We start from the raw sequence: 112,712 nt of genomic DNA on the forward strand, positions 1-112,712 counted from the left end.
CATATGGTACATGAAGGATGAAAGAATAAAGGCACGCATTTCCCACACAAAGTTGTTGCAACTAAAATGTCTACTTTATTGGTATCACCATTCAGCATACAAATGTGTTATTGTTGACATCCAGATCCTACTAGCGTCTCCAAAGTCTTAAGAGACCGCCTAGAAGACGGTCTTGATTCACAGAGTCTTGGAGAGGATCATGCTCTGCAGGTATAGGATCTGGAATGAGAGTTGAAGACAGGATTGTTAGTTCCTTTCAGGGACACAGACTCCATGGATGTCCTGTGCCCTTGGCAGCTCTGCGCTGTCACAGCAAGCCTGCCTACTTAGTTTATTTACAGGAAAGTCTTGCACATCAAAGAAGGTATTTCTAGAAGGTCTAAATGATTGTACCCTAGAACAGTTGGTCATGGATGTGACCAGAAGGGTGGCAATTCTGGACATTCAGGACCTGGCGGAAGATGTGTTGTCAAGCCAGGAGGGAGCAGTGCCCACAGTGCTATTAAACTAAACATACATGTAAATGGCCAATTGCCAAAAAAATCCAATACAGTCAAATCTGATTTCAAAAGATGAAACAACAAAAAATCACAGGACGGGCAAAAGTTGAAAAGCAAAGTGAAGAGGGTCATATCAGTGATGGTCACCTACTTGGGTGGTTCTAATAGAGCATTAGATAAATTCATGAGGACAAATCTATCATCTGCTACGAGTTGAATTCAACTGCAGGTGGGCAGAGTACTGCTGCACTCATAGGATATTGTAGGCTTCCCAGGGGCATCCTGCGACAACTGTGGGAACAGGATGCTGGACTGGATGAGATGTTGGCCTGATCCAGCCCGTTCATCTTATGTTCGTAGGGAAGGGTAGGAAACGGAGGCAAACAGTTTTGCTGATCGACAGTGGTTCCCATTTTGAATGCCAAGATACTCACCAGTCCCGTGTTCACCTTCATATGGTCCTAGAGGGAGAAAGTAGGAAAGTGTGAGACCTCCTTCCAGTCATTGACAGCCTAGGTTGGCTGAAGTTATTCTACTGCTCTGTTTACTTAGACCTCATGAAAATTCATCAGCATTTGGGGGCCATTTCCCCCTAATAAACACATTTGCCTAATCCTTCCATCAGTAAAAAGGATAAATGAGTGTCAACTACTTACCTGCGGACACCATGGCAAAAGCAACCCAAACAACCAAAAGGAGGACCCAGAATTTCATGACGATCACTGAAGAGGAGAAGAAGATTCTCAAGATTCTTGGAGGGATGTCACAAACTGACGGTTCACCTGGATCCAACTTCTCTCTTATAAAGGCACAACCTTCCAATCAAATGTGTTGGCTGAGCTGATGCAGTTTTGGAGCCTTGAACGGATTAGCTAGTAAGCAACCTTTGTCTGTGACACCCCCCCCCCCGTAAAAATAAACAAGACAGCATGTGATGGTGTGTGCAATGTGCCATGGGCTATGTGCCGTTTCTTAGGATTAAGTCTTGGTTTTTAACTGCCACTGGATTCAATCCCTGCGTCGCTTCCAAGGAGGGACCCTTAGATAAACTAGGGCCAACAGCAACCCAAGTGTTTGTGAAAGCGCTCAAACTCCTTCACAGACTGCCAGCTGAGGATTTGGCCTTCCATCTGACATAGCAGAATTTGAGGATCGAAGTGGAGAAGGCCTTTCCTTTTTCCCTTCCTACCACCACATGCATTTCAAAGTTGGTTTTACCCATGTTCGGTAATTTCTTCTCCCATTCTTTTTCCACAGTCAACTTGTGCCTTATTCCCTTCTTCAAAACCTGCCACTTTCTTTCATCTCATTTCTGGTTTTTTTACACTCCCTTTCTTCTCCTAGATCAGCTGTTCTCTTTTATCCCCTTCCTTTCTATGCCCTGTTTATTTATCACTAATATCAAAGGTTAATAAATATTATCTTGCTTTCAGATTCCCTTCTGGCCTTTAGCTCTCAGACCTTCTTTTTCCTTCTTCCTCTGATCCTCTGTCTTCTTCTGAACCTCGACATGAAAGGAGTTGCTGGTGGTGGCATTGGCCCTGTCCAAAGGCTATGACATGGGTGGGGGCTGGGGCACGCAAGTGAGGAAGCCCTGGGCAGCCTGTGACATTGTGACCCACCTGGAAGTGACCCAAAGCCAACAGCTTGGTCCTGGCCCAGCTAACACTTTGAGGAGCACTGGTCTAGACTCCAGGTCACTGGTTCTCAAAGGGTGTAGCACATCACACTGGTGTGGCAGGAGAGGAGGGCAAGTGTGGCGAGAGGAGTCAAGGACGACAATCAAAGAAACATTTTTTTTTATATGTACACTCATACCTCGGGTTGAAGGAGCTTCGGGATGAATATTTTCGGGTTGCGCTCCGCGGCAACCCTGCAGTAACGGAACCCGTTACTTCCAGGTTTCACGGCTCGCGCATTCGCTCAAAATGATGTCACGCACATGCGCGGAAGTGGCAAATCGCAACCCACAGACATGCAGATGCACGGATGCAGGTTGCATTCGCTTCAGGATGAGAACAGGGTTCCAGAACGGATCCCCTTCGCATCCAGAGGTACCACTGTATTTAAAGACTATTGATAGATTCCCGGCCCCCAAATCAAGAACTGCTAGGAGTTGTTTCTTTTGGTTTTCCAATACATTTCTTTTCATTAAAAAAATGGTGTGGCACATGAACTTTTTTATTGAGAGTGTGGCCCAGAGAAAAATGTTTGAGGATCACTGCTCTAGGTACACATGATGCAATACAGGACATGCTCTAGCATCCTTCTTATGAAGCATTCTGTTCAGGAACATATCTGGGTTGCTGCAGACAGCTAAGGCTAAAGGGCCAAGGAGTTGTAAAGGCCCATCTAAAGAAAGAAGAAAGAAGAAAGTGCTCACAAGATTTCTAGAGAAATGGAGGAATGGTTCCTGCCGAAACTTTCCCGGTAGGGAATTCCACAGGGTAAAGCTCAGTCCATAGCGAAGGCCAGCCAAAATTCACGGCCTTCGTAAACCACCAGAAGTGTGCCATTGGAAAATCTCAGCGATCACAATGAAGCACATCGTTCCTAAGGTGTTTTGGTCCCAAGATGTTTAGGCCTTTACAGATTATCACAAGGTTTCCTAGAGGCTTCTACATTATTGGGTTCCTGAAGCTTGGACTGTTATGGCGGCCCCATCACAACCAGCAAAGAGGTCTGGGTAATCACTGCTATCCTCTTCAATGGGGTTGTTCCAAAACAGATCACATTTAAAAAAAACAAAACACACTACTACATCTCAGAGTTTGATTATAATTGTTTTCTGGATTATCTCACATGTTAAATCACTGGTGTGAATAAAACAAAATTGTATGTATTTTTTATAATATTTTTTATTAATTTTCTATTACAATCCAATAATAGCCTCATTATAAAAAATACCAATTTATAATACAATCATTCAAATTCTGAATTATATAATTTAGGTGGCCCCTGTGTGCTAGAATTGATGGTTTGATGATTTTCTTTATTTCTGTGTTCCAAAATCTTATTAATTTCATTATTATTTTTTAAATATATATTTATTGAAGTTTTACATAGAACGAACAAAAGAACAGAAAAACAAGAAGTAAAGAGCAAAAAGCAAGAAAAGAAAAAAGAAAAAAGAAATCATACAATCCATAACTTAGTTCCACTCACATGTTTCTCGGACTTCCTCACACCTCCCTTTTTTGTATTCCCAATCCCATATTCTATTCAGCAAATTCTTCCCTTCATTCATTTATATTAACTTTGTACTTCAGCATAGTCTAGTTTTTGTAGGTTCTTCCATTGTCAATCACTTAAATATATTCCTGATAGCCTTGTTGCCAAATACCACTTAGGTTCATTTCAACATCATTTTAGCATTCATTAATTTTACAATATTTCTGCAAATAGTCTTTAATTTTTTTCCAGTCTTCTTCCACCAACTCTTCTCCCAGGTCTCGGATTCTGCCAGTCATTTCAGCCACTTCCATAAAGTCCATCACCTTCATCTGCCACTCTTCCAGGGTGGGAAGATCTTGTGTCTTCCAGTACTTTGCGATGAGTATTCTTGCTGCTGTTGTTGCATACATAAAAAAGGTTCTATCCTTCTTTGGCACCAATTGGCCGACTAAGCCCAGGAGAAAGGCCTCTGGTTTCTTCAAGAAGGTATATTTAAATACCCTTTTCATTTCATTATATATCATCTCCCAGAAAGCCTTAATCCTTGGGCACGTCCACCAAAGGTGAAAGAATGTACCTTCAGTCTCTTTGCATTTCCAACATTTATTACCGGGCAAATGGTAGATTTTTGCAAGCTTGACTGGTGTCATGTACCACCTGTACATCATTTTCATAATATTCTCTCTTAAGGCATTACATGCCGTAAATTTCATACCTGTGGTACATAACTGTTCCCAGTCAGCTGGCATGATGTTATATCCAAGATCTTGTGCCCATTTGTTCATAGCCGGTTTCACTGTTTCATCACAAAATCTTATTAATTTCAATTACATTCCAGTCAAAATAATAATCCCTTATACAACAACTGCAATATTCATAACTTCCATTCATGTTGACACATTAAATGATTTGTAGAACCACGTGTGTGATGTCTATCTTTTCCCTGTTGCGACTGTTCTCCATCATGCCTTGGGCGGAGCTGATATCTCATTGTAGTTTCAGAAATTTATCCATTGCTCCGCCCAGTGCTTCATTGTTTTACAACTTTAAGAACAGCTGCAAAAATCACCCTTTCCCAATAAATAACCTGTTTTCACCATTTTCCTTCTCAGCCTGGGAAGAAGTGTGGTCTGTTGAACTGCAGATGGCTTTGTAATAAACCTTATCAGTTCCTAGGCAAGATTGTAGACTTATTTTATCCTTTCGTCCAACTGAAGATAAATGAGCAATTATAGTTCCAATTAAATTAGATTCCAAGTCCTTTTAGTGTTATTCAGTTCACTTCGTAAACGATAAAGGATGGGAAATGGTCAGCTCTAAGTTTCCATTGTAAACCTTTCACAAAATAGAGCTTCGCTCCCTCCCCCCCTTTTTTTTACAAACACAGTTCCATTTAATGTTGTATTCCAGCTCTATAATCCAGTTTCATTCCTCCTTACTTGTACATATATAATTTGAATTAACATTCAATGGAGGTTTGCTGAATCATAAATATAGGAGAAGAAACTTCATATAAAGAAGCTGCGGGTTCCCTTCCCCCACACTGTCTTTTGCACCGAATGAAGTTTTCTCTCAGGTTCAAACCTTAACAACCTTGCAGCTGGTTCTGTTCCGCAGTTTATTATCTCATCTCTTCTAGCATGCGCCAGTACTTTAGTCCGAATTAAGCTCTATTTAGCAGGAGAACCTCTGCTTCTTAATGGCGGCGTAGGAGGGTTTTCAGCAGGAGAAGTACTTTTGCACTCAGCACCTCCCTGCCTCCCGCTTTCCATTCTGGAGCGAGAGCCAGGTACTGATATTAACTGGGAGTGAAGTCGATTCTCCTCTGTCCCTGGGGGGAACTTGCAAGGATAATTAGCCTCAATCATTCTTGTTTTTCCTTCGCCAATGATCTCCCGCTGTCGTGGGAGCTGCCTCCGCTAAGGCATACCGGAACCGGGAGCCGAAAAATGTATGTCTTTTAGTTTTTGAGTTGTGTGACTCAGATTGGGTCTAGTATTCCCCAAAAATTAAGCAATGTGGACCAAAGGTTCTTCTGTGATTAGGATAAGGTAAAGGTACCCCTGCCCGTACGGGCCAGTCGTGTCCGACTCTAGGGTTGTGCGCCCATCTCACTTAGGAGGCCAGGGGCCAGCGCTGTCCGGAGACACTTCCGGGTCACGTGGCCAGCATGACGAAGCGGCTCTGGTGTGCCAGCACCAGCGCAGCACACGGAAACGCCGTTTACCTTCCCGCTAGAAAGCAGTACCTATTTATCTACTTGCACTTTAAGGGGTGCTTTTGAACTGCTAGGTGGGCAGGAGCTGGGACCGAAGACGGGAGCTCCCCCCGCCATGGGGATTCGAACCGCTGACCATGCGATCAGCAAGACCTGGGCGCTGAGGTTTTACCCACAGCGCCACCCGCATCCCACTCTTCTGTGATTAGGGGCCCTGAAACTTAAGTTTCATTCATTTCATAGTCTCTGGCCTTCTCCCTGAATGTCCCATGATGTCAGCAGGCAAGGCATTGTGAGCCCATGGAGTGATTTGCTCCCTCACCCTTCCCTCCCTGAGCTGGCTGTGGTACCCAGGCAGAGAATGACACACCCACACACACCCAGGTGTCTCTAAGGCCAGACAGCTCCCTCCTTCCCTGCTGGCACCTGATGTCAGGGGGTAAGTTTTTTTGTGGCCTCACTTAGTCAGCCTCCCCATGGCACTCGGGCACTGGGTTCTATCATATGCCTCTGCACCACTCCCACTGGACAACGAGGAGGAGACTGAAAGACAATGGCGCCATTTAGCTTTCCTGCTAGACACACTCCACCCTTCAGTTTTCCTCTGGCTAAATCTATTTGTTTTTAATGCCTTCAAGAAGTCGCCGTGTATTTAGGTTGAGCTGCATTGAGCTAATACCATAATGAGTCCTGACACTCTTGATTGGAGTGTTCTGACATGGAGCCACATTCATATTTTGCATATGGTACATGAAGGATGAAAGAATAAAGGCACGCATTTCCCACACAAAGTTGTTGCAACTAAAATGTCTACTTTATTGGTATCACCATTCAGCATACAAATGTGTTATTGTTGACATCCAGATCCTACTAGCGTCTCCAAAGTCTTAAGAGACCGCCTAGAAGACGGTCTTGATTCACAGAGTCTTGGAGAGGATCATGCTCTGCAGGTATAGGATCTGGAATGAGAGTTGAAGACAGGATTGTTAGTTCCTTTCAGGGACACAGACTCCATGGATGTCCTGTGCCCTTAGCAGCTCTGCGCTGTCACAGCAAGCCTGCCTACTTAGTTTATTTACAGGAAAGTCTTGCACATCAAAGAGGGTATTTCTAGAAGGTCTAAATGATTGTACCCTAGAACAGTTGGTCATGGATGTGACCAGAAGGGTGGCATTTCTGGGCATTCAGGACCTGTTAGAAGATGTGTTGTCAAGCCAGGAGGGAGCAGTGCCCACAGTGCTATTAAACTAAACATACATGTAAATGGCCATTTGCCAAAAAAATCCAACACAGTCAAATCTGATTTCAAAAGATGAAACAACAAAAAATCACAGGACGGGCAAAAGTTGAAAAGCAAAGTGAAGAGGGTCATATCAGTGATGGTCACCTACTTGGGTGGTTCTAGGACCATATGGTTCTAGTAGAGCATTAGATAAATTCATGAGTACAAATCTATCATCTGCTACGAGTTGAATGCAACTGCAGGTGGGCAGAGTACTGCTGCGCTCATAGGATATTTGCAGGCTTCCCAGGGGCATCCTGCGGCAACTGTGGGAACAGGATGCTGGATTGGATGAGATGTTGGCCTGATCCAGCCCGTTCATCTTATGTTCGTAGGGAAGGGTAGGAAACGGAGGCAAACAGTTTTGCTGATCAACAGTGGTTCCCATTTTGAATGCCAAGATACTCACCAGTCCCTTGTTCACCTTCATATGGTCCTAGAGGGAGAAAGTAGGAAAGTGTGAGACCTCCTTCCAGACACTGGCAGCCTAGGTTGGCTGAAGTTATTCTACTGCTCTGTTTACTTAGACCTCATGAAAATTCATCAGCATTTGGGGGCCATTTCCCCCTAATAAACACATTTTCCTAATCCTTCCATCAGTAAAAAGGATAAATGAGTGTCAACTACTTACGTGCGGACACCATGGCAAAAGCAACCCAAACAACCAAAAGGAGGACCCAGAATTTCATGACGATCACCGAAGAGCAGAGGAAGATTCTCAAGATTCTTGGAGGGATGTCACAAACTGATGGTTCATCTGGATCCAACTTCTCTTTCTTATAAAGGCACAACCTTCCAATCAAATGTGTTGGCTGAGCTGATGCAGTTTTGGAGCCTTGAACAGATTAGCTAGTAAGCAAACTTTGTCTGTGACCCCCACCCCCCGGTAAAAATAAACAAGACAGCATGTGATGCTCTGTGCAATGTGCCATGGGCTATGTGCCCTTTCTTAGGATTAAGTCTTGATTTTTAACTGCCACTGAATTCAATCTCCGCCTCGCTTCCAAGGAGGGACCCTTAGATAAACTAGGGCCAACAGCAACCCAAGTGTTTGTGAAAGCGCTCAAACTCCTTCACAGACTGCCAGCTGGGGATGTGGCCTTCCATCTGACATAGCAGAATTTGAGGATCGAAGTGGAGAAGGCCTTTCCTTTTTCCCTTCCTACCACCACATGCATTTCAAAGTTGGTTTTACCCATGTTCTGTAATTTCTTCTCCCATTCTTTTTCCACAGTCAACTTGTGCCTTATTCCCTTCTTCAAAACCTGCCACTTTCTTTCATCTCATTTCTGGTTTTTTTACACTCCCTTTCTTCTCCTAGATCAGCTGTTCTCTTTTATCCCCTTCCTTTCTATTCCCTGTTTATTTATCACTAATATCAAAGGTTAATAAATATTATCTTGCTTTCAGATTCCCTTCTGGCCTTTAGCTCTCAGACCTTCTTTTTCCTTCTTCTTCTGAACCCCTGTCTTCTTCTGAACCTCGACATGAAAGGAGTTGCTGGTGGTGGCATTGGCCTTGTCCAAAGGCTATGGCATGGGTGGGGGCTGGTGCACGCAGGTGAGGAAGCCCTGGGCAGCCTGTGACATTGTGACCCACCTGAAAGTGACCCAAAGCCAACAGCTTGGTCCTGGCCCAGCTAACACTTTGAGGAGCACTGGTCTAGACTCCAGGTCACTGGTTCTCAAAGGGTGTAGCACATCACACTGGTGTGGCAGGAGAGGAGGGCAAGTGTGGCGAGAGGAGTGAAGGACGACAATCAAAGAAACATTTTTTTATATATGTACAGTCATACCTCGGGTTGAAGGAGCTTCGGGATGAATATTTTCGGGTTGCGCTCTGCAGCAACCCAGCAGTAACGAAATCTGTTACTTCCAGGTTTCACGGCTCGCGCATTCGCTCAAAATGATCTCACGCACATGCGCGGAAGTGGCAAATCGCAACCCACGCACATGCAGATGCACGGATGCAGGTTGCATTCGCTTCAGGATGAGAATAGGGTTCCAGAACGGATCCCCTTCGCATCCAGAGGTACCACTGTATTTACAGACTATTGATAGATTCCCGCCCCCCAAATCAAGAACTGCTAGGAGTTGTTTCTTTTGGTTTTCCAATACATTTCTTATCAATTAAAAAAATGGCGTGGCACATGAAGTTTTTTATTGAGAGTGTGGCCCAGAAAAAAATGTTTGAGGGTCACTGCTCTAGGTACACATGATGCAAAACAGGACATGCTCTAGCATCCTTTTTATGAAGCATTCTGTTCAGGAACGTATCTGGGTTGCTGCAGGCAGCTAAGCCTAAAGGGTCAAGGAGTTGTAAAGGCCCATCTAAAGAAAGAAGAAAGAAGAAAGTGCTCACAAGATTTCTAGAGAAATGGAGGAATGGTTCCTGCCGAAACTTTCCCGGTAGGGAATTCCACAGGGTAAAGCTCGGTCCATAGCGAAGGCCAGCCAAAATTCACGGCCTTCGTAAACCACCAGAAGTGTGCCATTGGAAAATCTCAGCGATCACAATGAAGCACATTGTTCCTAAGGTGTTTTGGTCCCAAGATGTTTAGTCCTTTACAGATTATCACAAGGTTTCCTAGAGGCTTCTACATTATTGGGTTCCTGAAGCTTGGACTGTTATGGGGGCCCCATCACAACCAGCAAAGAGGTCTGGGTAATCACTGTTATGCTCTTCAAGGGAATTCCACAGGGGAAAGGTCAGTCCATAGCGAAGGCCAGCCGAAACTTACAGCCTTCATAAACCACCAGAAGTGTGCCATCGGAAAATCTCAGCGATCACAATGAAGCAGATCGTCCCTAAGGTGTTTTGGTCCTGTTGTGACGTGGGGTTTGTGATTTCAGCTCTCTTGACATAATATGCTGGAGACAGTTCTCTAGTAACACTTCTTTATTAAAGCAAACAAGACTGAGACTTGAGGAGGGGAGAGCTACATTTATAGGGACAGGGAACAAGCTAGAAAGGATACATTTTGGAGGGAACAATCTCAGGCAATCACAGTCCTGCCTTTTGGAGGAAACCAATAAGACAGAGGATCCAAATACAGCAGCTTAAATGAACCAATAGTAGCTGTACCCTCTGGAACCAAAAGGCAGTTACTTTACCCTAATGCAATACAGACAATAATAATACAGATATAAAATCCTTTGACTCAATACACAACAGGTCCCAAGATGTTTAGGTCTTTAAAAATTATCACAAGGTTTCCTAGAGGCTTCTACATTATTGGGTTCCTGAAGCTTAGACTGTTATGGGGGCCCCATCACAACCAGCAAAGAGGTCTGGGTAATCACTGTCCAGTGGCGTAGCGTGGATTGTCAGCACCCGGGGCAAGGCAAGTAATTTGCGCCCCCTAACCCGTGGATTTGCGCCCCCTAACCCTAACCCCAGATGTTGCGCCCAGTGCGGCCGGCCCCGCCTGCACCCCCCACGCTATGCCACTGTCACTGTTATCCTCTTCAATGGGGTTGTTCCACAACAGATCACATTTTTAAAAAACCCCCACACTACTACATCTCAGAGTTTGATTATAATTGTTTGCTGGATTATCTCACATGTTAAATCACTGGTGTGAATAAAACAAAAATGTATCTATTTTTTATAATAATTTTTATTAGTTTTCTATTACAATCCAATAATAGCCTCATTATAAAAAATACCAGTTTATAATACAATCATTCAAATTCCAAATTATATAATTTAGGTGGCCCCTGCATGCTAGATTTGATGGTATGATGATTTTTTTTTATTTCTGTGTTCCAAAATCTTATTAATTTCAATAACATTCCGGTCAAAATAATAATCCCTTATACAACAACTGCAATATTAATAACTTCCATTCATGTTGACACATTAAATGATTTGTAGAACTACAAGTGTTATTTCTATCTTTTCCCTGTTGCTGCTGTTCTCCATCATGCCTTGGGTGGAGCTGATATCTCATTGTAGTTTCAGAAATTTATCCATTGCTCCGCCCCGTGCTTCATTGTTTTTCGTCCAACTGAAGATAAATGAGCAATTATAGTTCCAATTAAATTATACTCCAAGTCCTTTTAGTGTTATTCAGTTCACTTTGTAAATAGTAAAGGATGGGAAACGGTCAGCTCTAAGTTTCCATTGTAAACCTTTCACAAAATAGAGCTTCGCTCCCTCCCCCCTTTTTTTTACAAACACAGTTCCATTTAATGTTGTATTCCAGCTCTATAATCCATTTTCTTTTCTTTTTTTAAGATAATATTTATTAAAGTTTTAAAGGTTACAGAAAAAGAAAAGAAAAAAACACCAAATTACACAAAAACAAGACAACACATCATAATAAAAAAGAAAAAAAAGAAAAAAATAGAAACAATTTGAAACAAACAAACAAAAACCTTCCCATAACTTATCTTTCATTTGCTTGTTTCCTTGACTTCCTCACACCTCCCTTTTTTGTATTCTATTTCGGTTAGCTATTTCAGCAAATCCTTTCCATCTTTCCCAATTTTTGTCCTGTAATTTATCTTAAACTGATGTAACTTTAAGATATAATAATCCATTTTCATCCCTCCTTACTTGTACATATATAATTTGAATTAACATTCAAGGGAGGTTTGCCAAATCATAAATATAGGAGAAGAAACTTCGTATAAAGAAGCTGCAGGCTCCCCTCCCCCACACCATATTTCGCACTGAGTGAAGTTTTCTCTCAGGTTCAAACCTTAACGACCTTGCAGCTGGTTCTGTTCCACAGTTTATTATCTCATCTCTTCTAGCATGTGCCTGTACTTTAGTCTGAATTAAGCTCTAATTAGCAGGAGAAACTCTGCATCTTAATGGCGGTGTAGGAGGGTTTTCAGCAGGGGAAGAACTTTTGCACTCAGCACCTCCCTGCCTCCCGCTTTCCATTCTGGAGCGAGAGCCAGGTACTGATATGAACTGCAAGTGAAGTCCATTCCCCTCTGTCCCTGGGGGGAACTTGCAAGGATAATTACCCTCAATCATTCTTGTTTTTCCTTCGCCAACGATCTCCCGCTGTCGTGGGAGCTGCCTCCGCTAAGGCAGACCGGAACCGGGAGCCGAAAAATGTATGTCTTTTAGTTTTTGAGTTGTGTGACTCAGATTGGGTCTAGTAGACCCCAAAAATTAAACAATGTGGACCAAAGGTTCTTCTGTGATTAGGGACCCTGAAACTTAAGTTTCATTCATTTCATAGTCTCTGGCCTTCTCCCTGAATGTCCCATGATGTCAGCAGGCAAGGCATTGTGAGCCCATGGAGTGATTCGCAACCACTTTGGCTGAGCAATCGTATTCGTACGACTCTAGAGAAGCTTGTGTGCAGCTAGGGAAATATGCTGAATGGCATGGGCCCAGTCAGAAAAAGAGATCAGGTGCTACTACTGCTTTGATAATTAAACGTGGAAATGTAGTTCAAAATCTGTTCCTTACTAACTGGAGCTGATCCTTCAAGATCTAATACCATAACGAGTCCTGACACTGTTGATTGGAGTTTTCTGACATGGAGCCACATTCATATTTTGCAATATGGTGCATGAAGGATGAAAGAATAAAGACAAGTATTTACCACACAAAGTTGTTGCAACTAAAACGTCTACTTTATTGGTATCATCATTCAGCATAGAAATGTGTTATTGTTGACATCCAGATCCTACTAGCGTCCAATAAGTCCTAAGAGACCGCCTAGAAGACGGTCTTGATTCACAGAGTCTTGGAGAGGATCATGCTCTGCAGGTATAGGATCTGGAATGAGAGTTGAAGACAGGATTGTTAGTTCCTTTCAGGGACACAGACTCCATGGATGTCCTGTGCCCTTAGCATCTCTGCGCTGTCACAGCAAGCCTGCCTACTTAGTTTATTTACAGGAAAGTCTTGCACATCAAAGAGGGTATTTCTAGAAAGTCTAAATGATTGTACCCTAGAACAGTTGGTCATGGATGTGACCAGAAGGGTGGCAATTCTGGGCATTCAGGACCTGTTAGAAGATGTGTTGTCAAGCCAGGAGGGAGCAGTGCCCACAGTGTTATTAAACTAAACATACATGTAAATGGCCAATTGCCAAAAAAATCCAACACAGTCAAATTTGATTTCAAAAGATGAAACAACAAAAAATCACAGGACAGGCAAAAGTTGAAAAGCAAAGTGAAGTGGGTCATATCAGTGATGGTCACCTACTTGGGTGGTTCTAGTAGAGCATTAGATAAATTCATGAGGACAAATCTATCATCTGCTACGAGTTGAATGCAACTGCAGGTGGGCAGAGTACTGCTGCGCTCATAGGATATTTGCAGGCTTCCCAGGGGCATCCTGCGACAACTGTGGGAACAGGATGCTGGACTGGATGAGACATTGGCCTGATCCAGACCATTTATCTTATGTTCATAGGGAAGGGTAGGAAACGGAGGCAAACAGTTTTGCTGATCAACAGTGGTTCCCATTTTGAATGCCAAGATACTCACCAGTCCCTTGTTCACCTTCATATTGTTCTAGAGGGAGAAAGTAGGAAAGCGTGAGACCTCCTTCCATTGGCAGCCTAGGTTGGCTGAAGTTATTCTACTGCTCTGTTTACTTAGACCTCATGAAAATTCATCAGCATTCAAGGCCATTTCCCCCTAATAAACACATTTTCCTAATCCTTCCATCAGTAAAAAGGATAAATGAATGTCAACTACTTACGTGTGGACACCATGGCGAAAGCAACCCAAACAACCAAAAGGAGGACCCAGAATTTCATGACGATCACCGAAGAGCAGAGGAAGATTCTCAAGATTCTTGGAGGGATGTCACAAACTGACCATTCACCTGGATCCAACTTCTCTTTCTTATAAAGGCACAACCTTCCAATCAAATGTGTTGGCTGAGCTGATGCAGTTTTGGAGCCTTGAACGGATTAGCTAGTAAGCAAACTTTGTCTGTGACCCCCACCCCCCGGTAAAAATAAACAAGACAGCATGTGATGGTGTGTGTAGTGTGCCATGGGCTATGTGCCCTTTCTTAGGATTAAGTCTTGATTTTTAACTGCCATTGAATTCAATCTCCGCCTCGCTTCCAAGGAGGGACCCTTAGATAAACTAGGGCCAACAGCAACCCAAGTGTTTGTGAAAGCGCTCAAACTCCTTCACAGACTGCCAGCTGGGGATTTGGCCTTCCACCTGACATAGCAGAATTTGAGGATCGAAGTGGAGAAGGCCTTTCCTTTTTCCCTTCCTACCACCGCATGCTTTTCAAAGTTGGTTTTACTCATGTTCTGTAATTTCTTCTCCCATTCTTCTTTCCACAGTCAACTTGTGCCTTATTCCCTTCTTCAAAACCTGCCACTTTCTTTCATCTCATTTCTGGTTTTTTTACACTCCCTTTCTTCTCCTAGATCAGCTGTTCTCTTTTATCCCCTTCCTTTCTATGCCCTGTTTATTTATCACTAATATCAAAGGTTAATAACTATTATCTTGCTTTCAGATTCCCTTCTGGCCTTTAGCTCTCAGACCTTCTTTTTCCTTCTTCTTCTGGACCTCTGTCTTCTTCTGAACCTCGACATGAAAGGAGTTGCTGGTGGTGGCATTGGCCCTGTCCAAAGGCTATGGCATGGGTGGGGCTGGTGCACGCAGGTGAGGAAGCCCTGGGCAGCCTGTGACATTGTGACCCACCTGAAAGTGACCTAAACCCTGTTCCAATAAATAACCTGTTTTCAGCATTTTCCCTCTCAGCTTGAGAAGAAGTGTGGTCTGTTGAACTGCAGATGGCTCAGTAATGAACCTTATCAGTTCCTTGGCAAGATCGCAGATTTATTTTATCCTTTCGTCCGACTGAAGATAAATGAAGATAAATAAATTAAATTAGATTCCAAGTCCTTTTAGCGTTATTCACTTCACTTTGTAAATACAGTGGTACATTGGGTTACATACACTTCAGGTTACATATGCTTCAGGTTACAGACTCCGCTAACCCCCGAAATAGTACCTCAGGTTAAGAACTTTGCTTCAGGATGAGAACAGAAATTGTGCTCCGGCAGCGCGGCAGCAGAGGGAGACCCCATTAGCTAAAGTGGTGCTTCAGATTAAGAACAGTTTCAGGTTAAGAACGGACCTCCGGAACGAATTAAGTACTTAACCCGAGGTATCACTGTAATAAAGGATGGGAAACAGTCAGCTCTAAGTTTCTATCATAAACCTTTTGCAAAATAGAGCTTCGCTCCCTCCCCCCTTTTTTTTACACACACAGTTCCATTTAATGTTGTATTCCATATCTATAATCCAGTTTCTAACAGAGGATTAGATAAATTCATGAGGACAAATCTATCATCTGCTACGAGTTAAATGCAACTGCAGGTGGGCAGAGTACTGCTGCGCTCATAGGATAGTGCAGGCTTCCCAGGGGCATCCTGCGGCAACTGTGGGAACAGGATGCTGGACTGGATGAGATGTTGGCCTGATCCAGCCCGTTCATCTTATGTTCGTAGGGAAGGGTAGGAAACGGAGGCAAACAGTTTTGCTGATCGACAGTGGTTCCCATTTTGAATGCCAAGATACTCACCAGTCCCTTGTTCACCTTCATATGGTCCTAGAGGGAGAAAGTAGGAAAGTGTGAGACCTCCTTCCAGACACTGGCAGCCTAGGTTGGCTGAAGTTATTCTACTGCTCTGTTTACTTAGACCTCATGAAAATTCATCAGCATTTGGGGGCCATTTCCCCCTAATAAACACATTTTCCTAATCCTTCCATCAGTAAAAAGGATAAATGAGTGTCAACTACTTACTTGCAGTTCGAAGTGGAGAAGGCCTTTCCTTTTTCCCTTCCTACCACCACATGCTTTTCAAAGTTGTTTTTACGCATGTTCTGTAATTTCTTCTCCCATTCTTTTTCCACAGTCAACTTGTGCCTTATTCCCTTCCTCAAAATCTGTCACTTTCATCTCATTTATGGTTCTTCTACCCTCCTTAATTGTTGGACTGTATGTATCATGTTCCGTTGCACCACTGCTGTTGGACTTGATGAGGAGGAGACTAAAAGACAATAGCAGTTTTAAACCAACAATTAAGCATACATAATTGAATCCCTAGCATATAGTCTGTGGCACATGGCAACCATCATCACCTGCTTTCTAGTTTATTTCTGCCAGTGAGGTGTCTTCTGTTTGCTAATCTATTCAGGATGAAACGGTCACTTCATCAACTCTTCCAGCATGCTGGAATGGTGCTTCATACGTTCATGACTACAGGATGAAGGTCCATCAAAAATGAAAACAACAAGGAGGGGAAAGGAGGATGAAGAGCTGGATCCAGACTCAACTGCAGATTGTTTGGGACTTCCAATTATCTGCAAGCAACTTTCCGTGAGATAGTGCCCTTCAGATATTTTTAGCAGAAAAATACCATTAGAAATGATACCTAAGTCAACACAATTCCTTAATTTATGACTGATTCAGTGAAGCACAGTGCACAGATTATACAGTGCATAGAATATGTGATCAAAAAGGAAAAGCTTGGCAAAGGATGGCAGATGATGACAATGTGAACTCATTATATTATCTGCAAATATTGAAGGTAAATTTTCTCTGGCTGGGCAGAACATTTGCCACATTATCCCCATCCAAATGTTTGCCCATCCAGAGAAAATTTACCTTCAATATTTGCAGAGAACCTTTGGCTCAGTACCAGTGTTTCCAGAGATAATGCAGTGGAATCCAACATTTTGCAGTATTTGAGAGCCAGCATGCCATAGCAAACAGCATTTGAAAACACCTAGAGCAGTGATTGAGTGCAACACATGCACTACGCAGACAGGCAAGCATTTTGGCTTAGAAAACTGAACTATTTCTTCACAGCTGAGAAGGCAGGCCCCCCCAGCACATTGGATCGTTCTGAGCCCAACAGAGAGCCCAATTGCACCCCAGGATCACAACAGGATATCACCAAGACTACAACAAGGTCAAATCTTTACCTTGTTGAGCCTCCAAACTCAAGCAAGCCATCCACATATGACCACATCTGATAGGTCATGTGAAGTGGCTGTTCTGCTCCCTTTCACTCCCAGCTCCACATCATGGGTGAATCCAAGGTTTGAGCCTTGAATGTGGTGAATGGTTGTGAGGGAGATAAGGAGGCAGTTAGCGGCTTTGCCAGGTTCCCTGCCTTCTGCAGCCCGACCAGTATTGCCTAGCTATATCCGAAGCTATAAGATCCAGCTCCTTGGGAAGTAATCTCTTTCTGCTCTCCTTTTTCTGAGGCCAGCAGGGGTGATCTAAACTAAATACGATGTCACGCTGTGAGTGGTGCCAGACCCTCCCCTGCCCAAGACCACCACTTAAGAGCAAGAGAGTGCTATATTTCAGGTCACCAGTCACTTTTGGGTTTCTAACCAATCTTCTAAGTACTGGCATTCCACGGCCACCCTTCAGTACTAAAGTCTCTGACTTTGCCACACGCTTGATAGCTTGGTCAAATACAGGGCATAGCCTGAATGATCAAATCTTTATTATTTTAGTAACATATAACAAATAGTTTGTTTTCAGTAGCAGTGTTTGCATACTTTGGATTTCATAGCATTGCTGATAACTCTATTCCTAATGCACATCTTAATCTTACCCTGTGCTATCCCTTACCCCTTCACCTTCCACCCTGTTCTTTCCCTCACACACCTGTTCTAACCACCTTCCACACCTTCAGCCAATCAGCACACGGCACATCCCAACATTCCACCCCTTCCTCATCCCCCCCCTTGCACCTTACCTGGTATCTTACGAATTATACAAATAACCTGCATAATGTTTAAGCCTATATCTCTTAATATGCAAACCTGGGCAAGTTAGTTTCAATGACAAACACCACACAGGGCCGGCCCAACCATAGGGGAGAGTGAAGCAGTCGCCTTAGGCTGTTGAATTCCATGGGGCTGAGCAGTTGCCTGCAGTTGCCACTCCTGTCACCACCGCCAGGGTCACATGGCAGCCTCTGGTGAGATCTCATAGAACTCTTGCAAATCTTGCTGTGGCGGGACCCCAGTAAACAAGGCTTCGACAGAAGCAGGGGCGGAGGTGGCAAAATGGGCTGGGACACCCCTGACACCACAAGTATGTTTTGTTACATATGTTTCAGAAAATCCCTTTTTAGCTTTTTGAAGGGGCTGGTTACTGCCTTAACTCCATTTACATTTCACTAAAGGATCTCATATGGTTAGATGGTGGGGCGTTCACAACATCAGCTGTTGTTACCAATTACTACTACCATGGAATGGTCACAGAGCTATTTTCTTCTTCCCCATTTCATTGCCATCTGACCCCACCACTTTCACCTTTTTCTCTTGCAGTGTTTGTCTGTCTATTCACACAGGCACACTTATAATTAATACACTACTTGATGGTAAAGCACTTCAAAGTGGTTTCCAAAGCGGTTAAACCAAGTGGCCAAAGAGAAACTATTACATACCCTGTTTTCCAGGGACAGTCTCGGAATTACAGAAGCTGTCCTGGTTTCTGGGTTTTCCGTTTCCCTTCCATCCACATCTCTGAGTGTATGTGTTTGTGTGTGTGCAAAAACAGAGTCCTGTTTATCTTGAAAATAAAATACCTGCACCAAATGAAGGAAAGGGTGGCACTGGCGTACAAAGCCCTTACTATAACATTGAAGGAAAAGGTCACCAGTCCAATTTGCACTCTTTAATTGCAGGTGACGGGTGTAAATGTGCATATGACGTCTATGTGTTCAGCAAGATCAAATAGGGAGAAGCATCCTGATATAGAATAGGATGTCCCTATTTTCTTCAGAGAAATGTTAGAGGGTATGCTATTATGGAATTTACCTATGAGAGGGTTGTGCTTTTCAACTGCACCAAGTAATGTTTCTGCAATGCCCGAGAATGGGTGAACTGAGGAGCAAATGGAGCTGTGTTCTTGCACCTAAAATAAATCAGGCAAGGTCAAGCAGCCCCTGAGTTTGAGGCGGGGCCAAATTAAACACCACTCGACAACCCTAATCCCTGCTGTAGTCTGCTCTGTCCCCAAAATCTGTATGCATTTTCCCCTGACTCTGTCCACAAAGTTAGTTTTTTTACAGTAGACCCCCAACTCACCTGGGGCTTTTGTTCCAGGGATTTTGCATAAAGCCAAAATCACGTACAGTCGTAACATTTTGGGTGGAATGGTGGGTAGGATTTCCAAAGTCTTTTTACTCCTTCATTTATTCATTTATTTCAATTTCACCAAGCGCATAAAGCTGAATGCATACGTTAAATGCATGTAAGTTGCAGGTCTGCTGAATACATTTCTTGCCTCATATCATTCAGTTCTGTTTCCCCTTTTTTACTTGCTCTGCCATGTGACAAAGAAGTTGGCATAATAATTATGGGGATCGTCTGCCATATCAAGATATTGTCCTTTCCAGAAGATCCGTTCCCTGATGGTGCGATTTCCATAAACTGTACCTTGTTAATTTGTAAAATCCAAAGAATGTTGCTCTTGCCTCTAATCCAATCCTGAAAACTCTTATTGTTTCTCAAAGTCCTGTTTATTTGAGATAGCCATCCACACTCCTCATCCCATTGCCTTCTCTCAATTGTTTAGGCAAAGCCAGCATCCATTCAAGCATTCATTCATCAACTTTATAAGTTATTACAGTGCACTGGGAATTAAGATAGAAATAATAGATGTAATTTGTTCGGTTAAGTTCATAAATTGATTGTTCTACTTAAAGGACACGACAAAGTTGTAGCAATAGTATTAATAAAATAATACAGAACATACGTCCATGATGAAAGAGAGATATCAGAGACACAAACAAGCTTTGATTTAGCGTGTTTTCATATTAAAACTCTGAATCACCACAACAATTTATAGCAATTTCATCTAATTCCTTTCTCCTAATTTATTCCTTTATTTTTGCAGCCAGTGTGTGTTATGAAAGAATTATGGTCACCCAAAAGAAACTGAACCGTTTTTGCTGGGTATGCCTGCTTGCTGGTGTGAGCAAAGGTTTCAGAAATGATCTCTTGGGTCTTTCACCCGAGGGACTTTGCTGTAGCGACCATCCAAGCCTGCAGTGGGCATCACTTGCAGGAGAAACACAGCTCAATAAAGGCATCCTTTTTCTGCCATTGATCAAGAATGCTAAGTCAAGGGCTTCAGCTTTCCACTGGACAAGCACAGTGCGGCCACCATTATACCTTGCTTCTTGTCACTAGATGGTCAGCAACTGGGATGTCGCAGAAGTGTATTTTCTGCATTGCCAGAGGGTTGAATTAGATGGGTTTTGAGGCCACTTCCAAGGGTTGCAGTAGAACTGTCTTTCCCATAGGGCTTAGTGGTGCATTGCGCCAAGGCGTTGGTCTCTCAGGGTGCCCCAGCAAGTGGGGGAGTTGCTCGGCTTTGCTGGTGGCCTCCCCTTTCCCTGCACGCCCGCCAGCTGCACCCCGCCAACTGTAAGGCTAGCGGGTGTGCAGCTTCCATCCCAAGCCTCTGCAGGGATCGCTGTCCTGCAGTAGCATGGGGAAGAGTTGCGCCCCCCCTGGATGACTGGCAGTGCGCAGCTATGGCCACCTCAACACTATCCGTGGTAATTTGGAGGTGCTGGGCGGATATTTGCACCCCGGTGCCACATCTGCTAAAGACAGCCCTGGGTGGCAGAGTAGGTTTTGTCTCACTACACTGAAGACAAACACAGTTGTAAATTTTAAATGGGATTTTTACTTAGTATCAACAAGCATTTCTGTATTTGACAGCAGTATGGGAATAATGCAAAAGAGAAACTAGAACAGACAATTCAGGAAGGCCACTTCTCTTACTGTTCCTAGGTACAATGCCTATTTGTTGCCTGATTTTCTCTCAGTGCAGTGGGTCTTTATTAAAGGCTGTTGCTTATTCTGATATCAACCCTATGATTCTCTTGACAATGAATGGAAATGGATTGACGGCTATTCAAAGAACAGAAAGCAATGTGAGTGAAACAATTTTTTTTTAAGGAAATGGTAATTTGAAATGAAAATATTCCCCTCTGAGCATATTTTACAATATATTCTCTAATCTTCAGTTGTGGTATTGAAGAAAAAGAAACTTTGACCAAGCCCTCAATGGAAAGAAGCACATTTTTGGCAAAAAGTATACTTTGGCCCTTAGCCAATGAAAGCGTCATTTGAAAAGCTTCTGTTTGCTTTTTGCTTTTTTTGTGAGCAGGATTATTTCTGGTTAACGAACTGGTTCATGACATATATCCCATAAGTTCTGATTGGTCCTCAATGTCTTTATAGGCCAACAGAAGCACTCGACTCACCAGTTCTTCCCAGCGGTCCTTGAGCCTCTCTGTCCACCTGGAAGCCTCTGCCTGATCCCTGTTTCTGGCTCTCTGAAGATGAATTTGTGGCTCCCTCTCCTGCTTGCAGGCTCCACCTTTGTACTGGTGGGTGCAGGTAAGTTCTGTTTGTGAGCACCTTCTCTTTGGCTCCTCGGTCAAGAGTAACGTCTCCTGGCTTTAGTACAATAGCCATTTTCAATCTTGTGCTTTAGATGGGTCTTCAGTTCAACAATTTATAGTCATTTGCTTACCTTTTGTGAGCTCTTGAGGAAAAAGAAGAAGAAGAAGAAGGATGAAGAGAAAAGAGAGAGATTGAACCAGAAGGCTTTTGGCAAACAACAGGTTGCAGACTCAGAAATCTGAAAAACTTAGTGGCTTTTGTTTTAAAAACTGTAAAAAGGCAATACCTTGCCAAATAAATGTGTAGTTGGAGAGTTTCTTCAAACCTTTATTTTCAAAGATGAACTGCATCAAATTCCTTCCCACCCCTCATCCCTACTTGAGATCAGTTTTTTGGGAGGAAACCAAGACAGAATCTTCAGTCAATAGCCAAGAAACCAGGCTATGTCTTCCACCAACCCCATGCTACAGACCTATATAGTATAGGGCACTATATAAACCCAATAAATAATAATATTAATAATAATACAGCCTGAGGGCCAAAGACAAAGCAACCCATGAACTCTTAGCAGGTAGGAAAATCAAGGGATTCCTTCTGAAACTTCAGTGAATTACTACAAAGGTGCTCTTGGAGGAAACTGATTTTCTAGATCCATTTCTATCAGGGTTTAGGTTTGGTTTTGGCACAGAAATTTTATGATGACCTCTGTCAGGAGAGAGACAGGGGAAATGTGTCCTTGTTAATTCTCCTGAACGTCTCAGTGGCTTTCAACCATGGTATCCTTCTGGAGAGCAGTGGCGTACAGTGAAATTTTTCATAGGGGAACAGATAGGGTTGTATGTGGAGTTGGGGACCTCAAGGGTTATCCAGTCCAACTGCCTGCAAGGCAGGAATCAGATGCCTAAGAACCTTCCACAGCCTCCCAAGGAAGTCCATCCCCAGCCTGTCAATTTGCCAGAAAAGTTTGGCTTTGCTTTGTTTTTTGAAAAAGAACCCCAGGCGGAAAATGGTTAAAATACCATTTTTAACACACACTCCCTTTCTTCATCATCTCCCTTCCTATGACCCTGTTGTTCTTGGTTGTTACATGTTGCTGCTGATCCTTCAGGTTCTGGCAGATTGGGGCTGGGGTTTACTTTATTAAAATCCCATGCTTTCAAAACACACACACACACACACACACACACAGAGAGAGAGAGAGAGAGAGAGAGAGAGAGAGAGAGAGAGAGGCTGAAGGAGAGGAGGGAGGAAGTGAGATATTAAGGTTACATGGATCTTGCCTCCACCCCCAACTCATAGGTTCTTCAGGCTTTCCAACTGCTCTTCCTTAAAAATTGAAGGAGAAGGGGCTGCAGTTCTGCTTCAAGCAGCTACTTCCTGCTCATTGTGTGTATTGCTTTGCAGGTCCTGCTGTTTTGCAGCCTTTGCAGAGGTAATGAATGAGAGAGAGAGGCACATGCACACATATACACATACACGGAGCCTGGAGAAACTGGCTAAGCAGGTACACTGAAAGGTCCTGCCGGGAACCTTTAAGGGGACTAGGCTAGTCCCACTAGTTCATGGACTGCACGCCACTGCTGGAGAGGCTGTCCAGGTTAGGGTGCTTTGGGATGGTTCTGGTCCTACATGGATGATAATTTCAAGAGGGTGATGTTTAGCAAGTGCTCTTTGGCCCCATAGAGCCTTCAGTGTGGGTCCGATTTTATCCCCCAGGCTGTTTAACATCTACATGAAACCACTGAGTGGGGTCATCCACAGATTTGGAGTACATTGTCAGCAATATGCTGGTGACACTCAGCTCCGCTTCTCCTTTACATCTACAGGTGGGGCAGTGGATGTGCTGGACCACTGTCTTCACTTGGTATTGGACCGGATGAGAGCCAACACACAGAAGCTCAATCCAGATGAGACTGAGGCACTGTTAGTGGGCAGTTCCCTAGACCAGATGGATGTGAAGTAGCCTGCTCTTGATGGAGTTATGTTGCTTACCAGGGCAAGACGGTTTGAACGTATTACATGTTAGGAAATCTTTTAGCCATGTCAGAGGAATGTGCCACTCTCCAGGCACCCGGCTAGATTTCCTGTTGACCTCCCCGTCTGCGACTCCCGGCAGGATACAGGATTACACTGATCCTGGCCAAACTGCACTGGCTGCCACTTAGTTTCTGAGTCCAATTCAAAGTGCTGGTTTTGCCCCATAAAGTCTTAAAAAGCTTGGTACCACAATACCTCAAGGACTGTCTCTCCCCATGTGAACCAGTTCGGATGCTGAGATCAGCATCTGTGGACTTCTTCATGTGCCGCCTCTGCAAGAGGTCCAGAGGGTGGCAACGCAATAATGGGCCTTTTCTGTGGTTCCCTGTATGTAGACTGCTCTCCCCAGGGAGGCTCGCCTGGTGCCTTCATTACATATCTTTAGGCATCAGACAAAAACATTCCTCTTCTCCCACACCTTTGACTAATTAAACTATCTTTTGCCTTTGAAGCTGTACGTTGGGGCGGGGGTAGTATTGTTTTTGTTTGTTGTATTGCAAACTGCCCTGTGATCCTTGGATGAAGGGCAGTATAGAAATTTAGTGAATAAAAATATTAATAATAATACAAAAGGTAACACGCTACAATCCTTTCTACACTTACCTGGAGGACACATCCAATTAACTCAATGGGGTTTACTTCCAAATAGGATTTCCCCAAATCTGATTAAGGATTTCTGCATAATATTTCAGAAGAACGAACTATTAAAGCAAGGTAGGCTCAGAGTCTGCTGGTGGGCTTCTCTGATAATTTTGCCAAATAGCAACTTTGAAAATATGGACTTAAGGTTCATAGCAAAGCTGAACAATGAACTGGATGTAACTAAGTCCATTATTAGAGTGGACCAGCTTCGCCCAGGAGGAGGAGGAGAATGCAGCCGCTCCCAAGAGGACAACCAGAAGGAGGGCAGTGTATGAACATTCGGAACAAGACAGAGTTGTCGGGTTTTGTACAGTATATTCTTTTTAGGTTCTGTGAAACAGAGAGGGGAAGCTCCCAGTTTCCACCCAATCATGCCCATGGTGCTACCCTGTGGTCTTGTTTATTCGTATAAGTTGTGCCTCATGGCTCTGTACCCCTGGACAGTGAATTTTTTTCAAGCTGCTAGAGGTGTCAATGGCCAACTTTGTGTAGGGGGAGGATTTGTTGGTTTTGCTTGCTACTGTGTTATATATTTCTGTGTGATCCTTGGAGGAAAGGAGGTATAGAAATTTAAATAATAGTAATAGTAATAATAATTCAGAAGAATACAGAGTTGTCAGGTTTTGTGTATTCTTTTTAGGTTCTGAGAAACAGAAGCGGAGAGCTTTCAGTTACTTCCAGTACATGCCTACATCGCATCTGTGTGGTATCCTAGCTTCAAAGGTCTATGAGCGCCGCCAGATTGAGCCCCCCTGGCTCCTAGTATCTTTGGAAGCTGCTAGAGAGGCCAGTACCCTGCTCCAGTTGAATATGACAGTGGGCAACGCGGTTACTGGAGAAGAATGTCTCTTAATGACAAGACTGAAAAGGCGTCCCAGACGATTTGCTGTTTGAAAAGATGCACCTACCCCTCTGTAATAATAAAAGCAGAGATTGATTCCTGGTAAGGAAGCAAAATAAACCTGGGTTTTGTTTTGTTTGTTCTTCCTGAAGCGTATGGATATAGTGAAACTAAAATGAATCTTGCTTGTGAAAATTAGGATTTCCCGTCCTCCTCCACAGGAAAAAAGACAACAAAGATCAAGGGCAGTTGAAATGATTAAAAGTAGTCCACAAAGCTTTAGTTTAACATGCAATTCCACCCCCACATGATATTCCTGTGAATCAGAGTTTATTTCATACCCTTGTTGTAAGGGCTGTCTATCCCATCCTGCAGGAATTGAAGCAAGTGAGGCACATCAGCCAAAGGTGGAATAGGATGCATAGCAGATTTAAGAGGATTCACCTGGTTTGGGGGTGGCAGGAGAGGAAGGACTGGACAGTAGAATGGACATTGCTATGTGCTACCATGTGGGACGCGGGTGGCACTGTGGGTTAAACCACAGAGCTTAGGACTTGCTGATCAGAAGGTTGGCGGTTTGAATCCCTGCGACGGGGTGAGCTCCCGTTGCTGGGTCCCAGCTCCTGCCAACCTAGCAGTTCGAAAGCACATCAAAGTGCAAGTAGATAAATAGGTACCGCTCTGGTGGGAAGGTAAACGGCATTTCCGTGCGCTGCTCTGGTTCGCCAGAAGCGGCTTAGTCATGCTGGCCACATGACCCGGAAGCTGTACGCCGGCTCCCTCGGTCAATAAAGCGAGATGAGTGCTGCAACCCCAGAGTCAGTCATGACTGGACCTAATGGTCCGGGGTCCCTTTACCTTTACCTATGTGCTACTTTGTGGGGGGGGAACCACTTAAAGTCCATTCGCACAACCGATTCCCTTACTCACTAGCAACAACAAGTCACCCCTGAGAATACTCTAAAAGCAAATATTTGTTTCCTGCCTGAGCAGAAAAGGCGACAGCAACCCAGATCTTTGTTTACACACAGCTTTTATACTCATATGAGTGCAAGCCATTCAGTGGTATGGTCTAACAGTCACCCTAGCCACAAAGACAAGTGTTTCCACACACAAGCTAGCTAGGCGTTTTTCCTGCTCATATGTCTAAACCTTGCATGCTTCTGTCACTTTCCTTCACACACTTCTCTAGTCTTTCTTGCTCGTCTCTTAAGCCTGCTTGCTCCGTGATTACAATAAGAATAAAAACGATCATGTTACACCAAAAGGGTGTTTGATGGGAAGAAATTCATAAATGAAATAAATAATTATCATTAGCCTTGTGATAAATAAGAACAGGGGAACTCACAGTTGCAGTGCTGGGCTTTATTTTGGGAGCATCACATCATTCGGACATCCAGGCAACACCACAGCACTGAGCACAACAGACTTAAAGAAAACCAGAGCATCCGCTATATGAAGAGGGTTCATTTCCTATCATATTTTGTATGTTTGTTGTATGGAGTTATGGAAAACATTTCCTGATGGGTATGATCAATTGCATCATCCTCATCCTCATTTATTTATCTGCCATCCGTCTGGTTTCCCCAGCCACTCTGGACAGCTTCCAGCAAATTAAAACACAGTAAGTCAACAAACATTAAAATCATCCCTAAATCATAATAATAATGAGCCACATTAAAATATGAGGTCCACAAAGAAAAGTTGTTTTTTCCCAAAATGCCAACATTACCCAAATTCACAATGCTTACATTTACTGTACTTGAATAATTATTATTGTTTTGAGCATTTGTAGTATGTTTCCAGTACTGTACAGTCATACCTTGGGTTGCGAACGCTGCGAGTTGCGTGTTTTGGGGTTGCGAACTGCGCCGAACCCAGAAGTACCGGAACAGGTTACTTCCGGGTTTCGGCGCTCGCACATGTGCAAAAACACAAAAATAACATCACACACATGCGCAGAAGTGCCAAATTGCATCGCGCATGTGCGCAGACACGGTGCTGTAGGTTGCGAACATGCCTCCCACACGGATCACGTTCGCAACTCGAGGTTTGACTGCATCAAAGTGGGGGGACGGACTGCCCCTGTGGTTTCCTCCAGTGTGGATGCAGGATCAGGGCCTCAATCAGCAGCACTTGCTAGTGGAGAATATAATATTCTCTGCTTAAATGATGAGCAGGTCAGAGGACTTAAACAAGAAATTGCTTATTAAAGAACTACAGTATATAGAACAGGTCTTCTCTTCTTTTCCTACTCTCTAATTTTGCCTCCATAGTGTGTGGATTGTTTGTAATCTTGACAACCTCTCCAATACTCTTTTCCCTGACACCGCCATTGCTACGTGGCTTGCTGCATCGCCTGGCCCCTGGGCATTTCCTGAGCTGCGTGGCGCTTGCTCTATTGGCTGGACTGAGCGACGTGTCACCTACCTCAATGACTGTTGTACCAGAACTGGTGCCAACATTCTGGGCCTGTCTTGTTCTCAACCGCCCACACTAATCTATGATGCTAGAAGCTGCCAACGCCAGAAGTGGGAGTTGGCAGTAAGTTTTTTAATGCTTGGCACTGACTAATAGAAACAGTTTTAAAAAGGCGCTATTTCTCCCCTCTTTCCTTATTTGATAGTGTGTGTTTGTGGGAGGGCGTCGTTGCTTTGTTTTTGTTTCATTATGTATTTTGTGTTCTCATTTTGCATTCTTTTGTTGTGAACTGCCTGTGATCTTCAGATGAAGGGCACTATACAAAGACTCATCACCATTGTCAATCCAGTTGTTCAGTCCAGTATTCATTGTTATATGTGTGCAAGCAGAGAGGGCCTTTTGACTTGCCCTGGCCCTCGTGTGATGGTCCAAAACCTGTCCATCCTTAAATCTGTCCATCCTTAAATCCAAGGGAATCCAAGACCTGTCCATCCTTAAATCTGTCCATCCTTAAATCCAAGGGAAGTGTAGCCTTGTCATCCAGTGGTGGCGAAGCTGCCACAGCACATTTTGATTTGGGATGAATAGCTGTGGGCTGCCACAACACAGGTAGGAAGTTCATGAACGATGTAATGACACGAAGTGGAGCAGCTAGCAGAGATTATCACCAGTGCATCCTCCTGATATGTTTCCCATTGAGGCATTCTTATCAAAATGAAGAAGGAAACATTGCTGGGTTGCTTCACTGCCACTGGAAGGGCCATTCAAACTTTGCTGTTGAGAGAGGGCCTCCGACCATAAGTTTCAAGCAGCACCTGCTCATCTGTCTCTACCACGCTCTAGATTTATGCTTTTTGCATAAACACAGAAGCCTTGTGCATGCAAGTAGGAGTTGGGAGGCTGCTCCGATAGGCAGCATGAAGCCTCCTTTCACAGCTTAGTTGCTGGGATCAGGGAAGGTGGAGGCAGCCCGGAAGCTGCATCTTAGAGCCCCTGCACCACCATCACATGGGGACTTCCGAGCAGCTCCTGAAGCCAGCCAGAGCCAACTGCTCTGGGTTGCTGAGACTGCCACTGCTGCGTTTCCCGGGGACATTAGATGAAATCTGGGGACATGTTGGGATACTGCCAGGGAGACAAAGGCCACCACTGCCTCCATGTCGACTCCGGACGTCCATCGATCTCCCGTAGATACAGTATCAGCGATTAGCGACACCAGCTCCAGAAATAGATTGCCACATTCCTGGGCTGATGCACACTCTGTCAGCAGAATTCACACACAGCAAAAGTTGCACTCAGGAGGGTATCATTTTGAATGTTTATTCAGCATTGGTCAGAACAAAGAACAAACGTGACTGCCTGCTAGCGTGTTCTGGCGCAGAGAGTGAGAAAACGAAAGCAATAGCAAACATAAACATCCTAAGAACAGGAAATACGCAGACTCTGTGACTCGCAAGCCTGCTCCCTTTTAATGTGGAACGGAAATATCCTAACAGGACATTCTGGGGATAGAATTTGTCCAGGGACAATTTGTCCAGGGACAAATCCGGGGACTGTCCCCAGGAAACGGGGACGTCTGGTAACCCTAGTCTGCCCACCGCCTCTCCCTCAGCCACCCTACAGCTGAGGTTGAGGCAGCAGAGGGGCTCCATGCATGGGCAGATTGCCCCACCCTCGACTGCAGGACGCATGGGCACACCCGGCACCAGAGCGGCTAGCTATGCCGCTGAGAAGAGCCCTGCTGAATCCCATCTCACAGAATCCTGTTCTCACAGTGGCCAGCTAGATGCCTATAGGAAACCCTCAAGCATATACCTTCCAATACATATGTACCCACCAGAAGGATCTTGCACTTTTGCTAGTGCTGTGTACATGAACATTTGAAATGCACAATATTATTGCATATACTGGGCTGTTTACAGGGCAGTGCTGGATTAAACCCAGTGGAGGCTACTTGGCAGTCAAAATCTGGGCAGGGGGCAGGCCTCGTGCGCACACTGGAGTAACATTGAACTAAGAAAGCTTGATTGTCATTTTCTTTCAAGATCAAATCAATATTATTTTGATCCATTGTCACTGGACCCCTAAAAAGTATGGGGCGCATAGGCCAGTGCCTACTCTGCCTATTTGGTAATCCAGCCCAGCCCCTTTGGCTGGAGGAGAGAGAAGAAACAGAAGTTGAGGGACGCCTCCTGATGCGCTGCAGCTGTTCCCCACAATGAAATGGAAGGCTCAACATTTGTCAGGCACTTTAAGATGCTCAGCAGCCCTGTGTGGTTACAACAACCCTGTAAAGTAGGCCAGTGCTATGCGCTTCCCAAATTGCAGCTGAATCCCTCGCAGATTGGCATCCAACCTCTGCTTAAAAGCCTCCAAGGAAAGAGAGTCCACCGCCGTCACAGAGAGTATTACCATCAGAAAGTTCTTCCTAATGTTTAGTCCGAATCTCCCCTCCTGTCCTCCCCTGTGGAGCAGCAGAAAACAAGCTTGCTCCCTCTTGCAGCCCTCAGATATTGGCTCTCCTCTCTCCTCTCAGTCTCCTTTTCTCCAGGCTAAACATACCCAGCGGCCTCAACCGTTCTTCATCAGGCTTGGTTTCCAACTACCTCAACCGTTCCTCATCAGGCTTGGTTTCCAGACCCTTCATCATCCTGGTTGCCTTCCTCTGCTCACCTTCCAGCTGCTCAATATCCTTCTTCAACTAGCCTGCACTGACCGGCAGCAGCTCTCCAGGGTTTCATATGGGGGACACACATTCCCAGCCCCCCTCCCCTGGAGATGCTGCCCAGGACAGAAGACCTGTATGGTTGAATCCTGCACTATGGAGACCCCAAGCCTGCCTTAAAGGATGTGTGGATGGTCTCCCTTTGGAAATGGGGCAGCAGGAAGAAGGATGTGAAATGTCGAGGTGAATCTGCCGAGAGAAGATGCAGCAGGCGGAACAGCAGGTGCCTCCAAGTTCTGACAGAGGAGCATCACCTCTCAGGAGAGGCCAGGTGGGGGGGGGTTGCCACGGTGACAAGGACCTGCCCTCCTTTGTGACATCACTTGCTTCGCCACCTACTTGCAGGGGCCATTGTGGGTTAGTAGTGAGACAAGTGGAAGAGAGAGGAGTTGGTGGTGGTGGTTGGAGAAGATAAGGAGAGGTGTTCATTTGATTGTTATTTTGATTTTTATTTGATTTATTACTTTTATTTGATTCATTTGATTTGATTTATTTTTACTTTTTCATTTTAACACTTTTATTTTACTTTTTATTTTTTGTTCTTTATTTCCATATTTTTTATTTTACTTTTTTTATTTTGTGCACATTTGGTATATATTTTGTATATATTTATTTTGTGCATAGAGGAGTAGTTAGGGGTAAGGTAAGTGTTGGGTTAGGGCGGGGCTGGGGTGGGGTGGGGTCAGAGTTAGGCTTGGGTGGGCATTTTAGAGAGTTAGCTAGTTTAGAGAGGAGGGTGGGAATTTTTCGTGAACAAAATGTGCAGACTGTAAGTAGGATTCCTTCCCTTTTTCTTGGTCTCCTGGGGGTGTGGTGTGAGTCCTGGGGTCCCCTGAACAGCCTTGGCTCTCTGGAAATTGACCCAGCTAGTCTTCTCCAGAGAGCTCAGCTCCTCCACACTCTTCCCCTTTTCTCTCCCCTCTTATCATTTATTATGACATTCCGAGCCCACTTTCCTCCCAGGAGCTCAAGGCGGCCTTCATGGTCCTCCCTGCCACCAATTGTTATCCTCACAATGGCCCTGCAAAGTAGACTAGGCTGGCCCAAGGTCCACCAGGGAGCTTCCTGGCTGAGTGGGGATTCGAACCCTGCTCTCCCAGGTCCTCCTAGTCCAGCCCTCCAACAACTACACCTCTGCCTGGCTCCATTTTACATCTCTCTTGCTGCCCAATGGCATCAGCCTTCTCCCCCTTCCTTAGGGTCTCTCTGGCTCCAAGGAAGACTCCACCACCTTTCTCATGTTCTGCTCCTCCTCTTGGACACCTTGATGCTTGGAGGACCCTCCTAGGGGTCTCCTCCCTCTCAGGAAGGGCAGGGCTGTCCTAAGAAGACAAGGCAGAGAAGCCCTTTAACAGCTAGCAGTGCTTCTCTTTCCTTTGGGCTGGAGCAATTGGGGCCTCCTTTCTCTCTCTGCCAGCCCTTCATGCTCTGGGCTGCCTCTTTCCAGCTCTAGTGATGCCCTTTCAGGTCACTGAACTGCAGAGAGATGGAAAGAATTGGGCCAGACGCTCCTCCTCTCACACAAACACCCCCCAAGAATTGGGGCTGCTGGCTTCTGAGTCGCTCTCTCTGCTCGCCTCTTCTAAGTTCAGGTGCTTAAGACAGCTGATCAGCTGCAGCAACAGGGTGGCCTCCCTGCAAGGCCTGGAGCAGACTGCGGCATCAGGTGAGCAAGTGGACCTCCTTTTTGAGACAGAGGAGGGCAGGAATGGGCTAGGGGGGCAGCTAGTCAAAAGATGCACAGAACCAGAGGGCTGGATCCGACCCAAGGTCCATCTGGGTCAGCGTCTGGAAACCCAACCCCCCCAGCGATCAACCTCTTTTGTGGGGTCCAATGGAGGAAGCAGTGGGCTGGGCTGCGGGGCAAGGCGGGGAGGCAGTCGTCATCAGGAGGGGCACCTTCCCTGGGGAGCCATGTTCTGGGGCAGGAGGCCAGGATTGGCCCCCAAGGCCTGGGGTGTCCCTCCCCTGTAGTAGGACTTGGAATTCAGGATAAAACTCTTGGAGCATTGAAACTTTTCCGTATTGTATCATATCATAATGGTTTTTTGGGGTCATTTGCAGAATATGGATAGATAGCTTTTCAAAATGAGAGCAAGAAAAAGGCTTCTTTGTGTCCATGAAATGAGTCTGTTTGTCTCAAAATTAGACCTACAGTCATCTCTCGGGTTAAATCTTTTCAGGTTGCGTCCCGCGGCGACTGGGGAGTACCGGAAAGGGTTACTTCTGGGTTTTGCTGCTTGTGCATGCGCAGACGCTCAAAATGAAGTCACGTGCATGCGCTGAAGCGACAAATTGTGACCTGCGCACACGCAGACACGGATTGCGTTCTGCTCATGTTGCGAACGGGGCTCCGGAATGGATCCTGTTCACAACCAGAGGTACCACTGTAATATAAACGTGATTACTTGGAAAAGCAGGCTCACACCTCCCCTTGAGTTTGTATACATACTTAAAGTACATATGTAAGAGGCTTGTTTATAATTGCAGTTTGGAATGACTCATGTTCTTATGTAACTGCATTGTTTTATACTTTCTGGAGGTCCAATGATCATATGGGCCAAAACAAACAAGATGAATTTTAACAGGGAGAAATGTAAAGTATTGCACTTGGGCAAAAAAAAATGAGAGGCACAAATACAAGATGGGTGACACCTGGCTTGAGAGCAGTACATGTGAAAAGGATCTAGGAGTCTTGGTTGACCACAAACTTGACATGAGCCAACAGTGTGACGCGGCAGCTAAAAAAGCCAATGCAATTCTGGGCTGCATCAGTAGGAGTATAGCATCTAGATCAAGGGAAGTAATAGTGCCGCTGTATTCTGCTCTGGTCAGACCTCACCTGGAGTACTGTGTCCAGTTCTGGGCACCACAGTTCAAGAAGGACACTGACAAACTGGAACGTGTCCAGAGGAGGGCAACCAAAATGGTCAAAGGCCTGGAAACGATGCCTTATGAGGAACGGCTAAGGGAGCTGGGCATGTTTAGCCTGGAGAAGAGGAGGTTAAGGGGTGATATGATAGCCATGTTCAAATATATAAAAGGATGTCGCATAGAGGAGGGAGAAAGGTTGTTTTCTGCTGCTCCAGAGAAGCGGACACGGAGCAATGGATCCAAACTACAAGAAAGAAGATTCCACCTAAACATTAGGAAGAACTTCCTGACAGTAAGAGCTGTTCGACAGTGGAATTTGCTGCCAAGGAGTGTGGTGGAGTCTCCTTCTTTGGAGGTCTTTAAGCAGAGGCTTGACAACCATATGTGAGGAGTGCTCCGATGGTGTTTCCTGCTTGACAGGGGGTTGGACTCGATGGCCCTTGTGGTCTCTTCCAACTCAATGATTCTATGATTCTATGATTCAATATCATAAAGTAGTTGTGTTCTATACTGTAAGTCAAGCAACTGCTATGAGTTGTTTCGTTTCCCAATGTATTTCTTATCAATAGAAAATTAAGTGTGGCACAATCCAATTTTTACTCTGAAAGTGAAGCTTAGACAAAATGTTTGAGACCCACCGTAGTAACTCTTTGGCCTTAACGGGATGCGGATGGGAAGGTCAGACGTGGCGGTGATCCGCGATCCGCCCGTTCTAGCGCTCAAGCTCCGCCTTCGACAGCCCCGCCCTCCCTCCCTCCCCTCGCAATTGGAGCTTCTCCGCCTTCCGTTTAAACGCGGCGACGATCGCTGCCCGCCCTCCCTCGCGATTCTTAAACGGCTTTCCGCCTCGGTTCTTTTTGTTGTATTCTATTTTATTTTGTAACCCGGGGGAGCGGGATGCCCAGTTAAAAGGAGATGGCGCCTCCCCCCATAAAAACGAGACCGCCGTCACGAACAGGATTCGAACCTGTGCGGGGAAACCCCATTGGATTTCGAGTCCAACGCCTTAACCACTCGGCCACCGTGACTCTCGGGCCAAGGCTGCGCGGAGCTTCAGCTAGACCGGCCCGCCAGGCGGCCTGGACCGACCGCGGGAGCGCGAAACGGGCGGCGGGGAGAAGCCCGGCGGCGGCGGCGGCGGAGACCCCAGCGCCGCGTCTCCCCGCCGCCTCACGCGCCGCCAGAAAGGACGCCCGGCCCCGGCGCCTTCCGCCGGCCTCAGCTTCGCGACCCCCAAATTCCCCTCAGCGCAGCGCGGACTCCATTTTTAATACGAATATCCCCGATAAATTCAGCCGCCGCTGTTCGCCGCCTTCCCGCCCAGCCACGCAGGTCCCCTCAGGCCGCGCGGCTTTCGTGCTCCTGAGCATGTGCAGAATTCCCGCCTCCCTCATCGCGCGTCCGGGGCAAGCTGCCCGTCTTTTTGGAGGCCCCTGAGGGCATCGCTATCCCCGTCGCCTAGACTGGGATTTCAAGGGCTCCGAGGTCACGGCAGACACGGAAACTTAGCGACTCCCAGCCTGGGAATTGGACCCGCACAAGCCTCTTCCCCCGGGGTGCTTGTTGGGGTTGGACTAGATGACCCTGGGTCCCTTTCCGACTCGACAGTTCTGCCATTCTGTGTCCTGCACCGCCTTCACTTTGAATCATGGGCCTGTTTGCCTCGCCAGGTTCCTTCGAGAGCACAGGCAGGATATATATTTCATAAATACTGTAATGAGCCTGGAAATGTGTTCATGGGCATCACCACTAGTTAGTATTTCACATGCTGCAGAGCTAAGTCTTGGTACAGGAAAAAGGTGATCGCCCCATCCTTGCACTCTGTGTTACCTGGACACTTCTGCTGCCACTCCTTGTTGCGTACACAAAATCGGTTGGTTTAATAATAATAATTTTATTATTTATACCCCACCCATCTGACTGGGTTTCCCCAGCCACTCTGGGCGGCTCCCAACCAAATACTGAAAACAATACAGCATTAAACATTTAAAACTTCCCTAAAGAGGGCTGCCTTCAGATGTCTTTTAAAAGTAAAATAGTTGTTTATCTCTTTGACATCTGGTGGGAGGGCGTTCCACAGGGCAGGTGCCACCACCGAGAAGGCCCTCTGCCTGGTTCCCGGTAACCTCACTTCTCGCAGTGAGGGAACCGCCAGAAGACTCTTGGAGCTGGACCTCAGTGAACGATGGGGGTGGAGACGCTCCTTCAGGTATACTGGGCCAAAGCCATTTAAGAATCGGCAACCTCCTGTGGAAGGATGTAGTTAAAAGGCGAGGTCCGTCCTTCCATCTCCCAGTTATGATAAATGGTGGCTAAAGTGTGTTATGGGGGGAACCTTCCTGCATTAAACAACATGTCCGGCACTCAAGACTGCAAGACTGTCTGATCTGCAAGCTTTGCTCCTTTATTCTAGATATGCAAGGAAGACTGGCTCTGGCTACTCACATTCTGCATGAAGTGCCTCTCTCCTTTAGGATTGCTTTGATTGCCTTCTAGTTTGGCCCTTAGAATAACAGAATCATAGAGCTGGAAGGGATCACAAGGGTCATCTAGTCCAACCCCCTGCAATGTAGGAATCTTGCCCCACATGGGCTCGAACCCACAACCCTGACAGTGCTAATGATAATGGAAAGGTGAGGCATTATTATTCCCAAGGCCTCTGGGTGCAAAAGAGTGAATAATGTCATGAAGCTCCCCGGGTGACCTTGGGCCAGTCGCCATCTCTTAGCGTAACCTAATTCTCAGGGTTGTGACGATGAAATGGGAAGGAGGAGAATCCTGTGCACCACCTTGAGCTCCTTGGAAGAAAAAGGTGGTATATAAATGGAATAAATATAATGATATAAATGCACCGTATGAAGCTGCTGTTTCTGAGATGTCATGTAATCAGAATAGTTTTAATGTAACAGACCTTAAACAGAAAGATGCTTAGAATATCTGTTGCCCCTCTGAGCACACACTGGAGCTGTGAAGATTCCTTTGTAATGCATTTCTCAAAATGCATTTAAGTGTCGTAAAGGTGCAGTACAATGATAAAAGCAACCTGGGCCTTGCCTGCAGGTTTACAGTGCAGAGGAAATAGGAAAACAGGGGAAAAAACGAGCCATTTCCACCCCAACCCAGCATGTGGCCTGAGCCTTGTTTTCTTATTTCTTCCCAAGGGATCCCTTACTTCTGAATTCCCTGATCCCACTCACACTCAACCCAATTGTTAACTACAACATTTAGCTTTTTAACCTCCCCGCCTCCCCATTTTCAGCCCTCCTCCTACATTTCCTGAACTGAAGGAAAGAGGGGAATTTATTCTTGGCTATTTTCAGTCTCAGCTTCAATCCGTGTCCTTTCCCATCACTAAACAGAACATTCAGTCCCAAAATATGCACATACATGTATGTACATGCATGCATGCATATTATATACACCCCCACTTGTTTCCGGTGGAAGATGCGCCCGACCCCTTGCCTTCCCCCCCCACTTCAGCCTCCGCGTCTTGCGGCTCTCCGCCTGCAGGGGGCGCTTCGCCTCCAAACCGAAGCCGGCCTTTCCCCGCTTCCTCCCTTTCCCTCTCTGCCCAGGAGGGGTCGCTGCGTCGGGCCGCGCGGGGCAGCGTCCGCCAGCAGAGGGCGCTGCGAGGGCCGTGGCGGCGGCGGCGGCGCACGGGGCAGGGCGAGCGGAGGCGGCGGCGGCGGCGCGGCCCAGGCCGGCGGCGCTGGGAAAATGGCGGTGCGGAAGAAGGATGGCGGCCCCAACGTCAAGTACTACGAGGCCTCGGACACCGTTAGCCAGTTCGACAGCGCGCGCATCTGGCTCAGCAAGAACTACAAGAAGGTAGCGGCCTTCCCGCCCAGGCCCGGCGGGCCTCCTGCCTCCCCGGCCGCCAGGGCGAGACGGGGGCGCCCGTCCTCCGTCCCGGCGGTGGCCCTCCCTCCCTCCCTCCTCAGGACCCCGCCGCGCTGCTCCCCATAAGCGAGCAGGGGCTGGGGGGTTGTTGGGGGGCGCAGGACCAGAAGGGATGGGAGCTGGCGGGCAGGGGAGGTGCAGCGCGCCCCCCTCTTTTTCCATAGGGACCGGGGGTCCCCGCGACCCCACCCCGCACCCCCGGGAGGCTCTCCCCGGCCGCGATCCCGCTCCGCCCTCCTCCGCCGGAGACGGTGCCTGGCAGGACAAGGGGACCCCATTTCGGCATCCCATTGTTGTTTCCCCCCAGGCCGCCCAGGGGTGCAGACTCCCTGCTCTGACCTCTTGGCGTCTTGTCACCTGCTGCCTCGTGCGCGGCGCCCCCATTGTCCCTTGAAGCATTTCTCCCTAATTGGATCCAAGTGGATTTCTCCCAGCCGAGTCCCTGAAAGTTTCATTCACTGACATATTAACTGACCTCCCCCACCCGCTTCTTCTTCTTCTTCTTCCAAATGGTTCAACCCCCCCCCCAAAGCAATCCCCAGTTGACTTCAATAAATGATCTCCCACCTGCTGAAACTGTGCTCTTTGACGTGCAGAAATATAACAGGGCAGGAAGCATTAGTCTTCTGGAAACGGGGCGCGCTGCACTGTACTGGTTTTCTTTCCTACCTCCAGGAGAGCTGGTCAGATGCCCCATAATCTCTGGGGTGCTTTGCTTTGCTTTTTCAGTTTATCTGATTCCTGTCAGCAGAAAATGGAAATGCTTTTGTGTGTTGCAGTTTACCTCTCTGCCTCTTCCTTTCATTGAGTCTGCAATAAGAGACTCCTCTCCCCAGATTACTGAGGCTATTTGCATGTTAGATCCCCTACTCCTTTCAGCTTTCCTCTGTGGTCCCTCTTTGATCAGCCAAAAGCCCAGAAGCTGAAATGAATGTTGATGGAATCTCCTCTTCAACACACACACACACACACACACACACACACACGTAATATGTGTGGATGGGCAGTTTGAGGACACGTGCAACCTTCTGGGATGAAGGCACGTGGAAGACTGCCTGGTAGTTTTCCTGTTTCAGGATCTCTGCTGTTTGACAGTTGTATCCTTTCTAGCAAGCAGCATGGGTCTTGGTTCCCATGCTGTTTACCTTTGACCTTCCTAGTGAGAATGTCTGAGTCACCAGACAGCTTTCTGTGTTTGGAGTGACAGATTGTGACCTGATGTTCACCACTTCCCTGCAAGTTCAACTCTTGCCAGCCCTCATGTCATTTGCAACAACTGAAGAAGGAGCGGCATTGAATGGATTCTCATTCTGACTCCCATAATTTTACTAGCGCTAGCAATGTGGAACTTTTAAAAAATGCTGTCTTTAAATGTACTTGGAATGATCCACGCATGAAACTTTGTTTGCATACTTGGCTGGTACTTGCACACCAGGCAAATCAAGGAGGCCTGAGCTTCTGTTGTGTAGGGGTGAAGTTTAGCAAGGGTGGGGTGGGGACCCCCTCATCCCTTTTTGTGGTCAGTTCCCTGCTTCACAGTCTGCTGTTACACACAGTTAAATGGACCTGTATGCTAATTAATGCATGGCAAAGTCACAAAGCCCAGTGCTTAAAGAAATGTGATGGACCTGCTTCATGTATTAGCGAGAAAGAGTTATAGTTATAAATATTGTTATTTATAAGGTATAAAAAGTATTCACAGGAAGTATGCTTTAAAGCTTTAACACATAGCTGTCAACGTTTCACTTTTTTAAAGGGAAATTCCCTTATTCCGAATAGGATTCCTCGCAAGAAAAGGGAAAAGTTGACAGCTATGCGTTAACAGATTTGACTGCAATCCTAGCTACACTTACCTGGGAGTATCTTGGAATACAGTGAGACTTATGTCTGAATAATTGCATTGCTGATATTGAGTATGTCCAGACTTTTGCTGAGACTCTTGTCCCCAAATTTGAAATGCTGTTTGCTGAGGGGGAGAGAGAAAATATATTCTTCTCCCTCCCACCCCACATTTCCCCAACAAATGTGCAGAGGAAGCAAGCTAAAAAGAATAGGGCAATAGACACGGCAATTAAGAGGGAACATATTCTGAATGCACACGGTTACACCAAAGCACCATAGATGTTTCTGCAATGTCCACACACCGTTTGTTCCATAGAAACTTTGTTGATAGTAATTTCAAGTGGTGTAGTTATCTCTTACATGCTGGGTAGTGTTCTCAGCGTTGAGACTTCAACAAACCTATTTTCTTGGGAACACAACTTTGGAGATGTGAAATGTTTGCAAGTAAAACTATGAACCAGGTCACATCAGTGGTAGTTGTATCATACTAAATCTGGAACAATGATGGGGTGGGGGATTCTCCACAAAGAGTATTGCGATTTTTTATGCCTGCAGCAGACTACAGAATGATTTAAGAATATAGTTGATTATACTCTCCTCTGTGTGCCACCTGAGTTGATATGAAATGAGCTTCTGTGAAGCCTGCAGTGCTCTGCAACTGAAAGTCTCATTGCCCACACATGAAAATGGTTATTGTGCCGATTTGAGGCCATGATTCTTTGTCTACATAGGGCCCCTAAAATGTCCTCATTATATACAGAATTGAAAATAGTCATTAGTGTTAGGTGTTAGTTCAGTCCTTTGCTAGACATAATATTCTCCTGACATAATATTCAAGATTTCCCATTTTGACTGAAAGTTTTTAGAGGCCAGAACCAGCTTTGTTTAGTACCCACAGTTCTTTGAAGAACTCTTGTTGCTTGAGAGTGCTGTCCTGTGCCTAGTGGATCTTTCTTATTCCATAGTAGGATTGCTTAGTGTGTAGAATTGCTTTGTGTGTAGAATCTCTTTAGGTGTGCCATTTTTTCCTTCTGAAAAAGCATCTCTTTCAGTGATACTTGGAATCCACTTTTCATCCTAACCTGCATTGTAAGACACACCTTTATCTTTATTTGCTGTATATATCTGTCTGTTTTCCTCTGTTGCCTCTTTCTCTTTTCCTTCTGAAAAACATAAAGAAAAAAATTGGTTGTGTCGCTACCAGTGGTAACTCACTTTAGGTTAGGGCATGTTGGTCATCATAACCCAGTTGCTGAAAATGATGAATACTCAGTCTATTCCTTGCCAAGGTCTCACATGTGCTTGATTGCTGCTTAAAAGAGTGATCTGAATAGGAGTCATCTAAGCCTTGGTCCTTCTTCCCACAGTACATCCAAGCAGAGCCACCTACCAATAAGTCGTTGTCCAGCCTAGTAGTACAGCTGCTGCAGTTCCAAGAGGAGGTGTTTGGAAAACATGTCAGCAATGCACCACTCACAAAGTTACCGGTGAGTCTCACAGCTGTCTTGGTTCAGGTGTGGTAGAGAAAGAAAAGCATCTTCCGCAGAGTAGGTTGCTTCTAGAGAGATCTCCTGTCTGTCTGTCTGTCTTGTCTGCCTAAGAACAGTTTAGTCTTCTTATACAGAATAAAATGATAGGCTGAGGTACTAGAAACTTGCAAAACTTGAACGTTGGAGGGGCAGAGTTATTTTTAGTGGTTCCTCATTCAGAAAGCTTATCACATTGGACAGAGGACTAGACCAAATCTTTCTTCCTGATGTGGTCCTTTACTATAGCACCTCAGCCTACTAGCTCATTCTAGTATGAAACAGTTCTGAGATTCTGTAACAATAGCAGGAATTGGGCACATAAAATACAAGGTTTTCTGGGGCTTAGCTATTTGCAGAACTCCATGGTATTTCCCTGTGTAAGCATGCAGTTCTGTGTTGTTGGGATTTTTCAGAATATTATGCTTGGGAGAAACACATAATAAGCAGTAATTATTGCATTCCCGGAGAAAACAATAGTGTCAGGTTTTGATTCAGGCTGGCACTGACGGATATTGCTTTTGCTATGCTCTTGGTTGCTCTTCTAAGCTTTGCTAGCTTGGAAGTCAGTTTAATCTTTTTATGCTGTTTATAAAAATAGGGAAGGATAACATAAAACATTTACAGTGATATAGCTTAACATAAAAAAAAAATTATACTGACTATATCTACACCGCCATACAAAATTTAGTGCAAATATAATTCAAAATCATTTTAAATTTTGATGGCTTAGATCTTGTTGCTTTCTATGACTTTCGTGCAGCAGGGTGATTATAATGTTCCTTTGGTTGGTTCCTGAAGGATGGGTTCAAATTTTTATATTCCACTTCTTCGGCTTATTGCATTGCTATTCATCCAAGTCATGTATCCGTAACTCAGGTTACTTTGCTGGGCTTTAATCTCTTGCTTGATAGTCAGTGCTACCCTCTCTGGCCAGAGTTCAGTTCTTTACTGTTAGCATCAGACACTTTTTCTAAGGTGCTCTGAATTCTGTTGTTCTCCAGCCTAACAGATGGAGAGCTCATGAGATTTTCCATTAAGAAGGCCGTCTTCTGGAGTAGATGCAGCTCATCTAACTCTAACTCTGGCTATCTCTATTATAGATAAAATGCTTCTTAGATTTCAAAGCTGGTGGTGCCCTATGTCACATCCTTGCAGCAGCCTATAAATTCAAGAGCGATCAAGGATGGTAAGCATTTTTACTTTACTATTCTCACCACATTCCATGATAGGGTAGAGGTTTTTGGTTGTGTATTGGTAGGGTAGGAGTTCCTGGCTTCGTGCAGAAATGAATTGACAGATTTAGTGCTTGTAAAAGAGGTCATTTGAATGCATCTGAATGTTGTGAACAACAGTTTCTTCGCCTTCCATCCATTTTTTTTTCAGGGAGGATGGGGTTATAAAACAAGGACATTTTAGTTATTTAATTAAATTTATCTACCTCATCCTGCTAAAAAAACATTCTTGAACTTGACACTCTCCCCTTCAGAGATTAACAATGTAAGAATCTGAATATAGGTTGCAAAGCGACAATGGTACTGAGATAGTGTCATTTCACAAGCAATGTTGTGTGTAAGGGAGCAACTTGCTGTTGTGGAGTCTTTAATCTGCATTATGCACTTAAAGCTGTACCATATGACTTTAAACAGTCATGGCTTTCCCCAAAGGATCCTGGGAGCTATAGTTTGTTAAAGGATGCTGGGAGCTGTTAGGAGACCAATATTTCCCTCACCTAGCTACAATTCCCAGAGTTCCCTGGGAAGAGGGATTGATTGTTAAACAACTCTGAGAACTGACACTTTGTGAGGAGCCTCATAATAATAACTCTCAGCCCGCTGAGCAAACTACAGCTCCCAGGATTCTTTGGGGAAGCCATGAATATTTAAAGTTGTATGATACTGTTTTAAATGTGTAGTGTGGATCTGGCTGCTTGGAGGCAGTGATATGAATGAGGAGTACAGCCTTCATGTTACCATTTTTTATATGAATGTATCTACCCCCCGGGATGCATTTGGGTTCACAGTGCTAAATACTGCTCTAGCTTTATCATAATCCACATCCAAATTTTTCATTGTGTGCACGTTGTGTTAAACGATAGTTAATGTTTAATTGTGTTTAACTATGCTTTCTTGTGAGTGAGCACTGTCCTGGTAAATATACTCTGAAGTCCCAGCTTTGCTCCTCTCGCAATTCTGACCATAATGTGCTGGGAGCGAAAAGCCTTGGGCTCATGGTTTGCTTCCCCCAAAGAAACAACAAGCAATAAGCCAAGAACAAACTTTAGGTAGCACTCATGGTCTGTTTTGGGGAGGAATGGACCACAGGCCCAGGTTTCCTTGATGCAGTAAGCCAAAGCCTGTGGTTTGTTGCTTCTGGCACAGCCAGAAAGTGGGAGAGAAATGAGGTAGGAATTCTTGAGCAGCACACTGGCCATTTGCACTGAACTGTAGTTTAACATCAGCTATAGTGATGTGTGAACCAGGCCAGTTGATTCTGTGGCCCATTTCCACTCTTCCTCAAAAGTCTAGATTTGTAAAATAGAACATTTAAGAAACATGAACTCTGATTTTTATTAAGGTTGCTCTTTTCTTCCAATAAGGCGGCGTTTCGATTTCCAGAATCCATCACGGATGGACCGCAATGTGGAGATGTTCATGACGATCGAAAAATCTCTGGTGCAGGTAAGGTGATTTCTTTCTCTGCCCTTTTATGGATTTCTGGCCACCAGGTGCTCATCTGCACTATTTATTTTTCTTCCAGAACAATTGTCTCTCCCGACCTAACATCTATTTGCATCCAGACGTTGACCCTAAATTGCAGGCCAAGCTGAAAGACATTGTGAAACGGCACCAGGTGGGTGAGATTGCAGAACAGCATTAGCTGGGTATCACAAAATTTTTCAGAGGGTCATGCATATCTGAAAATGGCTGAGATAGTGATATGCTTGTTTGCTTGGGAATTAAGAATAATAAAGCAACACACCTGCTTGCTTGCCACAATGCTGTATGTAAGTTTTCATTTGAATAACTTGTCCACAAGGGGCCATTAAAATATTAAAAGAAGTAAGTCTCTCCCATGGAATGGTACATGATAATTTGGTGGCCCCCTTCTACTAATGAATTTTTATAAAGAGGGCATTTAAAAGTTGGGAAAATACCACTGAACAGTAATGCTCTGATGGTGTGGGTACTTAAGCAGTTCAGCACTCCTACCATGCCTGAGAGTATACTTAAGCAGTTCAGCACTCCTACCATGCCTGAGAGTATACTTAAGCAGTTCAGCACTCCTACCATGCCTGAGAGTATAATTGTTTTGTTTTCTTTTGTTAATTCAATGTTTTATGTAATGTTTATGTAATGTTTTTGTTTTTGTAATGTATTGTATTGTCTTGTTTAATTTCTTTTTTCTTCTTTTTGTAATTTTTAAACTGCTAATAAATATTATTTTAAAAAGAAAAAGAAAAAAGAGAGTTTACAGAGTAATGTAAAACAAAATGCTCAAGGAGAGAATAGTCTAAGTAAGGACACTGCAGGAGATAAACACAAGGAAAGCAAAAGATGTGTGTGAGCAGTTCCAGTTCCACATGCATATACAGTGGTACCTCAGGTTACATACGCTTCAGGTTACATATGCTTCAGGTTACAGACTCCGCTAACCCAGAAATATTACCTTGGGTTAAGAACTTTGCTTCAGGATGAAAACAGAAATCGTGCTCCGGCGGCACAGCGGCAGCAGGAGGCCCCATTAGCTAAAGTGGTGCTTCAGGTTAAGAACAGTTTCAGGTAAAGAACGGACCTCCGGAACGAATTAAGTACTTAACCCGAGGTACCACTGTATTTTGTTTTTGTTGGGGAAGACAACTAAGGGCATCATGGGAAAAGTGAGTTTTGTGCGGAAAAGAGGTGCTACCGTGTAGGACTTCCAAGTGGGAGTCCCTGTCATAAAGAGCTGCAAAGGAGAACAGGTGGTTCAAACCAGTTCAGGCTGACCAAACTGCTTACAGGATGAGATGCTTCACCAAACCTAAGTGGTTTTGGTCCAGTAATGAGGTTTTAAGAACTGTTTTAACTCTTCATTAGCAATTTGGACCTCTTGCTAGTGTAGCATGGCGTTGAGGAAGACAGGGTTAATTGCATATAAATAAACTTTTCCAGATAGCTTTCATTCTGTAACCTGCCTCATTATGAGGCTGGAATTCAGATGTTCTGGTCTTTATACACGCTTTTGATCTCTTTCCAGGGAACAGTAACAGAAGATAAGAACAATGCTTCCCATATTGTCTTCCCTGTCCCTGGTAGCCTTGAAGAAGGTAAGGTTTCTGTCTATTTTCATTCAGTTGTAGAATTTTAACTCTTATATTGCTGGGTGATCTCTGGTTGTTGCAAGCTTGATTATCCCACACTGGGTTGTAGCTAGACATGCTGATAAAACAGTCAGCAAATTGCAGTGCTACTCGCATTTTTTCCAGTAGGGGAACGACACGTGTGCAGCTGGAGTGAAAGAGACCACATTTAAAGCAGCAACAATAGTAAACAGTTCATTAGTAAAGGGCAAGGGGCTGTGGTCGTGGTGAAGGAAAGTGACACAACGCATCATCAGAGATCTACAACCTCTCCTGGACAATGACAGTTCTCTTTCTCAAGCTCTGGGAGGAAGACCTTTCATTGCCTACAGACAGCCACCCAATCTCAAACAACTCCTAACCCACAATAATACTACAACCAGACCTAACACGGACACTGGCACCAGAGCCTGCAATAAACCCAGATGCCAACTTTGCTGCCACATACACCCAGACAACACCATTGCTGGCCCCAACAACATCACACATACCATCTCAGGACTATTTAATTGCTCATCGTCTAACATTGTGTATGCCATCAAATGCCAACAGTGTCCCTCAGCTCTCTATATTGGACAAACAGGCCAGACCTTACGCCAAAGAATAAACGGACATAAATCGGACATCAGGAATCACAAAACAGAGAAACCAGTAGGAGAACACTTCAATCTCCCAGGACATTCTATACAAGATCTCAAAGTAGCTGTTTTACTACAAAGGAATTTCAGAAATAGACTGGAAAGAGAAGCTGCTGAATTGCAACTTATCACCAAACTTAAAACCATGGAGAAACCTGGCCTGAACAAAGACATTGGATTCTTATCTCATTATACATGACAAAGCCACTTTTCACCCTCTCACCCCTTGCTTCTTCCTGTAATACCTATTGCAGTCATTAAGAGTCGTCAATAGGCTCATCACAGCTATCTGCCAATCACCCATTCCCACCACCCTTCTGAGTAATACCCCTCCCCACCTTCTCACTATAAGGAAGGGTCTGGAAACTTCTGTTTCAGTGTATCTGAAGAAGTGTGCATGCACACGAAAGCTCATACCAAGAACTAACTTAGTTGGTCTTTAAGGTGCTACTGGAAGGAATTTTTTTTGTTTTGACTATGGCAGACCAACACGGCTACCTATCTGTAACATGATTTACAAATCATTTAAATCTAAAGATGTAAAATAGTACTCATATTTTCTATAGCACCTTCAGCATTTAAAATACTTTATAGCTTTTACTCTGCATATCCCAGAATGCACCATTCTTAGGCAGGATACTTGGTCCCCATTGCACTTATATTTCACTTGCTTCCAATATTTGTTAGCTACTTCTCTCCCATTCTTTCAGGATATCTCAGCTGTCTACAGCAGGCATGACTAATGAGGCGTTCTGTAATAATATACATTAATATAAAACAATTGATTGAAACAAAGACGTTTTTCAAAAGTTAAACAATAGAACAGATTAACAACATAAACCAATACTTAAAATAGTCAGTCAAATAAGGGTTATGCCTGGCACAGAAAGTATTGTTGTGTGGCACCAGTCATAGGTTGTGGCGAGGATCTTCCACAATCGGGGCTCTATCACAAGGAGGCCTCTCTGCATTACCACATAATGTATCCCCCCTGCCCTGCAAGAAACAAAACAAAAAACCCAACCCCATATCTGGAGAAAAGCCTCCACTCATGATCTTACAGCACAGGCAGGTTGGGTAAGCTTCCCTGGGGTGGAAATTGCACAAATGGGATACCGCTACTGAGAAGACCATGTCTCCAGTCACCACCTGCCTCTTTAGATGACCTCAGCTAATGCAGGTGCAGCCATTCTTTTACCCAACTTCCCTTACAGGGGCTCAAAGTTGTTCACTGTAAAAATGCTGCACAATACAAACGGTGTGAAATAAAGTCTTTCCAGAGTGAATTAATACCTTGATCGTAATCATCCATGTTTACTCTTTCTTGTAGAAGAGTGGGTTCGCCCGATCATGAAGAGAGACAAACAGGTCCTTCTGCACTGGGGCTACTACCCTGACAGGTGAGCAGGAGCAGGGTTAGCATCTGTCCACTGTAGCCTTCTCAATATAGGTATAGGAAGCATGTCTCCCCCTATGTATTGTAGTGTGTATTTGCAGCTGATGCTATCAGTTTATATCCTCTGCTATTTTTGTTTTCTACTAGCTATTTCCTGTAAATTTGCAGAATGTGAATCTGGCTAAGTTCTTCCTGTTTCTGAAAGTGGGGCATAGATGAACTTGTGCCTTAATTTCCGCATCCATTCCTTGAAACTGGCTACATTGTGCAGGAGAGGTTTTGAATCAACTGCTACCTGCTTTCCTTCTTAGCTATGACACCTGGATACCAGCAAGTGAAATTGAGGCCCCCGTGGAGGATGCACCCACACCAGAGAAACCCCGCAAGGTAAAGGATTGCCTTCATTTGATGTTTGAGTACAAAAGGAACTTGGGATTGGGTCACTCAAGGCAGCTGTCACAGAATGTGAGGCTCTGAATTCATGTTATGTCCACTGGGCCAGAGACATTCCTTTGAGCCTTTCCTTGTTGCAATTTTGGATTGGGAAGTGGTTCATTTCCCTTCTTGCTTTAAGGTGCTCAGTGATGGGTTTCTCTTCTCCTCACATCAAGGTTCATGGCAAATGGATCCTGGACACAGACACTTTCAATGAGTGGATGAATGAAGAAGACTATGAAGTCAATGATGAGAAGAGCCCTGTCTCCCGCAGGAAGAAAATCTCTGCCAAGACTCTCACTGATGAGGTACGAGGCTTTTAGAGAACTTCCATTTCTTTATAATACTTTTGGGATATCTTGAATATACCTATGTTCTAATGAGAGAAAGACTTAAGACCGAGAACAAAACCATCTCTGACCAAGGCATATATAGGCGCATGATATTTCAGACCCACCATTTCTGTGTCCACTTCTTGTATTATTTTGGTCTTTTAAATAGAGTTCCTCTGTGCCCAGCAACGCTTTTTTAAACATACAAAGTAAGGCTACAGGATCAGAATCTCATAGCGCAGATTCATTTTAAGGCAAAATCAACCTGTGCTGTGAGATTCCAATCCTATAGCCTTTCTTTGTATGATGTTGTGTGTAGTGTGATCCTGAACGTTCACACTTGCTCACAAATGTAAGAAGTGTCTTGCTGGATCCAACCAAGTTCCATCTGGTCCAGCTTTCATTGCAATAATTCCCAAAGCCATCAAGTTCTATATGGTCCACTTTCTGTGTTCCTGTGTTATACCTGGCTCATATTCTGGACATGGGCCAGCAAGTCATTGCTCCTTTGCTCTACCTCACTTCCTGTGCTCCACCTCCTCCCCCCCCCCTTTTAAACAATTAGACACAATTTCTGTAGGAAGGAGGCCAAGCTACACCTTTTCCCTGCTGTTTTGAATATGTGGGGAGTTCTCTCATATAAAAAAGCATCCAAGCTCTCAACTGCCATCTCCTGCCTAGCAATAGATGGTGTGAGGCTGCTTGTTGTGTTTTGACACACAAAACAGAATATTGACTTCCTGTGAACTGAGGTCTCCAAACTGTAATGGACTTGGTGTAGAATATGAGGAACAGAAGCCTGAGAAATGTCACTGTTTCCTCAGCAGAAGCTGATCATTGCTCCTTCTGTACAGTTGCCTTATTTTATCTCTCTAGGTTAACAGTCCTGACTCAGACCGACGGGATAAGAAGGGAGGAAACTATAAAAAAAGGAAGCGTTCTCCCTCTCCTTCACCTACCCCAGAAGCAAAAAAGAAGAATGCCAAGAAAGGGTGAGGACAAGCTTTTCCTTTTCCCCCCTTTTGGGTTGACTAGATATCAAGTAGCTCAGCCTTGATTTTATTGGTCCTCTTGTGCTCCCCCACAATCCCATAAATTACATTGTCTTTAAAGAAAGATTGGAACTTGAAGTGTTCTGCAATGAGTCTTCCTCGTACATTCCTGAGGACACAAATTATTGGCAGATAATCAGCCCACCACGTCCCCTCCATTGACTGATTACACTGCTGACTCCGCTTTCTGTATGCAGCTGTGGATTTGCCACATGAGCACATGACACTTTCACCTAATTTTCCTTTCTTGAGAATAAGCATCAAAGTGCCTTCTTACCAAAACTAACGGATTGAGGTTGAATCCTGACAAGACAAAATTACTGTTTTGGGGGGACAGGAGGTGGGCAGGTGTGGAGGATTCCCTGGTCCTGAATGGGGTAACTGTGCCCCTGAAGGACCAGGTGCGCAGCCTGGGAGTCATTTTGGACTCACAGCTGTCCATGGAGGCACAGGTCAAATCTGTATCCAGGGCAGCTGTTTACCAGCTCCATCTGGTACGTAGGCTGAGACCCTATCTGCCTGCAGACTGTCTCGCCAGAGTGGTACATGCTCTGGTTATCTCCCGCTTGGACTACTGCAATGCGCTCTACGTGGGGCTACCTTTGAAGGTGACCCGGAAACTACAACTAATCCAGAATGCGGCAGCTAGACTGGTGACTGGGAGCGGCCGCCGAGACCATATAACACTGGTCTTGAAAGACCTACATTGGCTCCCAGTACATTTCCGAGCACAATACAAAGTGTTGGTGCTGACCTTTAAAGCCCTAAACAGCCTCGGTCCAGTATATCTGAAGGAGCGTCTCCTCCCCCATCGTTCTGCTCGGACGCTGAGGTCCAGCTCCGAGGGCCTTCTGGCGGTTCCCTCACTGCGAGAGGCCAAGTTACAGGGAACCAGGCAGAGGGCCTTCTCGGTAGTGGCGCCCGCCCTGTGAAACGCCCTCCCATCAGATGTCAAAGCGATAAACATCTACCTGACATTCAGAAGACATCTGAAGGCAGCCCTGTTCAGGGAAGTTTTTAATATGTGACATTTTAGTGTATCTTTCATCTTTGTTGGAAGCCGCCCAGAGTGGCTGGGGAAACCCAGCCAGATGGGCGGGGTACAAATAATAAATTATTATTATTATTATTATTCTTACCAGAAGTGACACTTAAGCTGGAAGAGAAACCTTTCTCCTTTTGGACAAAAACATTGATCATAGTGTTTTGCTGTGCACAACCAAGTCTTTGTGCTGCCCATACGTAATGGGAGTCCAGGGTCTTCTGCTTGTGTTAGTTTGCCCCAACAAGGCTGATGGATCTCTCTCCTTACACCTCCCTCCACAGGCCTTCCACTCCCTACACCAAATCCAAGCGTGGCCACCGTGAAGAGGAGCAAGAAGACCTCACTAAAGACATGGATGAGCCTTCCCCTGTCCCTAATGTTGAAGAAGTCACACTACCAAAAACAGGTCAGTATCACAGCTTTTGGACTTGCATAGCTATTGTCCTTTCCCACACTCCATATGGCTCCTGGGGTCACTAGGTTAAGATTGTACTAACCAGTGTCTCCACCAAAAGTAGTGCTGTTTCATTGCTTTGTGAACCAGTTTGATGAATAAAGCAGTCCTCCCCTCAACTCCATTTCAATCTCTGTGCCTGTCTGCTCCTTACAGTGCAATAGAGGAATATATGAATCTTCCAGGAGGTGCTTCTCTATGACAGGGCAGGTGGGAAGAACCTTTGAGAATTTTCTCTCAGTAAAGTATTCCTTCCTTGTTCTGTCTTGCATAGTTAACACCAAGAAAGACTCTGAATCGGCTCCTGTGAAGGGTGGCACCATGACCGATTTGGGTAAGGGATAATTTTTCTTTTGTTATCCCGCTCTTTGAATGGGAATAAGCGCATGTTCTTCAGTGTTTGCTGGATATTAGGTAGCAATATTAAACCACAACAAAGGTTCATTGAGTAGCATTCCCCCTTTGTTACTGTGAAGAACCACATGTTGGAGGGCATGAAATTCACTTCATGTGAGTGTTGAAAACTGGTCACCCCTGAGTCCTGACTTGCGACTAATGTCCTGAGATGCTATACTAAGGGCTGCTTGACATTTTTGTGGCAGGGTTGTAAAATAAACTTGCATTATGAGTGAAGTCCACATTGGTGTTTGATTTGCCCACGTGTGTGCTTCTTTGGAAGAGACTGGCTGTTGGAGTTTCCACAGAAGCATAAGCTAGGCAGAGTAGACACCTAAGAAGTGGCCTCTGTAGATCTCTGAAGCAGCTTAAGTAAGCATGAATCAGAAAATCGGTGTACGTAAGCCAAACTGTCAAATGCAGTAATAGTAGCAAGTTACGCCTGAGTAATTCCAGTAGACCCCAAGAGCTGCCAAATTGCAACTGTCAACCAGATGTTCTAGAGAGAGGGTATAAGAAGCCAAAGGCTTATTGACTGGAACCCAGAGAGCCTCACAGCTTGCTGTCTTAAGCTCAAGGGGGATTTAGACTTGTTTTCATCAAACAACAACTTCCCGTGCCATATGGCAAGTTGCTTTTGAAACAGGAGTTCAAAAGAAAGTTTTGATATGTCATGGGAGTCAGCTGTTTAAGGAAGAAAGCAAAAAACTCCATTTACATGCCTCCTTGTGCGAGCTTAATTAGCAATTTGGACCCCAGTCAATAAATGTATTAGTCATAGTGTGTATTTAAAAATACTTGTGGGCATGTACAGAATAGATTAGGGCATGCATATGTAATTCACACACACATATAAAACAGGACATTAAACTCTTCTGCCACTTCCAGTTTCTAGCAGTTTTTACAAAAAGGTTTTATTTATAGCCTCATCTATGCCAGGTACTCAGAATGAGCTGCAATGTTTCAGCCAAGATTGATTAATATGCTAACATGTTGTCAAGGGGGGCTCATATTCCGTGTAACAAATACAAGCCCTGGGGGAAAAATGGAAGTTTAAACCAACAACAATAATCCGTAATAAACTTTTAATACTATTTAGAGGGTCAGTGAAATGCAAAAAAAAACCACCCTCCTTGCTTTCTGCTCACTAAAATACCTTTATAATCTCCTCCACCCTTGTAAAATATGATTGGACACACATTTAGGTATCTGCATGTACAGGAATCTCATAAGTACTCAACTCAGTGTAATAGTCCCAACTACTGTAGAATGAGTACAAATAGGTCTACATGACTAAGTTTGCCTTTGCCATTTTTGCTTTCCAGATGAGCCAGAAGATGAGACCATGGAGACTGCAGGCAAGGTGAGCCAAGTCTGACTCAACTCACAGAGCAATCCTACCCTTTAATTATGGCCTGGGGATGGGAAGGTGAGGGCTGCCACAATGATAGCAGAACGGCCACTGTATCCTTAGCCTGCAGTGTGTTCAGCCTGGGAGAGGAATGGAAAAACTCTCAACCCGAAAATCCCTAAGTGACATAAAAATGGCAAGCATGTTCTGGAAACACCACCAGTGGCAACCAATCAGGGGCTGCGTTGGTGATGACGCCCACATTCCTCCCAGGCACAGAGGGGGCCAATGGAACTTGCATCAACAGGGATGTGTCCTTAGCACACCCATTGCATCACCCCACAGGTAGAATGCAAGATGACACCACAGCTTCTGTTTTTGCCTAGTCTGCTGCTCGTTTCCTCCTAAACAGGCTAATATTCTGGTTCTTCTTTCCTTGCCCTAGTTTGGCCTGGGCAGAAGTGGACACAATTCCATTGATTCAGTGCTGCAAAGATATGGAAGGGCACCTCCTTGGAGGCCTGTGACAGCACCCATAATTATGCTTGTGCCATAGCACCCTCTGAAACAGCAAAGCACCCTTGATTCCTCTCTCATCACCTAGCAGTTTGTCTGTACACCTGCCTACTGTCACCCTCTGAGAAGGACTCGGGTTTTCTGAGTGCTGCATGAACAAGCAATTCCATCCTAGGCTTCTCTTAAAATGAAGCTTAAGAACAAAAGTCGTAAGAAAACAATGGGCACTCAGGTTGCCTACTCAGGAGCTTTCTGGTTTCAGGATGAAGAGGAGAACAATGCTGGAAACAAAGGAGAGCAGACCAAGAACCCTGACCTCCATGAAGACAATGTCACCGAACAGACGCATCACATCATCATCCCCAGCTACGCAGCCTGGTTTGACTATAACAGGTGCTTGAGTGGGGACCGGGGAGGGCTTTTCCTCTCAGTACCTCCATCCTTCTAGCCTGTTCTAACGCTTCCTTCTGATTCTTCCTCAGCGTCCATGCTATTGAGCGGAGAGCCCTCCCAGAATTTTTCAATGGCAAAAACAAGTCAAAGACTCCTGAAATGTAAGATTGCTGTTATAAGCAGTAAGGTCTGTTCTGGAATAGTAAATGTGGCAACCTTTTTCCTCTGGTAAGAGGAGGCCTGGGGGAAGTCTTCTTATTTCCTAGTCCAAGGATTCCCAAACTTGCTTTCAAGTTTCATTCAAGTGGTCGATGGCATGTAATCTTGCAGTTTGAAGCAGGGAGATGGCACATCCACTGCATTAAATATATTGATTTTTACTTGTATTTTTGTAGCTTCTTTTATTTCTTATGTTGCATGTTATTGTACTGCAGTTTGAATTCTGTGGAATAATAATAAAATGCCATATATAATAAAGGACAGCAGTAACAAAGTACAATTAAAAAACATACAGCATTTGGCACAGTGCATTACCATTGCTACAATGGACAGAAAAAGTATTAAGTGGTCTGCCAAGACCCTCAGCAATTTTCAAGTAGTCAGTGTAAAAAAAAGTTAGGGAACCATTATACTGGCCTCTGTAGTATATGGGAGAGAATAGGTCTTAATATTATGGGAATACTTTACAGGGTGACATGGGTTATAAATAGTGGTTCTGACTGTCATCTTTTTCTTCCTGCTGCACTTTAGCTACTTGGCATACCGCAATTTCATGATTGACACATACCGGCTCAACCCACAGGAGTACCTAACCTCGACTGCCTGCCGTCGGAACCTGGCTGGGGATGTGTGTGCCATCATGAGGTATGCTGAGAAACAGAATAGCTGAGCAAAGCCAGAAGGAATGTATTCAAGACAGAAGCTGCCTCTAGCATTCTATCTTTCATACAGCGCTTAGTGCAACAGGATTTTTCTTCGTTTCTTAGCTCCCATTGTGCTTAATTGAAAAAATTATTTAAAGGTGATGAAAAGGTTGACTGAACATGCCCTGTTGAAGAAGAAACAGAAGTTTTGCTTGAGAGTCTTCTTGTTTGACAAAATTGATCTTCCTTATCTGGCTGTTTGGCAGATCATTTGTCCTGGGGTGGGAGTCCAGCTCCCGGTCCTCTTAAAAGCAGAGAATAGAATTTGCCACATGGCTGAGCTTTGGGTCCAACTCTGATCCTCTCATGCAGAGTCCACGCCTTCCTGGAACAATGGGGACTCATTAATTACCAAGTGGATGCAGAGAGCCGGCCGACACCCATGGGACCACCACCTACGTCTCATTTCCATGTTCTGGCTGACACCCCTTCGGGATTGGTGCCACTGCAGCCCAAAACACCCCAGGTAGTGTGAGAAGAAATTTCATTTAGGTATTTTAAATGTTTATAGCTTGGTGGTTTAAAAATCTTCAAGGGGTAGTGTCCAAAAAATGAAATTATACAAGAATCTAGAAACATCTGATAAAATGAATTAGTAGACATATTAATTAGAGCATCAGAAAATTGGGAGTGGGGAGTAATTGGGACAACCTAAAATCCCTTTAGAGAATGGTTGTCTTGGTCTGGGTTTAAAAAGCCAGGAAGTAGCAGGGGGAGCTAGAATCAATTTGCTAGCTTCAAATCATCCCTGCTTCTATGGAACACTTCATTTCTTTGTTTCCTATCCTAAAAGATACATCAGACTGGGGCTTAGTGCAAAATTGTGCTTATTCTTCAGAGTCGTCAGAGCGAGAGCGATACCAAGGCTGGACGAAAGAGCAAGGAGATTGAAGACCTTGTCACTGAGACGGTGAAGGGGAAACCTGAGCTGGTAGGAGAAAGGAGAGCTTCTGGAAGGGAACTATAAATTGTCAGTGTTTCTGGGGTCTAAAAGAGCAGGGCTGTATGGACTTTCCTCCTTCTTTCCCATCAATTTTTAGGATGCATAAGAAATGAATTGTCACATCTCTCACTTCAGGGGTTTCTTAAATGTTGTTGGTTATAGTTTCCCTTGTAGGCTAACTGTAAAGTTTCATTGTCAAAGGTCAAGCAAGTCACAAAAAAGAAGGCACCTGCAGATGTCTGCCACTGAAAGTTCAGACCCATCCAAGAAGTGGACAGCTTCTATCTTTTCACAACAGAGGTGTATGGTTGCTGTCCAACCATTGCAGTCTGTGTTGTAAATTGGCCACAAATAGAATGCGGTGATGGACATGTTTTCTCTCGGGCTGTGTTTACATCACAGGGAGCTCATTCTTCTCTTTCCCCAGCAAACCACTGCTTCCCAGCAGATGCTGAACTTCCCTGACAAGAGCAAGGAGAAGCCACCAGACATGCAAAACTTTGGGCTTCGCACTGACATGTACACCAAGAAGAATGCTCCTTCCAAGGTAAAGAGTGGGGAGAGGGTGGGTTTGCTGGTACCTCTTCCCTGGTTGGTGTACAGAGGGCCACCAAGAGACAACGGGTTGCCTCTGCCCACTGCCTAGATCATGCAGGGACACAGGACTGGGTAAGAGAGAAACAGCCAGCTCCTCTCCAGTTCTGGCCCAAGGCTGAGCCGGAGAGTACAGCTGAAGAACAGAAAGCCCCTTTGGCGTGCCAAAACCTTACACTGAGAAAGAGGCCTCTAAGGACACGTGATGGTCAGATTATGGGGCTGGAGGCCTCCTGGTAAGTGACCAGGGTTGTGTTCTAATGCGTGGTTTCCCCACAGAGCAAAGCTGCTGCCAGTGCTACTCGTGAGTGGACAGAGCAGGAGACGCTGCTGCTGCTGGAGGTGAGAGGACAGAAACATGATTATCTTCCCACAAAAGTGCCTAAGGCACTTCTTGAGTATTGCTTCCTCTTCCTGCCCCCAATTTGTGCTTAGGCCACCCACACATACTGTGAACTGAGACACTGAATAGATTTTTGAAAGTTGTATCTCTGACTCACAGATACATAAAATATTCAACATTTGTAACAACAACAGCAAATTTCTTATACACCGCCCATCTGACTGGGTTACCCCAGCCACTCTGGGCGGTTTCCAACAAAATATAAAGGAAGAAAACACAACATCAAACATTAAAAGCTTTCTGATACAGGCTGCCTTCAAATGTCTACGAAAAGTCATAACATTTTCTTATCTCTTTGACATCTTGCATTGAGGGAACCACCAGAAGGCCCTTGGAGTTGGATCTCAGTGTCCGGGCTGAACAATGGGGGTGGAGATGTTCCTTCAGGTATACGGGACTGAAGCCATTTAGGGCTTTAAAGGTCAACACCAACACTTTGAATTGTGCGCAGAAATATGCATTTATTTAGGAGCTACACTAAACATGGGCACTGAATGTGAGTCTGGCTTCTGAAAAGCTTCAGGCATGTAGAACATCTATTTTGGTGGTGTTGGCTGGCTGTTTCTGATCCTTGCCCTTGACCGTTCATGTCCAATGTGCCATTTCTCTTCACTGCTTTTCAGGCTCTGGAGATGTACAAGGATGACTGGAACAAAGTTTCTGAGCACGTTGGCAGCCGCACGCAGGACGAGTGCATTCTGCATTTCCTGCGTCTTCCTATCGAGGACCCTTACCTGGAGGACTCGGAGGCCTCTCTTGGGCCTCTGGCCTATCAACCCATTCCCTTCAGCCAGTCGGGCAACCCCGTGATGAGCACCGTGGCCTTCTTGGCTTCTGTTGTCGACCCTCGTGTGGCATCCGCAGCAGCCAAGTCAGCCCTTGGTAATTAACTGGGGCTCTTCAGACTCCCCCCAGACGGAAAGGCTATTAAGTCTGTAAATGGGTGCAGTTATAGAACAGGTCTAGGACACCATAACACTGTCCAAGAAACTCCTGGAAATTCTGTCCAGCCTTGTTGTTTTAAGAGTTTTAAGCTTTTCTCTACAGACTTAAATATTTTTTTTATAAAAAAAGGAAAGCTATGGATCTCAGGATGCCAAATTCTGGGCCAGCATCCTGGGAACCAGTAAGGAATTTTTTGCTGTCATTTATGTGATGCTAATACCCAGGCTGAACTTGGGCCAGAGACTCACAGATAAGTCCCCAAACAAACATTCTCACTTCCCCTCCCTCACCTTTTGTTGGTCTGAGATCTCTGAGTTTGCTACTTTCTGAAAGCCTAGCCAATACTCTGTTCCACAGTCTCATCTTGTAGAGGAAATGAGGGCATTTTCACGACTTGACTCAAGTACAATACAGGTATATGCTGCAGCAACAGCATCCATCGCAGATGGCTATCCAACCCCTGCTTAAAAACCTCCAAAGTAGGTTTACCACCTCTCATGGGAGTTTGTTCCATGGTCAAACAGCTCTCACTGTCAGAAAGTTCTTCCTGATGTTTAGTCAGAATCTCCTTTCTTGTAACTTGAAGTCATTGGTTTGGGTCCTACCCTCTGGAGCAGGAGAAAACAAGCTTGCACCATCTTCCATATGACCCTTTATATTTTTGAAGATGGCATTCATACATGTGATGTTGGACGCAGGTGCTCCCCATAAGGTGTGAAAGCCCTAATAGGTGGAAAGTGCTTCCACTAGCACTCAGAAAGTAGACTGGGATGTCATGTAGTGGTTGTTGAAATGAGATGCTAATTGCTGACAGAGCTACTACACCTGATCAGATGCAGTTCTTCAGCTCCTGTGTCCCCAGTGGCCTCCCGCCCAGCTCTGTTTCAGCTGCAACTCTTGCCTATCTCAGCCACTTCCTAGTGGGTAGAAAAGGTGCAATAGGATTTCTTACTGCCCGCAGCACTGCAATGCCCATTTTGCCCCTCTCTCTGTATCCTCCCTGCACGCACCGTTTGGCCACCCGTTGCTCTTTTGGCTGACCCTGTGTCTCTCTTCTGCAGAGGAGTTCTCCAAGATGAAGGAGGAGGTCCCCACAGCCTTGGTTGAAGCTCATGTCCGCAAGGTGGAGGAAGCTGCCAAGGTGACAGGCAAGGCAGACCCGGCATTTGGTCTGGAGAGCAGCGGAATTGCAGGGACCACATCCGATGAGCTGGAGAGAATAGGTGAGGGGGGCGAGCGGGGCGCCTTCCGCGCTTCATCCCGTGAAGCGCCCTCGATGGACCTCGCCCAGTGTGCGGTGGGGACTAAGAAGGGTGCCGAGACGCAGGAGACCAGAGCCGGCCTGGCTTCCGGCCTGGAGCTCACACTCAATCGCCTGGCGCAGGGTAAGGGATTCCCATCGTCACTCTATCTAACCCCACCCTACCCCATCAGACCGGGCAGATCATGGGTTGGGCTTCTGCCTCCAGAAGGTTACAGGCTGGCTCAGTGAAAGGCTTCTGGGGCCTGCCTGGCCTTAAGCTGGAACTGAGCAGTGAGGGAAGGTGGAGGCTGGCATTTGGAGTTCTCCCTCTCTAAGGTGCTCCTGTCCAGAACTTGCCTCAGGTCTAAAATACCAGCAATCTGAGAAGAGTTTATTGGCCTTAGTCTAGTGGGTCCCTCAGCTGTCATTCCTTTTAAAGGTGCTTGAGCCAGGTTCTCACCCATTCAGATTCCCACTCCCATTCATCCTTCCAATTTCCCCCCCTTTAGTGGGTGGGAGGGAGCGTCACTTGCAGCCTTTAATATTGGTATCTTTTTTCCTTGTCTGTTTCTCCATTCCTTGCTCAGAAGAGAGCTGCACAGATGAGAACCGGGCAGAACCTCCGTCATCGGAAGAGAAGAAAGAGGTGAAGGTGCGGGAGGGCGTGGATGAGCCCCGATACATGTTCCGCAAAAAACGAGTCTCCAAAATTTCCTGCATGGGGCATACGTAGGTAGGAGAGGGAGGAAACTGAGGAGATGCCTCATAGGATCTCCACAGGATGTTTGCAGCACCAGCTTGCAACTTTTCTAACTAAAGTAAGGCACCATGTTACCCTGCTCACAACTAACTGTCCCTCAGAGTCCTTCACTTCATTAATCTTCTGATCGCAATATATATCCTGCTCTACTTTCCTGGCCACTAGAATAATAACTGTAGATCCCCTGCTCCAGTTCTGAGACTTTTCCAATTGTGCCTTCCACATTGTGTGCGCATGAGCCCCATGCCACAGCTAGGGGAAGGATTAAGAGGCGTTAGGCAGCTGTTGGAATCAAGCCCTTCTCTCAATGCAGGAACCAAGAGAAGGCGCCCTGGAGGAGGAAGTGAAGGAGAAACTTGGAGAGGTGCCCAGGAAAGAGGAAGAGAAAAGCAAAGAGGCTGACGGCGAGAAGGAGATGGACAAGAGTGACGGGGACACCATGGGTGAGCACCACCTTCTGGGTAATGGCAAAGCTCATAAAGTAGCGAGTGAACTAGGAGCCTGAATGGAGCTGGGATGCTGTGGTCACATGTTCTGAAGCAGGGGCTCCCTCTGGATGTCACTCAACTATGTTTCATCAGTAATGATTGAGCACACTGGCTGGGACTGATGGGAGTTGGAGTCTAACAAACATCTGGAAGGCTACAGTTTAGCCAACCCTGTTCTAAAGTCTCAGCCAGAGGTACTGTTAATTAAATGCAGCACAGTATGCCACTTGCCTCCTAGAGGCATAAGAACCTAATGGGAATGGGACAGCTCTGCCATTGGAAAATCTAAAAGCTTGTGGTTAGTAGCGTTGGTGGGTGTGAAGAGTGTTGGGACGGAAGGTGAGTTAACAGAGCAGTAAAGTAAACATTCCAAGCACAATTCAAAGTGTTGGTTTTGATCTTTAAAGCCCTAAACAGCTTCGGTCTTGTATACCCGAAGGAGCGTCTCCACCCGCATCGTTCAGCCTGCACACTGAGGTCCAGCTCCAAGGGGCTTCTGGTGGTTCCCTCACTGCAAGAAGTGAAGCTACAGGGAGCCAGGCAGAGGGCTTTCCCAGTAGTCGCACCTGCCCTGTAGAAGAGTTGAACAATCATATGACTTTTTGTAGACATCTGAAGGCAGCCCTGTTTCAGGAAGCTTTTAATGTCTGATGTATTGTGTGTTTTATATTTTGTTGGAAGCTGACCAGAGTGGCTGGGGCACAACAAATTCCTCTTCTTTTTATGATGATGATGATGACTACTACTACTACTACTACAGCAACTAGTACCACAAAGAAAACATCCACTCATGAATTTCTTGCTGTCCTTCCTTCCTTCCTTCCTTCCTTCCTTCCTTCCTTCTTTCCTTCTTTCCTTCTTTCCTTCTTTCCTTCTCTTCCTTCCTTCCTTCCCTCCCTCCCTCCCTCCCATCCCACCTGTGCCTGATCAGCCTTTTGAGTACATGAAAAAATGTGCAGTGATAAACTCCAGGCACTGAGGGATATTCCACCTCTTTCTAAGCAATAGAATTCTAAGCCCATAATTTGTTTTTCTCCTCCTCAGCTGACGGGGAAAAGGAAAAAGAACCCAAGGATGGTAGTGAAGAAGGGCCCAAGGATCTGGCAGAGGCCGAGGCGGAGCGGAAGACCAAAGTGGAGAGGGACATAGGCGAGGGCAATCTTTCCACGGCGGCGGCAGCAGCTTTGGCGGCGGCAGCAGTGAAGGCGAAGGTCAGTGGCTGCAGGATTGGCTGGCTTCTCCATAGGCCAGATGGACGTGTGGGGTTGCCATTTGGACTGACCTTCTAGGAAGCAAATTGCTTTTATATAGTTGCGCAGTTGCTAGGCTACCACCCCATCAGTGTGGTGTAGTGGTTAAGAGTGGTAGTCTCGTAATCTGGGGAACCGGGTTCCTGTCCCCGCTCCTCCACCTGCAGCTGCTGGGTGACCTTGGGCCAGTCACACTTCTTTGAAGTCTCTCAGCCTCACTCACCTCACAGAGTGTTTGTTGTGGAGGAGGAAGGGAAAGGAGAATGTTAGCCGCTTTGAGACTCCTTAGGGTAGTGATAAAGTGGGATATCAAATCCAAACTCAAATCCAAAATATAAAGTGGGTTACAAATTTTATAAATGGCATGAAGCTAAACAGCAGGCAGAAGCATTTTTTTTTTAAAAAAGTTGAAAAATCAATACAATGGATACAGTGAGGTCCCTAGTTCAGATCACACCTCAGCCGTAAGTTTCCTTGATCTCTTTAGGAAAGCTACAGAATCTCTTGGCTTCTATCCTTCCTCTGGAATATGAGGAAAATAGTTGCACTGCTATTGTTTGGATTATTGGCATATTGTATGAGATATGTTTTAGGCAGCCAACAAGTTAGCAGGGCCAGTAAGTTGGTCATGTTGCCATGCATTCAGGCACTGTTTTTGCTGTCTCACTTGGGTGACTCATGGGTTGGAATTCTGAACCCAGCTTCTAATCTGACAATCTCTCAGTCCTGCTTTAGGCATGAAGGCTTAAGGTGTGGGGTAACTTCTGAAGATGTAGAACGTGGGGTAGGGCAGTCCTCCTCTGCTGGGAAGTTTTGGTCTCTGGATTTTCCATAGAGTTCTGTAGGGCATGCTACTTCCAGAGCTTTGATCCACCCTCTCTTCTCTTTCTCTGCAGCACTTGGCAGCTGTGGAAGAGCGTAAGATCAAGTCCCTGGTTGCCTTGCTGGTGGAGACACAGATGAAGAAGCTTGAGATCAAGCTAAGGCACTTTGAGGAGCTGGAGACCATCATGGACCGGGAGCGCGAGGCAGTGAGTACACTTGCGCCCTCTTGACGCCAGCACTGCTTACGCTGCCCAAAGCAGGTTGAGCCCCATGCTGGGATGCAACTTAACACGTGTGTGTGCGTGCGTGTGCATGCGCTTATGGGTTTTGTGGGAACTCCTGCTCTAGGCGCAGCCACAGCCTCTGTTTTGTATCTTCCCTAGTTGATGTGGGAATGTTGTGGATAGTAGGAGAGGATATATTGATTAAATATTATCCTTCCTCACTCACGCTTGTGAGTCATATAGCAGAGCTCATTCCCCTTTACACAGCAGGAAGCTAGTTTGCAAATTCATTTGAATCTCTTTAGTTAAGCAATCCAATCTGGCATGCCCAGATTGGAGTTTATTCCTGGTAAGGCCTCTTTTGTTCTCTCTTAAAAAGAAATAAAGACACAACAGTCTTCCTTAAACAGCAACAAGAAGTTTACTTACATTCAGTTCACGGTATGATCCCTGAAGGCAGGCTTTAGCTTGTAATTACAGTTACAGAATGTGGCTTACATCCTTTGTGAGGATGGGCCCTTGCGCTGCTGGCTGAGAGCCATCAGTGCAGTCCAAGAGAAGAAAGAGTCAAGAAAGTCCAAAAGAGAGAGATGGCTGTGTGATTGGACCTTTTGTGAGGTCTGCAAGGGTCACGCCCACCTACCTGGTCACATGCAGGGGGAGGATGCTCCCGACCAGGTGGAACAGGAAGTTCAACTGGCTGGATCAACATCTCCCTGTCTGCGTCCACTCTAGGCAAACAAAGAATGTTGTATTTGACTGCTATAAGGATTACATCTCACAGTTGACAGTCACAATTCTTCTTACTTGCAGCCAGGCAGTGGTCCGTATGGGAAGCCCGGAGAATGCTCTGAAGGCACATGCTGCAGTTACATGCCGGAGCTAAGTAGATTTGGCCTCAGCAGATGCCTGAGAACATTAGGCTCCGTGTGTAACAAAGCATGTGCAGCGGAGTAAGAATTTGTGGCCACGTTAGGAGAAGAAAAGAAACCAAGGGAAGGGAGAGCACTGCACAAGGGGGTTTGGAATAGAGAACTTGCCCAGCGTAACCTGTCCCTGATCTCTCTGTAGCTAGAGTACCAGAGGCAGCAGCTCCTGGCGGACCGACAGGCCTTCCACATGGAGCAGCTCAAGTATGCTGAGATGCGCGCTCGCCAGCAACATTTCCAGCAGATGCACCAACAGCAACAGCAGCAGCCACAGCCACCGCCTCTCTCTGTGGGCACGCAGCCTCTCCCTCCTTCAGGGGCTCCTCTGGCACCAGCTGCACACTCCATGCCCATCGCCCAGGCTTCTGTGCCGGCCACCAGCACCGTAGGGCAGCCCAGCAGTTTGGCTCCAGCAGAACAGATTGGGCAGCCAGTGGCTGCTCAGCCACAGCCCGCAGCCGCTGGAGCTCCACAGACAGGCCCCGGTCAGACTGGACAGCCGCCTGCAGGTTCTCATGGTAAGTGGGACCAGCTTTTCATTTGATCCACCAAGGGCAGAACGAAACTGTGCTCTGCAAGGGCACACAAGCTTCATGCGCTCCGGGCTTCATCTCTCACATTGCAAATATCAGGGCTAGGAAGGGTGTGCTAAGGCTTTGCAGAGCTTCTGCAGTCAGAGCAGAAAGGCTACAGGTCTGGCTTCTTTGAGGTCAGCTCCAGAGCTGAAGGGACCTGTTCCCTTGGCAAAACCAAAGAGATGCTAGATTCTTTACAGTTCAGAAGCTTGTAGCTCCATTTGTAACAAAAACTTTAAAAAAGAAAATCAGTTCATAATTAAGTTCTGAATAAAGTGTATTCTGTGGTAAACCAATTCATACACAATGCACTTTATGTTCCTAAAGTAACAAAGTGGCTTTCGGTATGTAAAGAGTACTTTTTGACATCTCTACTCATGATCTAATGGAACAAGCTTCTTACAGAGCCTTTGGAGAGTCTGCACTGGCATTGCTGGGAGTGTTTTAGGTATTTACAGTAACCCCAAAATGGATGCTTTCAGCTGAAAGTCGGCTTTCGACTTGTAATTTGTGGTAGATGCAGTGTGATTTTATAATGTTTCATGTTGCACTGTGATTTTAATTTATGTAAGCATCCTTTCGGAATACCAGTGTTGTTGGAAAGGTGGGGTATACATTTTTAGATGAATAAAATACATAGGATTCTTGTTTTCACATGGTCCTGCTGAATGTGTGGGTGTCAAGGGGTGGGGTCACTGGGAATAATCCTGCTTCCCCATTTCATGTTAAGTGTCCACATGAGGGGGTTGTATGAAAAGGCTTTAGAGATTGTACAACCCAATAAATTGTGTGGTTGTGCTTCAGAGGGCAGGGAAGAAAGGCTTAGATCTGGAAGATGTGGATTGAAGATGAGATTGGCAACAGCGGGCTCATGGTTTTGAGGAACTTGAGAGTCTTTTATTCTGTGTGCGAAACAAGATTAATGCCAGCCGGTAATCTGAAAGAGTAAACTTCAGTTCCTATGCTACTGCAGTGGCATTCAGGCCCAGTTCCCTGTGGTCTGATCCTAAGCTACCGCAACTAACCTTTGCATGAGAAAGTCATTTGTAGAGTGCAAATGTTACTGGAGCAACATACATACAACCAGACCACAGGTTCTTGTTGGGCTCTAATCTGTGAAATGAGCCAAAGCTGCACATTCACAAGTGTCATAAAAATGTGGACGCAGCAATCATAACGTATCAGCCTTGCTTATAAAGCTGGACAATTTATTTCTTGGACAACACTTCCACATTTTTATGGGGTACACTATTTCTGGTTCTGGTTCCAAATCATCCCAATAAATGTTCATAAAAATTATATATTCCAGCATCAAGTCAGTCTCCTGGGTGGGTGATTGCTACACATTTGGCTTTGAAGAATATATTTTTTGTGCCCAGTTTGGTATATAGGCTGGGTCAAAGGTGAATGGTGTGCATTTTCTGACCATGCATGCTTAGGAGTCTAGTGCAATGGGATCTTTAAACCCTATTGGATGCAAATGGGTCATGTTAAGTCATTGCTTGCCTGCTTAACGTTCACACTAAATTAGTTCTCTCTGTCTTTCTCTCCCTCTGAAGCCCAGCCTCCGTTCCCCAGCCAGCAGCCATCCTCCCAGATTCTCCCTGGGGCAGTCCCAGCAACCGTTCACCCTGCCATGGCTGGTAATATCCCCTCAGCTCTGCCTTTCGGAATGCCTGCCTCCATCCCATTTAGCATGGCTAGTAACGTAACAGACTCCATCGGCATTAACTTCCCTGCTAACACGCCCATCCATCCAGTGCATGGTAACCTTGCGTGCAGCATGGCTAATCCGCCCATCGTCAACATCGCTAGCACCCTGCACCCTCCTGCCACCCCACTGCCTCACGGTTCCGCAGCTGCCCAGAGCCCCGCTATCGTGGCAGCCATGCAGGGCAGCCTCCTTTCAAATGCTGGTGATGGATCAGGTGAGAATTGACCCAGAGATCATGGCGGAATGGGAGAGGGGGAGAGGATTTCACATACAGAAATGCAAGGCGCTGTGCAAGGTCACTGGGCTCAGGGCTGCTTTGTTTGACAGTGCGGAAGCTTCCCCACCTGCATTCCTGTGGCAAAATACATGCATTACAATTCACAAGTAAATATGGTGTGTGTGTGTGTGTGTGTGTGTGTGTGTGTGTGTGTGTAACAGAGTGGGGAACTTGTGGCCCACCAGGTGCTGTTGGACTCCAACTCCCTTCAGCCCCATCCAGCACGACCACTTATTAGGAACGGTGCAGAGGCATCTTGAGGGCCACAGCTTCCCTTTCCCAGGCAGGAACTTGGATTTCCCGAGTCCCTTTTAAGCCAAGTTTCTAAAAAGGAGGAAGTTTTTTCTCTTCCCCCTCCCTGCCTTACACAGAAATTATGCCCATGTTTGGAAAGTGTCCTGTGTGAAGTGGCCATAATGCTGTGCAAATGTATTAGGAGTGTCCTGGAGTTGAATAAATCAGCCTGAAGTCAAGACACATATGCATCCAATCAACTTCACCACTTTGCCCTAGGAATATCTTGCACATTGAGAGAAAAAAGATAGCTATTCCTTAGAAAAGGAGTTAACAGTTTATGCAGTTACATGTTTGGTATATAGGCTGGGTCAAAGGTGAATGGTGTGCATTCTCTGACCTTGCATGCTTAGGAGTCCAGTGCAGTGGGATCTTTAAACCCTATTGGATGCAATATGCAGTTACATTCTACATGTGACCATATTTATGTACCTTTTGCTTCTCAAAGCTTCACTATTACCTAGAGGCAGAATTTTGCCTTATACGTCATTAGTATCCAGGCATGGATTCTTTCTTTCGCTTTCTTCATCAGGGGTAGATGTGCAAACTATGCATATCTTTATATATTCACTTAATTAGATAGCTTGTTTTAATAGTGACATTTGAGATTTACAGTAGAATTGCATCATCTTATGCCTGTGCATCTCTGTCTTGTTTGAGTTTGGAAGATGGCTTTTCCATCTAGGACAGGGGTCTGCAACCTATAAGACAAAAACCCGTTTCTGCAGGAAAAAAAACTGGGAGCTGCAAAACTCGTCATTATAAAAATAACTTTTTTGTCACTTTTTTATTATTTGTTTGACCCCTCAGAATTACTCCTCCTCATAGAAATAAACGTTAAATTAACAAGTTACCTTTTTTTGTGTGTGTGTTCTTCACTCCCCTTCAAAACAGTGACCAGCGTACATGCCCCCTTTCAATGCAGTGACCACCATACATGCCCCTTACAATGTAGCGGGCGGGCGGGCGGGAAGGTGACATCGTGACAGTGCGTGACTAACGCACGCACCGCCCCCATGCGACGTCACAGCCAGTACAGCGCCCGCCACAGTGGGGAGTGTCAGGGTGCACAATGCGCCTCCTCCCCTCGCTAGTATCCGCCGCGGCAAAGGTGTAAAAGAGCCACATGCGGCTCCGGAGCCGCGGGTTGCAGACCCCTGATCTAGGATTGTGTGCCCCCCCCAAAAAAAGAAGCATTAGGGGAAATAGCATGCAATGAGTTAGTGCTTGAAACTGCATCTCGTATGTATTGTTTGGCATGGCTGGCTGGCTTTGAGCCATCTTGATTTATTGAAGAATTTCCACTAGAGTCATAGATAACCATGGCATCAGTTTTGTTCTCTCTTAAATTCCATTTGCATTCTGCTGTAAACAGGAATGACCTAGGTTCTCCCTCTGGGCAGCAGTAGATTACAGTATGCTTTAATGACAAAGCCATAATAATAATAATAATAATAGTAATAATAAATTTTATTTATATCCCACCCTCCCCAGCCGAAGCCGGGCTCAGGGCGGCTAACAACAATAAAATAGTACAACATTCTAAAATCATTTCATTATAAAATTAATTCAAATCAAATTGATGGCAACCATTAGGCTAAAGTAGTTCTGTGAAGATTGCCAAAGGAGGGAGTCAGGCTGTGCCCTGGCCAAAGGCCTGGTGGAACAGCTCTGTCTTGCAGGCCCTGTGGAACCTTACCATATCTGCTATGGGATGTGACAGCAAGCAGTGTTGCTAACCACTTTCTTCTCTAAACTTGACACAAAAGAAACTGACAAGCACATCCAGCAATTCATTTGCTACTTCCTCACCCGTTTTCTCTTTCAGGATCTAAAGTATTTCTAACAAATTGTACTGTAGTGATGCTTTTTAGAATCGGAAGAAAATGCTCCCAAATTGGCAAGGGATATAAACTTTTCTGAAATTGATTTGATAGGCGTTAGAGGGGGCAATGCAATCACCTACTGCCTTCCTACTACCGGGTCTGGGGTACTGAAATATCAGGTGATTCTGCAATCTGATAGGGCATCAGGCGAAAGAGACTGCATGGCAGTAGGAATAGGGAGGCTGAGCCTTTTAAGTCTTTCCAGTGCAATGGATATTGATGTTCAAATTTCCCTCCATTAGGGTTTTGAAGTAAATGACACCAGAACACTCATTTTTATCACACAAAAGGTGGCAGCAAGGTAATGCTTGTATTTGCAGCACTGCCAACCTCCCCTAACGTCTCACTTCTCTCCCCTGTCAACCCAGATCAAGGGCCTTCACTTCAGCCGGATCCCATTGCTCCCAGTCCCAGCACGGCCACACCAGTCCCACCCACACAGTGAGAAGCTACAAGCGGCGCTTCTTGGCGCCTCCTCGGTGAGCCCTGATCACTTGGAAGGACAGGAAAACCCTCAATCGTGTTAAACATGGATTCTATTTGGATGGGTTTTAAAAAAGGCTTCGAAACAGTGATCCAAGGAGGAAGAGGATTTGGCTGTGTTGATTCCCTTCCCCTGTGTGTCTCTGCCCCACCTCATGTCCCCAATGCTTTTTTTGTATCCAGTTGTACCAAGACTTTATTTAAAGGTGTTTTTAATTGCTGGGGTGGGGGTGGCGGGAGGGAGAAGAAATGATCTCCAAACAGCCACTGCTATTTATAGAGGGCTTTGATTTTAAACATGGTTGAAAAGGGAGTTTAACTCCCCCTTGTATGTGTCTGTCTCGCTTTTTTTTAAACAATAAAGAAAAATTAACAAAGATATTCTCCGTCTCCTCTGCAGGGAAAACGGCAGTCTACTTGGGAGTAGGCTTATTTACGGGGGAAACGGTATTGCAGCCTGAGGGGGGCACGGTGTTTGTACCTGAGCAGTTGGTTGTTGTTTTTTAATTCACTGATGCAGGGAAATTTTACTTATGTGTAGCTTATGCATTAAAGAGAAAGTAGTTTTCAGCAGTTTGGGCAGTACTATTTGGTGTCAGAAACATAAAGGAGAGAATGTTATCTGGAGTCTTTTTTACACAAAAACCTGAGTAATTATTTGTTGAGATAGCTTAGATTGAATTACAACTAAAGCAAAGGAGGTCCCCAAATATATTTTAAAAATACCCAGTCAACATCAGGGAACCAAAAAACAATGAAATGGTTTTGAAGACAACTTACGGCGAGCAGTTTTTAAAAGTTAAACGAGCTGCCACCCATGAGAAACTATTTGTTCCAATGAAGCAACATAATTTGAGGTGTGTGAAGAAATTGTTACTCCACGGCTGCAGCTTACAATTGCTTATGTTCGTTTTACATGTAGTCTTGTTAAGCTATAAATTACTTCCATGCCATTTCCATTGTTCGGGGGATTCCGGTGATACTTTTCTTTCATTACCCCACAAAATAGGGCTGCCTCTCACAAAAATAACAGCGATGCCCTGTTCTTCAGGAGTGCCATGTTTCTCTCTTTCCATCACATGGATTTCTTGCACAGGAAGGGAAGGAGTAAGAGTGGTATTTGTACAGTTGCTCAAGGCAAAAAAAAATGTGTAGCATTGAAATTCTTTTAAAGCCCCTTTGCTCCAAAGTGGGCTCCTCGCCCTACAAGGAGTAAACCACTTGTATGGCTCTGCTTAGCATGACAGATAACCCACTCCAGGATAAACTTCGTCTGTTGTGTGCTCACTGTTAAGTCCACCGTTCCTTTCTGTACCTTCAGAGGAGCAATTAATGTTTCCACTTTTGTTGTGCTGCCCTGTATCCTGTACTTGAAACCCCCCAGCCATACCCTGCAGCTTTTTGAAGCGCAGAAACCCAGCCTTACTTTGTTTAACCTTAAGAGTTTAAAAACAAATCCTTTGTCAAAGGGGGGGAACAGTTTATTAAAGCAACCAAGAGGAAATAGGCTGAACACTTCTGGAAATAAAGTGATGCAAGACAAGCCAGCAGTTTGCTTCCCTGCCCTTCAGGAACACCCCCCTTCAGACAAATGTTGTTTTCTTCCTTTCCTTAGCCCTCGCCTCAAGGACTAAACCAAGAGGCTGGAGAAAGAGGGAACCCAAAGTAGATTCAGACACAGATAAAAAGGCACAAACATTTTAAGGATAAACTGGAAGAGGTTCTCGGGAGGAGCTAGAGGTGATCTTCAGCCACTCAGAACCATCCGCACCAACTCTGGGAAGAGAAAATAAAGCCGATGTCAGAAAGGCACAGGCACAAACAGAACATGTAGGACCAGGCTAAACCTACTGGGGGGAAATGGGACTTGCCAGAACATGGGGGTCCATGGTTAGCAATGACAGTGAACAATCTTTCCACTAGATGAGGAGCTTTCCTGTCTTTCCTCTACACAGTAGCCGTTGGCAACTTGGTGTCCTCCTCCTGCTTTAGGAGTACAACTTCCATCAGCCCCCAGGATCACAGTGAGGCTGATCAGAGTTGTACTGCAAAACATCTGGAGGCATCAGTGACAGCCGCTGTAGAGCTACGTGCTGTAGTGTATGTTGGAATTACGGAGGAATAGCACAAAGCTAATTAATCAGCTGCAAGAAACGCTAAAACTGGTGTCCATTTTCTTTGGATGCATAGATGGCCTTTGGTCACAAAATGAAAAAGGCTAGCGAAGGAAACAAACAAGCACAGCCTAGTTTCCTCTCTACTCCCTCCCCAACAGAGTTTTGGTTAAAGCCAGTCCCTGCCAGCAGTAGAGGATCACACAAGAAGTCCCACCCCCCTCTCTGGCACCAATGTCCTGGGGGCTCTATCTATGACCCACCCCAGTCCCACTCGCATCTGTTAACAAACACTTCAAACAAATAATTCAATCAGGAAAAATAACTAGAGACAAGGAAACAAGAAGGCAACACGGGCAGAAGGAAATACGGCCATTTCTAAAACTAGTTGCCAGGCATCAGAATTCTGGAGTTGAACCTATGAGGATGCTCTGCTTCCTGCAGAGTGGAGAAAGTTGGAGAGACACTCAGCTACAGCAGAGAAAGGACTCAGCTTTCCGACTGAGCCTACCTAGGCAGAGAAGAGGGGCAGGCAGGCAGGCAGGCAGGCAGCCACAGCACAGGCCCTTAAAGAAAGACTGTCCAATTAACCTTCAGTTCCAGTGGAAACACTTCCAAGAGGGCAGGAAGGGGGCTGAAGAGCTGGAGGGGTTGCCATGCACCCTGGACCCAATGAGAGCAGCTAGGTGGAAGATTTTGCCCCCCAAAAATGAAGTACTGGATCCCCACCCCCAATAAACATTTTACGGCAACTTTTTGTGGCATGCCACAGAACGCAAACTGCTTTTGCCTTTAACGTTGAAGAAAGGTGATTTTTTTCCTATTTAAGGTTGCATGTATTCTGTACAGACTCGGAAAACCACTGCAATTTGGGCTTAAAAAAAATAAAAATAAAGCAAGATTGGACTTCACTGTTCAATAAGGTGAGGGAAGGTGGCACACTGTTGGTTTTTTTACTGGTCCTCCCCTGTTGCTCAGCTGTAGAACATCTCCCTGCTTCAGTCTCCTCTTTTTTTGCACTCCCTGCAACCTCAATTCTTGCAGAATTTAAAACAAATCCTTTAAATGTATGCACTGAGGGAAAGAGCTGCACCACTAGACCAATATCAGACAAACGTACTTCCCCCCAGATGACTTGAAATATAAGGATTTATAGTTTTATCATCACGATCTTGGTTTTTTTCCATGCTGTGTGCCTTTGAGGACAATGGGGTCTATAAGTTTAGACATAAGGCTTCATTCAGAGAATTACATAGCTCTGCTATATCAGAAGAGTGACTCAAAATACCACCTTCTATTATAAAAACCAACACCATGTGAGGGAGGGAAAGGTTTGTAGCAGTACTGTGAACACAATCAGTGGAAACCACAAGGTAGGTGCCCACATGGGGGCTGCAGCAAAGCACCGTTCCAGACCCAACTACCAGCAAACCAAGACAAGTTTGACTAGAAGGTTTCTAGGCAGGCTCACATTCTACTCTGCTCCAGCACAAAAGCTCCCAAGAACAACCCACCATGCCCCACGCACCAAGAGTGACAGCTGACTGAGCCACCCCTGGGCTACGTCATTTGAGACGTCCACTGTTGCCACTTGCACATTTTCTCTCCCCATGAGAGGGAAAGGAGCCTAAGGAACCAGACCTGGAGCGAGGAAAAAGAGCACCCCCAGAATCAGGCGGCTTGCTAGCCTCACCCTGGGAAGGGAGCCAGGGTCGAAAGAGTAAATGGGCAGGGAAGTCTGGTGGAATTAGGGGTTACTGAAGAGAAAACAAGTGGGAGTGCGCAAGTGCAAGGGAACCCCAAAGGGCCTGTCACAAAAAGGGGCAAAGGGAGGGGTAGAGTGGCTGGGGACAACACCCCCCCGCTTGCTGGAGGTATTCATGCAAAGGCTGGACAGACATGTTGCTGAACTGCAACTCTCATCAGCCTCAGCCAGCATGGCCAAATTCAGCAACTGGTGGGCCAACAGGTTCCCCACACCTGGACCAGATCCTGGTCTCCAAGGCCTTCGTCCAGCTTCACTTATTGAGCAGAAATACAGACTGAAAATGTCCCCAGTCTCATCTACAGCAGTATGTAAAGCAGCATCTACGTGTTCAGTCCACAAGCCCTACCTATGGGCAGGTACAGATGCAACTGGGCCAAAAGGAGGTTGGGCACCTGTGCAAAGCCCTTTGTGAATGCTGACAATTAGCCAATTGTCAGCGCCTGCAAAGCGTGATGCCTTTGACTGCGCAGATGAATTCAAAGCCTGTGGACCAAAACAAGACACCTGCTCTCACTGTGGTAGGGAAGGTAAATGACCCCTGGACAGTTAAGTCCAGTCAAAGGCAGTCCTTCAGGCCGAGGGAGCCAGCCTTCCGGGTCATGTAGCCAGCAGGACTAAACTGCTTCTGGCATAACAGAACACTATGACAGAAGCCAGAGCGCACGGAAATGCAGTTTACCTTCCCGCCACAGCGGTACCTATTTATCTACTTGTACCGGCATGCTTTTGGACTGCTACGTTGGCAGGAGCTGGGAGAAAGCAAGGGGAGTTCACCCCATCGCACGGATTCAAACCGCCGACCTTCTGATCGGCAAGCCCAAGAGGCTCAGTGGTTTAGACCACAGCGCCACCCGCGTCCCTTCCCCTTACTGTGGTATCACTTGTGAACCACCCTGAGATCTAAGGATGAAGAGCAGCATACAAATTTAATAAATAATAAATATAATATCAGGCAAACTGGCAGGAGGGAGGGCCCACAGCAAACAGGGACGGTAAGAATCTGGCCAACCAACCAGATCCAGATCTCCACACCAAACAGAAAGGCCCCAGTCAGTGTTCAAAATTCCCCAGGCGCCCGGCGTGTTTTGTGACTGGCGTCAGTCCAATTTTGACCACGGGGAGATCTCTGGGTGCTAGGTTGGCAACGGACATCCCCATCTGGCTGGCCCCTCCAGCTTTCTTAAGCAGAAGAGCTCATTTATTGCATTTCTATCCCACCCTTTTCTCCAAGGAGTACATGGTTCACCCCCCTCCTCAGTTAATCCCCACAACGACCATGTGAGGTAGGTCAAGAGGTTGTGCAAGGTCACCCAGTGAGCTTCATGACAGAGGGGGGACTTGAACCCTGATCTCCCAAGGTCCTAGTCCGACACTAACCACTACACCACACTAGCTTCCTAGACTACTTCTCTATGGGGCAGCTATATAAATTAAGCAGGTAAATAAATATTGGAAAAACAAAATATCAGAGAAGGATCCGAAATATTTTCCTTGAAGCTTGAATTTTATTCTGGATTGTTTTATCTGATGTTTTAATGTAAACTGCCTTTTCCTTTAAGAAATAGAGCATTATAGCAATGTAAATAATTTATTATTAATTATTAATAATAATAATAAATCTTAACTGCAAAAAAATGGTGCCTAGACATTCCACTGTGGCAACCAAAACCTAGGTTTAAGGTGCCTTTTGGCAACTAGCTTATATAACCGAGTTTCTAACACTCGCCCTAGTACTCAACAACTGGGGGGACGGGGGAGGGACACAGTTCCAAGTTTGTGACTCTCATCACTGCAACAATTAAGCTGCTCCTCCTGCTGCCACCGGCATCCCTGCCCCACAACTGTGAGGTTACACAGGCACAGTCTTGCTTTAGCCAACCAGAGCTGCCTCATTCCCCCAGACACCCCTGCTCAGATTACAGAGAGTCAGCTACATGCAGAGACATGCTGGAAGATGGGGAGAAACGGAGGAAGATGCTGAACAAGAAGGATGGGGAAAGTAACAATAAAGAGCGCCAACAAAAATCTTCCTTTTTTTTAGGTCAACAAAAAAAAAGGAGGCTGTTAAAAATATATAAGGTATATAATAAGGTAGGTTTGGAGGAGGCGTACCCCGTTCGAATTCACCCTGATAAGATGTGTCTCACAAATGCTGTAGAAAGGAAGAAACATCAAAATTGATCAAACAAATGAACAAACAAAACTGGACACATGGACATAAAAGACACACCCCAGCCCATGCGAGGCTCACACACACAGTACCACCTTAGGAGATCTTGCGGTCTTTGTGAGTTGCTATCTGAACAACCTGCCTGAAGTGTACATGCAGTCAAGAGAGCCTTTGCTGCAAAAGACTCCGTCGCAGACAAGGAAACCCACCACCGCCCCCCAATCACCCCAAAAAGCTAAATGGCACACATCACTCTTTCCGATTGAACAGGTTACCTGCAGACTCCCCATGACGACACAAAGCAATGGAATGCAAGCATGGCAGACGTGAACCCTCCTGAATTGCATCGCAGGTGTGGGTGGCTGGGTGTGCACACATATACAGAAATGAGGAACAAGGATGGCTCACTAGACGAACCAAAGGACAGGAAGGCCTGCACAGATGTCACACACACCCAAGTCTCCCCACCTGCATACCTGCAGTGTTAGATTAGACCAGAGCTCTGTAGGTGATGTTCTCTTCATTTAAACAGGAGTAAAGGTCTAAGCGAAAGAAGCGCCAGACCAGGCGCCATCTAGTCACGCCAACGCTAAGCTCTTCCTCATCTATCTAGCACGGAGGAAGATGGCAGGGCCCCCTCCTCGCAAGACCAACGCACAGCAACCGAGAAGTCACCACCATCTGTCCCTCACCTTCATAGTTAATGCAGCCATTGCTGTCTTCATGGCCGGCCACAAGCATCTCTACTTCTTCCTCGGTCATCTTCTCCCCTGCAGGAAAAGTAGGTTGATTTGAGGAGGTTTGGCTAAGGTTGCAAACCCAGGGAAGACGCAGCAACGCCCTTAACAAAATGGATCACAAGCAACAAGCAGAACACACCCTGGTTTAAAGAGTCACAAAAAGGAAATCTGGGCAAGTGGGGATGAATTACTGGCTGGCATGACCAGCAGAACTTTTGTACAGACGGCGAATGGAATGCAAGTTTGGGAAGTCAAGTAAATGTTCACTGGAACACGCACAGCCGTCTTCTAATACTGTATTGCAATTAATGGAGAATGTTCAAGCAGCAGCGTAGATGCATAAGAGGTCCTGGGGGAAAGACACCTCTGAGGTGGAAGGAGAAAACGATTCTCTGGGAGAGGCAGCCCTCTTTGTGAACTCATCCCACTAAAGGAGTCAAGTGACAAGCTCACTTTGGATCAGGGCTTCTCTCTCCTCTAACAGGGCATGCATGGGCCCAGCAAAAATACTCAAGGATTGGTGCACCCCAATGCCCAGACAACACACAAAGGGGGGAGATTGTGGTAATAGCCATCTGCTGCTAATAACCCAAGAGCTTCAATTCTGAAACAAATGGGGCAAGAAGCGATTAAAAGGGAACATTAATTTGAAAAACCAATATCTTGTATCCTGACCACATGTGAGGAACACAGCAGTCTCCCATCCATGGGTTTGGCCAAGGCCATAGATGCTTTGCTGCAGGAAATCTGTAGCACTAAATTCTCCCACACACATGGTAGGAGAATGACTGCAATCCAGATTCGAGTTCCAAGCAGTTATGCATAGGACTGCAGTATAAGAATTCCAGTTACTTTATTCTGCAAGATCAACTTCTATAAATTAAAGAGGCAGGTGTTTTTTCAGGTTCTTTCAGCATTATGAGTTGAAATCATGCCTTCATACCCGATTTGGCACCACAGTACACTTTTGAAAAGTGTCTGGAGAACCAAGCAAGTCAGGAATGAATTCTCTCAACTGCCAGGCTTAGAAACAGCCAAGCAGCCCCCTGAACGTGACCACGTCTTCTCCAGCCATACCTAGGGTGACAAGCACATGGCGGATCTCTGCTCCCATGACGGTCCCGTTGCCCTCCTTGTCGAAGACCCTCAGCCCCTCCACATAATCCTCAAAGCAGCCTTGATCCTTGTTCTTGGCAATGGTCTGCATCATGGGCAGGAACTGCTCAAAGCTCAGCGTCTTTGCATTCATTTCTGTGAAAAGAGCACAAAGCGGGTGGGGAGAGAAGGCATCATAGATGGGTTGTGGCCCCAGAGGATTGGGGGGTGGGGAGTCTAGACGTTTCCCTCTCTCGCTTGCTCCTTTTCTAGGCTGGCCTCTGGCCTTCAGAACTTAGGTGCATTAAGATTATGAATGCATGGCCTGAGAGAAAGCAGATGGGGAGGTGGACATTTCCCCTCCCTCTCTGATGATACTAGAACTCAGGGACATCCAAATGTAGCTGATTTCCGAAGATTCAGGGCAGCCAAAACGAAGTACTGCTTCACCCAGCACAGCCTTCCTCAACCTGTGGGTCCCCAAACGTTGTTGAACTACAACTCCCATCACCCCTAGCTAGCAAGGCCAGAGCTCAGGGATGATGGGAGTTGTAGTCCAACAACATCTGAGGACCCACAGGTTGAGAACCATCCCAGCACATCATTAAACTAAAACTGGTTCCCACAAGTTTGCAGTGACAGCCACCACCTTGGATGGCTTGAACAGGGGATTAGACAAATCCATGGAGGATAAGGCTGGCAAGGGCTCCTAGCCCCCCAACGGCCCTGGGTCTCCCCTGTGGGGAGGCACTTTGCTTCTGTATTCCAGTTGCTGGAAGCCACAAGCGGGAACAACACCGTTGTGGTCAGGGCCTGCTTGGGTGCCCCTGGGAGTGCTGGATGCTGAAATAGATGTGTGACTGGCCTCATCCCACAGGAATCTTCTTATATTCTTACTTCATCCAGGTGCAGGAACTGTGATAAAGAATAGCTGCATTTTGTGAGCTGTGTAAGTTCACAAAATTTGCTCATTTTGTTGGCAAAAGTAAACAAAGAGCTGAGGCAACAATGGCCCACACTCTTGCACTGGGAGTCTTGCTCAGCTGTCTCTGAGTTGTGGGCAAATGACCAGGCAGGTTTTTGTCCACACAACTGCTAGCCTAATGCATAGGAAAACTCTTTTTTAAAAACTAGCAGCCAGGTTTGCAGGTTCTACTATAAAAGCCAAGTGGTCTCTGTTTAAACCACACACTGATCAGGGACCTTTCACTCCAGAGAGCACAGAGACCCTTTGCCCCCCAAAACTGCTCCCATAAAAGAGCCCACTCACCATCGCTCTTGGGGTTCCCCAGAACTTTCATGACTTCAGCATTGGTAGGATTCTGGCCCAGGGCTCTCATGACATCGCCACACTGGCTGTACAGGATCTTCCCATCTCCAGTTCTGTCAAAGAGCTGGAAAGCCTCCTTGAACTCTGCAGGGAGTCACAGAAGGTGAAGAGGTAAGACGCAAAACAATTGTGGGGAGGGAGTGGACAAGCCACCAAACCACATATTCCTTTCACATCCTCCACCCCCTCCCAGCATAAAACCCAAAACAAACCTTAAGATATGTATTTCCTAAAGCAGAGGCCGTTTCTTGTGTCTCCTTTTTTTAAAGACAGCCTACTTGCACCCACACAATTAACCCACATATTTTCAGGCTACAATAAGATGCCCCTTCCTTAGACATGAATGCCACCGGACACAGCAGGACTCTCCCCTGCCTCCCTCCTCCAGCTGGAAGCGGGGGCCACGGCACATACGACAAACGTCACTCCCCCTCAGGATGACACCACACACCCCTTCCTACACCACTGCTTCCAGGAGCCTAGAATTCAACCTTCCTATTAACCAGGCAGCTAGATAATCTTCCATTTAAGGAACAGCCATTCTTCACCAAGCAGGATCTAGTTTCTTCAGGCACAAAGAAACTGGAGCCTTAAAAAGCAACAAGATCTGTACAGAAAGGCTAGGACAGACAAGAATGATCAGAGAATGTGGCTATATACCCCAGAAAGACAGACAGATGGATGGATATTTGAAGGAGGGGAAATGTCTTGGCAGCAACAAGGGGTGCAACTGCCTGGCAGAACAATCTCTCCTCTTCTCTCTCCATATGCTATTCTGAGGGTCCCGTCCCCCCAAGTCAACTGGGGGTCATGAGGGGAGGGTAGAAAGCACCATAGCACTAGCAAGAGTCCATGCACTGGCTCCTGTTCAGCTGGATCCGGCCTAATTTTATTCGGCTCTAAGAAAATTAGCTTCCATAGCCTACAGTACACTTGGGTCAAATGCTGAAAGGACTGTGCCATTGTACAAGTAGTAGCGTTTTAGAAGACAATGGAATCTGTAGCCCCTGTTAAGTCCACCTTTGTCAGATCTTGCCCTGCCCACCTTGGATGTCACCAATGCAATGGCCAGGAAGGTTAACAGCACTCAAGCATTAATTTGTTTGTATTCCTATTTCATTACATTTGTGCCCACTAGCAGCTTCTGATATCAAGATCTCATACAGAATATTAATAATTCCATGTGCAGAGGTGAAGAAAGCTGGGTAAGTTTAAGAACATTTCTGGAGCTGTATGAAGTCTAGTTGCCATGTGGACAGCTCATGAGCCAGCTGAATGATTTTTCACTTTTAGGCTGAGGGGATGACATGGGAGGGAGAATGCGATACAGATGCATCCAAAAAACTGGAGGTGTCAAGAACTGGTTTCAAGGCCTTTCAGCACTCAGCTATGGCCTCTCCTAATTGTGGAATGCTTTTTCGAAAGCTGCAATCTTACACCTACCTTGAAACAATTCCAAATTAGACTACTGCAGCGCTACAACATGAGGCAGTCCTTGAAGACTACAGAAACTACACCGGTGCAAAAATGCAGCCGCCAGAATGCAAACAAACCAAAACTATTTGACTCATATTACACCAATCTCCACTGACTTGTTGGTTCAGACTGCAGACCAGCATATGGCTGCTGCTGCTGCTTCACTCAGGCCAGCTCAGCTCTCCAGGGGCAGGAGTTAATTCTGGGTCCACTGCCAATTGTGGGCGGGCAACCACTCTCCCAAACACTTGAGCACCCCACTGCACCCTGTTCCCCCAGAGCATATCTTGAGGCCGACAGAGGGTGCACCCCATCTCTGGCAGAGTGCCTTTTACCATAGAACTAAGAGCACTTTGCTCCTAGGGAAGGGAGAAGCAGCAACAAAAGGATCCAGAGGCAGCTACAGCTTCTGGAATTCAAATAGTTGCTTATGTGAGTTCCCACAAGACCCCTAACAGCAGAGGATTTTAATGTCCGTACTTAATACAGTCATACCTCGGGTTACAGACGCTTCGCGTTGCTTGATTTCAGGTTGCACACTGCGCCGAACCCAGAAGTACTGGAACGGGTTACTTCCAGGTTTCGGCGCTTGTGCACAGGCGCTAAATCACGCTTTGCACATGTGCAGAAGCGCCGAATCACAACCCGCACGTGCACAGATGTGCAGCTGCAGGTTGCGAACGTGCTTCCCGCACAGATCACGTTCACAGCCCGAGCGTCCACTGTATATAGTTGTATGCAAGGGTACACCAGTGGGGCTTAAGGGGTAGCAAATCAGGGGGTGGGGAGGAGACAAGAGCCACTCAGGATCAGCTATCAAGATTTTCGCATACTGCAGTGCCTTTTCTGCCCTTCCCAGATTGAAGACCTGTTTTAGAGAGATTATCCCCATCCGCTTCCAATGGTGCTTTTGCCCAGCCACAATTCCAAAGCAGCTAATTGCTCTGGACGTTCAGCTGAAGATGCTTGCGTGTTTATTACCTCAAAGCCTCCCACCCAGCAGGAAGCGCCAGGGTCACCCCCGCCTTTGGACTCAGCCGGGGCCGCGCCCAGGACAACTGTGGCAGTGCCACCTAGGCGAGCAGCAGGATCTCATTTGTACCAGACAAGGATTAGCAAAGGGGAAGTGTGTGACCCAGAGAGAACCACAAGCCTTGTCCTGCTGGGCAGAAGGGACCAGAAAGGATAATCCCGGCCCAGATGAAGGGGGTGGGGAACGCTGCAGCTCAGGGGTGGAGCATCAGCTTCTGCCTACAGAAAGTCCCAAGTTTGAACCCTGGCATCTCCCCTTCCTGAATCCCCATAGTCACTGCCAGTCAGTGTAGGCAACCCTGAGCTAGAAAGACCAACATTCTCACCCAGCATAAGGCAGTTTCCTATATCCCCAGAGTTTCCTCTATCACTCCCTTTTCTGGAGCCATTTAGTGATTGTTCACTTTTAAACCAGGAGGAAAGGGCACGAATGTCGTTCCTTGGGGGGGGAGGGCATTTTATGCTCCCCCACCCTCCTTTTTTCTAATATGTGCAGAGATGGTGTGATGAGAGATACACATGCATCCAATTAACTGGAGATGTCGAGGATTGATCTTAGGGCCTTTTACTTGCAAACACTGAGCTACAGCCTCTCTCGATTCCGGAACACTTTTTCCAAATCCGCAAGATTATACATGTCCAGATGAGACTCCTGCAACATATAGCACATAAGGCTGCCCCTGAAGACTGTACAGAAACTGCACTAAGTGCAAAATACAGCAGCCGGAATGCAAACAAGCCCTCGGTCACTAGAGCATGAGGTTCTTCATCTCAGGGTTGTGGGTTTGAACCCCATGTTGGGCAAAAGGATTCCCGAATTGCAGGGGGTTGGACTAGATCACCCTTGAGATCCCTTCCAACTCCACAATTCTATGACTATGATTCTAAGCAAAAGCAATTTGTGTCCTATTACATCAAGCCATCTGAACTGACTTGTGACTTAGTTCCTATCCAAACAACTGGGAAATCGAATTGTTGTCACTGCAGCTTAGTTTGCTTTGTTTTATGGTAGAGCTGTTAACTTGGGTTTTTTATTGGACTTGGTCTTATGGTTTCTGTAATTTTTTTATACGGTTACCTCTTTATTAAGGAATTAAACATTCAAGGAAAACAGATTATAAATGCTTAGAAATAATAAACAGTGACACAGCCTATAATAGCAGAATACATGGATTTTAAATTATTTTAACTGTTATGTTATCAGTTTTGAGTTTTAGTTTTAGTGTTCTCAGTTTATTGTACCAAAATGGTATTTCATGGTTGCAAAGCACCTTGGGCAAACACAAGGCAGTAAATAAAACATTTCTACAAATAAAAAACGCAGTTCAATTTGTAACACTAAGCACCTGGGACATTAGTTGCAAGTAAACTCCCCTCAAAACTATAACCAGCATGTAGGTGGATTCAGCTTGGAACAAAAAACCTCAGAGTAAGTCTAAAATTAGGGAAACCACAGATCCCCTTGCCGGCCTTAGTCTCAAACCATGCACACACAAACCATGCAAGCATCAGCTGCAAGCCTTGCGCGAAGGAAGCTTTGGGGCTCAGAGCTGCCAGGCAGCTCCTCTTAAATGCACAACTATATTAACACTAATGGAGCCTCCCCGCTTGCTTCCGACGGGGATGTGAACTAAGCTACAGCCACAGTGTAGCTGCTGTTCGCCCCCCCCCCCCGACCTTTAGAGCTGCAAGATTCCAAGAGGAATCTCTCCTCATTTGCCTCCGAGCGCCTGGGATCCGGGCTGGAATGTACCAAAGCAGCAGCAGCAGCAGCTCCCAGCCCCGGCTGCTCCGAAATGCGTTTCTTGCCCATATAAGGAAACCAAGAGAACACAATCCCGGCGCTTTTGCTCGTCCGCTCCTGCAAACCGGGGGGGGCCAGAGGCTTCCTCTTGCGCGGCCCGCGGGAAAGATCCCGCCCCGGCTGAAGTCTGGCCGACGGCCGGGCACCAAGAGGAGGGAGAGCAAGCAGCCATTTCCAGCCGCCTTGCCCAATCGCGCATCCTGCTGCTGCTGCACAACCGGAGAAGCCGCGACCGGCTCCTCCGACTTCGGGAACGGGCTGCCCGGGTCAACTCGCCCCCCAGCAAGTCCCAGATCCCGCCGGCGCGCAAAAGCGGAGCTGGCATTTGCCCCGCGCAGCGGCCGGGAGGGGATCTGGGTGGGTCCTTTCCAGAACCAGGAAATGCATCATGCATGAGCCACCAAGCGGGCGGCGGCGCCGACCTGAAGTCCAATGAATTCCCATGCAAAAGGGTTGGACCGGGGGGGGGGGCAACTTTGGAGAAAGGCTCCCTTCGAGCAGCCGGCTTCAGACACAAACATACACACACAGAGGCCTGGCTTAACAAAGCTCAAATACACAACTCCCCGCGGATAAGGGCGTATTAGCAAGGAGGCCGGGAACGTGTTAGTTAACCCGGGGCTCGCTTTTGTCCACACCCGAACTCACCATTGCGGGGTAGTGATGGAGAGGTGGGTAGGAGGGACAGAGAGCAGCTAGAAGGAGAGAAAGGGGTGGGGGAAAGAGTCATAAGCCCCAAACCAGGATCCTCAGCAGATTTAGGGCGCCCACGGTTTAAACCTTAGGATTTCGACGTTTAAAAAGGAAGCCCTGGCCCGCCGCCGCCGCCCTCGGGGTTCCCAAGTGCTGCCCAAAGTGGGAGCGCCCGGAAAGAGATGCGGGCACCTACCGGCGGTCTGGTCTTCTGAGAAGTCACACTGCGAAGGAAATCAGAGAAAAGCCGATTACTATTTGGGGGTGGGGGGAGAGAACAGCAGCAAGTGAGTTCAGGAGGCGCATTTCTGCCCGCGAGGACCCCCTTGGCAACTTCTGGTGCGCCCCTGGACTTGCTGCTGCTGCTGCGCTCCCCGCCGAGCCCTGCCGCCCCCCAAGGTGACCCCCCGCGGGTCCTTGGCTGAGAATAAAAACAGCAGTCCCCGGATCCAGGTCTTGCTTTTGCTGGATCCTAACCGCACAGCCTGGATCCCCCCCCCCCCCGCCGCGCTCAAATCTGCCACAAAGCACCCACCATGATTCGGGCTGCTGGCTGTTCCTCTCGCCTGGCGCTCTGACGCTTCCCTCCTTCCGCCCTGAACGTGTGCAAAGTCTTTCTGCGGGTTGGGCTCTGAGGTCAGCACGCAGGCACTCGCCCCCGATTGGCTGGCGAGCAGCAAAAATGGATCGACGTTATGCTAAGCAGAGGCTGCATTTTTCAAGAGACAGGAGTGGGCGGAGTTCCCCCGATCCCTCCTTTCCTGTGCAAAGCTAGGAAGGAAAGCCCTCGAGCTTTTTTTGCCTATAGATGGGCTGCTGAGATGCCAGTCTCGCGGGCTGTGGCTGTTGCCTTAGAAGGAGCTGGTGCATTGCATGCTGGGAGATGTAGTTCTTTTTTTACCCAAAAAAGAAAAGAAAACATGATGTCTGCAGGTCTGAACTGTAGTTCTGGGTTACTGGGGATTAAACCAGGCTGGGTAGATGCAAAAAGAGAGCCAGATTCCTGAAGCAGCGTAGAAGAGGAGATTTTTGCAGGTGTCGCTTGCATAAGGAGCCACACCTGCTGAAATTCTTCCAGACAACTCTTAAAGGTGCAGAAGCCCTGCCTTCTTTTCCACCTGGTCACCTTATTTAAGTGCAAACTGCAAGGTGCTTTGCAGTGTTTGCTTCATCATATTTCCTTACATGACAGCAATTTATTTTTCTAACTAATACACAATTTAATACGCATCAGCGTGGCCAGGCACCTGCCAGGATCCAAGGACTGAGGACCTGTCACAGATGGTATGATGGGCTGGCCCTGCTCACCTGATCTCCAGTCAGTTGCATTGCATCTCCTTACCAGGAGGGGTGAGCTGGCACAGTGCAAATGCACGACTGGAGCCAATCCAGGATTCCTCATGGTGTGTTTGTGCCGCACCAACCTCCCTTCTGCCTCAACCCTCTACCTCCTAGTAAGCAGCAGAAATGTTACCTCCCAAAGTCAGGTGAGCAGCAGCGCCCCACCGCACTTAGTAGAACTGTTGCCCTTGACGGGTCGATCAGAGAGATGCAAAGTGTTTTCTCCCAAGGCTAAGCTGAGCATCCATGGGTAGGCTGGAGCTGGAACCCAGCCTAAGACTGGCCTGATCATAAGGTCCCTGGTTTGGGTGGGTGGAGACTCTGAAGTGTAATGCAAGAGGGGGATACATTTGTCCCACTCCAAAATATACTGCCCTAGGGCCCTAACCCTTCCCTAGTTTTTGCAGAATGTGTTTCATGTGACAGAATGTATCCAGGAGCTTTGTAATAACAGGCCATTTCATCAACCTGAATTGTTTGCATTAACCAGTGAGGTGGCCTTTCCTGTGCTAGGGAGAAAGCCGTTCCCCCCACATTATGGAAGCCAAGCTAATACAAAAGAGAAGCCTTTTATGGTTTGGGTGTTTATACTCATTCACAAAACTCATCGGTCCAAGAAAGGATATTAATTGCACCTACTCCACTTTGTCACTGGGGAAGTGATGCAGTGTGAAAATGGTTCGATTTTTGGGGCAGTGAGCTGGAGGTTGGTGGAGGGCAAACAGTGAGATGAGAGTCAAGAAAGCAAGTGGGACTCAACCTTCCCATAAAGAAGGTTAGGTATGCCTGGAGTTGCTATTTCCTGAGATGAGAAGCATGGCAACCATGCTGTTTATCTGGGGAAGGATCCGGTTTGATACTGATTTTAAAGTGAACCTAATTCACACTTCACATAATGGCATGTGAGCTGTAACGCAGCCTTCAAAATTCACAGTTCTGTGGAATTCGCTTTGCAGTCCTCTAACGGTCTAACCAACAACTGTTTTAGAAAAAATACATGTATTAACATGAAGTGTGCAAATGCATATATCATTAATAATATTAATGATAATGAAGCCTTCACCAGCTTGGTGGCCTCTAACTCTCTCATCAGCCCTAAGTAGCACAGCTATGGAGGGCACCTGGTTGGGGAAGGCTGACCTAAGGTATGCTACAGGGCCTTCTTGTCGAGCTGTGATTCCGACTAGAACATCAGAGCAACAAAAGTCAAATCTCCAGGGCACACATGCGCTAAATGCAACACATTCATACAGCTCATATATCAGCAGGCCTGGCTATGTACTAATGTGTCTCATCTGCGCTAATGAGTCCAGAGTATTCCCTGACGTGGGAATGGCCTTTTCTTTTTAACTTTTTGAATTTGACAGCTTGTCGTGAGTCTGAGCAAAGTGCGATTTGATGGTTCTTCTGTCATCACTAGGGGCTGGGGGTCCAAAGAGGGTGACAACATATTGAGTGGCTGTTTATTGAGGGGACCGGGAGATATTTCATCCTGCTATAAAAATTCCAAGTCTGGTTGTGACTTTCCAGTTGCAACACTTGGAGGGAAACTGCTTAATGAGAAGTTCCCTTGTTTTGAACAGGACTTAAATACTTGCAAGTAAATATGATTGGGGTTGAAGCCGTACCGTGCAAGTCCTGAAGGGGGGGTGGGTGGCTGGGGATATACGTCAGTGCATCACGGGGGGAGTGGCTACAGATGTGCTGCACACATATCATAAGCCAATGTGTTGACAGCTCCTTTGAATCTTGGGTTTAGTGAGGATATTGAATGGCAACAGCCGGACAGATCCAAATGCACACGTTTCTCTTGCGCCTCTTTAAATATTTATTCTGGGAAGGGAGAGAGGGTCGGGCAGATAAGCAAGCGCCAATTGTATCCTTTACCCTTCCTATGCAGCCATTACACACACTTTTAAAATATTATGTGTGTATTTGCTGCAAGTGTTGCAAATGGACAAAATACACCAATGAATCGGCACAGAGAGAAGCAAACAGGAAATATAGAGCAGGAATACAAGGGGCGATGGTTCAGACCACCGAAAGAGAGAAGCAGGGAGACCTAAACAGGGAGCTGCCGGACATAAACCTCAAGGGAAGCCCTTGAGTGTCCTCCTGCACTCATCTCAGGACCAGTGAGTTCAAACCAGGGAACGCACCTTGTTGATCCATTTACAGAGTGGAAGGTGAAGATTTTTCATTTTTGTTGAAGCACCAAACATAGGGCTACCCCAGTTCATGCATAGTTCATAGTTCATAGCCTGGCAGGGGGTTCCATGTAACAGGGATAAAGGTAAAGGTAAAGGGACCCCTGACCATTAGGTCCAGTCGTGGCCGACTCTGGGGTTGCGGCGCTCATCTCGCTTTATTGGCTGAGGGAGCCTGCGTACAGCTTCTGGGTCATGTGGCTAGCAGGACTAAGCCGCTTCTGGCGAACCAGAGCAGCGCACAGAAATGCCGTTTACCTTCCCGCCGGAGCGGTAACTATTTATCTACTTGCACTCTGACGTGCTTTCAAACTGCTAGGTTGGCAGGAGCAGAGACCGAGCAACGGGAGCTCACCCCGTCGCGGGGATTCGAACCGCCGACCTTCTGATTGGCAAGTCCTAGGCTCTGTGGTTTAGACCACAGTTTTCAGCAATAAATGTGTGTTCCCACTGCATACATTTGCAGTGTGGTGTAGTAGTTAGAGTGTCGGACTAGTACCTGGGAGAACAGGGTTCAAGTCCTCAGTTTCCCATGAAGCTCTCTGGGTGACCTTGGGCTACTCACCGCCTCTCAGCCTAATTTACCTCACAGGCTGGTTGTTGGGAGGATGGGGAGAACCATGTAGGCCACTTTGAGCTTCTTTGAGGGAAAAGTGAGATATAAATGCAACACATAAGTAATTAAAAAAATAAAATATTCTAAATTAACTGGCAACTCATGGATAATGTTTGAGTCTAATGGCCCTGCAGGAGTCAAATGAGACCAATGAAACAGAGTCTGGGTGGAGATATAAATATCCTTTATTCTCAAACTAGTTCTTATTGATGTTTATTTACAATAATGATTTACTTGGCAAATAATATATTGATATGACTTATTAAGTAAGCACGAAAGTGCTCAAAATAAGAACTGTGATGCAGTGACTGCATTGTGCAGACAGAGGGGAAAATTTAGGGCTGGGCTTTGGGAAGGAGGCCTGAGGGTCTCACAGGGTCATAAAACCCTCCCGTCTCCTCCCCAAAGCCAGGTGCCTCCTCACCTGCCTTTGCCTCACACTGACGTGGCCCTTGGTGGGCGGAGAAGAGCACTGGCCTGGGCCGCTCTGGGATCTCTTGTGTGGGGGTGCCTGGTTCGCTCCCCTTCAAAACTGTGCACCCAGGGTCACGGCACCCCTGGCACACACCCCGCGCTACACACCCCTGATACTGTACAGTCATACCTTGGGATAAATACGCTTCAGGATAGGTATTTTTGGATTGCACTCTGCAGTGACCCGTATGCACATGTGCAGACGGTCAAAATGATGTCATGCATGTGTGGAAGCGGTGAAACATGACCTGCGTGTGCACAGACGTGCTGGTGCATCTTATGTTCTGCTCAGGATGCAAACAGGGCTGTGGAACAGAGCATCCCGAGGTACCACTGTATTAGTAGTAGTAGTAGTGGTGTTAGGGGATGGGTAGTATCTCTGGTGGGGGACACCTACCTCTGGTTGTGCTCCTTCTGGGGTAGTTTGTCTGCCTTTGGTCCCCACCCTGCACAAAGCTCTCACCTGCGGCTCCAGAAGCTGTCAGCAAGTGACAGCGGCCACACCCTGGGAAGCAGCTTTGACTGGCTGCCTAAACCAGGTGAGGGTAACAAATGGGACTCCAATGCTTAGTGGGTTAGAGATTTCCCCTGCATGCGAAAACAGGCTCTAGTGGATTGGGTGGGTGAGATCAAAAGTGTGTCCAGTGGCCAAGAAGGCAGTTTATGCCCATGCTGCAGAGGAAAGTGAGGGATGGGTGGGGCTCATCCACCTGGGAAGGTAGCCCAACTAGGAGAAGGAAAACTCTGATTCTAAACCTCCTCTGCCTTGTGGGATATCTTCAGGAGAAGAAAGGGCTAAGGAGTAAACCCTACACAAATCCAGAGTGGAGTCCCTAAGACAGTTGGATGGCATCCTGTCTGCCTCCTTCCGGCAACCCAGTTGGTGCTGGATGTCTGGCTCTGCTTTCCATTGGACCACATCAGTGAGGTTCGAGACAGATGAATGCCAACAACAACAGTAGTATCATCCTCTCACATTTCCTCCAAGCTGGCATACATGGTCTCTCCCCAAACACCTCTATGTTATCCTTACAGGTTTGACCGTCTTGCCAAATTACCCAGTGAGCTTCATGGCTGAGTGAGAATTTGAACCCTGGTCTCTCTGCTCCTAGTCCAACACACTAACCACGACACCACACCGCATAATGTTTGGTCCTGGGCAGACTTGAAGCATGTGTGGCACAGGCAGCCCACCTGGCAGAAGTGGACCCCATGGCAGCTCCCTTTCTATTTCAGGAATCACTTTGTGGAGTTTTGTTCTAAAGCAGTGAACTAGATCTGGCTGTGTGTGCAAATTCACATGTTGTTGACAGATCCTGGCTCTTCTTCTGCTTTCCAATATGGTTCAGAGCTTTTTGGCTGTCACACAATTCCCTGATAACTTGGTGCTAGGGGGAACCTCCTTGCATTCCAAAGATACATTTTTTCCTGTTTTTATTGTGCATACTCTTTTGATGATTTTACGCTGTGAAGTGCTCTATAAAAATGTGTTTTCATCATCATCGTCGTCATCATCACACAAACTCAGAGACCAGAAAGAGCTGAAAACCAACGACTTTATTGTCCAGTGGAGTAAATGTATTGTTTTGGGAGAGTCAAAATGATTTAGAAATTTGTTTTTTCTCATAGAGGCTGTAGCATTCGATGGTGCCCCCTTCTGGTTCCACAGAGGAACACTCAGTGATGTTCCCACGTTGCAGTATAAATGAAGCATCATTTGCAGCCAGTACTCTGAGCGAGGGTGGTGGCTGATTGTGTTTATACAAAGGTAGAAAAAGGGGGCAGTTGATTCCACCGGGGAGTGATGGGTTTAGCAGTCCTGCCTGAAGGGTGCAGCTATTCAACCCCACCGTCAGCAGGTCTGTAGAGAAAAGAAGATGGTGTGTCCATTACGGTCCGTATCAAAGATTAGCAAGAGTTAGTATGAAGTAGCTCTTCAAGACAAAAGTTCTGAAGAGAAGGTGAAAATTCTTGGTTCACCAGCTTGGCTACATCAGCTCTGCAATGCTAGTCTTTGCAAACATCAGCACTAACACGTTATAGCAAACTGACTTTGTATCAGCAAGCAACAGCAACAAGTAACTTTCCTGGAGTGTGCACACTTGATAATAAAAGGTAAAGGGACCCCTGACCATTAGGTCCAGTCGTGGCCGACTCTAGGGTTGCTGCGCTCATCTCGCTTTATTGGCCAAGGGAGCTGGTGTACAGCTTCCGGGTCATGTGGCCAGCATGACTAAGCTGCTTCTGGTGAACCAGAGCAGCGCATGGAAACGCCGTTTACCTTCCCGCCGGAGTGGTAACTATTTATCTACTTGCACTTTGACGTGCTTTCGAACTGCTAGGTTGGCAGGAGCAGGGACCGAGCAACGGGAGCTCACCCTGTCACAGGGATTCGAACCGCCGACCTTCTGATCAGCAAGTCCTAGGCTCTGTGGTTTAACCCACAGCGCCACCCGCGTCCCATGGACACTTAATATTAGTGGGCCTCCAGACAAACTGCAATACAAATAAAGGGAATGTGTAATTGAGAGATAAATATGGATGATTACCAGAGAAGCTGAAGGAAGTCTAAAAAGAGATAATTTGTGAAAACTTGGATAAAATTGTATAATTGTGCTGAAAATTTATATATATATATATATATATATATATATATATATATATATATATATGCTTTCGTAGATTTTCACGGGTACAGGAATGCAGGTTTTGGTGTCCTCGGGTGTCTTCCCGTGTAAAAGTTGGGGTGTCTAGGCGACGTTTCGACGAGGTCTCACTCGTCATCTTCAGGCTGGTGCTTTCGGCTTCTTGTTACTGGAACAGAGCAGGATCTCAGTGTTTGAGTTCCTATAAATACTGTTGAGGGGGTGTGGTGTATAGCCTCCAATGTTCTGGGCAGAGAGGAAGTTCCCAGGCTAGTGTGCCTTTTCTTCTTTTGTTCCTTAATTACTTGAGGGATATCTTGAGTGATTTCTTGAGTGATATCCTGAGTACCACTTAGGTGGGTCATTAGGTGTGGATTAGTTGCTAAAGTCTTTGTGTCTTGACCTCTTGAACTTTGTGAAGAGTTTTTCTGAGAAGATGGCTGTACTGCACTTAGTTGTGCTCTGGCTTGGCTTCGTGTATAGGGGCGAGCTGTGGTTTTGTGGCCTGTGTCAGCCAGATCTGTGTAGGGATTGCAGGGGGGTGCAGCATCCGGAGGTGCCACCATGGTTTGGCTACTGGATGGTGTCTGTAATTTATCTGTGGAGAGGGTCTGGGTTTGGGTCTGGTGTGGTTGATTGGTGATGGCGTTCTGTGTGCCTCTGGATCTGGTGTCAGTTTTTGTGGGGAGGGCAATGGATACCAGCAAAACAGGGTTACGAAGCTAATCCAAAAAGAAACACCCCCCAAAAACCAAGACACAGAAGAAAACAATGGCATGGCCCTCCTTCCTTATATCAAGGGCACTACAGATAAAATTAGCAAAATCCTCCATAAACACAATATCAAAACAGCCTTTTGCACCAACCAAAAAATAGCCAATATCCTCAGAAACCCCAAGGATAAAATCCAGTTGGAAAACCAAGGGGTCTATGAAATACCCTGCAAAGTCTGCCCAGCCACGTACATTGGACAAACAAACAGACGAATAAATGCACGTATCGCAGAACACAAGAATGCCGTCAAAAAAGAAGAAAAAACTTCCTCTCTTTTCCAACACATGAAAGAAACAGGACACGAAATTAATTTTGCAGATTCCAAATTGCTCTTTAACATGGAACATCACCACAAGAGAATAATCATGGAAGCCATCGAGATAGAGAAACACCCTCACAACATGAACAAGCGTGACGACACATCCCGCTTGCCAGACATCTGGAAATTAGCCCTCCCCACAAAAACTGACACCAGATCCAGAGGCACACAGAACGCTATCACCAATCAACCACACCAGACCCAAACCCAGACCCTCTCCACAGATAAATTACAGACACCATCCAGTAGCCAAACCATGGTGGCACCTCCGGATGCTGCACCCCCCTGCAATCCCTACACAGATCTGGCTGACACAGGCCACAAAACCACAGCTCGCCCCTATACACGAAGCCAAGCCAGAGCACAACTAAGTGCAGTACAGCCATCTTCTCAGAAAAACTCTTCACAAAGTTCAAGAGGTCAAGACACAAAGACTTTAGCAACTAATCCACACCTAATGACCCACCTAAGTGGTACTCAGGATATCACTCAAGAAATCACTCAAGATATCCCTCAAGTAATTAAGGAACAAAAGAAGAAAAGGCACACTAGCCTGGGAACTTCCTCTCTGCCCAGAACATTGGAGGCTATACACCACACCCCCTCAACAGTATTTATAGGAACTCAAACACTGAGATCCTGCTCTGTTCCAGTAACAAGAAGCCGAAAGCACCAGCCTGAAGATGACGAGTGAGACCTCGTCGAAACGTCGCCTAGACACCCCAACTTTTACACGGGAAGACACCCGAGGACACCAAAACCTGCATTCCTGTACCCGTGAAAATCTACGAAAGCATATATATATATATATATATATATATATATATATATATATATATATATATATATATATATTAGTGGGCCTCCAATCAGGGGTGGACTACAGTAATCTTTCATAATATGTCACCCTGTGTGAAGCTAAAATTTGGTGCCCCCAAATGGATCTTCTCAATTACGGATCTTCTCAATTTTGCACCTTCACGGCTCCAAGATACCACACACAAATGTAAAACTTCAGAAGAGAGCTCAAGGCTCAATACTGAAAGAGGTTACAGGAAAGGAAATGTTATTTCCGGTGGGGAGCAACACACACCACTCCACAGAATTAACCACACTCATTTCTGAGGCACATACTCACTCTCTTCCGCTCAGACTGCCATGATGTGTTTGACAAAGGCTGTGGAGAGAAAGGAAAGAGTTATCAGGAAATTAAAACTACCTGCCACCACATTCACATGCGCAGTATTTTGGTCCAGTGAGCCTTTTACACCTGTTTTCCACCCCCATATATGTTTTCATCATCACATTTTCTAGGGTAACAAGAGTACATACAGAGCCTCTTCATCCAAGTCATAGAATCCTTCAAACAAGTCAGTGAGACATTACTGTTGTAGGAAATGTGGAGTTGAGGGGAGTAAAGGGGAAGACAGTAGAATTTCATTCTTTTGCATAGTATAGGAACAAAGCTTTTGTTTCAGTGTCACGCAAACAGGGACTTTATTTTTGTTTGCAGTGCGAGAGACCAGAAGGCCCAGGGTGTGGCAGGTTGCAGTCGGTTGGTGGCTGTGTATTTTGTCTGTGTGTGCGAGGGGGGGCGGTATTGCTGGGTCAGGTTAACCATATTGATTTGTATGCTGTTGTGGGGGGATTGGCTATTGCCTTGCTGGCTTGCATACACAATGAAGGAGAGCCAAACTGGGTGAAGGCATCCTCCTGTTTTAGCTTTCCTAGGAAGGCTGTTTTCCATACAGTTTGGTACCAGTGGTCCATGTTCACTCCCAATGTCTAGTTACAGCACTCCAAGCAGTTGAATAAGTGGCTTATGAGTTCTTTGTCATGTGTGTTACACCTGATATTTTAAGGTAGCAGTCAACCTTTACTGCCTCTTGTCCCTCCCTGACAGATGTTTCATTAGCAAAACTATTGCCTCAGGTGACAACTGGCCCACTTGCTCACCTGCAATCTGTTTTCCTGTCCTCACTTAAAGGTAAAGGTAAAGGTACCCCTGCCCGTACGGGCCAGTCTTGACAGACTCTGGGGTTGTGCGCCCATCTCACTTAAGAGGCCAGGGGCCAGCGCTGTCCGGAGACACTTCCGGGTCACGTGGCCAGCATGACATCGCTGCTCTGGCAAGCCAGAGCCGCACACGGAAACGCCGTTTACCTTCCCGCTGGTAAGCGGTCCCTATTTATCTACTTGCATCCGGAGGTGCTTTCGAACTGCTAGGTTGGCAGGCGCTGGGACCGAGCAGCAGGAGCGCACCCCGCCGCAGGGATTCGAACCGCCGACCTTTCGATCGGCAAGTCCTAGGCACTGAGGCTTTAACCCACAGCACCACCTGCGTCCCACTGCGCCCACTTACTTCCCCTTAAATATTAGGAGTTTCTTTTCGGGCATTAGCAGGTCATGAAGTGCCTAACTCCCCCCTGCATGTAGCATTGAGGCCCTAATTGTCGAATGGGCCAGTTGTGGCTTCTGTATTACCAACAGTACTAGGCACTTAAGCACCTCATCCACACAGTGTTGCACATTTGTTTGCATATGAAAACTGCAGCAAGCAAAGTCCAGCATCCCATATAACTTAGGAACGGAGGAAGCTGCCTTGTACTTAGATGGACCATTGTCCAGCAAACCTGATACTGTCCACACTGATAGGCTGTGTCTCTCCAGGGTTTCGGGGGGGGGGGGGGGAGGTATAATCCCAGCTCTACCAGCAGATGCCAGGGACTGACCTGAGACTTTTCACTTGCAAAGCATATTCTTTACCACAACTTGTAGATAATGTGTGCAATGTTATGTACATTACCTGCTTTTTAATATTCATTTGTAAACGGCTTAGAGGTTTTTCTACACTCAAGTGATATGTAAATTTAGTTTGCAGGATCTACACTTTTATCACCACATTTCCCTGTGAAACTGGGAAGTGTCGCTGCTTCCCTTGAATCAAACTAAACTGTCTACTCACCTGTTCTAAGTGATCATCCATAGGCAGGCTGTATTTTAGGGAGCAGAACTGAGTTATCTGCAACGCAATTGATCAGTTACTTAAGTATTTTTATTTATTTACTTGATTGGGGGGGAGATGCCCCCCCCACCAAGGTCATGGGCTCATCCAGACTTCCTTTTGTGCCATACTTTCTAGGCACAGGTCGACGTTTTAAAGCACTGTGTCCAAGCGCTCTTTTTTATTTTCCCACCACTTTCCCCGTGAGAACCCACTCTTTAACGCTGAATCAGAACAAATGGCAATTTGTGTTACCCACAGATTGCCATCTGCTCTGATTCAGTGGTAAAGAGTGGGTTTTCTCTGGGAAAGAAAGAAAAGGGGCAAAAGTGTGGGGGGAGAGCGCTTGGATACAGTACTTCAGAGTGTGACCCTGTGCCTAGGAAGTCTGGATGAGTCCAATATGTGTGTTCTGACACTGGGCCTACCTGCTCATGCAAAAACAGACCCAGTCTCTCACCTTCATAATTGATGCAGCCATTAGCATCTTCGTGCCCAGCTAATAGAGTGTCTACTTCCTCTTCAGTCATTTTCTCACCTGGAAAGAGAAGGAGGAGGAACAGCACATGGAAGAAGGGGTCAGGTTCTTTACATTTCCTTCAGTTCCCATCAGCCCCAGCCAACATGGTCAAAGGATGATGGGAGCAGTAGCCCAGCACCTAGCATACCAAGTAGTTCAACCTGCATCTTGTGCTGAAATAACTCCTCAAGAATGTGTATGAAACTACATTGTTTGTTGCACTGAAGGTGGTTTGCTGTTAATGGCATCAACAATCAAATCTGATTTTGAGATATTTGTGATATTTACCTTTTTAAAATTCTAATCAATTACAGTTGATCTTCAAAACAAACTGTTGGTATGTGTTGTGTGTGTATGTATATAAACAGGTATTTGAATTTTATTTTTTAGAGGGCCATACTTTGAAGGGGAGACCTGGGTTCAAATCCATGCTGTTTGTGATGCTCACAAGGTGACATTTGGTCACTATTTCTCAGTCTAACCCATTTCACAGGATTGTAAAGCAAATTCTATCATATGCCATTGTGAGCTCCTTGGAAGGAGCGTGGAACACTGCTGTGTAGCTGAGCTCGGATTTGAATTCAGTTTTTCCCAGTTCAAGCCTGATGCTCTAGTCTATCAGCATGACTAGTTCTTTAGGCTGCAACCAAAACCCCACTTACCTGGGAGTAAGCCACATTGAACTCAGTTGCATTATTATGTTAGATATCATTCATCAAGAAACAGTAAAACAGCTTTAAGAACTTTTTCTGTGAGTTCTGGGTGTGGTTTTCTAGGCTGATTAGGCACAGCTGGTAATGTGTATAAAAGAACAGAAGTCGCAGTTTGAATTTTGCCTGCAGAGAGAGAACACCCACATGCTTTGTGTTTGTTGTTTTTGTATAGCTGTAATAAAACCTTTGCTTGAGTGTTTTACACCGGTCTTGTGGTTCTGTCACCAGCCACCAGAAGAAAAAAACCCCTCTAACATATTACAGGCTTAGATTGTAATAATTATCATGTATCCTTTCTTCTAAAATAAAATAAGGAGAAAAAGGGCAGCAAAATTATCTCTCCATTTTATAGACTTTTCACTTTTCCAATAGTTCTTTGCAGGCTGTGCACTGCACCTCCCTGGAACAGAAGCGCAAGTCCTTATTTATTAATGCATGTATTCTATAGTGGATGAGAGTGCAACAACTTCCTGCCACAAGAGCATCCTCTCTATATAAAGGCCACTCCCCCAAACCTTAATGGGGAAGAGGTACTATGAGTCTCCAGTGGGGCCAGTGTTAGTACCAAGGCAAGGGGAAATCAGGATGCAAAACCGTACCTGGAGAGACCAGGGCCAGATTTAGGTTTGATGAGGCCCTAAGCTACTGAAGGTAATGGGGCCCTTTATATGTCCAGCTGTCCCTAGTCAACAACAAATTGTCACTGTTTTTTAGGTTGAATATATGCTATATGGTAATTTATTGACCTAATTGGTATCTAAAGCCATTTGCACATAACAAATAGGAGCCTACACAACACAAAACACTGTTGCTGTATGTAGGCTTTATTTTATTTGTTTTTTATCTTATATTTTGGAAATGTACATCCAGTTGTTTTTTCCTTTAAATTTTTGGGGGCCCCCAAGAGAGTGGGGCCCTAAGCCATAGCTTGTTTAGCTTATACGTAAATCCAGCACTGGGAGAGACAGTACCTAACCTAAGCAACACCAGCTTGCCTAAGGCCATCCAGTTCATTTATGAATGAACAATCATTTCAAACAAGGATTAATTGCAGCGTTGCCCATTGGCTAGTTTAGCACATCCACCTGCACCCAAAGCTGAAGTAAGTGAATGGGATGATGGCTGCGTTGAAAATGGGATCCTTCTGGGCTCTGGGCTCTAGCATGGCCTCCTCATGTTTGGCGTGCCCCCAAAGCTGCTTGGGCCTTCTGGCAACAAACTGGCGAGAAAGTTTTGCCTTTTCACTTGGCAGCACTTACCAAGTGTGGCAAGGACGTGGCGCAGTTCTGCGCCCATGACGGTGCCGTTTCCCTCTTTGTCAAAGACCCTGAGCCCCTCCACGTAGTCTTCGTAGGTTCCCTGATCTTTGTTCTTGGCAATAGTCTGTAACATGGGCAGGAACTCTTCAAACTCCACCCGCTTAGAGTTCAGCTCTATTGGAGGAGGAGGAGGAAGAGGAAAGACTGTCAACAGCAAACTAGTCCCAAGCGCTTTGCCTCACAGATTTCATGGGGCACTTCCCAGCCTACACCCTCAGAAATCTGCGTCCGTTGATTGTGTGCATTCCATGAGGACTGGACTCTTTCACTTGGAATGTGAACCCGAAACTGTGTTTGGCATCCTGAGAATTGCTTAGCATATGGTTTCCAGAGAGGTTGGAGCACAGGCTCAGAACTGGAAGGAGGTGGTCACACACCAGCTTCTTTTATACTGGGTTTCTATGTAATACATACTCAAATTACCGGTATATAAAGTACAAATTATACAGAAGTAAAGAAAGAGAGAATACTATATTCCATGTTTATGTTTCTACTATTGTCCTATTTTCTTTCCTTTAATTGATACAATATCTCTGCTTCTGATATTCAGGCGTAAGTGCCTAGGCTAATGCAGCCAAAAGGGCACCATCCATGCACACGTATCTCCTCCTTGCATGTGGGTGGTACCATTTTGGCGACATAAGCATTGGCACTCAAGCCTGAATAGTAGAACTAGTAAGAATGCTGAAGCTCTCAAGGGATGTCAGCCTCACGTCTGAAAACACCCTTCAGGGCTGCTGTGTCCTACACAGCTTCCCACCCTTTCCCCCATTCCTAACTAAAGATGGACAGACCTCTCAAATTTGTTTTCCCAATCTTAAATTCAGTTCACCGTATTTCCACATCAACTTGCTATTTTTTTCTATTTAAAAAAAGTTCTCAAGAAAATTCGCCAGCATTTTAGCAGCCCTTTCTCCTGATATACACATTTTTGTATGCAGTTTTTGCCTAGTACTACTCTGTACTGTATACTTGCTTGAATTTGGAATCTATTGCCCTCAAGTGGCCATCCTGTCCATTTCCCTTTCTACTTGTGAGACAAGGAACAAGACTCACCATCCGGCTTGGGGTGTCCCAGGACTTTCATGATCTCGGCATTTGTGGGATTCTGTCCCACGGCCCTCATCACATCTCCGCACTGGCCCAACTGGATTTTGCCATCACCAACCCGATCAAAGAGCCCAAAGGCCTCTTTGTAATCTAGGGAGATTAGACCAAAGTTTTAATGTGGTTATTTTGTGATGAGGTCTCAGAACTGGGCAAGCTGCCGGGGACCGGAGGGTTTTTTTGGGATAAAGTGTCAAGCTTGCCATGCCAGCTGTCAACTTGATGGTTCACATAATCCCAAGAAACTAGACACCGCCGTCTGCAAGGTCTGTTTAACCTGCCCAGTTTCTATCACTCATCACAGCCAATATGAAGGGAGGGAGGGAGGGAGAGAGGGAGGGAGGTTGCTGCCTACCAAAGGGCAAGCTCTGCTTGGGATGCATCGAAAGAGAAAACGACGACGATCTTGAAAGGAAGACACTGGCTATTCTTGCTCTAAATGAAAGAAGGATCTCAGAGACCTTCCTTCCAAAGGGGCATCACCTTGATCTTGGGAAGGTTTTAGTTGCCAAGGAATCATTTTTATATTTAGACAGCACCTCTAATCCCGTAGCAACCTTGGACAGCACAAAGGCATGGCTAATCAGGCACACCAAGAGGAACTGCATCTCTCAGATACCCAGGCTCCCAACTCCTCCACTAACTGAGCTAATGAGACATTCCTTCAAGTTGCTAAAGAAGGTTTCAGTGGTAAGGGCAACTGAAAGTGCAAGATAGTTAAACCAGGCACCTATAGGTGATTACAATGTTCTGTTTGTTGGAAATATGTACACTCTTTCTCTCATAATGCTTAGGGCAGCTTTCAAAATAATAGAGGGATGGTTTGGTGAGCATGGTGAGGCTTCCTAAGGACTTACCTGCATTACAAGTGTAAATGTAAAACCACTTTCCAAGTTTATTAATGCTGAAGTCCTGTATATGTCTACTCAGAAGTAAGCCCCATTGAGTTAAATGGGACTTGTTTCTAGGAAAGTGTGGCAAGGATTGCAGTCTAAACGGTTGCTGCTCCCAGCTAAAGAACCCACATATATTGTAATCCGCGTCAGGGCTTTTGGGGCAGAAAATCAGTTTATTGATATAATATTTAAAAATAAGAATTACTGTTAAGTGGTTGTGGAGAAAGCCAGAAAAAATATATAATTTCTTTTGTGTCATGAGGGAAATTATGAATGCCTTTGAAATAAAAATGTGTGTGTGTGTGCATGGAGGTGTCAGATCAGAAAGCTGAAACTAAAGGTGTGACGATACTGGGTGGGTTACAAAGGTGTCTTGGGAAAGGAAGGACAATTGTAATTATTGTTTGCTCAGTCTGAACCTGGAGGACTGGAGTCTATGTGAGGAGGAAGCTGGGGCAGGGATACATTATGTGACTGTCCAAGAGAATAGACTAGGCTTCTGTGTTTCCAGTCTCTCGACTCTAGCAACTCCGTTCTCCGCTGCTTATGCCATGAGACCTAAGTAGCTGTAACTCCTCTCCCACTCCTGGTTATATCTAGTACTACAAAAATTGTGATGTGATCTCATCCCCACTTCAGGCTTCCCAGCAGCCAGTTAAATGAAGTGGGGGTGGCGGACCTTGCAGAACACTGGCATCATGTTGTGCTTCTTGGTGTTCTAAATGTTATGGGGAGAGAGGGTGATACGGGGCCATTGCGTTTGATAACAGCTCCCAGTCCCTAAGAAACTAAGAGGTTTTAGGAAGTAAAAAGCAAACACCAAGATGCACACGAAGCAGTTACAGTGGTACCTCAGGTTAAGAACTTAATTCGTTCTGGAGGTCTGTTCTTAACCTGAAACTGTTCTTAACCTGAAGCACCACTTTAGCTAATGGGGTCTCCTGCTGCCGCCGCGCCGCCAGAGCACGATTTCTGTTCTCATCCTGAAGCAAAGTTCTTAACCCGAGGTAATATTTCTGGGTTAGCAGAGTCTGTAACCTGAAGCGTATGTAACCTGAAGCGTATGTAACCCGAGGTACCACTACATTTTGTTTGAGGTGGGCTCTAGAAGTGAATCAGAAATAGTTTTGCCACCAGGTGAAAGTTCATGCACTTATGTGCATCCAGGCACACCAGCTTAGCCCCGCAACTGTGGGTGCAGGGGGCATGCATGCACAACGTCAGCATGCTGCGGGGCGCATGCGATGTCAGTGCCTCTGCATCTAGCTCAAGAAAGCTTGCTCCTGCTGCCTTTGGACAATCAAATTGGCTTACCTTCCAACTGCTCCTTAGTGAATTCAATCTACAAAGAAGAAAGAAAGTGGTTGGAGATCATGACAGTCACAGTGAGAGAGAGAGAGACTGGGCAAGGTGACAGGAAGGTGGTCAAGCCCAAGTTGTTGATAGAAATGCCAAGTGATATAAAGGAAGCATTAGGACTCGCAGAAAACTTCTTCAGCCAGAGATGAAGATGCTAAAGCTCCCAAAGAAAAACTAAAGATGGAACAGGGCAGCTATGCTATGTATTTTGTCCATTTTAACATTTGACCAGTTAATTTTCATTGGCGAACAGATGTGTAAAAAATGGTCAACTTGTTTAGAGTTGATGACCATACTGGACATTTGTATTGTTGCATTTTTCAAAAATACCTACACAATCCATCAGGGTTAGGAATTTTGCTTACTCAGATCAAATTCTCAGGACTCTCCCTAGGCCACCCCCTTTCTGCAGACCACGACTCCTCACCAGTCCTGCTCTGTGCCTTCGTCAAACTCTTTGACTGTGATATTGGCTCTTGCTAGCCTGGATAGAAATCTCTGGCCTTATTGTGGCTGGAATCACGAGTGTAGCCAAGGGGGGGCCAGCGGGGAGATGCCTCCCCAGATCAAGTAAAACAATAGAAATACTTAACTGACCAATCACGTTGGTTCTGGCCCCCCCACAAAAATCCTGGCTACACCCATGGCTGGAATGCAACCTCTTGTACAAAGAAAAGAGTCACAGCCATTACTCTGGCCTTGCCAGCACTAGGAGACCCTCAGAAGTTACCTCATGAAAGAATGCAGCCCTCACACTAAGAAAGGTTCTCCACCTGTGTGTCTATATATCACAAATGTCTCCTCCATGGTCATCTCTGAATGGTTCATTTTTACTCCCTTTCTCTGTCTCTCTGTTCTCCAATTTTCAGTTCTCCTCAGACCTCTCTCTCAATCTTCTCAAACAAAGGGTGTTTCCAAGACAAGGAGTGCCTAGAAAGATACAATCTTGGGTTTTTTTGTGGTAAGCCAGAAGTGGAATTGCAATTGCTTTTCCCGAGTACCAGGGATTTTCTTTTGTGTGTCCACATTCTGCTATGTTCCATTCATATCAGTGGGTGAGACACAGCTGTGTGCGACAATTCATTCTCCTTCCCCTCCCTCCATTCTATCACTCTCACACCAAGACTTTTAAAAAACTTCCAAAATCCATATTGGAGTATACCATTTTTCGTCCAACCAAACTGTCACCAAAAAAAAGCACGCAAGCTTCCAACTTCTCCACAATTCTTCATCAGGCCAGGTGGGAAACAGTTCTGTGGAACTTGAAAGCTTGCACACTGTTTTGTGTCATTTTGGTTGGCCTCATAAAGGCATTGCCCTAAAATGGGTTTGGGAATTTTCCTTATGAGCCAACCCAGCTACTTTCTAATGTTGTCTAGGTTCTTGGGAGATGACTGCCTTTCACAGTTGAGATTATTAGAGGCCAGAACGGGGGCGAAGGATGGAGAGGCAGAGAGAGAGTGAACAGAGTGCTGCAAAGGCAGTGCATGCCAAGGAGATTTCCATGCCCTCCCCTCCTACCCCAGCTCCAAGGTAGTTGGGGAGTTGCAATTTCACCTCTCCCTCTCTCTGCAAGGAGGCAATGCATCCCGCCCTGCTCCCTGCCCACTCAGCTCCTCTGAAGCCTTGGGCCAAGAGGTCTGCTGCTGACTGACTGGCTGGACTCCCGATGAGAGATCCAGCAGCTTTTCACTTCCCTTCCTGCCACTGAGAAAGGGCAACTTGCTTCCTCAGCCTTATAAAATAAAACAAAAAATACTCACTCTCCTGCAATGTTACGCAAGTACTTTGTTTGTCAGTAAACAAAGAGAGGAAAATATGCCTTCCCATTTCTCTCCCTTCCTTCCCAACTGTGGAGACTCAGTTCCCCAGAACTCCTCCAAATTTTATGCTAAAACCTGAATCCCCTGAAGAGTCCAGAGGAGCCAGTGGTCAGGCCAGGCCACTCTCTCTCTCTAGCCATGGTGCCTGCTGAGTCTTCACATGTTCATTCAGAGTCTCCCAGCAGCGGCTGGATTTCTTCACTTGCCTCTTCATCTGCTAATTCACTTCCTGAGTTCAGTTCCAATGGGACAGCAGGGCTGCTGCATATTGTGAACCACTTTGAGATTCATAAATGCATTAAAGAAAAGGGCATAAGAGTTTTTAAGATAAAATAAATAAAATGAGACCGGCAGCTTTTCTTAAAGTTGTGCAAGGTAAAGCTGTTTACAATGTTATAAACATTTCACAAATTACGTAGTTAAAAACCCACATTTTAAAGCAGCACAGAGCAATTAGATAAGATATAGGGCTTACTGTATGTTCATTTCCAGCATGTTCATTCAAATAAGTAATCAGTGTTTTAAAATATGTGGAATGGCCTTACCAGATATTAAAAGTGTACTTAGGTACGGGAAGTGGTGGGGGCAGGGTGATAGGGCTCATTTATGCCCCCACCCCCCAAATGCTGCTGTACACATAGAAACTACACCTCTTGCACAAGTTGGAAGGGTACCGCTGTGAGCATCTTTCCCTCTGGAGACTGTGCTTCTCTTCCGGGTTTAAAATTATAATAATGAATTCTATGCATTAGGGGGGAAGTCATGTGTATCACTGAGAAAACACAGATGTATTACAAATAGACGATGATGCACATGCGCCCCTATAAAATGCCAGTGAAGAAGGCAGGCCAGTTCCAGTTCCAGTTTCAATGCCTCATGCAGAAGCTGTCCAAGGATGCTTGCAGACCAAGGTGTGGAATTGCCACTCTCCATACACTTACTTTTCACAGGACATGCATATGGCATCACTGTCCATTAATGTCTATCCTCTGTCTTCCCTGCATTATATGTGCCTTTTTTCCAGACAAAGTCTTTGCTTTTTTCAGAAGTACAAAAGAGTAGAGCACTCTCTGTAGCTGCAGATTCCCTTAGCACCATCTCTTAAAGGGCAGAGTTTGCATGTGGGCAGTGACCAACAACTCAGGCGAATCTCTCACTCTTTCACTATAAACTTTGCAATGGGTGTCATTTTATCACATTGATTCATTTTTAATTTGATCCTTTTAATTAGGCTAATATGTGTTTCTGGTTTGGTTTTTTTAATGCATCACATTTTTTGTTTAAAAACTGAACAAAATGTAGCCAGAAAAGTGTTATATGCTAAAAAGATAGTGGGGAAAATGAGCAGGGTGATAAGATGTTGGCCACCACAAAGGTGTGCTGAGCTTCAAATGGTGAATTGAAGCTTCCCCTTTGTCACTCACAGGAGCTGGTGTGGATGGAACATGGAGGACTGTGCACAGAGAAAAACTGCAGGAAGGCTCATGATCATGTGGAAAGACAACCGCAGTTCCACTTATTGCTTACAACAGAGGAGCAATCTTGGAGCCAGAGGATGGAATTAACGAGCATGACTTCATTTATTAATGTCAATGGGTCTACTCTGTGTAAAGGTTAGGTGTATTCCACCCGGAGTCTGAACGCACCCCAAACCCCTCAGTCCCCTGTGGCAGCTCCTAGGGGCGCAAAAAGGCTGTGATCCAGGCATCTCACTGTACAGTACAGGGCTCCATATATTTGTTCCGTCCTGGCCTGCCCCAACTGTGAGGTTTACAAAAGGTAACAACCCTTGCTTCTGTTCATCTTGCTTCCCACGGGCCTTGGGAGTAGATCCTGGAGGCAGGAAGCGTTTCCCCCAAGGCTATGCACGTGTGGCCATATGTGGCTGAAGATGGGACCCAGCCTAAGGCTGCCCAGCCCAGGGGGAGGCTTGGAGCAGGAGTGGAGGGAAACCAGGGTGAACTCTGGATTTTTAGTTTTGCGACATGCGACACTGCAGATGGAGATATAGAAGCATGATTAGTCACACCAACAGGGTAAAGAACAGCTTCTATCCGTGGGCTGTTAGGCTGCTGAATGAAAAGGTAACAACAGGGCAACTGACTTTCGGGTTTGGTGGGTGTGCGTCAGTAAACGAGGGGAATTAAGACTAAGAGAGCTGTGGGGGGGCTTGTTTAATCTCACTGTATACAAGTTGATGGATAAAGGTAAAGGGACCCCTGACCGTTAGGCCCAGTCGCGGACAACTCTGGGGTTGTGGCGCTCATCTCGCTTTATTGGCCGAGGGAGCCGGCGTACAGCTTCCAGGTCATGTGGCCAGCATGACTAAGCCGCTTCTGGCAAACCAGAGCAGCGCATGGAAACGCCGTTTACCTTCCCACCGGAGTGGTACCTATTTATCTACTTGCATTTTGACATGCTTTCGAACTGCTAGGGTGGTAGGAGCAGGGACCGAGCAATGGGAGCTCACTCTGTCGCGGGAATTTGAACTTCCAACCTTCTGATCGGCAAGTCCTCGGCTCTGTGGTTTAAGCCACAGTGCCACCCGCGTCAATTTGTACAGGTTGTACAAGTGACAATAAAGTATTTCTATTTCTATTTATCATTGTGGATCTGCACATTTTACAGGTACTCTTTTTCTGGTTGTTCTCTGGCCCGTGGACAGTGCAAACGAGCCCTGCGTGTTACACGGGACCAAGAACGGTTCTTCGCCGCACATGCAGGGGCTGCTGTGGCCAGGCCTGGAACTGCTAGGCCAGACTGCCTCTTCCTGCATCAGAGGCCGGCCTCTCGCTGGCTCCTTCAGCCTTGTGACCAGCAAAGACAGGAGGAGGAGATGCTTAAGGCGCCAGGGAGGCCAGTTCAGCAGAAGGTTTCTAGGGCTGGAATCTAGAGTGGGTTTAAATAAGGGCTCGCTTTCCCCTCTCTGCCATCACTCTCCTTATTGAAGCCCCTACCTCACTGTTTCAGGAATCCCGCAGCGTTAGGAGGACATGGCTGTTGACTGAATGCCCCAATCCTCCCGCAACATGATCCTCCTAGTCTCAGAAGGTGGCATCCCAGCAAAGGGAGAGAGGTAGGATTGAAATAACTGTTCCCTGTAAAAAGCGGGGAATATGCTAAGTCCCACCCCCACCCCACCCCCGCTGGTGGCCACCTGTCCCTGGCCGGGCTTTCTGAGAATGCAGGCCAAATACCAGGCTTTTGCGCCTGCTGTTCGGACCTGTCGTTAAAATAACAGGAGCCCTTTCAATTGCTAAATTTATCTTGCCCCTCTAACCCGCTAACCTTAGATTGCTGCCCTTCCCACTCACCATTGTCTGTTGAGATGGGGAAATTGACTTTACAGTATTCCCTGGCTGCCTAGAAGCAGCACTGAGACAGGGTTGCCATACTTAAAAAAGTGAAAATCCGGACACAAAAGTTGTTGAGCTTCTTTTTGCAAAATCTTGTTAAGGAGAAAAGAAAATTCGCCAAAAGCTACGCTTCCAGATTTCCCCAGACATTTCAACACTTTCTGCCTGGACGCTGCTTCCGAGGGCGTGATCCCGGTTATGTCCAGATGTATGGCAGGCAGCCCTACACTAAGAACAGAAGCAGCTCCAGCTTTCCATGAAGCTATGAAACCTAAAGGCCTTGAGGTCTGGTGTGGTGAAGAGGTCAAGGAAGGAACTTCCTTTAAATACAGTATGAAAGACCCAGACTCAACTCTATTCTTAGCTACCTAGCACACTGTAGTGCAGCTTTGCGTAGGCTGATACTCTTCAGCCATTTCAGATGTTTCACCCACCTTTAGGCTAAACATGCATTCGGAGACCCATTTCTTAATTTTGTTGCCATTTATTTGTAGCCTTACCCAGCTGCAGGGCAGACCAAAATCCAGCAGGTACAGCTTTCTCCAGCGCAGAGAGATAGTGATGGGGAAGCGGCACCTGTTGAATTTGTGCCTGCAAAAAGCTTGTGTCAGGGAAAAAATAATGATAAACCTTGATTAAGAATCTTTAAATATGAGGATATAACTATATTTCTATCTCATAGGCATTATAAAACTAAATTCAGACTGGGGAAATTCACTGAATGTCAGCACAAAAGTTGGAGAACAAGGGCAATCAAATTCAGCATTTTGTTCCCAATAGCAGTCAGCAAGAAGTCTTTGGAAGCACAGCAGGACGTTGCATGCCCCCACCACTTGGAACCCCAAAACCTCTTGACATGGAGGGCTAATTATTTATCATGACTAAAAGTCTAGAGTGTGATTAAGTGGCCAACTTAGTTTCACACAAATCCACACCTTGCGCAGTAATTGTCCTGCCTTTTCTTTCTTTCTTTTTAAAACTAGAATTCATTATCAGCCTTGAAGGCACACAATGAACTCAGAATGGACTGAGAAAGAAACATGCCTGATTTTAGACATTCTCATTTCCCATATGGAGCTCCAGTTCCCAACACTGTATCGTTTAGTCCAACAGATAGTGGTAGCCTTGACCCAAGGAGACTTAGACCCAAATCCTTGCTGGTGTACAGTTCACTAGAGCTTTTTAACCAAGCATCTGTGCTCCTTAGCTGCCTCTGAAAAACATGGAACAATAGCTGTGAGGGTAAATGAAACAAATCATTTTAAAGAGCAGCAAAACTCAGGGAGATCAGCTGTCTCATCTGGAGACAACGAAATAAGTTGCAGTTAAATCCTACAGTAGTTCATTCCATTTTATTTTCTGTTGCTTCAGACCCAGTGTTGACCACTTCCAATAAGAGAGGCCAGATTTCCCATGTTTTGGTTCCAGCCAGAGTTAGCTGGGCAAATTTAAAGACATATGTAGTTTTTGCAAAATGTAAAACTGAATATGGGGATTCAGTAAAAAGGAACGAAAATGAACAGATCAGATAAGAGTTATGCATGCCATCAGTACCTTTCAATTGACACCCAGTTGACACCTACTTGGTCCCTTGCTGTTCATGAGAGGGGCTGTGAGCTTGGAGATAATGCAGCAGGGTCTTGCCAGCTATTTGGGTATCCCATAGGAATGGGGTTGTCTGGTGGCCAGTTTATATGTGTGTGCATAAGCACATCTTTATCGAGCTGCCAAGCCCCTGTCAATTCAGTTTTACTTTGGCTTTGACTCATTCTGATCTTTCTGCCAGGGGGAAATACCTGACCGCTTCAAGGGAGTTGGAAAGTAGTTTACGGAAGCCTGGAGCCTGACAAGGTTTTTTTGAGAGTTGGTGGTCTGAAAGAAGAATCTCTTTTCATGGTATGTTGTTCATTCATCCCACCATTTGCCTCAAATAAAGTGGCCTTGTATTGTTTCAAAAATCTGTTTGATAAGAAAAACAGGCAAACGAAACGTGTGTACCACGAGAAGTGAAGCCTCTTTCAAATCACTTTCAATTCTGTTAAATACTATCGTCTGTCTCTGCCCAGGCTGAGGATATTATTCAAGCCCAAACGTATTTAATACTCCAAACACCTTCTGTGGAGTCGGGCTGGCTGGGTCTTTGTGAGTGGAACAGGGCTAGGCTTGGCTTCTAAAATGGTGATAGCTGCCTTGATTTATTTAGCACCCTCTTCGCACCCACTAATTCATATTAGGGTGCCCCTAATTAATTATTGCAACCTGTAACCTCCCTTTATCCACTTGTAATGCCCTGCTGGAACACTTCTCAAATTAGTTCCCTTCTACAATAATATCATCCCACAAAGCACTATTTACTAAAAGGATAGAAAACACTTCAGATAAAATAGCCTAAGATCCTGGCCACCCTCTCTTGCTGCTGCTGCCGCCGCCGCCTTTAACCGGCTTCCTTCCCAAGAAGAGAAGGATTCCCGCAGGTGTTCTGTCCCTTCAACCATGTCTCACTCACCACAACTTTGGAGAGGTCAATTGGGGGATCCTTGGGCTTTGCTGGTGCTGCTGGTGCTGCTGGCGCTGGTTCTGGTGCTTTGCCTTTAGCTGCCGGGGCTCCTGGCTTCGCTAGAGCTGGCTTGGCTGCTGGTTTGGCAGGTGGGGGTACTGGCCGTTTCACTGGGGCATCCTTCTTTGGGGGCATGTTCTCTCCGTTTCTCCTGCTGGGAATGAAGCAGAGGGGAAGTCAGCAGATGTAGGCAGGATCCTCAGCTCAGGCTGCCTCTGCCCGGCTGCAGTTTAAATAGCTCTGTGGATCCTGTGATGTCAGCCCAAGAGGACTAGCTGGGTATGGAGTGGGAATGCATCTAAAAATGGGAGCATCAGTCACCTTCAGCAATGCTAGTTCCTCCCTCCATTCAAGACAGAGAGATCTCAAAGGGCTTTGCTACAGCTAAGCATCCTTTCTGAATAGCCAGGCCTTCGACGTGCCTTTGTGGCACCAAGCCAGCCAGCTCACACAGCAAATCCTCTGGCTCTCTGCATCAGTCGTATGGGCTAGCAGAAGGCAAGCGGGGGTGGGATTCTCCTTCTATTAACATTGCATCCAGCCTGGCTTGACTGCTGTTGTAAGTAAAGTGCAGCAGCGTAGGACCCAATCTATTGCGGGGAGGGTGTAGGTATGGCATAATTATCTAGGAACTTCTCCATTGTGGAGTATGTTGATTCTTTTGGTTGCACTGATCTCTACACACACACACACACACACACACACACACACACACACTTCTTGGCAACTCAGAATGCAGGGATTGCACACATCACAATACAGACACTGGAAAAAGCAACAACTTGTTTAGCTATCATTGCAGCTTGATTGGCACAATAAACACAATGCTTTTTGTTCTGCAAAATATTCGGTTTGGGTTGGATGGAAATTGGAGATACTTAGACATGGATGTAAAGAATACTTCACATGAATTAGTTGCACAATCCTGTGAACCTGGCCTCTGTCTGTCTGTAAGAAGTGTTTTTTTTGGGGGGGGTGGGTTTCTCTCTGTGTGAAAATATCAACAGAGGTAAAAGCCTGAGACAGACATTCATCATAGTCCTCGTTCCCTCTGCTGCCCTTAAAAGTTGGACTAAGATTGCTTCCAAAACAGCTAGTTTAATGAGCGTTTATCCCAATTTGTTTGTGGTGAGATTAGACACTGTGTCAAGTAAGTGTTATCCCAGAGCATTTCCCCATCACCTTCCTTATTGCAAAATATCTGATCTTTTGGGTTTGTTTTGCATGAGTCCTAAATGAGCTTTAATTGTGCTGCCTGAATTTGCCAGGGTGCGATTGCATTCCACCCCAAAATAGTGACAGTCTGAAAGTGCCCCAAATTCTGGCAGCAAATGTATCTGCCTTTGTGTACATGCATCTGTTTCTGGCCATGACTCTCCCCTTCCTCTGTTTTCTCTCCCTCCCTCCCTTGCTGTTGCAATTTTAGAGTTTGAGCAGCTTGGGGGCAGGCACCTACCAGTTTCACTTCCGCATGAAGGGCATCATTGGCACACACAATAATTATAATTAATACTTAAGGTCAGGATAGTTAGTAAGAGGGTGGAGTAATACGGGTTGTCATAGGCTCCTAAACATTTTTTAAAGAAAAAAGCACTGAGTTATATATCTCAATGGAAAGATAATTTAATGAAGAATGTAATGCAATAACTTTTATGAAGGATTATTTATTACAAGATTATTTATTAGGGACGCGGGTGGCGCTGTGGGTAAAACCTCAGTGCCTAGGACTTGCCGATCGCATGGTCGGCGGTTTGAATCCCTGCGGCGGGGTGAGCTCCCGTCGTTCGGTCCCAGCTCCTGCCCACCTAGCAGTTCGAAAGCACCCTTAAGTGCAACTAGATAAATAGGTACCGCTTACTAGCAGGAAGGTAAATGGCGTTTCCGTGTGCTGCTCTGGTGCCGGTTCGTCAGAGCAGCTTCGTCACGCTGGCCAAGTGACCCGGAAGTGTCTCCGGACAGCGCTGGCCCCCGGCCTCTTAAGTGAGATGGGCGCACAACCCTAGAGTCGGACACAACTGGCCCGTATGGGCAGGGGTACCTTTACCTTTACCTTATTTATTACAACAGCAGTCATAAAGAAGAAACGTGAAAGACACAGAAAAAGTGAGATATAGAGTACAGGTTAAATTGCCGTGTTGGGTTTTGGGTTGCAGTTTGGGCACTCGGTCTCTAAAAGGTTTGCCATCACTGGGCTAGGGAGTAAACTCTACACAAATCCAGAGTGGAATCCCTAAAACAGTGGGATGGTGCCTTGTATACCTCCTTCCGGCAACTCCTGCAGCCCAGCTGGTGCCAAACATCTTGCTCTGCTGTGAAGTCACTTCTGTGCTGCTAGTGCAGCAAAAACAACATGGGAGGCAGCAGTTGCAAGTTACTGGTCTCTGCAGCCACAGCAGCCGCTGTGATTCTCCAGCAGTGTGACTTCACCCATACACACACTCCATTATCTCTTCGACAACAAACGCAAGGAGATCTTTCTGGAACATAGAAGCCACAGCTGTGCAACCCCAATAAGCTACACTTTGGTGGGGGAGCATGACACGGAGCGCATGCACGGGGTGACACCTCTGTCTCATTCGGTGAAACAGGATGGACAACCACTGTTGGTTGTTATTTAATATAGTTCTGCGCCCGTGAGCGCTTGTTGTCTTCTCATCTTCTGTCCTGGTAGCCAGGCAAAAGCCATTTGGGGTCTAAGCAGAGATTCTTGATTCTGAAGGGCTTGTACTGGAAGGAGTCATGGAAACTTTCTCATACTACAGTGGTACCTCGGGTTACAGACGCTTCAGGTTACAGGCTCCGCTAACCCAGAAATAGTACCTCGGGTTAAGAACTTTGTTTCAGGATGAGAACAGAAATCACGCGGTGCAGCAGCAGCGGGAGGCCCCATTAGCTAAAGTGGTGCTTCAGGTTAAGAACAGTTTCAGGTTAAGAACGGACCTCCGGAATGAATTAAGTTCTTAACCCGAGGTACCACTGGATGTCTATACAGATGTCGTCGTTCCCCCTCCCATCTGTTGTGGTGTCAGTAGAAATAGGGGTTGGAATGCTGGTTTCTATTATTGATAGATCCGAAACAAATTATATCAAAGAAGACAAATCCTTACATCTTTTGCATTCAAGTGGTATGGGCCATGTGAGTGATCCTCTATACATATCAACAGCATGCATAGAAGATCATTAATGTGGCCCATACAAAGGTCTGACAGAGCTGGCCAGGATTTTGCTGGGGGGGGGGGATGAGCAGCTATGATGCAGCACAGTGCTCATGTATCAGGCTCAATATTTCTTCTGTGGTTCTGTCCTTAAAGGTAAAGGGACCCCTGACTATTAGGTCCAGTCGTGGCCGACTCTGGGGTTGCTGCGCTCATCTCGGTTTACTGGCCGAGGGAGCCGGCGTACAGCTTCTAGGTCATCTGGCCAGCATGACTAAGCTGCTTCTGGCGAACCAGAGCAGTGCACAGAAACACCGTTTAGCTTCCCGCCTGAGCGGTACCTATTTATCTACTTGCACTGGCATGCTTTCGAACTGCTAGGTTGGCAGGAGCTGGGAATGAGCAACGGGAGCTCACCTCGTTGCGGGGATTCGAACCGCCGACCTTCTGATCAGCAAGTCCTAGGCTCTGTGGTTTAACCCACAGCACCACCCGTGTCCTGGTTCTGTCCTTAGGGTGATACTAAAGGCCAACTTCAAAGCAGGCTCTCATCTCAATTTGTTAACTTACTTTTGTTCTCATCGTTTTGTTTTATCCACTGGATGTAAGCAGATACCGCATCCCTCTCCCAGAGGTGCTTGCAGGAAGTGGCAAAAGCACAGGGGCAGGCATTTGGGGAGATTGAGGCCATCTAGGCTCCTCCTTAGTTGATTCTGGGATTTTTTAAAAAATGTTGCCACACAGCAGACACCTACCTTGGCAACTGACTCGCTTTACTCCTAGGACTTTGGTGGTAAGGTTATCCTTAGGAGAAACAGATTGCTGGCAGAACTACATGTAGGGTTGCAGTTCCACATCAGTTTAGGGAAACTGCAGAATATGGTAGGTGGCTGCAGAATCCAGCTCTCTCTATCCATTTAAGTAAAGAAAGTTTCTAGCCATTATAGTGGTGAAGATGCACTTGGAACTGTGCTTGAGTAATGTTTGCTGATGCAGGAGAGATGTCTTAATGTTTGCTGATGCAGGAGAGATGCCAAAAAAGCAGGGGAACCTGAGGAGCTGCCAACGGAGAAGGCCTCCGGAATGCCACCCTGAGCTGCGCCTCGTGCATGTATAGCTGCGCCACCCCAGATGTAGCTGCCTCTGCTTGGTGGTCAGAAACAGCTAGAAGCCAGCACTGGCTAAAAGAAGCCATTAAGTCCCCACGAACGTGTTGATTTTCTGTCCAAATCAAGAGGCTTGGGGAATGCCCTTTGCAACTCCCAGGTGCCCACTCCAGAACGGACACATTATCCTATAGCCGCTAACAAAAGAGATGAGGAGTGACAGGGCAGCTGAGAAGCACAAGGCAAATCTCCTGCCGGAGTGCTAAGGAGGACTTGATTGATGGCTCCAGTTGTCCTGCCAAAACTACCTCCTCCACACATTCCAGAAACAACTTTATTAAAGGAGGTTTTAGGCTGGTGCAGACATCTCTCCACCGCCTTCCCTTTAATCAGATTTGTGTGTTTGTGTGCGGGCATGCATGCTCATTATCATCATTCTTTAGGCTGGCTAAGATCCTAGCAGGGTTCTTTGGCAGGTGACAAAGCCAATGGCAATGCAGGCATTTCTTAGCCGGGGTGAAAGACATTACTGTATAGGCACCAAAGGAGGGTGAACTTTGAAAAGCCTCCCTTTTGCGGTCCTGCTGCTTGTCTGCCGTAAAATAGCCTGCTGTTTCTTATGTGGGGTTCAGCAACTGGGGAGGCCCTGCCCCGTGGACATACAGGAGGCCGGCTGATTCCTGGAAATGCTGCTCTGCAGAGGCCCGGGGAATACCCCTCCCTCCCTCCCTTAGTGGGTTGCATCTGGCTTCAGGATCGTTGGGCCAAAAAGAAGGAGGGCCTGCAAACTGGAGAGTTCTGGTGGCTTCTGACCCCGTTGCTCACACTGGTTGCTCCACGCAAAATGAGAATAGCAATAGTGTTTGGAGTTTGGATTCTTTGTTGAATTTGGACCCCAGGCAAGTGCCTGCCCATAACACCTTCTAGAGCTTGCCTTGTCTGCTGAGGAAGGGAAAGGAGACATAGGAGACTAGGAAAAACATTGGTTTAGGGAGCAGAACTACCACCATAAATCTCAAAACAGCAGGTGGCTTTTAAAATGCTGGTGAATTTGAGGCAAGTCAGCTAAAAACAAGTCATGGATTGACTGACATACATACATACGTGTGTCGCTTTTGCACAACAGATCCACTTTTACAGAGAACAGCAAATGGTATTTTGTGGTAAGAAAAGTGACTGGAAAATGGAAAGTGTGAGATAATTACTGATTGATGGTGATGTTGCGTAACCTCCACTCAAATCTGTGAAAAAAACTTGCTTGCTCAGTAAATGCTTTGTCTGGAAGTGACCCCAGATGAAAAGCTGCCTTGCCAGAGCTGCAGGTACAAACTCACCCTTATCCATACTGGGGGTGGGAACCCTGTTCCTTTTTGCCACTTAATTTTGATGAAGTCACCAATAAGAGGGGACTGCAGGAGCACAGAACCACACAAATTATATTGTAGCTCAAGACTGGAAACAGAAGTAGATTCCAAGAGATGGCGCTTGGCTACTACTGTATATTCCGGCGTATAAGACAACCCCCAACTTTTCCTGTTAAAATACAGAGTTTGGGATATACTCGCTGTATAAGACTACCGCTGCCTGCAGCCAACTAGAGGCAGCCTCTTCCCGCCCCGACTGCCGCCTCTCTCAAGCCCGCAGCCGCTGCCTGGCTGCCTCCCGCGCAGCCGTCGCCACGCGGATTAACTCTCACGCCTGCCGCCGCCACC

General features: G+C 46.1%; 3 protein-coding genes and 3 long non-coding RNA genes across 21 annotated transcripts; 1 reads left to right on the forward strand and 5 right to left on the reverse strand.

The window, feature by feature from the left end:
• Positions 1–52: 52 nt before the first annotated feature.
• LOC309363159 lies at positions 53–1,292 on the reverse strand. Its single transcript, XR_014165285.1, has 3 exons — positions 1,157–1,292; positions 935–961; positions 53–219 (listed from the first exon to the last, which is right to left on the reverse strand). It is a non-coding gene; the product is annotated as an uncharacterized lncRNA (long non-coding RNA).
• Positions 1,293–6,684: 5,392 nt separating this feature from the next.
• On the reverse strand, positions 6,685–7,939 carry LOC309365523. The gene is made up of 3 exons (XR_014166226.1): positions 7,806–7,939; positions 7,584–7,610; positions 6,685–6,851 (listed from the first exon to the last, which is right to left on the reverse strand). It is a non-coding gene; the product is annotated as an uncharacterized lncRNA (long non-coding RNA).
• A 4,813-nt stretch (positions 7,940–12,752) lies between these two features.
• LOC309364149 lies at positions 12,753–30,311 on the reverse strand. 3 transcript variants are annotated; one of them, XR_014165752.1, is made up of 6 exons: positions 30,188–30,311; positions 24,862–25,164; positions 24,214–24,376; positions 21,432–21,715; positions 15,707–15,733; positions 12,753–12,919 (listed from the first exon to the last, which is right to left on the reverse strand). It is a non-coding gene; the product is annotated as an uncharacterized lncRNA (long non-coding RNA). The 3 variants fall into 3 exon arrangements; XR_014165753.1 differs by lacking the exon at positions 30,188–30,311 and adding an exon at positions 26,442–26,520; XR_014165754.1 differs by lacking the exon at positions 30,188–30,311 and having other exon boundaries at positions 24,214–24,286; positions 24,862–24,933.
• A 6,465-nt stretch (positions 30,312–36,776) lies between these two features.
• SMARCC2 (SWI/SNF related BAF chromatin remodeling complex subunit C2) lies at positions 36,777–67,864 on the forward strand. Of its 12 annotated transcripts, none has more exons than XM_081898407.1 (29): positions 36,777–36,941; positions 40,223–40,342; positions 41,485–41,570; positions 42,981–43,062; positions 43,142–43,234; positions 44,621–44,690; positions 46,692–46,761; positions 47,069–47,144; positions 47,369–47,500; positions 48,401–48,516; positions 49,903–50,027; positions 50,350–50,409; positions 51,797–51,834; positions 52,601–52,731; positions 52,821–52,892; positions 53,482–53,595; positions 53,967–54,120; positions 54,493–54,585; positions 55,025–55,144; positions 55,471–55,533; positions 56,218–56,476; positions 57,601–57,924; positions 58,370–58,434; positions 58,856–59,003; positions 60,075–60,241; positions 61,177–61,311; positions 62,401–62,776; positions 64,393–64,761; positions 67,373–67,864. In XM_081898407.1, the coding sequence occupies exons 1-29, from the start codon at positions 36,831–36,833 to the stop codon at positions 67,447–67,449; spliced, it is 3,846 nt and encodes a 1,281-aa protein (XP_081754533.1). In that variant the 5' UTR covers positions 36,777–36,830; the 3' UTR covers positions 67,450–67,864. The 12 variants fall into 12 exon arrangements, with proteins under 12 accessions (XP_081754533.1, XP_081754535.1, XP_081754538.1 ...); XM_081898409.1 differs by having other exon boundaries at positions 64,393–64,476; XM_081898412.1 differs by having other exon boundaries at positions 58,370–58,428.
• Positions 67,865–68,959: 1,095 nt separating this feature from the next.
• On the reverse strand, positions 68,960–82,384 carry MYL6 (myosin light chain 6). Of its 2 annotated transcripts, XM_081900904.1 has the most exons (7): positions 82,245–82,384; positions 81,906–81,933; positions 76,645–76,788; positions 75,357–75,530; positions 74,232–74,309; positions 73,482–73,521; positions 68,960–69,263 (listed from the first exon to the last, which is right to left on the reverse strand). In XM_081900904.1, the coding sequence occupies exons 1-6, from the start codon at positions 82,245–82,247 to the stop codon at positions 73,493–73,495; spliced, it is 456 nt and encodes a 151-aa protein (XP_081757030.1). In that variant the 5' UTR covers positions 82,248–82,384; the 3' UTR covers positions 68,960–69,263; positions 73,482–73,492. The 2 variants fall into 2 exon arrangements, with proteins under 2 accessions (XP_081757030.1, XP_081757031.1); XM_081900905.1 differs by lacking the exon at positions 73,482–73,521.
• Positions 82,385–87,889: 5,505 nt separating this feature from the next.
• On the reverse strand, positions 87,890–107,199 carry LOC309364056 (myosin light polypeptide 6-like). 2 transcript variants are annotated; one of them, XM_081900778.1, is made up of 8 exons: positions 107,061–107,199; positions 106,689–106,893; positions 98,959–98,986; positions 96,698–96,841; positions 95,582–95,755; positions 93,550–93,627; positions 91,224–91,262; positions 87,890–88,208 (listed from the first exon to the last, which is right to left on the reverse strand). In XM_081900778.1, the coding sequence occupies exons 2-7, from the start codon at positions 106,872–106,874 to the stop codon at positions 91,234–91,236; spliced, it is 639 nt and encodes a 212-aa protein (XP_081756904.1). In that variant the 5' UTR covers positions 106,875–106,893; positions 107,061–107,199; the 3' UTR covers positions 87,890–88,208; positions 91,224–91,233. The 2 variants fall into 2 exon arrangements, with proteins under 2 accessions (XP_081756904.1, XP_081756903.1); XM_081900777.1 differs by lacking the exon at positions 107,061–107,199 and having other exon boundaries at positions 106,689–107,035.
• Positions 107,200–112,712: the final 5,513 nt, after the last annotated feature.

Source organism: Podarcis melisellensis (genome assembly GCF_964234715.1).
Source record: "Podarcis melisellensis genome assembly, chromosome: 2".
NCBI lineage: Eukaryota > Metazoa > Chordata > Lepidosauria > Squamata > Lacertidae > Podarcis > Podarcis melisellensis.

Excerpts from the sequence above, each read along its gene's own strand:
- SMARCC2 (XM_081898407.1), top strand. The coding sequence starts at position 36,831 with ATGGCGGTGCGGAAGAAGGATGGCGGCCCCAACGTCAAGTACTACGAG. Across the intron at positions 55,534-56,217 it reads AGACGCTGCTGCTGCTGGAG|GCTCTGGAGATGTACAAGGA; the intron begins GTGAGAGGACAG and ends ACTGCTTTTCAG. Across the intron at positions 64,762-67,372 it reads AAATGCTGGTGATGGATCAG|ATCAAGGGCCTTCACTTCAG; the intron begins GTGAGAATTGAC and ends CTGTCAACCCAG.
- MYL6 (XM_081900905.1), bottom strand. Across the intron at positions 76,789-81,905 it reads CTCAGAAGACCAGACCGCCG|AGTTCAAGGAGGCTTTCCAG; the intron begins GTAGGTGCCCGC and ends GACTCCCTGCAG. Across the intron at positions 69,264-74,231 it reads TGGCTGCATTAACTATGAAG|AGTTGGTGCGGATGGTTCTG; the intron begins GTGAGGGACAGA and ends TTCTCTTCCCAG.
- LOC309364056 (XM_081900778.1), bottom strand. The coding sequence starts at position 106,874 with ATGCCCCCAAAGAAGGATGCCCCAGTGAAACGGCCAGTACCCCCACCT. Across the intron at positions 95,756-96,697 it reads GGGACACCCCAAGCCGGATG|AGCTGAACTCTAAGCGGGTG; the intron begins GTGAGTCTTGTT and ends CTCCTCCAATAG. Across the intron at positions 91,263-93,549 it reads TGGCTGCATCAATTATGAAG|CCTTTGTCAAACACATCATG; the intron begins GTGAGAGACTGG and ends TTCTCTCCACAG.